The sequence below is a fragment of the Lampetra planeri genome, chromosome 42, assembly GCF_965212315.1.
Source record: "Lampetra planeri chromosome 42, kcLamPlan1.2.h2, whole genome shotgun sequence".
NCBI classification, from domain to species: domain Eukaryota; kingdom Metazoa; phylum Chordata; class Hyperoartia; order Petromyzontiformes; family Petromyzontidae; genus Lampetra; species Lampetra planeri.
The window spans coordinates 7,658,941-7,803,119 of NC_136148.1; the positions used below are offsets into that span (position 1 = coordinate 7,658,941).

Sequence of the window (144,179 nt, forward strand, 5' to 3'; positions counted from 1 at the left end):
CGTTTCTGATCCATGTCAGTAAAACAGATGATCAGACAATACATCTTCAGATATCTGTTTCCCCACATAAATATGGTAAAAGTATTATTTTACAAACACCCATCGACCCAACAGCCATCTGGGAGTGCATCATTTGGACAGCATTGATTTAACAGAAGCAAACTCTGGACCGGTGTTGCTATGTTTTATCTCTTCAGCAGCAGAGTCAGGGTTACTTGAATTAATGCTGGTGAACTGCCAGATGTTATAGGCAAGGACTCTCTCTGTTAGATATGGGTCCGAGCTCGACGCAAAACTCGATCATGTATAACACAAAATTATGATTAGCGTCATTGTAGAAGTATCTAAATAACAATGTCAGCAGCCAATTGCAAGCATCTGTTCGTTAAAACCGTTCACATTACTAAAAGCTACAGCAACGACAAATGCAAAAGGAAACTATTCCACCTTTCTATATTTTAACAGCTCTTTTCATCCCACTGCTGGATGAAGACTTACCAACACAGTGTCGGGTTTACTTCACCACGCTGGTCAGTGCAAGTAGGTACCACAAAGACCTCCACCGGGCTGATGAAACAGTCCTTAGTTCGCTTTGCGTAAACACACGTGTGCATTGAACGTATATGAAACAGTCCGGAAGATCAGGGTTCAAATGATGAAATGTTATTTATTTTTCTTTCTCATGCAACAAACACTTAAGCTCTTTCTTTGATTGATATACGTAGATCTTGTAAAACGTATATACTGTTTCCATCAACACAGACCACTTTTTAGCAATCGCGTCATAAGCCGAGGATTCGACGCGCAAATGGTGGGAGCGACGAGTTTGTCTGTAGGCGTCATCCATAGTCATTCTGTGAATAGACTTGCACCTGCCATATGAATCTAGAGCTCCCACCAACTGGGCCTAGAGCTCCCACTGAATGCCCTGCTAACAGACTGCGTAGGCTGCACTTTTTATTTAGCAATACCGTCTGATAATAACCTTGCTGATTACATCTTGTGCAGAAGCTGAGCACAGTCATATGACGTTGCTAAGTCACCAGATTATCACAGTGGTACAATTATTCCTAATTTAACGTAGATTATGCAAAACAGGAGGAGGGTCTGTTTTATCTCAGCACGAGTTACTCAAGGGCTTGGCAGTGTGAATGACTGGTTGCCACCTGTCCAGGTTTAACCTGGAACGGTCCAGGAATTGGCATCTGTGTCAACATGGCGGGAATCAAAAGGTTTCAGTTTGGTGTTTTAACATCTTAACATATTCTGTTTTATGGCCAGAAAGGGTAAAACCTACGTTTATATTTTGATACTGGCAAGAGAGGTCCCAATGTTGTAGCTGGTCACCCCGATCTCTCAATGTCCTTTGTGCTGTTTGCCTTTTGACGTCCTCTGGTCTAACACTGTTTGAGACGAGGCTCTAAAGAAAGCTGTCTGTGGTGTGGATGAATCAGTTTCAAAAACAATGCATATATTACAAGAGCATGTTTTTTGTTTGCATGTTCACCACAAGTATATAATAATAATGCAATTTATAACGCGCACAAATTTGCGGACGTAACGGCCGCAAGTCAGAGGCGCGGAGCCAAGCTCAGAGTCGCTCGAAAGCATGGTTTTAGAGGTGAGTTTTAAAGTCTCTCTTGAAGGAGACGATTGAGGTGATGCTGCGAATGTACAGAGGGATAGCGCTCCAGACTGTCGGGGCTGCCACCGAGAAGCGGCGCATAGACATGACCATCCTGGATCTTGGTATCAAGAGGAGGTCGTGAGTCGCGCTGCACAGGCATCTGCCGTGTGCTGTGGTTAATGCAGGCATGATTCCTTGCAAAAGGTTTCAGTTTGGTGTTTTAACATCTTAACACCTGTTTTATTGCCAGAAAGGGTAAAACCTACGTTTTGTCTGTGGAAGAGGGTAGCTATCCTGTCACTCACCCACCCACTCGGGTTGCTTCGTTTGGGTGTGACCTGGATGGTCCAGGAATTGGCATCTCTGTGCCGGTGGCAGGAATTTAATTCTACAGAGATCTGGTCGTATTATTGTGATTAATTTTATTACAGGATACTGCTAAGTTATGACAATAGACCTAGGTAGGCTGTTTTGGAAATGTGTGTGGGTTTAGTCTGTGTTAAAGGTGGCAACCCTCATAACTGGGCATTATAAAATGTGATTCATGACTTGTTTTAACATTTATAATGGAAATACTTTGCAACGTGAGAAGCATAATGTGTTCATATTGGCGAACTAGTATCGTAAACATATGGTTCTGTATATTGAACAGTTCAAACAATCAGCGATTATTACAAATGCTGGCCTCTAATTGACGCATAGGCTGAACAATCTTGCTGTTGTTTTTCAAGGTGGGTATAAAGATGTTTAGATTTGGTTTCAGAAACCTAAAAGACAAACACAAGTGTTGCACATTATTACAACAAAGGATATTGCAGCATTCAAAACCAGTAAAGTCCACGTGACAATAACAAAGAATGAATTTTAAAATGTATAGTTCCGTGCAAACGTTTGTTACTGGAAATAATTCAACTTAATAATGGTCATTGTATGTGCACTGTTTTCGATTTCTTGCGTAACACATGCAGTTGTTTTTCCATAATAGTTTTTTTTTTGGGTTAGATCACGTAAATATATGAATGTGTCGTGAAACCCGCCACCACCCGACACAGTCAACTAGTAAGGGTCGCCACGTAAACAGAACATGCCAATTCGTCACTAGTACAGCACACCAGTTGTTTTTGCCCTGAATTCTATTTGATTAATTGTTTCCATTGTTTCATGCTATTTTGTTATTGTAATTGTATTCACCCAGGCCAGACACTCTTAAAAATGAGACTCTATCCTGGTCTCTTGAGTACTTTCTTAGCAACATAAGGGTTAAAAACACCAACTAGGCGAGTTTTGCACATTCAATCCATGTATGTCATTGCTGATTATTCTATTTTTCCCCCTTGTAAATAAGGTTATCCCCAGATTACTCACCTAGTCTACACCGGTTATTATGCACCCAATTAACGTAGGTATTATTTATCATTTGTAAGTTAAAGTATATAGCTAAATTAATAAAATGACAGTTATACAACTCTAACCATTTAGAATACATTAATTCATCATTTATTATAACAATGTAACACAATCTCGTCAATTAACCGTATCAATAATTCCTCACAGTGCTAATCTTCATAATGCGAATTCAATTAACAATATTAGCCAATTGACGCTTTTTAAAATTACAATTGGATTAATGCTATGAAAAATAAGAACAGGTATTTACCCCGGGGTACCATAGTACCCCGGTTCTCCCATAATGTCCGTGGTGTAGTCATTTATAGTCTGTTGATGGTCGGCGATGCGGCAATCGACTCATCTCGACGAGCTGTACACGATGCGCTATTCAAAGTAGCACTGATTTCGGATTGATTGATACCCCAGTCGCGGAGTTAAGTACACCACTGGAAAAAATTGTTTCCCAGAAATAGAATATCTTATTGCCTCGGCCATTTTTTATTATTTGATATCCCGGGGTACCGCCATAAGGATCAAATAGACACCTTTTTGCCAAGAATCAAGTCTGCATTAACCACACGTACTTGTGGTGAACATGCAAACAAACATGCTCTGATAATTCTTTGGTTCTTTCGGTAAAGTCACGTATAAAGATAAAATAATACATTAAATTAAATACTAGTTAATTAAATTAAATACTAGTATTTAATTTAAATGCTTTTAAATACTAGTAAATTAAATACTAGTAAATTAAATTAAAACTAGTATTTAATTTAAATACTAGTATTTAATTTAATGATTGGCCTACATCATAGACAGCCTTATGGCCGAGTCTCACCAGTGTCAGACCAGAGAACGCCAAAAGACAAACAGCTTAATGCAGATTTGATACCTTGCAAAATGAACCTATTTGACGTTTGGACATCTTAACAGCTGTTTTATTGCCAAAAATGGTAAAACCTACTCGTATTTTTCATACTTTGATTATGGCAAAAAGGTCCCAGGATTAGAGCTCAAATATAACGCAATTTAAAATTTAGGTGTAGTTTTGTGTGTGTGTGTGTGTAGTGTTACATTTGTGTCAGGAGAATATAGGACTTTAGAACAATGAACTGGCTACGATATATTAAATATGTGATGTAATCGTCACGGTACTTGTCTGGCAGATTCTTTGACTTGCGCCCTTAAGCCTGAAACGAGAAAAATAAAAAGAGTTGGATAGTCTGTGAAATGTATCGGTAGTACGTACATCAGGAAATGTGCACCGATTAAACATTTAGATGCAATGGATATAACCGATTAAGTCAGTGTTTCTCAAACTTGTTTGGCCTATGGACCACTCAGCTGATGCAAACATTTCTGCGGAGCACTCAGCCCCCTCACCTCTGGTGACAAAACGCATTCACTTCTCTCTCTAAATACCAGTCGTACAAAATGATTCATATTACCGGAACACGAATATAAGTTTTATAGGGGTGGCATTTAGATATCAGGGTTAGGGTAGTTTAATCCAACGTAATTTACCTAACTTCATTTTTTGTATTAAATATCATGAGTAAAATATCAATCAGTGTACGAAACAAAAGGTATAATAAACGTCATTGTTTTCCGGTCAACCTGCGTTTGCGTCACAACCCTGCAGACCACCTGGAGGAGCGTCACTGACCACAACTCTGAGAACCACCGGATTATATGGATCTAATTTGCTGCGACACAAAATAATCTTGAGCGTCAAAGTGGCGTACATAAGTAGCGAAATAAACAGACGAGATGCCTGCTTCCCATATCTGCATTCACGTAGAAAAAAACATTTTCTCCACATCCCATCAGCTGTTTGGCCTACTGTAAAAAAACAACTTAATGTTTAATGTTGTGGAACAGATATGTAAAGAAGGCTTTATATTCTCCACAATTACGACAATTATTATTTTGTTTTATTATAGAGTTTCGTGTCAAACTAAGACCCATATCAGAACTGCTTTGTTGTTTAGTTTGTTGTCCTTCCCCCGCACCTCTGATTATCACGGTGGGCATATCTCACAGAGAGGGCCCTTGTATCTTCTTGGTTCTTTCTGTAAAGTAACGTAGAATGGAAATAATAAAATAATAAAAATAAAACATAATACCGAAAGAACCAAGAAGATAAATCCCTGCAGTCACGAAAGCTTTAAATCGAAATTTAGGGCCCTTGTATATAAACATCTGGCAGTTCACCAGTACTGGCTCAAGCCAAGCTTGACTCTGCTGACGAGACACTGAATGTCAAACTGGTCCTGAGTGGCCTTATATTGAACCAATACCGCTTGCAATTAATCATTTCCAGAAGGCCATGTGGCTGATGGGATGTGTAAAAAAAACTTAACATTTTTGTTTTTATAATCCGTTGCAGATGCTTCGTGAGTGACGTTCAACTCACTTTTCTGCGCATGAAAATATTTGTAGGCGAGAAGAGCCGACAAGAAGAGGCCAGCCACAGCCAACGCTGCGGTGCAAACAAAGGGGATGAAATAGATGCATTTGCCAGTTTTGGGCGGCGTGCGTGGTGGTGGTGGCGGGCACGCCTGCGCCGGTGCCAGGGGGCACCCCGCGGCACGGCTGGATGTCTGAGCCGTGCCCGCTTCACCTGCCTCTGCTGGGACATACAGAGATGACCATCCATGTGTTACATAGAAATCCGGTTCAAACATGGGGTTGTAATGAATAGTAATAACATCCGGTGTTTACCCGACGTAATTATTAGATCATTTATATCATCATCAGGCTTGGTCAGTCCACTGCTGGATGAAGGTCTCACCCAAGCTATGAAGCAGTAATCCTTCCAGTGCCTGCACACCGACGGCTTTCATCGCTACAGCTCCTCGGTTGACGCCATTCCATTCATTGGCTGCTAGTCTATCATCATTATTCCTGACCATCAGATCTCATTCCTTCTCGCAAATGTTGCGCTATGCAAGCCCACTTCGTTTTCTTAACATTTTGAATTCGGTCAATAATCTGCATATGTTCGCTAATCCATGTGTAGGGGTGTCAGGGAAAGGATTCCCACCAATAGGAGGGGGAGTGGGACGGTGACAGGAGAAGGGGGAGGAGCAAGTGAGGATATATAAGGGAATGAACGGGCAGGAAGAGGGGGGGTTGGCGGGAACGAGATTGGGACGGCTGGGGACAGGTGTGGATGGGAGAAAAGAAATAAAAGACGAACCCCCTGCAACCTTGTGTCGGCTCTCCTTTACACATGTGTAATGCGGGCGTAAGCGACCTTCCGGATGTGACGTCACGGGGGGTGGAGTCATGTGACGTGGGGGGAAGGTTCGGGGCTTTAAGCGGGTAAACCGGAAGGGGAAGGCAGTCGGGGTGTGAGCGGAATAGAGTGAGGCCACGCGGGCGAGTGTGGAGAGGGGGGGCGCCGACGGCCATCGGGAGCCAACCCCGAAGATAAGAGGAAGCTGCGGAGTGGTGTGCAGCTGCAGAGGAGACAGCCGGGAGGGCTGCGTGTTAGAGGCAGCGGTGTGGCTGCCAGGAGGAGCTGCGGAGAGAGAGGGAGAGAGGGCTGCTTGTTAGAGGCAGCAGTGTGACTGCGAGGAGGAGCTGCGGAGAGAGAGAGAGAGCAAGAAGCTGTCAGAGCTGCGGAGGGAGAAGAGCAGCAGCGAGTACAGCCAAGGGGGGCTGTGTGAGAGAAACAGCAGCAGAGCTGCTGTTGTGGATCGGGCCGACATTGGAGTCAGCACCGTGGAGAAGCTACAGAGTAAAGACAGCCGTGTGGGTGTACAGCACGAACCGAATAATAAAGGACACTGGGACAGACATCGTGGTCCAGTCGTTTATTACACTGGTGTCGGAAGTGCAACGGCATGTCGAAACAAGTGAGGAAGAAAGTTAATCCGGCGCCTGCATCGGCTTCTTCGTCCGACGACGACGAACTCCCTCCAACCACGGATCCTGTTGGGGTGGTGGAGGAGAGCCCGGCTGAGGCGACCACGGGAACGGGAGTGGAGGATGTTGGCGCGGTGGCGGGTCCGTCGACATCATCAGACGCGGATCAACGATGGCAAGCGATGGCGGTACAACTGGAGGCACTTAAGGACGTCCTGGCGCATCTATGCCATCTCGTCGCGCCAGGGACGATGGATGATGCAAGTGGTGCTCCGCGGGCCGCCACGTTGCCTGTCCTGCCGCCGCCATTGCCCACGCGGCAAGAGGCCGCCATTTTGCGCGCTCCGTGGCGCCAAACCGCCATCTTGGCCACGCCGCGGGCCGACGCCATTTTGAATTTGCCACCACAACCACCACCATTGGAAGACGGCGGGAAGAGGAGTCGGAGTCGCCACCTTACAACGGTTAAAGAATTTTCCGTCGGTGGGGACTGGAGCGCGTTCGCCTGCCGCTTCTTGGCGGCGGTACGCACAGCAAGATGGACCGATGCGGAGGCTTTGGAGGTGTTACCGACTCTCCTGGACGACGAATCTGTCCGATTCTTCCGTTCCATAACGACCGATAAGAAGGCAACTTTATGTGGTGTTTTTCAAGAAATGGCCGATGCTTATGAGCCACCAGATGATGCGCATCGGCGATTCGCTCAACGACAACGAGCACCAGAGGAGTCGCCCGTGGCGTTCAGGGGTGCGGTGCTGGAGCTCGCCATGGCAGCTTATCCTGAGACGCCACAGGACCTGCTCGAGCCTCTCATATTAGGGAAAATGTTGGAGCTGTCTCGGGATCTAGGGATCCCCATGCCTGTGTGTGGGCATGAGAAGCTAACTTCCCGGACGGCTGCTAAGTGTCTCGATGCGCAATTCAACCTCCGTCGCTGGAAACAAGTGACGGCGTGAACGGGGGGGCCCGTCAAAGATGGGGATGCGCTGGGGTGGAACCCTGCGCAGGCCGTCTATGTTCCGGATGACCGGGGCCCTCAACAACTGACGGCCGCCTCCGCTCCATGGACGGGACGCGGCGGGCCGAGACCGCGCGCGGTGCTACCAGAACGGGGCCGTCAGGAGGCGAGGCCTGCGCTTCGGCGCAACGAGGCCGAATGTTTCCGCTGCGGGCGTAGGGGCCACTACGCCAGAGACTGCTGGGCCCGCTTCCCGGCTCCGCCGCAGCAGGAGGCCTCGGCACCGGTCAAGTCGGCTAAAGATCCTCCGAAACAGGCATGTCGGCACGCACCAGACACTCGGCAAGGCTTTCCACCTCACCCACCACCTGTGTTGCGCGATCCTATTGTTGTTGTTAAAGAAAGGCCATCGACGGGGCCTTGTCATTCAGTTACGCAGTGGCGCAAATTGGCACGGAGAGTTGTCGCGGCCGCTACGGGTTCGTCCACTGTACCGGGGTCCATACAAGGTGTGGACGTGCGCATTTTGGTCGACTCGGGGGCGTCTGCGACTATTATATCGGATGTCATTTTCCATCTGTTGGGCATTCCGTCGGGGGCTGTGCGTCCGGTTTATGGGTCGTGCGTCGCTGCGAACGGGGGTAGCATGGGCATCGTGGGTCAGGTGGATGCTAAGATATCTATTGGGGATGTGTCGGCCTCGGGTGTTGTGTTGATATCGAGATCTTTGGCGGTTCCTTGTTTGTTAGGCACCGATTTTTTGGCTAAGATGCCCATTTTGATCAAAATCAATGAGAATTGTATTGAACTGCCGGGGGGCCGTCAAATCTCGTTTCTGCCGTCGCCCTGGGGGCGACCTGCTTCGGCCGTACAAGTGCAGGCGCTGTCCGTCGCATCTGTGGACATCCCACCTGGTACACAGATGCTTATACCCTTGCGGTATCGGAAGCCCCTGCCTGATCGGCTAGGAGCAGTAGGGGTCTTGTTGTCACCGTCCGCCACGATAACAACCGGGTTGGCGTTAGTGGGGGCACAGACCATCGTCCGGCCGGATCAATTACCGTTTTTACAGGTGCTTAATGCGGGGGGAGAAAACGTCCGTGTCCCGGCCGGTACGGTTGTGGCACATGCCACTACGGCGTTTGCGACCCATGATTGTCCACATAGCCGGGGAGTTGTTGCTGGGGTTTCCGAGCCAAGGAGTTCGGATGATCGTTGGGTTGCTCAATTATGTGACGAAAATTCTTCCCTGTCCATGGAGCAACGTGGTGCGCTGCGTAAATTGTTGTTGACATATTCCGATGTGTTCAGCTCCGATGATTTGGATTTGGGCCGCACTTCCTTGCTTTACCATCACATTGAGACGGGCGATGCTGCCCCTATTCGATTAAATTCGCATCGGATGAGTCCTGCGGAGCGAGAACACGTACGGGGGGCAGTGGAAGACATGTTGGCTGCGGACATTATATCGCCATCTAACAGCCCATGGGGCGCTCCAGTCGTCTTGGTTAAGAAGAAGGATGGCAAATTGCGATTTTGTGTTGATTTCCGCAAATTGAATAAGATATCGGTGGCAGATGCGTACCCTCTGCCGCGTATGGATGACTCCCTCGACGCATTGTCGGGGGCTAAGTTCTTTTCCACACTGGACCTCTCTTCGGGATTTTGGCAGCTTCCCCTTGACGAGTCCTCACGGGAGAAAACCGCATTCCGTACGCCTCAGGGGTTATTTCAATTCAACTGTCTCCCGATGGGATTGAATGCGGCCCCTGCTACATTTCAAAGATTGATGGAGCTCGTTTTGACGGGGTTGCAGTGGGAGACATGTCTTATATATTTGGACGATATCATTGTCTTCAGCCGCACATTCGATGAACATTTGACGCGGCTGGAGACAGTGTTCACGAGGATGCGTTCTGCCAAATTGAAATTCAAACCAAAGAAATGTCACCTACTGCAACGGTCCGTCCGCTATTTGGGGCACATTGTGAGCGCTGAGGGAGTGTCCACGGATCCGGAAAAGACGGCGTGCGTCCGGGATTGGCCGACTCCGGCCACCGTGGGGGATGTTCGGCGGTTTTTGGGATTTGCCTCGTATTAACGAAGATTCGTGCCGGGTTTTGCGACGATTGCGAGGCCTTTGCATCTCCTTACGGGTAAAGGACGGAAGTTTGTTTGGGGACAGCCGGAGGAGGCGGCCTTTCGGAGTCTGCGTGATCTATTGGCCACGGCCCCAACATTGGATTATCCCGATTTCGATCACCCATTCATTCTTGATACGGACGCGAGTGACACAGGTATTGGGGCGGTGTTATCACAGTCTAAAGGGGGTGTAGAGCGTGTCGTGGCGTATGGTAGCCGAGTCTTGTCTCCTGCGGAAACCCGCTACTGTGTCACTCGCAGAGAACTATTGGCGGTTGTTTTTTTCCTACGGCAATTTCGACCATACCTCTACGGTCGTTCTTTTATTGTGCGTACGGATCATGCGGCCTTGCAATATGCCCTTAAAATTGACCAGCCATCCGGACAGTTGGCACGTTGGTTGGACACGCTACAGGAATTTTCCTTCCAAATTCAACATCGGAAGGGTGTGCGCCATGCGAACGCTGACGCACTTTCCAGATTACCGCGGCGCGGCCCTTGTAAATGTGAGTCGGGGACGCATAGGTGTTCGCCGATTCCAAACCCCCCTCAGCCGCTCACGTTGGCCGTCGAGAAGTCGGACACTCCGATGGAACCGGGACCGGCTGACGGGGTTTTGAATCTGCCGCGGTCTGTCTGGATCCGGGAACAGATGATGGATGAGTCATTGGTGTCCTTGCGGAAGCGGTCTGCTAAGGACAATGGGAGTCCGAGTACGGTTGTGGGGCCGCAAACCGCTCTCCGAGATGGTCTGCTTATGTGGCGGGAGGGGTTCCAGGAACGTTGGCGCCTGGTGGTACCAACGTCCTTGCGGTTCGAGTTGATTAGAACCCTCCATTGTGACACTCTCTTACATTTAGGGGTGCAGAAGACCTTGTTGACGTTGCAACGTCATTATTTTTGGCACGGCATGGCGACAGATGTCGTAGGGCACGTGCGCGCGTGCCCTGCGTGTGCACAACGTAAGCTGCCGAAACATCCTTACGTGCCGCCTCTCCAGTCGATTCAGGTGTCTCGAGTCAATGAATTGGTGGCACTGGACATATTGGGACCTTTTCCACCATCGGCGAGGGGTAATAAATATTTGCTGGTAGGGGTTGAGTACCTCTCCCGTTGGCCGATGGCCTGGCCGTTGCCCGATCAGTCGGCCGCGGCCATTACCGACGCCTTTTTGTTTGGGTATATTATGGATAAGGGGGCGCCTGAGAGACTCCTCACGGACCAGGGCAGGAATTTCTCTTCTAAATTATTGGCGGAAGTGTGCGCGGGCCTTGGGACTAAGAAAGTACGGACATCCCCATACCATCCGCAGACGGATGGTATGGTTGAACGGCTGAACAGGACATTGTCTGCCATGCTTTGCCATACCGTGAGTGAACAACAATCAGATTGGGATCTGCACATCCCCGGGGTGCTTTCGGCGTACAGGATGACGCCTCATGCGGCTACAGGATATTCGCCGTTTTACCTTATGTATGGTCGGGAAAACGTGCCGCCGGTGGATGTGCAATTGGGAACTGGGGTGAAGGGACCTCGGAAACCACTTCCTGAATACATTCAGGACACGGTTCGCCGAGTCACGGAGGCGCGGGAGAATGCCCGCGTGGCTACGGCCAAAGCCCAGGCCCGGAACGAGCGATATGCGCGACGGTCTGAGGGGGAGTGCCCTTGGAAGGTTGGGGACCTAGCCTGGCTTCATTGTCCACAGGTACGTCCGGGGACCTCGCCGAAATTGCACAAACCCTGGCATGGTCCCGTACGCCTCATTGCGGTTCCCAACCCACAGACAGCACGCGTCCAGATTGGGTCTCGTCGCTGGGTTGTGCATACGTCGCGCTTGAAACCATATGTTGCTCCCTTACATGATGCGTCATCCCCCAATGTTGCCTTGCCGGGGTCTGTTGCTGCTGACTCTCCCCTGCCTGCGTCCATTGATTTTGCTAGAGCGCCTGTCGTACCTGTTCCAGACAGGCCGGCCGTGACATTGCGGGGGACGAGGGGCCCTGCTCGGAGGACGCCTGCCAGGTCTGCGGGACCTTCGAGCCCTGCAGCGCTTCCGACCCAGCTGCGGGCACGGTCACAGGACAAGCCCAAGACTAACTCTTTAGAGACACGGGACGGCGGTGGACTTCCACCTGCGACAGGGGGATTACCCCCTGTCGTTCCTCGACTTTCATCGCGTTCCCGTTCTGCGAGTGGGCCGCCGACCGTCCGGGACGGGCCGGCGACCCGCACACGTTCCAAATCGCTTACGTTTCGTTGAGTGTTGTTGTCTTGTTATTTTCTTCTTACAGTTGTATTTATTGCATGCTTTTTGTACGCTCGTTGATGTTAATTGCGTTGTTGTTGTTGTTCTTGCTGTTACATTGTATGCTTAGTGTCCTTTAGGGGGGGAAGCTCGGTTTGCCGCATTACGATTTGCTATTGGTCAGCCGAGGTCGGCTGGGATTTTTCTACGGGGGAGGGTGGTGTAATGCGGGCGTAAGCGACCTTCCGGATGTGACGTCACGGGGGGTGGAGTCATGTGACGTGGGGGGAAGGTTCGGGGCTTTAAGCGGGTAAACCGGAAGGGGAAGGCAGTCGGGGTGTGAGCGGAATAGAGTGAGGCCACGCGGGCGAGTGTGGAGAGGGGGGGCGCCGACGGCCATCGGGAGCCAACCCCGAAGATAAGAGGAAGCTGCGGAGTGGTGTGCAGCTGCAGAGGAGACAGCCGGGAGGGCTGCGTGTTAGAGGCAGCGGTGTGGCTGCCAGGAGGAGCTGCGGAGAGAGAGGGAGAGAGGGCTGCTTGTTAGAGGCAGCAGTGTGACTGCGAGGAGGAGCTGCGGAGAGAGAGAGCAAGAAGCTGTCAGAGCTGCGGAGGGAGAAGAGCAGCAGCGAGTACAGCCAAGGGGGGCTGTGTGAGAGAAACAGCAGCAGAGCTGCTGTTGTGGATCGGGCCGACATTGGAGTCAGCACCGTGGAGAAGCTACAGAGTAAAGACAGCCGTGTGGGTGTACAGCACGAACCGAATAATAAAGGACACTGGGACAGACATCGTGGTCCAGTCGTTTATTACACATGTATTCCGCGTTCTGTCTGTCAATGCAATACCAAGCACGCATGTCTCCATGCTTCTTTGGGCACTTTTGAGTTTTTGTTCCATTGTTAAATAATTGTGCAACTGGTTTATGATACAGTATTTATTTATCAACAATACGGTTAACATGGTAAAATCTTGGTCACTATTGTACATAAGGGTATTGTACCTGTCCTGATTTTGCCCAGACAAGTTTGGGAACTGGCATCTGTGTGCAAGTAGCGGGACTTGATTTGTACCGAAATCGGCAGCACAAAAGCAGGAATTGTCGGGAGGTCTGATAGCAGGAAGGTTGGAAAATGCAGAGCGCATCACAAGAGGGTGGACTGGCATAGTCATTACGAAGATTTGTTCAGGAGAACATTGAAGGTCGGTTGGAAGGACAATCTGGGCATCAGCCAGCGCTTCCCAATGGAGGAGGAACAGCAAAATGATACGAACTCTCTCTCTCCTAAAGCCCTCTCGTGGCCAACAGCAGACCCAGAAATTGACATTTATCTCCTGAACATATCATGCACAAGAGTAGAATAGAGTGGACAGCATATGTCATTGTCTCATTAACCCGACGAGGATGAAGTATCGAGTCGACCACCGTCTGGAATGTAAACTCACGCCCTTCTGATTGCGAGCCGAGTCTTCCAAAGTGCTGCTACCAAGAGTAATTACCATATGAACCTTGACATTTTTATTGCATCACTACAGCCATGACAGTGATATCCTCCTGTACATTGAAAAGATGTACAAGAGATCCATAACTAGTAGACTGCTCTGCATTATACTGATTACTTGGGGCCTGGCCAATATCAACGAATTATTGGATGTCAGTGAGCTGTGATACAAAAGACATGAAGAACATTCCAAAGGACCAAATCTTGGTGTTTTACACCTTCACTAGGTCCATTTGAATTCACATGCACCTCCATGCAGCTGTAATTTTCTTTTTGTTATAATGCTACAATATCCCTGGGCAATAAACTTAAACAAATAAATACAAACGAATATTTGCAGCGGCCACAGTTGTTCGCTCTCAGAGAGAAATAATTATTCAGAGACACGGGATATCGCAGGGAGGCGAGAAGGCAGCCATTAAAACCGAACTAAACTATTTTTTTTCAGGGAGGAACAACAGTTCCACACTGCCCACCAGGGATTATTTGTCTGTCTGTCGTGCATAGCCACGCCCTCGATTTGTATTTCATAGAGCGCTTCGGGCGGGCTCAGCACCACGTGACGCACCGCCCCACACAGCTTGCGCCGCGTGACACGGATCGCACAAATGTGCTGTCCAACCAAGTTCCTACCTGCCCACTCCGACGGAACGCGTTTTATACCAGGCAAGGTCCACTGAGCTATATAGCTCTTCAGAAGCGACCTCGCCGCAAATGACAGCTCAACGAAGTAGCTTACCATCTGGAAATTTATAGCAGCCAAATACTCAAAACGCATGTTTCTACATGTGGATGGAAAAGCCGGAAGACTAACAGAAAAAGCCATGCCACCACGGGGAGAGATACATGCAAACTCCAAATATACAGGCGTCAAGGGTCGGGATTGAACCCACGACCCCATGTATACCTGTCGAGGTAGTTAACATCTCGCCACCGTGGCACCCACAGCTGGCGCCAACAATTGCCCAAGCTCTGTAGCACTATATTGGGATATTAGGCCAACTCCATAAATACTGAATCTTTATGCATGAGGGAGGAAACTGATGTACCTCCGACAAAAAAACCCCGCATGTGCGACGACGGTAACAAACACTAAATCCCCGTACAGATGTAAATCAATCCACTCGCTATACTGCCATACCCTGGCTAGCCATGAGATGGTGACCTCGCGGTCCGGCTAAAACTCCTGCCTGTGGATGCCATTTGCCTCTTGGAGGCTCAGTCGCCTTTGGTGGAATTTTCAAACCCTCCCCGACTCTCTCTGTTGAGCCATTGGCCGACTGGTGGCTCATCGTCAGACCCAGCACTGGTGACGATCTTCCATGAAGCTTCTGCGCCACAACCCCTCATTAACTCATTAAACCGCGTTCACTGCAAAATGCACGACACTCTACTGGATGCACAAATGGAACATTAAAAACTCGCCGGCAGTATGTGATTGTGGTCACCACCCAGAACCGAACCGTGGAACTCAATGCCCGATTCGCAAATACGAAGGTGGCGTCATCACATCGATTCACGACTGATGCAATAATCTCGCTCAACCACCTCAATGTAAAATCCCACTTGTTGCTCTATATCAACATCAGCCACACAGAGGAGATGTTCTTGGTAGGGGAGTGCACGGTCAGATATATGTATTTTTAAACCAAATACCTCTATAAGGTTGCTATCAAATATATACGATCCCAAACTGATACCATGCGATATTCTATGAATCAGCTCTCCATTTTGTTTTGTTATTACATCTCATCTTGAGCAATCTGGATTGGATTTCAATATGTTGCGGTGTCCTGGGAAACTAGAAAATGAGAGAAAACCCACGTGTGCGTGGAGATAACATCCCAAACCTCGTTACGAAATTGTGGCATCACAGGACCGAAAAATGTATAACTTGGGGAGGCCTTCATCTAGCAGTGGATATACTTTAGCTGATGATGATAGTCAAAATACGCAGTCTCTTTCGCAAATGGAAAGTTTATTTTTTTTAAAGAACATTTTCATTGTTAGTAAATATCAGTTGATTTTTATTATTGACAATTGTAAAACAAAGCTTAAACAATGCAATCTTTTACAGTATGTAAACAGTGAATGCACAAACAAAACCCTGGATTTTAAGGATCTACAAAAAACAAAAAAATGCTGAACATAAACACAAAATAAACATTGATAAATACATAAAAAGCCGAAGCTATGATAATAAAACCAAAACATTCGTAATATTTACACACACACAAGCAAAAATCAGCAACACATATTTGACCACTCTGTTGAATAATGTTGTAGGCATTGTGATGGGGTGTGATATTCTAATTCTCTACAAGCATCATTATCTTGTTTGCATATCTAAAAACGCGTGTATTGTTTTCAACACTTCTGCACTAACATTGCTGTTCAATTCATTATTTTCACTGCTCAATGATGACATAACGCAAAAAACGCACGCTCAACACAACCCGCGCATCTCCACGCTGCCTCGTTTTTACTCAGCCGTCCGACATCCTATACGTCTTCATCGCGACTGTGCCAGGCTGGGTGCACACGCCGCTGTGGGCCATCGCGCGATCGATCCGCTGAACCCGCCGCCTCTCGGAGTCGTCAGCAACGCCACAAGAGAGCACGATCTGGGAGCCCTCGGCAGCCACCACGGACGCGTAGGAGGTGTTCTCTTGACCTGCGGACGACATCAACGTCCCATTCGGGGTGGCTGGGAAGTGGCCAGTGTTGGGAGAAAATACGCCGCAAAATTGCAGCTGGGCTTTTAAAATACAACTCCCGTCAACGTTCTCCGTGGTAACCTCACGATGTGTCCCAGTAACATGAGTCGATGTGTTTATGGTGGATACGTTTAAATATATAAACAACAATTATGTTATAATATATAGACACTCTATATGGAGGTAAAGGTGTTTATTTTCTAACATAAACTTTTAAAAAGTTGAAGTGCATTTTCACATCGACACGATATGTATATATTACATTAATAACTGAAATCATGTAGATATATTACATCGTAGTACATCTGCATTTATGATTACACAATGTGTGGAACATATATATATAGCATAGACATATTTTTAATATTCACACAATTATCTTTATTTCACGATGAATAGTATGCTTGATTTTAACTGAGTGTTTTAATTATCTTATATTTTATCATGAAACTGATCAGTGCACTCTCATTCAAACCCCATGCAGAATTGGTACAGCCATGTAGCATTGTCTCTTAGACGTAAACACATAGACACATTAAACAGAACAGTGTCCCTAAATTAAACTTTTAAACATTTATTTTAGCATGTAAGGCCCACTGAGCTACACAGCTCTTTTTCAGAAGCAACCTGGCTCCAAATTATAATTTTATAAAGTTGCTTATCGTGTGTAGCAGCCAAATACTCTAAACGAACGTTTGTAAATGTGGAGAAAAAAAACGGACGACCCGGAGATAAAATCCACGCTACCACGGGAAGAACATATCAACTCCAAATATACAGCAGGCGTCAGAGTCGAGATCGAACCCACGACCTCCTGGAAACCAAGCGAGGTAATTAACATCTCGCCACAGTGGTGAATCTATAAAGCACGACACTGCACTTATTCATGCACATGCCGTAGATCGCATCGTTTGTATGGATTATGATGAGTGTTAGATCTGTAGTCCATAGCCGAAGACAACAAGTTATCAAGTTGTGTCTTTCATAGCCACGTGTTGTTGCAAGGCTTGCAACATTTAGAACGCAGTGCATGGACTAGTCCTGTGCGTGCAATTTGAGCAGTAACAGTTGCCCGAGTCATGCATTATACCCAGGCAGCAATCAATTCGTAATCCATTAAATAGAGGATGTCATATTTTGAATCTTACATTGATATTCATTGTTTTTTTGTCTCCATGCTTTCGCATTTACTTTATAATACGGTTATATTTTACACATTTAAATAGATGAAGTTTAAGAAACATTATGTGGTGATGCTGCTGCTGCTTTGGCAGTGGTGCACAAGCACAAACAACAACAAACTCAACACACTCGTCAACAACAGTGGCTTTACAATAAATATATAAGTGCCGACGTTTCGGGCAATGGCCCTTCTTCACAGCACGCAGAGGCCAGAGAAACAGAGTTAATCAGGGTTGGAGACTGCACTGGTTTACAACATGGGGCCGGATAAAAAAATGTTTTCCTATGTTTTATCCGTTGACCTGTTTTTAAATGGGCATATGAAGAGCTACGAATAGTTGCTTTTTTGTTCTTATGGCTGATGTAGATGCAGAGCAATAGCTACAATTTCACATTCAGGTGGTCAAGCCAGAAAACTGCGTCAAAAGCAGTGGAGTGTAATGCCGTGATGTCTGCTTCTTATTTGTGGATCAGGCATTGCGTCAATGTACGTTGTGAGGTCTGTTCTGGACGACCACAGCCGCACCCTGGAGAGTTTTTAATTTTCCACTTGTGCATCAGGTAGCCGAATCTGCTATGGTTTGTGCGGATGTGGTTTAGGGTGGACCAAGAGGTTTGTGGAAAATCAAACCTAGGGATCTTGTGTTGGGTCTTTCACAAGGTGTTTGTTTGTGAATTGTAGTAGCTTTTGAGATACAAGACAAATCTCCAAATAATCAAAAGCATTACTTTAAATAAAGCAATTTGAATAAAAATAAATGTATAAAATGTTGCTGACACAATGCATTTATTATGTTTATGATAAGTTTTTTTCTTCACCTGAGGACAATTGCTTGTGTTTCGATCGAAACGTCGTGATCTATTAGTTATTTTTCTATCTACGTGACGTTACCGAAAGAACCAAAGAGTATGAATTCCTGCAGTCACGAAAGTTTAAAATCAAGATTCATGATATAATTTGCTATGTTGACAATTGTGATTATTGTGACTTATGTATCAAACATCATTGTTACACGTGTGAAACACGACCTTTAAATTCAAGGGGTCCATACCGCCGGTGTGTGTTGTAAGTTCACGTAATTGTTTAATATTTGCAATGACGACATTTTACAAATCAACAACTAGCCAAATCTCGCAATATCTCGCATCTGTATAATAATAAATTATAAATGTATACCCCGTAATATATGTGTTAGCGGGCGGGCAGGCAGGCGTGAATAGATAATGCATAATGAACTCTTAACTGTGTTCTGCTTCTGTTAATGCACAAAGGAATGCATGTAAATCACCAACATCCTTCAGAGATATGTGAAAGGCGAGACAGATTTACCACTGAAACCCATATTTTAGAATTCATATGTGCTTTCCCAAAGCATCTCAAAATATATGCTGGACAGGATGATCGTTGGAGAGGGCCTCTGCTTTGGCAAGACTGCGTTGTCACGTCTGGGTGAATTCACTCATCACACCCTGACGAACATAAGTTGCAGCAGTTTTCATGGGTTATCAAAAAGCCTTCAGATTTATCTCATCATCATCTAAATGCTGTGAAAATTAACTGATACTCCTCCTATTAGCACGGTTGGCTATGTACAGTGCGAAAGAAATTCAACGTACTTACATAGGAAGCCAGAAGTTGTCTGCGACTGTCGCCCGCAACTCTTGTTAGCCACAGTGCCCCAAAGGGCCTCTGCGAAGGTTCTCATGATCCGTAGACACGGTCTTCCCATTATTTACCAAAAGCGGCACGGATAAGGCGAGTTTGGTGGCGCGCCCCTCTAATTCAGTACTGTAGAGGCGGCAAGTGAATATTTGCGGTGCCAGACTGTTTCCAAATGCATGGGGATTAAGCGTTGCCCCCTTGCGCGCGTGCGTTTTCTCTGGGTGCTCCGGTTTACTCGCCCGTGTATGAGCAGTCATCATTAACGGGCTAAAAACAACTTAAAATTTAAACTCAATTCAGAACCCTCCTGAAAAAGAGTCATGTGACTTAGTGTAAATTTCTGGATAAATAAGTAAATTGTTATATTATAATACAGAAGCCGTCACGGGTGGACGCTACTTTATTCCAATTGACCGCGAGATCTGCAAAGAGGAAGCCTCGCTCTAGTTGGGGACCATGACAGAGCCCCGATGGAGCCTGCAGCGTGTCCATGGTGAATCGACCTTTCACCTCATTCCCAATATGGATGTGGTAGCAGCAGTCATGAAGGATAAATAGCGCTGGCGGAAATGGCATTGATCCTGAGCTCCAGTTCTCAATCGACAACTCAATTCTGCAGGATTTCATGCCTCCATCCACGCAACATCTCCCACATCCATTTTTTTCCTTACCCCAAATGTTGCTGAAACCCTCATCCATACCTTCATAACTTCTCAACTCAACTATTGCAGTTATCTCCTCAACGGCCTCCCCAAATACCTCATCTCCAACCTCCATGTGATCCAAAATTCCACTGCCAGGCTTCTTACCTGCACCCGTAAACAAAACCACGTTACACCAACACTCCGATCCCTCCACTGGCTCCTAGTACAATTCTATATCTATTTAAAGATCGTATTTGCCATTCTTGCTATCACCCTCTCTTCCTTCATAAACATCCAAAAACAGCCCTACCCCCCTTCCATTCCTACGCAGCCTCTATTCCCTTGGCAATTACATTAAAAATACAGTGAAGAATAGCCACTAAACACAGCTCAGGGATAATAGATATATTTGTCGATTTTTATTAATTGTGCTTATCGTTGTTACTGTTGACTGACGAAGAAAAAATAAAATATCATACCGCCGTCAAGATCATCCATGGACGAGAAAGCCAGGTGCTCGAGTTAGCGATGAGGGACAAGGAGTCAAACCAGTGTCACCGCACCCATGAAGCACTGGGAATCTGTGGTTATGTGGGCTGCCCACACAATCACGTGACACAAACAGTGGAGAGGTCATAGCACGGACACCTCATTGCAGCTACACCTGAACATATACAAATCTTATCCTCATAATTTCTTAAACATCCTTGAGGATTCAGAAATAATGAGAAGAATCAACAATACCTTGTTCCCAGGGGGTGACAGGATTTGGGGACATGTATGAGTTTAGGAAAAAAAGGTTACAATGTAAAATTGGCGTCAGAAAGCCTGATGGCAGGGACAACGTTGAGCTATTGGTGAACACTGAAGGGTCGCATGAGAAGCAAAGAGTGGGATGGAGATACAGGTAGATACAGAGATCCCCCATATAGCCTTAACATATTTCTGGGGCAAGTGCTGTTAGCAAGAAACATTTTTATTCATTGACCAGGTAAGGCCCAATGAGCTATATCGCTCTTTCCAGAAGCGACCTGGTCACAAACGACAGCTCAACGAAGTGGCTTATCGCGTGCCAATTTATAGCAGTCAGATACAAATCCAAGCGACCACGGGGAAAACACACAAACTCCAAATATACATGCGTCAACGACAGCTCAACGAAGTGGCTTATCGCGTGCCAATTTATAGCAGCCGGATAAAAATCCACGCGACCACGGGGAGAACACACAAACTCCAAATATACATGCGTCAGGGGCGGGTTCGAACCCACGACCTCCTCTACATCAAGCGAGGTAGTTAACATCTCGCCACCGTGGCACCATATAAAGGCCGGCACGACACACGAGGGGGTGGTGTCAGGACCACGCCGAGCCGCCTTTGTCTCCCTCGTAGTGATGTTCTTGTACATCGCACCAGGTATGAATTTGAGGCCGAGTCGACCTAGGGGAGGCCTAGGACTGATTCAAGATTATTTTTGACTGGTGTTGATCGTGAGCAGGAATCAAACTCGGGTGGCCGGGTTCGCAGAGCAGCGTGACAACCGCTACACTACCACTCTGCACTACTCACTGGAGCAAGTTACACACAAACCCACACACACACAATGGAATATACAGCACATGAAACAAGACGCGTGGATACACAATAAAAGCAATGCACCCACAAATTGTTTCAATGGTTGTCACACAGACATGCTACAATTCTGCGTTTTTAAAGTATATCGTGCATTTTGTTTACTTTAACGACTTTATAATTAAACATAATAACGCGTAATAATTTCACACTTACCCTCTGTACAGCATGTGGCAAGCAACACAATAAAGCATCCGAATGTAGTCATCATGTCAGCCCTGGAAATAAATAAATATACATGATTTTGCAATGCTTCGTGGTAAATTGTCCCGATCGCGCACACACGCAGATTATTTGCTCCATCTCCTCGGCATACGTTCCCTTTGGGAATGTATGTATGTTGAACTTATTTCGCACCATACGTAGCCAACCGTGGTATTCGGAGGTGCGGGAAAACGTTCCATGCCTTGGCTGCCACTCCATCATCAACCTTGACCGATATACTTGCACTGATTCATTAATTTTTCTTCAGGCACATTGATGTTGCTTATCCATGATCACACTCAGTTTTCCAAAAGCACTCACTGCACCATACTCTCACTCCTTAGTCATATATTTAATTGCTTATTAAACTTGTACGTGACTTGTACGTGTGTGTATATATTGTGGGATATACAGTAAATTTGTATTCCAATTTTGGAGGCCTTTTTTTGTAAGTTCTTCAATCATTCCCTCGAGTTCATTTGAATTGGTTGTTATGACTATGTAATTCAAAGATAATAGTACGTGAATATGTTAACGTAGTTTCAATCAAAACGTCGCGAATATATTTGCTAAAATTGCCTGAGGATTGCTCTTTAACTTCCCGGTGAGCTGAAATAATTGGCACGTTAAACACTTGTACACGTGGAAAAAAAAATGTTGGCTGTGTCGAGTGGTGGACGGTCTTAACGACACAATTGTGGGCATATCATTCAGTGGCCTAACCCAAACATCTATTATGAATCATAATAAGACTGCAACAACCCAAGCTTTACTTTAAAACATAATTCCAGCCTTTGTCAATCCAATATCCATGCCGGTCATTATGGCTTTTTGACCACACTTCACCAGACTGGTCAGTGCACATTGGTGAAGTGAAAGGCCGGCACTGGTTCTGATATCACTCGCTACCGATGTTGGTCATGGCTCGGAATTAAACTCAGGTTGCTGGGTTTATAGCGCAGCGGATTAACCACTGCGCCACGGCTCCACCATTCATGACTGTCATGAGAAATTCTGAGAGTGTGAACGTGTGCTCAATGCATGTCTATGCCTTTGTTCCTCCTATCCAGATTGTGTAAACATCTTCTCAAGTTGCTGTGAGCATTTAAATTTTGACTTAAAAATTTCGTGACTGTAGGAATTCATATTCGTGGTTCTTTCGGTAAAGCCACGTAAATAGAAAATAAAATAAAATAAAAGCAAAAAACCCACAACGTTTCGATTGCAACACAAGCGGTCTTCATCAGGCGGAAAGAAAAGAGGGCAAGCCTCCAAATGCTGCTGTGAGCAGCCTCGGTGAGCGTAATACATTTACGAAATGCATTCATGTAACGAGATGAAAACCCATCCACAAGTGGGGTTTACCCTTAAGTATTATTCAAATAACTTCTCGAACATTTAATAAACTGCTCTTATTACCCCAAGTCCCGTATGTGCACTACAACCACTAACCAGTTAACTTGCCTCGTACGATTTCATTCACGTGTGTACTGGAAGTAATACGAATGTGTAAACTGTTTTTAATGAACTATAATTGTTTGTGTTAACATCATAGCCTTATGTGAACACACGTGACAATTTTAATATATACACGAGTAAAACAATGTTTCGTAAGACATTATTACCTTCAAGGTCCGCACAACCAGCCCTCTTGCGTGCTTACTCAACCTCGTGCACCCTGGCTACTTGTCCCAGAGAACGTCTTATCGTCAAACAATATCGCACCTACACACGCGTGTCGAACTTTCGCACACCTGCTCAGCGGGTTGTAAGCTGTGAAAAATCCCGTGCATTGCGAGACCACATTAGCCACAATTCTTGTGAAAGGTGGCGCCCTAATTTTTTTTTCACCCTTTGCCCATGAGCAGCTATGTTTCCACAGTTGTACGCATACCTACTAGTGGGAGGCACGTTATAAAATTGAGATGTTTCTTCACAATGCAGCTAAATTACACCTTCATACGCATTACTGATTGTAGAGTTGCTATGATTAAGAGTCTTAGCCTGATGCTGAGTGCACTGCAGTGGATCACTTTTAAGTAGAGTTATATTACATCTTACCGAGTACATTAAAACACAATACAATTGTGAAATACAAAAACACTTCATAGAGTGAAATTAATAACATTTCGCATCATGACAATGATATTGACATATAGTAATTATATAATACACATAATCAGAATATGTATTTATACTGGAGTAATCTGAGCTATAAAGCACTTTTTCACAGATGTCCAGTAGAGGAGGGTCAGAACATTTCAACAAACAATAAAAAAAATACGATACGAGTGCAAAGTATAGGAAAGGTAAACAAATCACTTGAAACAAATATACACAACTGTATTCTACACTCCTTAAACGGAGGAACAGCAAAACACAAACTCTGTGCACTGAATTAATCCCTCTCGTAGTGGCGAACAAACCTCGACATCGGCACCAAACTCCTAAACCACATAACTACCAACACAAGGAACAATAACATTGAATTAAATCACGACATCCATAGTTCGGTGCAGTAGGTATATTGTTACGCCTGTTTGCTCGGGAGCGCCTCCCTGAGTCTCAAGACTTATTTTTTTAAGAGAGTCCTGACACGTTTTTGGCTGCTATAAATTTCCACTTGATGATAATCCACTTCGTTAAGCTATCATTTAAATGTGGCCAGGTCGCTTCTAAAAAGAGCTGTGTGTATTTGGTAAAATAAAAAAGTTTTAAGTATTCATATAAGGGGACGATGTTGATGCTCTGTACATGTCATCACAATTGAGCCATTTGCAGGCAGTGTTTCAGAATTGGGATGTTTGGCCAATACCACTTACATTGGGGTTTTCTTTTAGCTATGGGAGGAGACCGGGGCGCTGTAAGGAACCTCTTGCAGATTCAAGGGGAGAACATACAAAAACTCTCACACACAAAGTCGTCCCAGTTGGGAATCGAACCCAGATCCTTCTGACTGTGAGACACGAGTTGTTACCTGCGGCGTCAGCCTGTCGCTGCAAGCTCGTCAACAACACTTTGGCCTTAAAATACATAGCAGGCGACGTTTCGGGCAATGACCTATTCTTTGTTCGAAACGTCGCCTATTATTTATTGTATCTCTCTTCTGGCCGATGATACATTCACTAATGTATCGTAAACCATCGACTCCCGAAACGCACGGTTCGTTGCAACAACAACCGCTATTCGCCATTAAGTGGCGGTGACATCACCAGGGCGCTTGTGCCAGGCTACGTGCACGTCGATGCCACGTGAAATGTCGAACGGCCGTTGGCAGGAGGTCACGGGGCAGACCCAAATCGACTAAATGAGAAGACTGACCGATGCACACCTCTTGCGCCCCCTACTGTGCCAACGTTTCGATTCGCTGCACACACAGCAGCAGCAAATGTCGACTGCGGGAATCGATCGATTTATCTCTCCAATCACTCCGCTGAAAATGTGGCCGCCGAGTGCCACTCGACCCACGGGCTGCGGCCTCGCGTGAGCGGTCGAAGTCGAAGGAGGTGGAGGTGGCCCACGATTCATGGCAGGGCTCCCCCCCCGGGGCCTACCCGTGGCCTCGCTGTGCTCGCTGTGCGCCCGCTCCCTGGTGTCCGACCACGGCCGGGCGCGGCATGAGCTGCGCCGCGTCCCGGACTCGCTGCTGCCGCTGCTGCTGTGCGCAGCGCTGCGCGGTGACCGGCCGCTCGTGGCCGGGGACCTGGTGCGGGCCTGGCCCTTCCCCGTGCTGGACCTGGCCGAGGTCCTCGCCTGCTGGGGCAGGGCGGCGGGCCTCGCACAGCCCAGCGCGCCCTGCTTGCAGGCCTGCATCTCCGCGCTCACGCGTCGCCGCGTCACGCGGGGCGCCGACGACGAGGAGGACGAGGTGATGTTGGAAGAGGCCGAGGGGCCAGAGGGCCGAGGTGGGCCGCGCTCACCGTGCGCACTCCGCCTTCTCGACCTCACGGGCCTGCCGGACGAGGAGAATGAGACGGCCCTTCGGAGAACCACGAACAGCTGGTCCCGCAGCGCGGCTCTCGCCAAGGCCGTGCTCGGTGACGGGAAGCGCAAGTGGGAGGCCGTGGACGGGCCCGGCGGGTCTCCCCCGAGGCCTCCTACCTACCACCGCCGCCGCGTGGTTGTCCACGCGAACCTCGTGGTGAACGTGAGCTCGTACGAGGCGCTGCTGGCGGCTCTCCAGATCAGCTGCCGAGCGAGCTCTGCGCTCAGCCTGCGCTGCCGCGACCTCCGCGTCGAGGAGCTGTCGCTGCGTCGTCTGTGCCGCTTGCTCGAGGCCCTGGAGGCCCGCGAACCCGCGCTGCGCAAGCTGGACCTGGGCTTCAACAACATGGGCCTGCCGGGCCTGGCCGCGCTGCTTCCGCGACTCGCTCGCTTCCCGCACCTGCGGAGCCTCAACCTCGCCTACAGCAACGTGGACGTGAGACGTCTCCCGCAGGGGAGGCCCGAGAGGGGGGGCGAGGAGGCGTTCTGCAGGGTCGCGGAGGCCCTCAAGGAGCTCGGTGCCCTCAAGGAGCTCAATCTGGAGGCGTCCAGGCTGAGCGACCGCCTTCACCAGCTGCTGGCGTGAGCAGCAGCAGCAGCGCCGTGAGCCCTCACTGGGTTCTGTTTAACAATTCTAGATTTTAAGCTTTCGTGACGGCAAGGATTCATACTCTTAGGTTCTTTCGGTAAAGTCACGTAGGTAAACAACGCTCATGAGCAGACGATTTGGACAATATTTGATGGTCATGGGACGAACATCAAAACTAAATAATTTTTTGTTATTTAACCAGCTCAGGCCAACTGAGCCATATGATGGCTCTTTTCAGAAGCGACCTGGCCACAAATGATAGCTCAACGAAGTGGATTTTCACGCGGAAATGTATAGCTGCCAAATGCTTTGAACGCACGTGTATACATGTGGAGGGAAAAACCGGAGAACCCGGAGAAAATACACGCGACCACGGGGAGAGAGACATGCAAACTCTAACTATACAGCAGGCGTCAGGGTCGGAATCAAACCCAAGACCTCCTGTATACCTGGCGATATATTTAACATCTCGCCACCGTGGGGCTCACTTAAAAAATACATTGAGTGTTTTACACATCCCATTAGTACACACGGTCTTCATTTGGTAGTGTATAATTCAGAAGCACTGCACCGGTTTCGACATTCATTTTCCCATTAGAAGTCAGGCTTTCTTTAACCAAATTCTGAATTGCCAGATGTTTATAGGCAAGGACCCTCTCTTGTGATATATAGTTCCTAGTCAGATGTGAAACTATACACCACAACACGAAATAATGTGGTTCTGGAGAATGCCGTATTAGTCGCAATAATCAGAACACACACCTTTTCATATTTATAAAACTACATACAGTATTGTATAATCATTGACAACGACACTCCATGGTAGATATTGTATCTAAAACAGTATATAAATCCCAACAGTAATACGTTTTGATGTATCAATGCATTAGCACTCAAGTTTGTTTAACAAGCCTTGTTTAACAAGTCTACTGGACATCGATGAAAACTATAGCTAATCGGATTCCTCCAGTATAAATAAATATTCCCATTCTAGTATAAATAAATATTCCCATTCTGATATTATTACACTCATTTACCTTGTAAAGTCTCACTGAATCTCAATGTTATTTTTCAGGAGGGTCCTGCTAAGTCTCTGAAGGAGGGGGCAATGTTATGTGTAATACCAATTTAGTAATTTGTGGATAATTTTTCAACATTGGGATATTTGGTCAAGAGCAACTATATAGAACAGTATATTTTTTAGCTCATGAGGCCCAGAAGATTGAAACCAGTTCGGATTTTGCTGCTTAGAACAAATTCTGCTGGAAAACCATTAGGCTGGAAGGCTGATGCACTAAATATATACATGTTAATACTGGTAGGAACTTCCTGGTTACACCAGCCCACGGGATTATTGTGTCCGTCGTGCAGAGAGGGGCTGGGTGGGGAGGGAGGGGCCGGGTGGGGAGGGGAGGGTGGGGAGGGGCTGGGTGGGGAGGGGATGGGTGGGGAGGGGATGGGTGGGGAGGGCGTGGTGGGGAGGGTGGGGAGGGGCTGGTCACCCCGTGGTGCCCTTATAAAACTCAACGTTTAACATACGCCGGCTTGTGCCCGCCCTCACAGTCGGGCATATTTGCGGAATACACCACGCCGCCATTGACCGAGCAACCCAACGTTCCTACCAGCTCCCTCCGCAGGAATGTGTTGTGTAAACATAGATGGAGGTTTATGATATGCATGTGTTTGTGTGATTCCTCGTATGGTATGAAAAACGTAAGTGTTGTGCGTGGTGTGTATGCAGTGGCATTGCTCCCCTGGAGAGTCTGGGGCTTGCTTACTGCTCCCTCACCCCTGGCGACATGGCGTCACTTACGGCCTCACACCACACGGAGAGTCTCCGCTGTCTGGACATCAGTGGCAGTGGCCTTGGTCAGCTGATTCCAGGTGACTTCCTTGCAGTGATACCTTGTTGCTGCAATGTGAATTTAAATTGATGTCCTACTCATCTTCTGAATAATAGCCATGAGCCAGTGACAGAAATTCTGCATTCCTATGTTGGGATCGAGTCTATCCATTGGACAACCACTGTACTTATCCACAAAGTAGGATGATGGGTGGAGAATCTCCAACCAAGATTCGAAGGGTGGTGTAACGTAGAAAGTTCTCAAATGGCAACAGCAAAATGTTACTCGTTTCATTAAATAAAAAGTTACAGGCCCAAACCTATCTCGCATTTGGTGTATGTTTCCAGAATATGAGACAATACTAAAGGTAATGGAACATTTTTTGGCAAATATATATTTCAGGAATTAATTTCAGGTGACTTTTTGATTGACATGAACTCACTCACATTTGTTATTTGTAAAAAAGCCTACTGGATAACAATATCGATGCCTTGTCGAATCATATGCTAACTCTATACTATCTCTACTCAGGACTGTGTTCCTTGGTGGGACGCACCACAGCCCATCTCCAGGAGCTGAGTCTTATTGGCTGTGGTTTGGCTGATCATCACATCCCAGCGCTGTTGGCAGCCCTGCCAGCCTGCCAGGCCCTGCAGCAGCTGCGTGCTCAAAACAACCCACTCTCCCTACAGGCCCTGCTGCAGTTGACGACCTGCCTGGCCTCCTTACCTGGCCTGAAAGCTTTTTATTATCCCGTGCCCTTAGAATGCTACGTGTCGGGCTTAGCCGCCAATCCCCTGGCTGATCAGTTGTTGGAACACCCTGTGCAGCTGGACTCTCATGCCCGTGCACACTCGGAACTGAGCAGTGTCTTCGTCAGCCTCAGTAAGAGAGATGTCTTGCTGTCAACCACTTTGTACCCCACTATTCTTGCATATGGAAATATTTCCATGAGCTGAATGCTAGCCATGAGAGGGCATCAAGAAAGAGTTCGTGTAATTTTGCAATTGCTCCGTTGAAGGAGTGCAGACTACATTGGTTAACTATATGGTCCATAGTTTGGGTTGTATGGGCGCAGTCTCACTGTGGAATGTCTTTAATGATCCATTGATGAAGATATGCGCATCAACGTTTTAAATAGAGTATTGAGACTCCACAGTGAGCCTTCCCTGGTTAAAACAAGTGACATAATTAGTATTCATGGTTAAAAGTCGTGTATTTAGCGGTTTTGATTTGCGGTGATTCGTTTACAACCGTTAAATACCTCGTGCAATGTTATTTTGTAACTTACTAACCCACCCCTACTGGAAATTTGTAAAAAAAAGATTTATCCAGGATAAATAAAGATTCTTGTTCATTTTGGATGCTGCACTCATTTGCTGCAAATGTTGATGATGTATACCCGGGAAACTGGATAAATGGGAACATCCGTGGAACAAATAAAATCAACAGCCTCGTCAGGAGATGCAATTGACCTGTCAAAATCAAGATTGCAATTCACAGTGTGCTGCTGAACCAGTACCACCACTGGCATTCTGAGTTCTGCTCGTGGAAGATCAAAGCGAGTCCTTGATTGAAGATCAAGAACGTGGACTTCACCGAAACTGCCAATTGCGGTGAAATGCAGAAACTATAAGGCATCTTATCACTGGTGACTGCCTAAACACAACCACGCTGTGTTCTGGTGTAAAAAGTTGATTACTCCGCTCAGCGCTGGGATGCTGCGGTAGAATAGCTTACAATAATGAACGCACAACTGTAGTCTGTGTTGTCAAACGCCACGCAAAATAAACAATTAGAAGACTGCATACCTGACCACCCATATGGTTTACCCGTATTCTTGTACAGGGAAATTGAGTTTTCAGGTCCATATGGCGTACAGCCGTTTCAATACGGGCAAAAAATAATATTTGTGTTTCTCCCTTGTGATGGGACTTTGAAGGATGAACGTTGAGATTTTTAAGGGCGACCAATAAGGTCTGAATTGGTCTAATAAGGTAGGCACTGATAAGGGGTTGATTGGTTTGAGACTTATATTATCAGTGGTTATAACTATTCTTTGGGTCTTTCTGTAAAGTCACGTAGATAGGTTCAAAGAAAAAAAAACTACGACGCTTTGATCGCAACACAAGCGGTCGTCATCAGGAAAAGGGGGTTAGCCTCTAAAGGCAAACTTTATAAAGGTTTAAAGATGGGCGTAGCCCAAGTGTGTCAGCAGCATGAGCGGGGCAGCTAATGTCAATGTAGGGGAAAACAAACGACACCGACAGTGGGTCTCCAATCAAAGGGCCGCCAGGCAAACATTGCACCTCGCTCCACACTCCGACACTGCTGATGGTGGAGATTGCTGCTAGAGGTGATGGTAGTAGTGGGCAGTGATAATGCTGGTGGTAGGCTTCCACCAATTAAAGGGCTACCAGGTCTAACATGGAAATATTACAGCCAGTTATGACTTAAACTGGTTGATAACTGTGAAGGATGTGATCCCTGACATGCAATACCCCGGCGTCTACAAACTAAGTTGCGTCTGCGGCAGTAGTTGCATTGGGGAAACTAAGCGACATTTCTCGGACTGAGTCCGTGAACATAAAGCAGATCTGAAACACGGTAGGACCAATACCTCGGCCATGGCTGATTATTGCTTTAATGCGGTGGGCTCACGAAATGGATTTCTCTAAGGCGAAGGTACTTTGCAAACCCACTGGCTATCAACGAAGATTTGTTCATGAAGCCATCCATATATACAGACATGGGGCCGTCCATAAATGACGTCACGCACCTAGGGGGGGGGGGTCAGACATTTGTGACGAGTGGGGGTGGTTTGAGAAATGTGACATCACATCAAAATGTGCAACTTTAAATAAATATAGACAACACGTTCTACTTAATTCGACTTTTTAATAAATGTTTTCTCCTACAACATCAGAGTGCAGCAGCACATTACATACGCACTACAATGACAATAGTTTAAAGCGATTTCAAGCATGTTTTATTTTTGGGGGGGGGGGCAGAGCTTTGTGACGTCATATTTGAGGAGGGGTCTGACTGTGACGTCGTGTGACGAAGGGGGGGGGGTCAAAAATCGTCCAAAATCGCGTGACGTCATTTATGGACGGCCCCCAAGCTTTAAGTCAAGTGGTGATAACCACTGTGGTAGTCACGTTTAAAATGCTAGTACGGATGCGCATAGAGACCCCACCGTGACAACGTAACGCGGGGTCTTGTAAATCATAGTCTGGATTGGCACGCGGCGCTCACGTGACTCGCAACATGGAGGTGCCGCGCGTCTCGCTCTGAGGAAGCCTTCCAGAGCGGCGGGCGAGGAGGAGGAACGCAGCGCGGGGAGACGGAGAGAGGCAGGGCGAAGGGGGAGAGATTCCACTCCTCGACAGCGCAATAAGGGACACGAGGTGTGGGGGGGGAGGCTGTTCTAGCGCCTCTGAAGAGCCGCAACTCGGCTGCAGGCGTGAGCTGCGGTTTCGCGTCGCGCCGTTGCCAGGTGACGCGGAGAGACGGTGGGGGGGGGGGGTCGTTACCGCGGGGAGGTAACGGCGTTACCACGGGGAGGTAACGGCGTTACCACGGGGAGGTAATGGCGTTACCGCGGGGTAACGGAGTCGTGGATAGGTAACCGCGGGGGGGAGGTAACGGCGTTACCGCAGGGTAAAAGCGTTACGCTGGAGTTACTGAATGTGGCAGTGTCCTACGGCGGGGTAACTGCGTTACAGCGGGAGTACAGAGGGTAATGGTGTTTGTGCAGTGGGGTCATTGCAGTGGGGTAACGGGAGGAGGGGTAACGCCGTTACAGAGAGTTGGAGCGGGGTAACCCGGCCACCCGGAATGTGGCATTACCACGGCACCAATCAACATCCACGGAGAATCATGTCGTCCGTATATTGCATGGTTGCATTGCTTAACTAATACAATATCAAGTGCAGGTTTCTACAGATCTATATAATCTAAACGTATGCTCCTGACATGAGGACGCTGACGTGATGCAATTTTCTCTTTATTCCCCTCCCTTCCATGGGTACAGTTGTCGTGTAGTATCTCACCATAGCAAAGCAACTTCTTGAAGTTTGTTTTTTTGTTAACGTCTTCTCATTGAACAGTTACTTGGGGAAAATGCTGGTGCCCATCTTCACACTGAAACTTGGTCATAAGATCAACCCGCGCATGGTGACGCTGGGATGCTACGATGGGAAGCACCCGTGCCTCACTGCTGCCACCCAAGCTGGAAAGGTGCCCAATGATTGCAATCGTCTGCAAAAGCTCATTCATTCCTCTTGTCCACTGGATCGATATCTATAACACAGAGAGAGAGGGTCATTGCCTCCAAACATCTTGCAGTCCACCAGACGCAACAAAAAAACGTCTCGGAGTGTTGCTTTTATTGAACCAATGATGCTGAAAGAATTCACTCCAAGAAGGCCATGTGGCGATGAGATGTTTAAATGATTTACTTTTTGATTTGGAGGAACAGATATTGGAAAGCGACGTTTTGTCTGCTTACTTTGTACACTGGTAATTTCGCTTTAGTTATATTTACATTACTTATGTAAAATAAACAATTTTACTTCCGAAGGAAGACATTTTATTTTTGTACATTGATAGAACGTGCACGACTTCCAGTTGGCAGTTGACTCCGCACTCAGCGTTACTCGGAAATCAGTGCTTTGTTCACACATTCATGCCCTGGGAAGGATTGGCATGAATTAACATACTCTTTGGTTCTTTCGGTAAAATTACGTAGGGTTAAATAAATAAATAAAATGAATTAACATGTGACGGCGCAATTAACTTTGCAGGTATTCATTCACAACCCTCACACGCGGAGTGTGGTGAGCGGTCCCCGTGCCAGCCAGGTGAGCTCCGAGTCGGACATCACGCTGCTGAACGTGAACCAGGCGGTGAGCTGTGTGGCCGCGGGCCGCCTCGACCCCAGCCTCTCGTGGGATGTCTTGGCCGTGGGCACCCACAGCAGCCTCCTGGCCTACGATGTGCACAACAACTCTGACCTCTTCTATAAAGACGTACGGAGCACCACGCATTCCCCCCCACCGTTAGTATTACGTGAATCTTCATGCACCTAGCACTGTGGATATTGAGTCCAGCAAGTGAAAATTGAGCAATACCACATACTCTCGCTGTGTGACTTAATTTAAGCTGGAAAAGCAGCAGAAGTACGTAATAGTCGTGAAAAACATGTTCTTGGTTGATCTCTTGTTATAATGTAATTTCTTGGCATCACATTCGATACATTTTAAAATGCATTATCTCGTGTAATTTTTATCTTGGGATTAGATATTACATATCACGAGCCTATAGCCATTGAAAAACTCAAGCAGCTTAGCTTTATTGTGATTCTCTCGTCCTATCCCTGGGCAAGCACATATCCCCATTTTCTCTACTCAATGCCTACTTTTGCATTGAAATATCCCAGAAACAGGAGAACATTAAGCTGATGTGTTTTAGGAAAGAGACACTGCATTGTCTAATTACAATGCCTACAAATCCTGTTTAGCACAATTATCAAGTCAAAAACGTGGTGACCCACATTATTACTCGCAATCGCTACCCCTGATTAATTATGTTACCTTTCCTTTCACCCACTATATCCAATGGTGTAATACTCTCATTTTTAGCTCCTCTGAATGTATCCATCTTGTTTCACCTTCCCACAAATTCTCTCATAACGAAAATATCAATATTGTCAATGTTGGTTCACGTGCAGGTGGCAGATGGAGCAAATGCTGTGGTGATTGGAGAACTCGGCTCCATTGCAGCTCCTATGGTCATCATTGGGGGCACTTGTGCCATTCAGGGTTTCGACTGCAAAGGAACAGATCTCTTCTGGACAGTAAGCATCTCTCACTATGTCAGCTGATGTTAAAACCACTGTCAAACCTCTTGCAGCGAGACTGGGTAAGCCGGAAAGGCTAACTACGTCAGTAATGCAATTAACACTGGCCGATTAAGCTGCACTTCAGTCAGGGTCGTGCAGTACCATTTCTGATAAACTCTTAAAACCTGTGAGAAGTGGCCTGTTTCTTGGGTTTAGAATCTGCCTTTACGATCATGGAAAGTAACCTGTATGAAACTATGCAATAGTATTTTTTTTAAGTTGTATTACTGTAAATTGTAAATATTAAGTTATATGTTATCAAGTGTCAATTAATTGTGTTCTGTATTACGTGTAAATATAATTATACCTAAGTATTCAATTAATTATTATTTGCATACCTGATGCACCTCATAGTCAAAATGATAAAAATATATATTTTACCAGGTAAGTGATCTGGTCACAAATGACAGCTCAACGAAGTGGCTCATCATGTGGAAATTTATAGGAACCAAATACTCTAAACGTGTGTTTCTAAAATGGGAGGAAGCACCGGGACACCCGGAGAATTATCCACACGGCCATGGGGAGGACATGCAAACTCCATACATACGAGTGTCAGGGACGGGACCAAACCCACGACCTGCATACCAGGCAGAGATATTTTATTGCCTTCTGTTCTGAATAAGGCCCATTGAAGAAGGGCCTTCTGAATATGTTCCCATTATATTAGATGTGACGTTTTTAATTATGTTCCAGGCTGTTACCACATTATAGATTTCAACTGGGTGCGAATGTTAACTTGCTGTGATGGCCCTGTGCAGGTTACTGGAGATAACGTACGATCACTCGCGCTGTGTGACTTCAGTGGTGATGGAAAAAATGAGGTGAGGCTTTGCTTCACTGCTCCTCTTGCTCTCAGTCTTGAACATAGGATCCATCGACAGTGCTCTCTTATTGGTTGTTTTTCAGTTGTTGTAAGTTTTACTGTTAGCTGCTATTACAATACATTCAGATGTGTTTTAATTTGAATGCCATTCGAGTTTTATATTTTTCGAAATGCAGCATATGCAGTAGCGACTCATGCAACAGTCAGCGAAGGCTTTGTGTATGTATTGTATGTTGAACTTCTTTTGCACCGTACGTAGACAACCATGCTAATCAGAAGTGCGGGAACGGGACAGTGCTAACGTGGCCTCTCTTCTGATCTTGTGTTCAGGTTTTTTGGGGGTAGGAGAACGTTTGTTGTCAGCCAGGCTGACATTGAGTTGTACGCGCCCACACCTCGTGCCCACGAGCCATCGGAACAAGCGGCCTAGTTGTGTTTGCCTACTTTGTTATCCCCTGCGCCTACCTAATCCGCCCGTGTGAGAATTGTGGGAGTTAGGAACGACTGCACCCAGTGTTGTGCCTGCCTCGACACGAGACGTGATTTGTCGAATTGTCCCAACTGTGCCTCTCAGCCTCTATCTCTGTCGTTAGAAATCACATCCCGAAAAGGCAGCCGCTAGTAGCACGATGTAGTAGTTTGTTTTAATGATTTGCATTGTATTACACAGCTTTTGGTGGGCTCAGAAGATTTTGATATCCGAGTGTTTAAAGATGATGAAATAGTGGCTGAAATGACTGAAACAGAGGTTAGTACAGCACATCGCACACACATGCTTACTCAATGGCTCACATGCTCACGAATGCACTCTCCATGTTCGCTATCACGCATACATGTTTACTCTCCTGCGTGTTTGCTCACGTATATGCTCCTCACTCACATGCGTATTCACACGTTCGCTCACTTGCACGCTTGTAGTTTGAGTTAGGTCAACACAGCTCCACACTCACTTGGTAGTATGAATATTGTATCACGGTAGTTTAAAAACTGAGGATAAAAAAAAAATCCAGAATTTAAAAAAATATTCTTCACAATTTCTGCTTTTTCACAGACAATTACATCTTTGTGTCACCTGCAAGGCAGTCGATTTGGATACTCGCTGGCTAACGGGACAGTAGGTGTCTACGATAGAACGACTAGATATTGGAGAATTAAGGTGAGATTTCTTTAAAAGATGTAATTTATCATTTAATTCACACCGTTATGCTTGTTTGAACTCTTAACAGTTTTTTTTAATGCTGGTAGTCCTAATGTCTGCTACAAGCTGTCATTCACTTCCTCCTGCTCGTTGTTATGGACACCATGAGTATATTTATAAACACGCAACTCTTATAACCTAGGTTATCACGAGTGAGCGATATTTATGCATTGTAAGCTCTATTGAACATGTCTGTCATGCATGTTCTACCGAACTCATTAAATGTCTGTAAAGGGTCTCGAACATCATACAGCAGTAGTGAGTATTCTTTGGTTCTTTTCGGTTAAGTCACGTCTAAAAATAAAATAATAAATAGACGTGACTTAACCGAAAAGAACCAAAGAATAATTCCTGCAGTCACGAAAGCTCCTAAATTAAGCAGTAGTGAGTTCCAGGACGATGGACCACTGAGTAGGTGAGTTGGTGTGTGAGTAGGTGAGCGAGTGGGGTAGGTGAGTTTCAGGCCAATGGACTGCTGACCACAAATCTGTCGAAGTTCACGGAATGGTCAGGTCACTATGCGCTGACCATGATCACTTTAGCCTCAAAAACTCCTACACTGTGTAGGTGTCTCTACCCTTCTGATTGAGTCCCATGAATACATTTCAGATCTGCATAAAAGGGACTGTTGTCTTTTCAGAACGTGCTTAAATTTGGTGTTCTACGGTCATGAATTAATTTATGAATCTCAATCGTATTGTAAAATGTAATTATTATATTAAAGGAAATAAATAGTTGTAATTTTATAGATCCAATTTTAGGAACAGTTGGTTTTGGGTTTTGAGGTATGGTCTGGTAACATTTATCCCAAATCCAATCCACAGGTGTGTAATTGCAGTGCTGTCACCAGGGTGGTTAACATCTAATATATGGGGTAATAATAAAGCCATGAAGTTTATCCCCTGTGACAAAGTCAGCAGATATCCAATGACTTGTCAAATATAATATACAATACATAGTCACTACACATGTATTGATAGCTGCCCTGTTTACCAAATATCAGCATGTGACTGGTGCCAAAACGAGAATTAAAATATTTTTTATATATATAATTGATGCTTAACGTTAATGGTAATGTCATCAATAAACATGCATACTTTCACAATGGCTTGAACATTTCCTCTTTAGCTATAAGAAGATAATTCTGGCATGGCATGATTTGTCGTAAGACTAAGAGTGGATTTTCTAAAGGTCTGATAGTTCCAGTCGAATTAATTGTACCACTTTTATTATGTAGAAAAGTAGTTCCAAAATAATATTTATAGGATGTTATGACAATTGAATAAATACTTATTTAAACGTTTCTACTATTCCTTGTACTAAAAATCATCAATGAAGCAGAAATTATATTGTTGTGCTTTTTTTAAATTTATTTTTCTAGTCAAAAAATCAGCCCGTCAGTATCCATGCCTTTGACTTGGACTTGGATGGAGTTAACGAGCTCATCACCGGATGGTCCAATGGAAAGGTAAAACGTGTGCAGAATTCACCCAAAGTTTCAAATGGCGATACCTCTCGGATTCTGTGTACCCCAATTGTAGCGCAGAGTAAGATTATACATTTAAGTTCACACAACGTGTTTTCGCTATAATGCGGTCCTATTGGAACACTTTTCACAATGCGGAACATGGCCTGTCATAACGCCGATCACGCCTGTTATAACGCGGTTCACAACTAACTACTGTCTTGAGCTGCGCAGCTGAGTGGTATACTACAGTACGTGGAATGATACAGTACGTGCCAGCGTACCCTCATTTCAGATGTTTGTCTTAACAGTTCTTCATGCTTTCGGAGTCCCTGATTCTGCTTACAATCATTAAGGACCTTCATGATGGTGGGCAGGCCCGGATAAAACTACCTTGGGGTGTGACAGGGATGCCCTCTGGCTCCCACATTATTTAACATTTTTAGACCACGTAGTTCGTGAATCTGCCTATGGCTGTACTGGAGGAATCTCCATTAGGTACAGATACAATGGGAGGCTGATCGATGCCTGGATGCGATCAAGGGATGACTCCCTATTGGTCAACCATCTTATGTATGCTGATGATTTGGTGATTGCTGCTCACTCAGAGGATGAGATGGAGGCGCTGCTGCTGAACCTTACAATCAGTCCCACCAAAATTAAGTAACTGCCTGGGTATTTTGTGCCATCAAACACTCCACTCCCTTAACTCCCCCATTGGTGATGGGGCAGTTGTGGAGAGTTTTCCATAACTGGGCAGTGTACTTATGACCAGCTTCAATTTGACAGCAGAGGTCTCACTCCGAATCAGTCAAGTGGCGGTATCTTTGCATCGGCTGTGTAGCGCTGTGTGGAAGCTACCCGGTTTGTCGCTCCACATTAAGCTTCGGGTCTTCTCAGCCACGGTCATGCCGCCCTCCCTTCTCTATGCTTTGCGAAACATGGACCCCCCGAACGGAACAGCTTTGTCGGTTAGAAACATTTAGGCTGGCCTGCCTACGATCCATCCTGGGTTTAACCTGGCTGGATTGTGTGAGGAGCTCACAAATCCTTGAAAGATCTTGACAAAGTCCTATCGGTGAGGTCCTCCGGCATGCAAGGCTGCGTTGGCTAGGTCATGTAGCCTGCATGCCCATCCAATGCATGCCTTAACAGCTTTTGTTCGGCCGGATAGAGGGGGCTAAACAGGCACGGCACAGGCTAGAGAGGAGATGGAGTGATGTGGTATGAGAGGACATGGAGCGGAGTGGACTTGCCAATGACTGGTACCAGCGATGTCAATATCGGCCTCTGTGAAGGAGGCTCGTGAAGGACGGTACTGGGCAGTTGGAGGTAGTCGCCCTCCAACAACAACGGAGGGCAGACGAGTGACGCTCGCAACAATGAGCGGAGTGCCGGGCGGCTAAAACACAGGAAGTTGGCACAGTAGGGGGCACAGGTGGCGCATCGGCCAGTCATCTCAGTCATTCAACCAATGGCACCTGGGTCTGTCCCGTGACTTCCTGCTAGCGGGCGTTTGGCACTGCACGTGGCCTTAAAGTGCATTTGGCCTTGCACAGGCGCCTTGGTGACATCACCGCCACTTCGTGGCAAATGGCGATTATTGCTGTTGCTGACTATAGGATGATTTTACAGTACAAACGTGATTCAGATAACGCATTTTTCGCTTTTAATGCGAAACTGTTCAGGAACGTATATACTCCCGAGTTAAGTGAGGGATTGCTGTACTTAATGAGAATCATGCCTCCGACATGATGCAATAAGCAACGTCACTTTCTTCTGTCAGATTGATGCTCGCAGTGACAGGACTGGAGAGGTGGTCTTCAAGGATAATTTCTCGTCCTCGGTTGCTGGGATTGTGGAAGGGGATTACCGCATGGATGGCAAGACGCAGCTCATTTGCTGTTCTGTTGACGGAGAAGGTAATCTTCGGCTCTGCCTGCATTTCTTTCCCTTGAGACTCTGCTCAATCCTGGGGTATTGTTCAGGTTTTGTTCTCTATATTATTCACATGTTTACAGCTGCTTTTAGAGCAATGTGTGTACATCAGTTTATTAATGATTTTCCAGGGATACCTTTCTCATTCTTTCATGACTTCATGTGTCAGTTATACTGGTAGGAACGAAGTGGACCAGACCACCAATAGATTAATGTGTCCGTCCGTCCGTCCGTGTATCAACATCGCCCCCTACTGCAAACACTTGGCATGACCCTGTCCGACAAGATGGCCGCCCGCTCCCCCTGCGATCTGTGAATTAAACAAGATGGCCGTCGCTTCCGGCGCATCACGGCAAAACTTTAAACTTCGCTTCAAAATTACTTTACTGAAACGCAGCACGTTTTTTTAACACAGAGACAAGAAACATTTATTAACACAGAGACGAGATACATTTAATCACCTTATTTGTGCACGAAAAGCACGGCGCGAGGCCTAGTGCGGCAGGCTTCGCGAGGCCTAGTGCGGCAGGCTTATTAACACAGAGATGAAACGCAGCACGTTTATAAAAAAAAAAAATACTTTACTGAAACGCAGCACGTTTTTTTTAACACAGAGACAAGAAACATTTATTAGCACAGAGACGAGATACATTTAATCGCCTTATTTGTGCACGAAAAGCATGGCGCGAGGCCTAGTGCGGCAGGCTTCGCGAGGCCTAGTGCGGTAGGCTTATTAACACAGAGACGAGATACATTTAATCGCCTTATTTGTGCACGAAAAGCGCGGCTTCGCGAGGCCTAGTGCAGAGGCTTCGCGAGGCCTAGTGCAGAAGGCTTCGCTAAGTCTAATGCAGAGAAGGCTTCGCGAGGCCTAGTGCAGTAGGCTTCGCGAGGCCTAGTGCGGCAGGCTTCGCGAGGCCTAGTGCGGGAGGCTTATTAACACAGAGACGAGATACATTTAATCGCCTTATTTGTGCACGAAAAGCACGGCTTCGCGAGGCCTACTGCAGAGGCTTCGCGAGGCCTAGTGCAGAAGGCTTCGCTAAGTCTACTGCAGAGAAGGCTTCGCGAGGCCTAGTGCAGTAGGCTTCGCGAGGCCTAGTGCGGCAGGCTTCGCGAGGCCTAGTGCAGAAGGTGGTGGTGGGGGGTGGTGGGGTGGTGGTGGTGGTGGGGGGTGGTGGTGGGGGGTGGTGAGGGCTGGTGGGAGGGGTGGTGTTGAGGGTGGTGTTGGGGGGTCTTTAAATCTCACAGCGTTTCTTGTCAAAACAAACACTGTTAATTAACGTTACACTAGAATACAGTTACATTTTTTCTTTAACTCCTTTATACCCGGTCGATATCCCTGTACCGGTACTAAGTATATTTTTTTTCTTTAACTCCTCCATACCCCCATCTTCTTGGTTCTTTCGGTAAAGTCACGTAGAAGGGAAGTAATAAAATAATAAAAATAAAACATAATAAAATGAAATAATTCTCACGACGTTTCGGCTACAACGCAAGCAGCCGTCTTCAGGTGAAGAATGAGACACTACCAAGCTAGGAGCTTATATATAAACTGGGTTGGAGGTGGAAGAGCGCCTTAACAAAAAAGAATGTGCATATGAAGAGGAATTTAGCATATTCATGGAAAATGCGTAGGAGGTGGGCGGGGGGGGTTTCAAAGGCATATTATGCCCATGCATTATGCAGGATCAACAGCACCAAGGGGGGGTGCAGGGAGTAGCATTAACAAAGGAAAGGAATGTTATTGATATGTAGCTGCAGTTACTAAACAACCACGTAGAAAACTAAAGTATAAACTACATAAAAAACTAAAGTATAAACTGCATAGCACCATCAGTATACTTACTATACTCTACAATAATCTGAGTTACTAACAGCAAGTAATACATTACAATTCTACGTCGTAAAAATTATATAATATGCTTCCATCTAAACTTTATTCTCTTACATCACACGAGCATATACCGTACTATATACTGCCATAGATAAACCCAACATTAAATTATATACTGTATTACTATAAACCACCCTATACCTTATACATTTCAACATAACACTATGTATTATTCTACCCACCCTAATGTGTATCGAAATGGTTTATTACGTCCTTCCAATGATTGCTAAGCCAGAATCCATCTTCCCGGTTAAAAAAAATTCCTCCATACCCGGTCGATATCCCTGTACCGGTACTACGTATTATTCCTACCAGCCCACCCCGCAGGGTCCTGTTATGTAAACATACATTAAGCACTTGTTATTTATATGGTACTTTAAAAAATACAATTTTAACACTTATTGGTAATATAATATAATTGTGTTTTTGTAAGCATATACTCATTTTATATATATATTTACCATATATAATTTCCCACATCTGTATTGAAAGTTGAATGTCGATTCAGGATGTCGTCTCTCAGCCATAGGTTCGAGCGGCTGGGAAGACACCGATGAGCACGTCGCGAATGAATTAATTCCGCGTGCGGTGTGCGCAGTGCGTGGATACCTCCCCTCGAGCCGCGAGGTGAGAGGCAGCCTCATGGACTCCAACACCGAGCAGGACCTGCTGCGAGAGCTGAGTCAGCGTAAGCAGAATCTGCTCCTGGAGCTCAAGAACTACAGCGAGAACTCAAAGGCAAGCCTGGTGCTCTCGCCGATTTCTCTTCCGCACAGGGAGAGCGGCTGAGGGGCACGGATGGTGGTTAAAATCGCTTGTTTTATTTTGCGTTTCTGATAACCGCGTATAAATGTCTAGCGATTAACTGAGAAATGAAGGGAGCTGTCACAGTGGTGCATCATGGGTTAGCAGCAGCACACTGGACTTTCAATCCAGAGGTCGACGATTCGATTCCATCTCCTAAAGTGGAAGTTGAAACAATGGGACAAGTATTTTTGAATTGCTCCACCACTCACCGCCTCTTATCCACCCAGCAGTGTAAAATGGCAAGGTCCCATATGGTGGTGCAAAATGTGGGTACTATCTAATACGTGGTTTACTGGTAAAATAACACATACACAAATACAAACAGAACTTTTTCTACAAATGTAAGCTTGCAAAAGCATGAACTAAAAGTGCAAAGAGCTAAGCTTGCTTTGCTCTAATTAATGTACAGCATATGTATTCTTATTAAGTGCCGTGACCAGCTTGGTTACTGCTGTAATGTTCCCGTACGTGTTCTCTGTGTGTGAAGGTTGGTCAGAATGCGAATGCAGGGGATGTGGAGAGTCAGGCTGGGGCCATCCCTGCCAACACCCAGCTGCAGACCTCGCTGACAGTCAACCCAGGCAGCAAGACGCTGCCACCACATGTGGAGCTGGCCATCTCCACCTCAAATAGTGAGCACTCAAGAGCATGGCTGTGACTGCTGCTGCTACTAATATTGTTACGCTTTGGATGCCATGTTGGCGAGATATTAACTACCTCGCCTGGTATATAGGAGGTCATGGTTTTGATATTTAGGGTTAAACCCCCAATATAATAACGTTATTTTATATGTATTTATGTTGAACTTCTTTTTCACCGTACGTAGCCAACCGTGCTTATCAGAGGTGCGGGGGAAGGACAACAAACTTAACTGATAGAGCATCACTGCTGCAAATTTCATTTAAATACTCTGAACATTGCGAACCACATTTTGTTGAAGACTGCTGTTGCTAAAGTTTGTTGTGGTCATGATTGTCAGTTCATACCTGTCAAGTGTCTGTGACAAGCCACTTAAACGTGTTATTATTTTCTCTTATGATGCCAATTTTGTTTTGAAATACCTCGGTAAATGTTGTTTTCTGTTTAGGTGTTTATGCATTCTGTGTACAAACTAAACTAAATGAAAAGTCAGGTATATTTTAAAGACAGCAATATTGTTGGTTTATTAAGATAATCCACACTGTATTTACTGCAGTAAAGTTGTTGCTGCGCATTTGAACTCTCCTATATAGTTATGATAAAAATGACCATAAAACCACTGTGTGTGTGTGTGTTGGGCGGTAATACAGACACAGTGATCCGGGCAGTGCTTATATTTGCTGAAGGCATCTTTGAGGGCGAGAGCCACGTAGTGCATCCCAGCGTCAACAACCTCAGCAGCCACATGCGGGTTCCCATGATCCCACCCAAGGATGTGCCCGTGGACCTGCACATCAAGGCTCTTGTTGGGCACAAGACCAGGTGAGGGTGTCCAGCCGTCACTGCAACCAGAGCCACGTTCACGAGGCTGCTCTGCTGTGCTAGAAATCGGCAACCACAACATGTGGTTCTCACATCGAGCTCTTGTGCAATCAGTCATAATGTATGCATTGTCATTGTCAGTTTCTTTGAGGATCGTCAACATGTATTTTATATCATTGGCACTGCCCACGATGCCCTTTTGCCATTAATACCACACACTTACAATTATTCCCTGGTGCTGTGCCTCGCAGTATGCAGTTCCACGTGTTTGAGCTGACCCGACAGCTACCTCGCTTCTCCATGTACGCAATGTGCAGTCCTGACAAGGTGCCTGACCCTCAGAGCTATGTCAGCTTCTCTGTCAACGATCGCATACAGAGGGTAAGAGCTCGGCACACACTGACCATCTTACCTTGGTTCTTGCCTTCATTACCGGACGCTCAGAGCATTCCAATGCACTTTTATAGTGCACTTTTATAGTGCACTTTTGAATCTTAATTGAAAACTAATTTCTTTGGAACTGCTTTTTGTGTTTAATTTGTTTTTCTTCCCCCGCACCTCCGATTAACACGGTTGGCAACGTATGGTGCGAATAAAGTTCAACATACATACATATATTCCAATGCCTGTCTCGACAACAGGCCTTCCCGCTTTTCTCCGCACTCAGACCGATCTGTCTTCTCTTCCAAAGTGGCTTACATAGCCCATGAAAAAATCTGGCCTCTTGACCTCCTTCTCACAGCCCCTGCATTATGGACATTACTGGCTAAGTACACAAATCCTCGACCTTGTCCACCTTCTATACCCCGACCGGGACTTGCGATCGTCCAGCGAAGGCAGCTGAGGCTCTCTCTAGGCCTTCTGTCTCTTTGGAAGCCGCCAGTCCTGATTCTGAAGCCGTCTACCCAGCAAATGGGCCTCCTGTAGCAGAGTTGGAATGCGCTGCTGATGAAGCGAGCTCATGGTGGTGTGGACAATTGGGAGAGCACATAGTGACCCAAAACATTTATATTTAAACTAATTATTCTCTAATGTGAGTGCAACATAGGTGTTGTGACATCGCGGGATGTCACTGTGTAATGCCGGCCCTAGAGAGACACGGCGTGCGATGTAACGACATCGCGGATACCACTTGGATGTGGGTGCAGTACCGCCCCTAGAGGGGCTCGATGAGCGCTGATTGACAGTGCTGGATGGCACCACGCTCTGTGTGCAGTGCCGGCCCCTACAGGATAGAGTGCGGGAGTGCCGGCCATGGAAATGGGGTTACTGAGGGCAATGGCACTCTGGTTGACCCTGGAGGACACATGACCGGTTAAGTCAAGACAGGGCCCCCAAGTGGGGGCTAGGGGTGGTCACGTGTCAGGGTCGAGATCCTGCTCGAGAAATTCTAGAAGGTGATTGTGACTAAGGGCGGAGCCAGTCACACCACAGAGGATATAAGCCGGGTCCCCCTGAGGGACCGGCTGCTGCTGTTCATCCTGAAGAAACCTTCGTCAACATTCTAAGTCCTACAAGAGTCTCCAACACGTGGACCTGGACCCAAGCTGGTCTTGTCCGTTGTAGCTAGTTACATTGTAATTAGTGTAGTTGGCCTGGTGGTCACCACCATAGGTTGTTATCCCGTTAACCCGAGTGTTGGTGTTAATAAATGTGTTGCCTCCAAAAGTATGTCTGCGACTCAGTTGAACCCGCTACATAGGTATAACACATGGTTTAAAATACTACAGCTAAACGTTTGAAATTGTTGAACACAACTACTATTTGTTTTGCAAATGTGCGGAATATAATTGTCGCCATATTTAACGTCTTGCATGCATCTCTGTAATACTCTGGCAGGTTATCCTGTGGCTGAATCAGAATTTCCTGCTAACGGAAGAGTGTGAATGCGAGAGCAGCTTCCTGCACGTAGCGTTCGAGTCGCAGCGTGGGAATGGTCCTCTCGTTATAACCATGAAGCCCAGTGGAGAGGTATGAATTGCACAGCAGATCCTGATCACTGTCACTGGGTTTGTACAGATCATAAGAAAGTTCTAAACAGCAATGTGGCCTTCTGTGTTTAATGTGCCATTGTTTGGAATTCCACATTCCTATCGGATTATTCTCAAGGACAAGAAGTCAGATGGTGCAGTAGCAATAACCAGAATGGCCTGGATTAGATTCCTGACTCGAGAGCTTTTCTGTGTGAAGTGTGTATGTTTCTCCCCCTGTTCTGCATGTGTTTGCTCCAAGTTCTCCCATAGCTAGTTAAAAACATACCATGTAACTGGTGTTGGCCAAACATCCCCATGCTGTAGAACTGTCTGCAAAATACTCAATTGTAATTACACACAGCAGCAACATCACTCCTAAAAAAAGAGTCTTGAGACTCTGTGAGGCATTCTTGGGTAAGTTAGCATAATAATACTGTAGTGACTGAATTTGCCTAGATTTAAGGCAATTTTTTTTGTACAATATAAAATGGTGCAGAAACCATTGCACGGTAACAACTTTCGATGATAATTGCCTTACATTTCTACATCGCCTTTACCTCCTAAACATACGTGATGTTTCCTCTGGCAGGTGTTGATCTACACGGATGATATGGACCTTGCAGGAGACATCGTGCAATCACTCGTGGCTTTCCTGGCAATAGAGGACCTGCAAGTAGAGGCACACTTCCCTGCTGAAATGGAGGAGCTGAGACTCACCCTCATCAAGGTACGTTTGCTGTCAAAGCCCCACATTTTGTGTTGGTTTGTAGCAGTGAGTGGGTCGATTATATTATTTGATTTAAAAAAAACAAGCACAATCTACGTATGTATGCATATATGTTAAACTTATTTCGCACCGTACGTAGCCAACCATGCTAATCAGAGGGTCAGGGGGACGACAGGAAACTAAAGACAAAAAGCAGTTCTAAAGAAATTAGTTATCAATCTAGTTTTAAAATTGTATAGCGGCAGTGACCATCTTTGTCCGATGGCTAGCCAAAAGCCGCTGCGATGATGACCGGAGTTCGCTTGGTGATTTGTAACTGGTATCAGTAAAACCATCCAAATTCTAAAAAAATACTGGCAAATTCCTTAATTGCCATTACATGCAGCAGTAATTGCCCCCTAACAAACAAACAGACTGTGTCTGTGAAGCATAGCACCTTCGGGATAGCCCTGCGCTATAAGAATGGCATAAATACTAAATGTACTCGGTTATTCATCTGAGCTCAGTCGCCCGGTCACCCTTTGAGTGGTATAAGTGAATACCGCTTCCGCTGCTGTTGTTGTTGTTGTTGCCGACCTTCGTAGGTGGACGAGTTTCACTCGGTGCACCAGAAGCTGACTGCAGAGATGGCTGACCACTCGAACATGGTGCGCAGCATGCTTGTTAGTGCCGAGGATTCTCGGCTCATGGGCGACATGTAAGCACACACCTGTTAACACATGCAAGACCTATGAATTCGCATCACAGAGTAGCCAAGCAGACTCAGCTTGCTGGAATGCTTGGCGCTGGGAACAGTATAGTGTATAGCATTCCGTCATTATTCACGAACCTTGCTATTCACGATTTTGGCGATCCGCGAATCGCATCTGGAACTCTACGTCTATTATGTAGGAGCGTTAACGACATCACAACGATCATCATCGTCATTGTCGTCAGCATCGTCATTGCATCCTTGTACTGCGCAGCATCATCATGTATGTTAATTTATAAACGACTAGCTTTACTACTCGGCTTTGCCCAAGACTTGGATTCTTGCCTTGGATTAATACACAGCCTACGCAGAGGGTGGGGGGGGATGCGTGACGTCAGCAGGCACATTGCGGGACGCTGCCGCATGCGGGTGACATCACAGATGTGACGTCACCACTCACTTGCCGTGCAAAATATATCCATTATTGCGCCCCCCCCCCCCCCCAAAATACAAAGGTCTATTTTTATACTTTTTGCATTGTGTGTAGTCTGGAAGCTACCCATATGCCAAATTACAAGTTTGTTGCATATATAGATTATTTAATACTTCAATATTTATTTGTATTTACTTTGTTTATTATAACAAAATTTGTTTTGTTATAATTGTCATGTATTTAATAGCTTATTGATGTATTTATTTGCTATTCATGAACATTTATGGAACGTATCCCTCGCGAATAACGAGGGAATACTGTATTACATAGATGTTGTTTATTATTGTTATGACGCTTGTTATCCCTCACTGAGCCCCAAGACTCTTTTACAGGAGGGTCCTGTCAAGTGTTTGCAGGAGGCGGGTGATATTGCTGCTGCTGTATGTAATCCTAAATTAGTGATTTGTTCTTTTTAGCATTGGGATGTTTGGCCAATACCAGTTACATTGTGTATGTTTAGCTTATGAGGAAACCAGAAAAAAAACCCAGAGGAAACCCATGCAGAACAGGGGGAGAATTTAAAATCTCCACGCAGTAAGAGTTGGGAATTGAACACAGGCCATTCTTGCTGTGAGGCACAATTGTCACCACTGCACCAGCATGATGCCTAGTATGAAGCTAGTTTCAGTATTGAAAACGATCATTTTGGTTAAACTGTCAATTCAAGTGTTGTGATACTCGTTGTCTTTGCTTGAAGGACACGTGTGTACGTTTAATACCCACGCCTTTGTTGATTTCCAGAAAAAATATGAAAAAAGGCTACACACAACTCTTTAATTTAAACAAAGATCTTATAAATGGTTACAAGATTCGCTGCAACAATCACAACGAGCTACTCGGCTGTTTACGGACAGTCAACCAAACTATCCAGAAAGCTGGACGACTCCGAGGTAAGAGCTTCTGATCATTCATCAATATATAAGACATCAGGTCGGGATTGAATCCACATCCTCTTCCAGGCGAGGTAGTTAACATCTAGCCACCAAGGCGTACACAGTTAACGTTCGTCCCGTTGAACCAGCAGCATTAGACAAGGTGCTTCAGTCATTCTGGGTAAGCTCATTAACAGGTCTACCAGTACCGTTTTTCTTTTCATATAAAATTAGCCTTCATGAAATTTTGCAGACCCTATAACTACCTCGTGCACGGTGTGCTCATAGAATTACTATTTGCTTTGACAATAGTAGTGTTTGGAGTTTTAATCCTGCCACAAGCTTGTTCTAGTCATTAGAGTTACTTGGTTATAAATTACCGTGCAACTCCCCTTACCCATATACCTGTTTTCCAGTTCCCATCATTTATCCATGTAACTAAATCTGCAAATGCTATCTGTAAAATTATTCAATGGATCCATATTGTGCAATGCTCTCACAATCGTATATTTCCTTACTCTAAGCTGGGAAGAATGGCCACTGTGCAAAACAAGAGTTTAGATATATATATTTTTAATTAGAAATGTTAATCAATGTGGTGGGAGTATTTTCATTCTGTGACTGTTTTTTCTTTGCAGCGGGAAAACCAAAGATGTTGGTGATATCTGCCTGCCGTGAAGCTATAAAAACGAACAATGTGAATGCATTGTTTAAAATAATACGAGCGGGGACAGCCACCAGCTAGAGCCGCAGCACTGGCTTCTTCAATGACAACCGAATCGGCAATAGCTTTAGCGTGAACAGATACCACTATTGACAGCACGTTTTACGATTCAAACATGGTATATCGTTAATTTACAATTATTACTTTTAAACCTATTCAGATACGTTATGGCATTATATAGAGTATTCGAATACAGGACTTTTAGAACTTGTTATATTTTCAGACAGATTGACCTGATTAACAAGGTTGGCTACGTATGGTGGAAAATAAGTTCAAAATTCATACATATTCACAGCCTGTCTTCACCCATTCAAGGCCATTTATGTAAGTCCCTACCAAGTAGCCAAACTAGGTGACCATGATGCTGCAGATAGTGGTGTTAATTTATTCAAAACTTAATATTCATAAAGCGCTCGTGTATTTGAGACAGCATGAGAGCAGCATGCACCACTTCCTATTTGATGCTCTACGATCTCGCTCAATCTCAACTATGAGGTGTGGACATTGCAGTGCTGCCTTATTGTGGGGGATGGTCAGAGCCCCAGTCGATTCTCAGGGTTCATAAATATCTACTTCAGCATAAGTTCTAAAACATTTTCCAGTTAAAAGTGCAGCTGCTAGGAAGGATGCTTTTGAGCATCAAATTGACTTGCCATGCCAAACAGACATGGTCTGATCAACAAGTTGCCAGCTTGTGCCGATTACAACCCCCAGAATAACGCAATGTTCGCACTACAGTCACTGACTTCTCTGAATGGTCTCACTTTTGTCCCCTCGCATGGATGGGTTTACTTCCACATTGGCTGAGAAAAAAACTTCAGACTGCACTGTGGTTCCTTGTCGCGCCTCACTCCGAATGAGCGTACGCCGTGGGGAGCATTACAAGTTGAAATGATTACTTTCAAAGGCAGCATCGTGGTCCAAATGTGTGACGTGCCAGGATCACAATTAACTGTTGTAAAGGGGTTTTTGGCATCAGACGTGTATGGTCTTGTTCACTCGGGAGTTCATTGAAGTGATGGGACCAGCAATTAATTCAAAGATATTTTAATGTTGTACAGTCATTTTGAAACAGTAACGGTTGTGCTATTTTTTTTTATAGATCACCACATATATGGCTCGTTGCATTGTTGGAAACGTTTCTGTGACAGTGCAGGAACAATATTGTTTATCCCTGATGTAATGTTATTTTCTGGGGCATTAGCAATATTGCAATTACTGTTGTCAAGTCAATTTTATGTTTGCTTAAACACGTGGCACATTTTCTGGCACATCTGCCACCCAAAGCGCCATGACATTAATACTCGTTAACATGAAAATAGACATTCTATGTGCAGTCAACAGAATGTGTCATGTTACAAAACTGAAATTTGGAAGTTTTTTAGTTTACCCATATGAATGTAATAAGCTTTTATTTCATTCGTGTTTAAGAACATATTGAAAATATTAAATTAGCAGCAAACCCGTGTGAACGTGTCAGAAACAAAACACAATGCGTGCCTGGTGATTTGTGCCCTGGACGAGCCTCGAGTCAATCATCCTGGGGTGCCGTGGTGGGGAGATGTTGTCAACTACCTCGCCTGGTATGCAAATCATAAACCCCGACGCCTGTGTTTGGAGTTTGCATGTTCTCCCTGTGGTCACGTGGATTTTTCTGCAGGTCCTCTGGTTTTTCCCTCCACATTTAGAATTAATATGCGTTGAGTATTTGGCTGCTATAAATTTCCACAAGCCATTTTATCATTTGTGGCCAGATAGCTTCTGAAAAAGAGCTACACAAACAGTCCATGGGTTATGGAAGGGTTAGGTTCCTGAGAACGATCCGTAACCCAAATTTTCTGTATGTCGGAAACTGAACAATTTTCCCCCAAAATCAAGATGAAATCCCATCGCCGAAAACAGTTGTGCCTCCCCTACCCAATTACTGTGCATACCCTCTGCACTTATTAATCGAATACCCCAACACTACCCATAATTAAAGTAATGGAACATATACTGTATACTGTATCCAATTGTTTCTGAATACCACGAAACATTTTTTTATACTGTTAACAGAAAGCAGTCACTTCCGAATGTCCGTTTACCGTGCATTAAGCTAGGCCTAGACTTCTCTGATCGCTGTTAGCCAAGACCATAAACAATCGAAGTATAATTGTGTTAAATAAAGTACATACAGTAAATAACTCGTGAAATAAACTTAAAATGAAGAAAACTAGCAATACAAACATGGGGAAAAGATGGTTGTAAGCATATAAAACAATTACATAATGCTACAAAACATTCCATTTACCTCGGGGCTCAGTGAAAGCTGCGCACTTTGGTGTAAATTGCTCCGGAATTAATCTGCAACCTCACCGCCCTGCACTATTTGCGCTTAAGAAACGCGAAAAATTCCACATGTTGAATTTGTTTTAACATAATTTATGTAAGGTCGGATTTCCATCGGGGACTTACTGTATAACTCAGTGGGCTCTATCTTACCTGGTAAAATAAAAAGTTTAGTTTAATGTTTAAACCTTAATTCATACAAACTAAATGGCTGGTTGCTTACATAAACATTTTCTGAGAATAGATGCATTTAATCTTTTTCCAAGTCACCAGTAATAATTATACAAGGAGTTTAAGGTGCTATTTAACAAATGTTACAGTTTTAACCAAGTGTTTGAAAAAATTCAAAAATGATTTTACCATACTAAAACTACAAATCAAATGCTGATTTAAAGTCCAAATACAGAAAAGTAATATTAATAATATTTTTTCTCTGAACAGTTCAAAACAAAAATTAGGAAGCCACAGCACACATCCCAAACAGAGCCTTTGCTTTAAAGGCACATACTGAGATTCTCAATACACATTTTTATACAGTAAAATAACTGAAGCGTGGCAATTGTAAATTAACTGATGTTTCAATATTTGCTTTATTTAGCTATGTACTTTGTTACAAATTAATTATTTGTCCAATAAAAAGTTGTTCATTTTAGACAGATTTTTTTTTCTTAAAATGTGATGCACGGTGAATTTACATTATCTCCACAAAATTCCTCCAGAGACATTATTTCCCCCCCTACCCCAGTCATCAGCAACACTTCACCCCAAACCCAATACACAGCAGCATCCCCGTGTCAAACAGAAATAATAAGCACTTGTTTCTTGGGACATTGCACAAAGACTGGCGGAGGCTCGATCAGTTTTCACTGCAGGTGTTCTCGGAGTCCGTGCCGAGGCAGGACGGCCGCACGTAGCTGAGCAGGGCGTAGGGGGAGCTGCGGTCTTCGTCCAGCAGAGTGGACACGGTTTCCTTCCAATAGCTGAAGTTTATGCAGGAGCTCTGCACAGGCACACGCATCAAATCTATATGAACAAACGAAGCAGATACCAATCAAGGATGTTGACTGTGAGGGACCCAAAACTTGGGTAACTGGGTTCTCGTAGCAATTTGTTGACCACTGCACTACCTCTCCACTCACCCACCAACTCACACATCGATGCATTTATATAACCGCTCATTCACACTCTCGTTCAACACGTGGCTTGTCGACTTAATGAGGGCATACGTTCTCGAGGGAGGTGCTGTCCTTGTCTTTGTTCAGGTAGTGCGTCTGCCAGAACTGCAGCAGAGAGTGGAAGTTGGTGAGCACGTGGCCCGGCTTGTTGTCAGCCAGCTCCTTCTCCCGCAGCGCGTTCAGGTAGATGGGCAGCCCCCCTCGCCGCAGGGCTAGCATCAGGAACACGAGGCTCGTGTTCAGGCAGCTCACGTTCTCCTGCAGCCAAAACCGTAACAGGGTGTTAAAACTCACTGGAGTTTTGTTTCTACACGAGGCTGATGACACCACATTTTCTTACACAACGTCACAGGAGCCTCTGCAGTGGCATGAGTTTTTTCGAAGTGGAAAAATATTATTCTACTAATTATCCAGAAAAGCCTCACCGAGTGTCACATTTTCATGAGGCTGTGCCAGGTTTTCAAAGTAGGGGGGGGGTAATATTGTTACGTGTAATACCAATTGAGCAATTTGCAGATTACTTTTCAGCATTGGCATGTTTAGTCAACACCAGTTTCGTTATATATATTAGCGATGAGAGGAAACTGGAGAACTCTGAGGAAACCCAATCAGAAGATTCAAGAGCTGAATGGCTCACAGGGCTATACCTAATAAATGAACTTGAAGAACAAGAATTCAGAGACGGTATCTATATATACACAGTAAAAGGGAAAAAAGGGAAGAGGTGGAGAACGTACAAACTGAGCAGTGCGGGAATTGCGCGTTGCTAAGGTGGGGGCAAGTCTATCCATAGACAACCACGATTGACTTCCCCACAAAGTAGTACAGCAGTCCCTCGGTTAACAGTTTAATCTGTTCCACGAAAACTACTGTTAACTGAAATAACTGTTAATCGAATATAGAAAGCATAATGTAAACAAAGCCAGTCGAGGTCTAAATGCTCGTAAATGGGCGTCGCTGATTGGCTAGGGCATGCTCAGCCCACTGACAAGCGCTCGGACTGGCGTGCATAGCGTAAACATACCGTTCATCAAAATGTTTACGTTCATTGAAACCATGGCGTCCTATGGGAGGCGGAATGTTAACCGATGTCACTTAACCAAGAAACTACTGTACTAATATCGACCTTGGAGGGACTATGGGCTGAGCCAACCCCCAACTAGGATTTAAACTCACAACTTACCCGTTGCAAGATGCTTCCTCTACCGCTGGGCCAACTACCAGGCGCATTGCTTGCAATTGTCAAATACTTTTAAGTGCAAATGCAACGCTTCTGTTGAGCGCTCATACCTGAGTGAGTGTCTCCACCTGGACAATGCTGATGAGGCGCATTAGGATGGTGAGCTGGTTCTCCACGCTCGCCATGTATGTCAGCAGACGGCACTGCAGCATCACCTCCGCGACTGAAGAGAGATATACGCGGGTGGTGGGCATTAATCACACAGCTGATGACACCGATTTAACCCGCGTGAATTTTGGCTGTAACACGAGGCTCTGGGTGTGCACTGCCATGCCTCCGTGGGTGTGCACTGCCATAAGCTCCGTGGGTGTGCACTGCCATAGGCTCTGTACCGGTGGAGTCGTCGGTCTGAGAGAAGCGTTCCAGCGACAGCACGATGCAGCGGATGAACATGTTTGAGTCCACCAGGGAGCTGTTGATCTGCGCCAAGAATTTCTGAAACTGCAGCACATCAACCAACACGGGTCACATTTCATTATTCATTAGGATAAAGCCTATTGACTTTAGACATGGAATTAACATAATTGACCTAGGCCGGATTGCATTAAAAAAACACTTAAATAAAAAAAATTCCTTAGTTTCCTATGTAAATGCGAATTTAGGTAAATCTTGTGTTCGTTTTATGCAACCAGGCACTGGGATGTATATGGAGGTACCTATTACTGTTATTTTTAAAATTAAACCAGGGTAAAAGACTGATTCTCATTCGAATTATTTGATGCACGTATTTCAAATTGATGCACCGTTAGAGTTGCGTCAGTTTACCTTTTCTTCAGTGTCTACGCATGTGTCAAACATCTTGAAGGCTTTGACGTTGAACTTCATGAGCTCTCCGAGCAAATCGAAGTTGCTCTGCAAGATGTCCCTGGACGTGCTTTCGCTGTCGATGATGCAGGACAGGATGTGCTGTGGGAGAGGGAAACAGTGAGGTAGGATCCTGGCAGTATGGAATGCGTTGCATTCTGCAGGAAACTGATAACATTACCATTCATAAACTACCATTGTGTATGCAAGGCTGATGAGACAACCTCAACACCGGTTCAGAGTTTGTAAGCATTAAACTAATGTAGTTGAAAAATATAACTTCTAGAATGCCATGTGGCTGATAGGATGTGTAAGAAAAATTGCTTTAATTTTGTGCAGAGATATATGGGAATGTAAATCTATGGGTAAAGTGTAGGTAGAGGCACGTACCTCTAATAACCCTCGTCTGAGTAGGAATATCTGATCAACATATGAGGTAGCACCACGTAGGAAGCTCTCAACTGCCCTTGCTAACCAAAATCTGAAAGAAAAAAACGTCAAACAACAGAGACAGAGCCAAAGATGCAGCACAACACACGGGTGAGTTTCTCACTTTTATTTAAAGTCGGGTGATAATCAAGCCATGACGTGCACATTGTAATGTTGACAAGTGAAAATGTCACAATGAAGTCAACATGAATCCCAAATGCACCGCAAAGTGACCCCCAACAAACCTGAACGAAGACTCGGGGGGCTCCTCCTTCATGACCTCGATGAGCTTGGAGAGGAGCCCTTTATCCCCTAGACACATCAGCCTCCTGGAATGCAGTGCGAGTGTCAAATGGCAATCCAGCCAATCAACGAGCGTTCACAATATCAATGAAAATTCCTCCCGGCTGCTTTAACAGCCCATTCCACTGTCCATCAAGGTCGCCTAAAATTACAGGCAGCACGTTACACAACTCTTAAAAAGTACCACTTGTGAAGACCTGTATGCCGGACCACAATCATGCGTGTCCAAGAATTATGAAAATACATAACCACATATATTGTATGACACAGCGGCAGTGTTTGGACACTGAAGGGCAGTATCATCAGCAGGACGACATCTCTGCTGTGGAAACAGGTGGCCACGGACCAATGCGGGGTGATCCGTCAGTCATCGCATGGATAGCCACTTCATATCACCATAGCAACAGTTTGCCCCTATGTGTTGGAAGATACCCAGGGGGCACACGCATTGTCCACGACAACAAGTAGGCTTCACCGCAGGGGAAGTTCCAACCACAATGACTCGCACGGGAAATGATTCAAGTCTTGTTGTGAAAGACAGTACCGAGATATGAAAAGGTATTCCTGTTTGTTATACTGCAGAAACACCTATTTTTCTAAGCATACATTTTGCAGGGGGAAAGCCACAAAAATGAGTTAACTAAATATTATTTTGTTCATCTTCTTGGTTCTTTCGGTAAAGTCACGTAGAAGGGAAGTAATAAAATAATAAAAATAAAACATAATAAAACAATTCTCACGACGTTTCGGCCACAACGCAAGCAGCCATCCTCAGGCGAAGAATGAAACACCCCAAGCTTGGAGCGTATATTTAAGCTGGGTTAGAGGGGGGGGAGGTGGGAAGAAGAGCGCCTAAACAAAATAATTTGCATATCAAGAGGAATTCAGCATATGGAAAATGCGTAGGAGGTGGGCGGGGGGGGTTCCAAATCAATACTATGCCCGTGCATTATGCAGGATTAGCAGCATCAAAGGGGGGGGGGGAAGGGGGGGAGCATTAACAAAGGAAAGGAATGTTAATAGTATGTAGCTGTAGTTACTAAACAACCACGTAAAAAACTACAGTATAAACTGCATGACAAACTAAAGTATAAACTACATAGCATCATCAGTAAACTTACTATACTCTACAATAAGCTGAGTTACTAACAGTAAGTAATACATGAAAAATTCTACGTTGTAAAAAATTATATAATATGCTTCCATCTAAACTTTATTCTCTTACATCACACGCGTCTATACCGTACTATATACTTCCATAGGCAAAACCAACATTAAATTACATACTGTATTGCTATAAACCACCCTATACCTTATACATTTTTAATATAACACTATGTATTATTCTACCTACATAGTGTTATATTAAAAATGTATAAGGTATAGGGTGGTTTATAGCAATACAGTATGTAATTTAATGTTGGTTTTGCCTATGGAAGTATATAGTACGGTATAGACGCGTGTGATGTAAGAGAATAAAGTTTAGATGGAAGCATATTATATAATTTTTTACAACGTAGAATTTTTCATGTATTACTTACTGTTAGTAACTCAGCTTATTGTAGAGTATAGTAAGTTTACTGATGATGCTATGTAGTTTATACTTTAGTTTGTCATGCAGTTTATACTGTAGTTTTTTACGTGGTTGTTTAGTAACTACAGCTACATACTATTAACATTCCTTTCCTTTGTTAATGCTCCCCCCCTTCCCCCCCCCCCTTTGATGCTGCTAATCCTGCATAATGCACGGGCATAGTATTGATTTGGAACCCCCCCCGCCCACCTCCTACGCATTTTCCATATGCTGAATTCCTCTTGATATGCAAATTATTTTGTTTAGGCGCTCTTCTTCCCACCTCCCCCCCCTCTAACCCAGCTTAAATATACGCTCCAAGCTTGGGGTGTTTCATTCTTCGCCTGAGGATGGCTGCTTGCGTTGTGGCCGAAACGTCGTGAGAATTGTTTTATTATGTTTTATTTTTATTATTTTATTACTTCCCTTCTACGTGACTTTACCGAAAGAACCAAGAAGATGAATCCCTGCAGTCACGAAAGCTTTAAATCGAAATTATTTTGTTCGTTTAAACAAAGTGCAATATTCAACTCAAATAACATGGTAAAAATGTTGCTGTGCCATCTCAACTGAGTAATTTGCAGGCAATTCTTCAAATTTGGCAACTTTGGACCATGACACCAGCACACAATGGCCTGCACTTTTCGAATGACGTGCACTGTGGAGCAGGCGGCACGAAGTATTTCACGGTCAACACTCCCACAGCATTAACCAGGATCACCCACCAGACTCGAACCGAATCACTGCAACAAGTGGCAACCGTGCTACACCTGGACCACATCACTGCCACACGATACCGAGTTTTGTTTATGAGCTAATGCAGGGTTCGGAAAATGTGCGACTCCGGAGCCACGTTGCCGCTCCTTCAGGGACTGCTTCGTGACGTTATTTATTAAGGACCACCAGGGTCTCAGATTCACATGCATTGTGGCTCTTGAAATATTGAGGGTTTTTTTACCGAATTCTTAATAAATGGCTCTTCTTGCTATTTTGGTTGCTGACCCCTAAACTAGGGGGATGGCGGCACTTGCTGGTATCCTGACCGTGTGTCGTTACCTGTTTGTGTTGACCACCGCTTTGGTTTCTGAGACTTTGGCTTCGAGCGCAATGGCACCGAGCTCCATCAGCTCCCGTCTATTCAGAAGTAAATACTTATTCCTGCAACAAAAAACACAATATATGATCAGGCAATCATTCCCAATTTTATTTCGTATGTGTGTTGAACTTCTTTCGCACCGTACGTAGCCAACCGTGCTAATCGGAGGTGCAGGGAAAGGACAACAAACTAAGCACAAAATGCAGTTCCAAAGAAATTAGTTTTCAATCTAGATTTAAAAGCACATAGCTCCAGTGGCTTCCTAATATCGCAAAATGTCATAATTTGTATACACATATAGGTAGTTTAGCATGATAAATTAGTTTTAAGGTATTACATTGTTTGAGTCTGTTCCTACACAAACATTTCGGATTTCAACCAGGATAAATAAAGATTCCGATTCTTATTTCATGCAAGAATACGTTATTTCTCACAGGTTAAGGTTGCCTAACGTGAACATGAAACAATTTTAGTGAAGTGCAATGCGTGTAGGTACTCGTGATGGTCGCTGAAGCTGTGCAGGAGCCTCAAGAATTGGATCTTCAGAGCCACGTCCTGCAGAGGACATTAAGAGGGTGATTGGTTGATACTGGCAATAATAATCCATGAAAAAACCCCTTAAGACTCAGCGAAAAACCCCAGGGTAAAACAAGTGTAATAATAAGAGGCCCTAGTCTATCCAGAGGGAGGCAAACAGAACGATAATTATGGTTCACGTATTCACCGAATACTGCTCTCAGTGCTTCACTCACTGGGCTGCAGTCGCAGTTCTGGTTAGGGCTGTGCAGCCGGTGGTTGTGCGAGCGGTTTTTCCAGATGAGCTTCTCGAAGAGATCATTCAGGCCAGGAATCAAGCGGAACTCTGCCAGCATCTTGTGTACCTTCACAACAAAGACACAGCCTCACATTCTCCTAAAGCAGCCTTAACAACAGTGTTATCATGTGACCCTGATTTTATTCAGAGACGAATTCTGTTTCCCTACTCTGAACACACAGATAACATTTTTAATCATTAAACCCTGAAACTGAATCAATCCATAAAACTCGCATAATGATTAAACAATGGTATTACTCTGCATTATTTCTCCCAGCTCTGTACGTGAAAAATAATGGGGCAAGGTTCTTAAATCCCCCCCCACCCCGTCTCTGCCACCCAGCAGTAGGAATGAGTATACCACAGTGGGTGGGGTAAAGTGGCTATGCCCACCTCTTGCGAGGGAGGGAGGGGGCCCCGGGGGGCCGTGGGTAGTACCTCGTCGCGGTGCTTTCCCGTCAGCAGCACGCACAGCAGGTAGAGCACCTCCACCTTGTACACCTCGTGCATGGTGAGCGGGAGCTGGTCAATTATAGGGTGGTCACTGTAATCCATATCTGACATCGCACAAGTTCACACGCACGCACTAAACTTAACACTTTTTATTTCACCAGGTAAGACCCACTGAGCTATATAGCGACCTGACCACAAATGACAGCCCAACAAAGTAGCTTATCATGTGGAAATTTATAGCAGCCAAATACTCTAAACGCATATTTCTAAATGTAGAGGGAAAAACTGGAGGACTCGGAGAAATATCCACATGACCACAGGGAGAGAGACATGCAAACTCCAATATAATACAGGTATCAGGGTCGGGATCGAACCCACGACCCACTCTATACCAGGTGAGGTAGTTAATGTCTCGCTGCCGCGGCGCACACGGTCACACTCGTCCTGTTAAACCTGCAGCGTTGTCACAATGAATGCACGTGCAGCCCTTTTGCGACCAACAACTGGATTAGGGGACTCCCATGCCGTGCTGGTCAATATAATGTAATTTTTTTAATATTTGACCATGTTTTACCGCACTAGTCAAAGCGGGTACTAACCAGACGTTTAGATGAGGGAGCATATTAGTACAGTACAATAATCGCTTTTTCTGTACTGCCCACCGCTATCCCCGCACCCCATAATGATCTGCCTCGCATGGTGGTCGCCCATCCATTCGATGTCCAGGCTCAAAACCAGCTTAGCTTCCGAGATATGATGGGATCTAAATGCATGATCATAGAATTTAAATTCTATAATTCAAAATCTTGTTATAATCAAGTGCACTTATAACAATATTTAATGTAAGATTTTTAATGTCTTTAATTTCAAATAAAACTAAAAATATTGTGGGGGTCACTAATAATACAACATGGATGCCAGTATAACCATGTGTTACTAATTATGGTCATTGCCCAAAATGTCGCCTTTTTTTTTCAAAAGCACCATGTTATTGACAAATGTGTTGAGATTAAGTATGATGAGTTTACTCGTCTGATACGTTCAGAATCAGAATATTTATTTTATTTCAGAATCTTTATTTATCCTGGAGGAATCCAAGGAGCTATGAAGCTCTATTTCACAGATGTCCAGTAAGGGGGCGGATCAGGCAAGTTACAATGAAAGCGTTGATGAAAGTGTCACGATATAATAACAATTTACACATCTAAAGCAGCTTTCACCTGGAGATCGCAAGGCGCTGAATATTGAAAAGTGTGAGAGCCAACCACCACTCGGGGTGGTGCTTTCCCTTCGCTGGGTGTGAGAACGGAGAGGCGGGTTTACCCATGCTCGTATCCAAGTTGCTCTCGTCCACGATGTACGTGGTCATGTCCAGGGCGATGGAGTTGTCCATCAGGTTGAGCCAGTGCTCGAGCTCCTGCAGGAAGACGAAAGGGCTCTGCCTCTCGGTCGACTTCTGCGTCGCGAGCTCGCACAGTCGCTTCACGATTCCCGGGATGTTCAGCAGCGTTGCTGGAAGATCAATCACAATGATGCTGTTATTATTAAGATGCTTGTTTTATCAAGGAAAGCCTGAGCATCAAGAACATTTGTCAGTAGAGTCCCTGCCAAGTATTTACAGCTATGGGCAATGATTGCTTTGTATAATCTTAATTTGGTAATATGCGTGTTATTTTTGAGCAAAGGGATGTATTGACCAATACCGGTTACATTGTACTGTTTTCTCTGTAGAAGCCAGAGAACTTAGAAGCAACCATGCATCAAAGGGGGACAAACATACGAACTCCACTCAGAAAGTCACTCGAATTGGAATTCGAAACACAGGCCCTTCTTGCTGTGTTACCACTGCGCCCCTCTGCTGCCAAATAGCGCACAGTGGAATTCAAATGGGGACAGCAACAAGCAGATATATATCCTGACCACCTTTCCAATAAAATATGACCGGACTCACCTTGGTTCACCTCGGCCGACGTGGGGTTGCAGTGCCTGCGCAGCTGCTCGTTCTGAGCCAGCAGCGTCTGGTTCTCGTCTCCCACTGGCTCCAGCTCGGACACCATCACCGAGAGCACGCGGCAGAAGTTGGCGAACTGGTGATGGTCGAAGCGGGCGATGAGCTTCACCAGGTCAGGGATCTCCTCCAGCAGGATCATCTCCTAGACGCCACACCGGCCGGGCACAACGCGTGCAACGCCAAAGTTCACACGTCTGCCGTGTGTAGTGCGACAGTGACGCAAAGTCCTAGTATCGGACCTATAAGTGCACCGATACTTGCAATGTCTTTGTACTATTCGCCTTTCTCTGGTCTAACACTGGTGTGTCTCTGGTGTAGGACAATCAGTTTCAAAGACAATGCATTTGTTGGCATGTTTTGCCACAAGTACGTGTGGTTAATGCAAACTTTGATGCCTTGCGAAAAGGTATCTATTTGGTGTTTGAACATGTTATATTGCCAGAAAGGATAAAACCTATTCTTATTAATCCCAGCACACGATTTTGTTTAGTTTGTTTTCCTTCCCCACACCTACAATTAGCACGATTGGCTACGTACGGTGCAAAATAAGTTCTACATATATACATCAAGCTCGAATAAAAACGATACAAACCTGCACCAAAATTAACCCGTTTCCATATTAATTATGACATATATAAAACCTGTCACAATTTTTGTCAACATTCACCAGAATAAGCAATTAAATTGGATTTTGCAAAGCAAGAGTAAGGGAACAGGAACCAGATTGGGTTCCCAGCGAGGTGTTTTTTCACCTTTTTTGTGCCCAGCACGTCTTCCATGAGCGAGGCTGCCTGCAGGTAGCCCCTCTTCTCCGACATCAGCGTAAAGAGATACATGACGAACTCGAGCCGCTCGGAGAGGCGCTTGGCCACGCGTTCCGTCTGCAGCTCACGAGAGGGCATGGGCGCGCGAGGGCAAGGGAACATGAGGTCAGGAGCACACTAGAGGGCAGGCACACACGAGGGCATGAGCACACGAGAGGGTATGGGAACACAAGATCATGAGCACACGAGAAGGCAGTAGCACACGAGAAGGCAGGGGCACACGAAGGCATGGGCACACGAGGGCAGAAGCACACGAAAGGGCAAAGGCACACGGGGCAGGAACAAATTGGGAGGGTATGGGCACATGCGTGCAAAATCCGTTGAGATGGAACATCTCAATTGCAAGGGTTTCCAGGGTGTCCGTTGACACGTGTATAGCAAACACGAATAACAAGGCCATGGATAGTAACGTGGGGGAGCCCTTCATTCGGTAGAGGACTTAACACAGCCGTTGATGACCAAGATAATGACAAATGCTCAAATTATATTTAAACACATTTTCACATGTGTACATTTATTTTCATTCGTGTACTCCGGTGTCGTAACTAATGATATTGAAATTATTCAGGGACTTAGAAGATCCCAAGTGTGCCCTGACAAATCATACTTACACACATGCAGACATTGTGCAACACCTCCAGCACAGCTTTGGTCAGGTGCATTTGTACTGCAACACAAAAACAAGTTCACCAGGTCACAAATCCATGATGTCATATTAACACTTACACATGTGACATGAGTGCACACACAGGGAATACTGTATTAAACGTTAAATGGCAATGCCGCTGTAAGGAAGCAGCAAAATAGGCATGTTTGGGGAGGTTTTCTTTTAATATGTAAATTCGTCCCTGCATTAGCAACTTTATTTTTTATCATGACTAGAATATAAGGTTGTGGAACCTGAAAGGTAACATGGCCATTTAAATATTACACAACAGCAGCTATATTTCTGCCAGTGACCATATCGCCCAGAATAAACTAACCATTTTTTATTCTAGATTTGAAGCTTTCGTGACTGCAAGGATTCATACTCTTAGTTCTTTCAGTAAAGTCACGTAGGTAAAAAATGAAATTAAAATTAATAAAAAATAATAAAATCACGACGTTTCGGAGGAAACACAAGTCTCCGTCATCAGGTGGGACCGTCAGAGCCAGATTTGCTGCATCTGGCTGTGACGGTCCCACCTGATGACGGAGACTTGTGTTGCCTCCGAAACGTCGTGATTTTATTATTATTTTTTTAATTTTAATTTCATTTTTACCTACGTGACTTTACCGAAAGAACTAAGAGTATATATAACCATTGTTTACTTTTACCAGGTAAGGACCACTGCGCTATGTAGTTTGTTTCAGAAGGGACCTGGCCACAAATGACAGCTCAATTAAGTGGCTTATCACGTGGACATTCATAGCAGCTAAATACTCTAAATGAATATTTCTAAATGTGGAGGGAAAAACCAGAGGACCAGGAGAAAAATCCACGCAACCATTGGGAAAGACATGCAAAAACTCCAAATATTCAGGCGTCAGGGTTGGAATTAAACCCACGACCTCTCCTGTATACTCGGCGAGGGAGTTAACATCTTGCACCCCTGAATGTGCCCAAACTGGTCAGATCTCCCAAGAGAAGCAAGATTTGATCCTGGAGAGTGCTTGGATGGGTGACCGTCATGTATACAACAAGTGTTGTAGGCTGCCAGCTGTATTTGGGCAGCAGAGGGCAATGCGTGGGAAATCCATTGCTCCCACATCTATGCTCTACACCTTCACTAACCTGCACACATCGTTCTGATTTTTATGATATTAATTTTTTTAAATGCCATCTCCCAAGGTTTTGGGATGAAAGATATACGAGATGAAAGATAACAGGTGTACAACTCATTGTCAGTAGTCCGAGTATCAGATTCACACTCAATATTTATCACATACACACCCCTACTCCATTAGTCACTTATGCTGCTGTAACTTTCAGATTATTTATTTTCATGTCCTTTAAACGAAATTATTCATTAAGTCCTGACTGCAAATGAAAGTGTGTACAATTTGAAGCTAATTCAGCAGTTCAATTATTTTTGTTACTCTGTGCACTGAAGTTGTAAGAATAAACAACGAGCATATTGCCCCTCATTATAACATCACGGGAGAAAATCGAGAATAGTGCACATATTACACCGTCATGTCATTGTTTGTTAACTGCAACATTTCCATCGTTATCCACAACGGATTAACGCATGGCTTACTTCTAAGCTTGCTTTGGTCCTGTGGGAGTAACGTTGGTCTCATCAGGACATCCACGAGCAGCTGAGAAGTGAAATACAAGGGAGACAATAGTTTAACACGACATGTATTTTAGACGTATGTAAACATTTTTATTTTAACACATATTTACTGAATACTAGGTACACAACGAAGTCGAAATTTACATTTCACAATCTGTACTGGCACAATTGCAGTCATTAAAACTGTAGGTGTAGACCAGACTCAGCCCATCATCCCTCCAGGGTTGATAAAATAGGTCTCAATGCGACAATTCCAGTGGTGACCCTATGGAGACTGACCTCTGCTTTTGGAATGTGGAATTTCCACAACTGACTAAGGAGTGGCAAAAGGATGTGAAGCTCCCCATAAATGTTTGAGCAGCGAGACACTTAGATTTTGACTCTCCGAAGACGTTCACATCTGTAGGTGTCAAAGCAAATACCTTTATCTCTGAGCATACCATGGACGAGTTAAATGTGTCTTGACATTCACAATACTCAGGATATTACTAGCTGTGTTGCATGCCATATGGCCTAGGCTCTACATGGTTGCATGGCACATTAACCGTCAACTCAACTTGTGGTTGTCCAGGAGAGAGAATTGGGTCACCAGCATAAGACCGGAAATTCCACCACTGGCTTTAGTGGAATATTTATATATGCAGTGTAATCTGCACTACACACATGGGATTGTGTTTTGTTTGTAAGGTTGAACGACTCTATGGGTACATACAACTATAAACAATTTTAAATTTACCAGGTAAGGCCCACTGAGCTAAATAGCTCTTTTCAGAAGCGAGCTGGCCACAAATGATAGCTCAACGAAGTGGCTTATCACGTGGAAGTTTATAGCAGCCAAATACTATAAACGTACGTTTCTAAATGTGGAAAGAAAAACTGGAGGACCTGGAGATAAATCCACGCGACTACGGGGAGAACACGCACACTCCAAATATACAGTTGTCAGGGTCGGGATCAAACCCACAACCTCTTGCATACCAAGCGAGGTTGTTAACATCTCGCAAACCATAGCTTTACATACTGATGGGATCAGTGCATACGATCGCCAGATTGCACAGCAATGCTCCTCAGAAACGATTTACATTCAAAATTACGCTATTTATCACAGTGGCTGAGAACTCCAGACTTGAGTCGCTGATGAGTCTACAGCAAATACAACAATAATGTACCACGTTCATAAATGCTTAAAAATTAGTAATGAGTAATTAAGTACACTTGAAATTTGCGCTCTTCTTACAGTGCAGGGCTCTCACAAACGTGCTGTTTCACAGACAGTTATAGTCTGTCAGGAGGAAGCAATGCTGCTATGTGCAATCCCAACTTTGCAGGTAATTTTTCTGCATTGGGATATTGGCCAATACAAGTTACATTGTACTGTTTGTGTAAGCTATGGGAAAAACCAGAAATCCTGGACAACAGGAGGAAGTACAAACCCTACTCAGAAAGGCACATGTGTCAGGCATCGAGAACACAGGCCCTTCTTGCTGAGAGACAAAAGTGTTAACCACTGCATCGCCTGCCTCCCATGAAGTTGGCCACCAGACTTGCTGTGCAATGTTCAGATGCGACTACAATGGGATGACTTAAAGGCAAACGGTGCACTGTTAAAATGAAGGGAACACTATGCATGATTAGTTACATATGGTGAAAAAAATTGCATAAAATTCACCACTCAACCAGCGTACTCACAAATTTCATGAGCAGAGAGCACACCAAAGAGGGCAACTGCTATAGAAATGGAGCGATGAGATCCGTTCATGTGAAGGAATGAGATTTATGCTGACATTGCAGGACCGTGACAGATGGTGACAGCATTAGTTTGACAAGAGAGAGAATGGCTGATAGTGGTGGCACATACCTCCACTCCTCCAAAGAGGTCAAACACGTCGGCATTAATGAACTTTGCTGGCTGGGGCACCTTCCCATAATCGGCACTGGATTCCATCCCTTCCACAGTCATCAATGAAATGAGATCCTGTGGACAACGGACAAGTTAAAAGAATAACATGTTATGCCCTGCATTTTAATTGGGTTTCATGGAAGACATTGAACAGCCTAAATTTAGAACAGCTACATGGGAGAAAACGTGAGGACCTGGAGGGAACCCATGCAGAACAGGGGGAGAACATACACACTCCACACAGAAACGCACCCAAGCGCAGAATCAAACCCAGAACGTTCTTGCTGTGAGGCACACACGTTTTACTATTGAGACACCCTGCTGCCCATACTACTTGGTAGTACATGTAGCAGCAACCCAACAAAAACATCAAAGTAAAAACACCTCAGTAGTCGTGTTCGGTCGCAAGTTAGGCTATTACCTTGGAATTACAATCATTACGGCATGGATCATTTCTGAAAGGGGTACCTGGAGGGTAGAGATGCATTCTGTGTAATTGATGTTGTGTGGTTGACTGTTGTCGTAGAGACGGCGAATCGACTGGGGAATGTTATTCCACTTGGCTCGCTTGTCTCGTAACTTCAGTACTGGTTCTGGCATCTGTAATTAGAGAAGAATGTATGAGACCAGGCAGTGCAATACTTGGTTAAGTGACATGCGTCAACGTACAATCAATCACAACCACCTGCTAATTTTGAGAAACTAATGATGCAACCCAGTTCAATACAGGTATGCATCGATTTATGAACGTTTGGTTTATGACATTTTACATTAACGCAATGACAAATTATGGACACTTTTCGATGAACAAAATCAAATTTCCGCGTCGACGAAATTTCACAAGGCACACGCCATGAGATTATAAAACAAGAAACATCCGGGAGACTGCATCATCCATCCACGATAGAGTCATGATATTTCTGCAGTGCCACAGTAACGCCTCTACATCACCTTTCCAGTTCTTTCAACATGCAGAATATCTTTTGGTTTTAAATGAATTATTATTCAACCGTTTTAATATTTACATTCTTTACAATAATTTTAATATTGTGAAAAGTGATGTGGGTGTATATTTTTAGGTAAAGAGTAGTTGGAATGACTGTCCTGAAACACGTGTTTTTTTAATTCAATTAATGGGAAAAGCCATTCTGATTAACGAAATGTAGTTTCACGCGTGTTTTCTGAAGAACGCATCCCCCTTTGGTAAATCGAGGTTATGGAGGTCACCATGGTCATATAAGTTTTTTTTATTTTTAAAAGTCTGTTAAATATTGGAAATTGTTGTTCAAAACCATTCGGTTAAGCACTACCAACCTTCAGCAATTGGCCCACAGAGACACACAAAGAGAGGTAAGAGAAATGGAGATACAGAGGGAGACACGGAGATATACAGAGATAGGTAAATTGAAAGATAGATTTGTCAGCAACAATCAACAACCATGGATGGAACAAAAAGGATATAAGGGAGTTAGGGTTGGGGTCACTGATTGGTGCAGAACTGTTTTAGAGCGGCAGTATTTCACTCTGCAGCAGCCTGTTTAATATGTAGTTTTTCAATAATTAGATTACAGAAAGAAAGGTACATATATAAATGGAGAAAATATTAACCACCACAGTTTTGCTGGCAACATAATTATTACACCAAAATGGAAATAAACTATTTGAAATTCTATATTTTATTAAAGGCTGCATGCAGTAGGTTACAAATAGAGGCTAAACAAAAGTCAGGTACAAGTTTGATAAACATTTAAAGATATCTGTCAAAGAACACAACTCGAAAATAATTTTAATTACTTTTACCTAGGGCAGTGATTGAAGGTGGACCACAATACAAATGAAGAAATCAACGAGTTGGATGAGAAGCAGGTTGCACTTTTAAAACAAAACTCCAATAAAAAATAAAAAGAAACAAATGTGGGTAAAGAATAACGTTTTTAATGAGTATAAAATCTTCTATGACAAACACATTAAGAAGAAAATGCAACAAAAACGTAAAAGTTAACAAATAAACATTTGGAGGAGGGATACATGGAATTTCACTGGGACAGAGGAACAACTGGATTACAAAACATACACAAGTTAGAAATCACTTAGCGAAGAAACATTTAATTAGACAGGCCATGTGGCTCGAATAGATGATGGTTGGTGGCTGAGACTTACAATGGAGTGGCAGAAAAAGGAGGGATTGTGCCTGAGAAGACCCCTCTCTTTGTGTGAAAGTGTCCAATGGACTGTTGCATAACAAGACTGATGGCAATAAATTGTACAACCCTTTATGCAGCAGTGAATTTATCATGCATTGAGATTATTTTTATATTATTTTGCTGCTATAAATTTCCACATGATGAGCTATCATTTGTGGCCAGGTCACTTCTGAAAAATAAGTTAATGCCTCACCGGGCTTTACCTGGTAGGATAAAACATAGTTTAGTTCTATTTGTATATTGTATATTTTGTATTTGTTTACATTTCCTAAACTTTGCACTCCGATCGTGTTTTTTGTATTGTTTGTTGTTGTAACATTCTGATCCACCCCAACTGGACATCTGTGAAAAAGAGCTTTATAGCTCAACGGATTCCTCCAGAATAAATATTGAATTTCTGAGATGCTAATCAGTTTAGTCCAATGACTGCATCTGGTCCAGGAGCTTCCCTTTGTCATCCTGTCAATCAGTGCTTACCTCTTCAGGCGTGACATCTGGAATATGACTGCATAAAATTCCTCAATCATGATTTTGTGGCTTCGTCTAGCCCTCTTACTATGAGCGATGTACCTTAAACTTCTTACTGCATTTATGTTCCAAATGCATATTATGACATCTTAAATTGTTTTGTTCTCTCATTTCTCTATTCTTCCCAATGGGTTTACAGTGTATTCTATGCTTTGATATTTTCAGCACTTGTCACATCTTTTAGCAGGTAAAGCCCGGTTATCTATATAGCTCTTTTTCAGAAGCGACCTGGCCACAAATAATAGCTCAATGAAGTGGCTTATCATATAGAAATGTATAGCAGACAAATACTCTAAATGCGTGATGTTGATTCTAAATGTGGAGGGAAAACCCGGAGGACCCAGAGAAAAATCCACGCGACCACGGGGAGAACATGCAAACTCTAAATATACAGCAGGCGTTAGGGTCTAAACGACGACCTCTTCTTATACGCTAGGCGAGGTAATTAAAATCTCGCCACCGTGTTTTCAGATGATTTGTCCGATTTTACCATGCACTGAACTTTCAGCGTTCGGCCTCTTACGTTTGCTATATCGTTATAATGGTGACAATTTGCTTATCTAGGAGATACAAGCGTATTGGCCTCGACCCAGTCTGATTTCCCCCTTACCTTGTCTAGATTTTACACGTAAAGTCCGGGGGCACTGTCATCTGTGTTTGGGTGGCAGGAACTGACATGAACTCAGACCTGGTACGGCATTGTTTTCATGGATTTGTTTACCGAGAAACATGTCCGGGATCGGTTTGTAGAATAAGGTGGAATCCCCTAAACCCTGCTACCTCGTGAACTCAACGTCCACCGTCAACTGCCTCATATCGTCGAGCAAACGAGCTTCGCCCTTCTCTCTGGCCACGGAGAAGCCTTATCGCAGCAGCCTGCGCTCGCTTGCCCCGTCTCGACTGTGACGAGAACAACAACAGCAGCCTCCGTGCCTTTTAATTCCGTTTCTCTTTACTCCGTTGGGCCTCCGGCATTGCGGTCACACCGGCCATCTTACCAAGGTAAAGGGGGCCCCACTTTTACTTGCGATGTTGGGTGACGCAAAATCGCAGCGATCGAGTCGCACTCCGCTTACTCCTTTACACGAGCGGCAGCTACCCCCCCCCCTCTTCCCCTAGCAACATGGCCACCGGATTAGCGCGCCGCCAAGACGTCACCTGCGTTGGCAAGGAGGGCCTCTTCCCCGTCAACCCACACCCCCCTCTCCCCACCATTCTATCCCCGGCGTTACCTGCACCACGCTGGCGAGACGCTGCTGCCCGAGCCGCTGTCGCGCCAGGCTGTGCACCACGCTGTTGCTGCTGCTGCCTCTGCGCGTCTTCTCCACGTGTGAGGAGCAGCCGGGCCGCGGGGACCCGGCCCGGGCCGCGCTCCGCGCCTCCTCCGCCATTGTCGAGTGCCTGCGGGGCGGCTCCGCGTCTCGCCTGCCCGCCACCCCCCAACGCGCCGCGGGGCTGTGTGGAGGAACGAGACGACGGCCGGGGGTAGAATCCTTCCTAATGCGATGGCGACGTGCGCGGCGGGGTGTGTGTGTGTGACGACGGCGCCGAGTTTCCTCGGGAGCTAAAATATCTCCGAGCCCTCTGCCCGTCCCCTACAGCTGAGCGCGGGAAGTGACGTTGGTCGACGTGACGCTGCGACGAGGTGTGACGTCATAAAAACACAGGCTCCCGCGTGACGTCTTAAAAACGTCCTCCTGCGTCGAGCGTGGAATGACGTCGGGGGTAAACACGCCAACCCGCGCGCTGTGACGTCACGGTGGGGTCGGCTGTATGAGGCACGAGCAGGGGAGACATGACGTCAGAACGTTAAAGTTAGCAGCGGTGACAGAACTTGGGAATATGAAAAGTGGAACCAGGAGGGTCTGGCTCTGGTTGAGAGCTAAGGGTTGTTTAAGCCAAATTTTGAGTGACGAAAGGGAGAGTATTGAGTAGCCAGGGTTTGGTAGATGTTTCACGTAACAATACAAAAAAACCCTATTAACACATTCGTCGATAACTTTGCAGAACCCTACTATTCAGGATGGTCCTACCAAGTTTCTGCAGTAGTGGGCGATGGTTCCTCTGTGTACTGTAATCCTAATTGATGCATTTGCAAGGGAGGGGGTGAGCATTGGAACGTTTAGCCAATACAATTTACGTTGTATTGTTTTAGCCGATGGGATGAAACCGGATAACCCGGAGGAAACTCATGCAGAACAGGGGTAAAACATACACACTCCACAGAAAGTGCCTGAGTCGGGAATCGAACTCGACTTTTTGCTATGAGGCACAAGTGTTACCACTGCGCTGCCACCCTGCCACTCAAATATATTACAGCAAGTTGATAGTCTCTGCCCAGACACCAACGATAACACTGGTCTACAATTAAATGTGCTGAATTCAAATATGACAAAATAACTGATTGGATACTATTCCCAAGATAAATAAGTTTTTACATTTTACATCTATGTGTATTGTGTAGATAGATTTTTACTCATAAATTGTAAACCTAGGTATTTCATGTGTTTATGGTTGCTTTACATGATACCATGTCACCTGTCCTGTTCATGTAACACTTAAAAAATCAGCAAAATTATTATATAAATAAAATAATTTATGAAACAAAAGGCAAAAAACAATTACATATTTATAAGCACATAGTTTAGTCCTTATTCAGTGTCTACTCGGCGCTTCTTGGCTTGTCTCTTGTATTCATTAAATGGAGCATTTCTTGTCACTGTCCAGCAATAGTCTGTACTCATTGATGGGCTCCATTTGCCCTTATAGCGTTTCTCCATTGTTGCAACGTCCTGGTGAAATCGCTCGGCATGCTCGTTGCTCACTGCTCCGTAGTTCGGTGGGAAAAATCTAGATGAGAGTGCAAAAAATGTATCTTTAGTGACATGTTGCAACCAAGGCTTTTGTTTGCCTGGAGGTTTTCCACCAACTCTCTGTAGTTGTCTGCCTTGTTTCCGAGAAAATGTGTTGCCACTAACTGGAAGGCTTTCCATGCCGTCTAGGGGTCGGCACGGTTTGGCTCAAACCACCAAACCGCGGTTTGAACCGAACCAAATCGGTTTGGTTTGGCTCTGTTTGAACTGGTTCGGTTTGGTTTGGGGCTACGAAAACCGACTCGGTTTGGCTCGGACAGGGTGGAACCGGCTCAAACTAGTTTGGTTCAAGCCAACTTAAGAGGTTTGGTTTAGCTTAGTTTGGTTTGGTTTTGGTTTGGTTTGGTTCAGTCGTCGCTGGTTTGGTTTGGATTGCTCAATTTGAAACCAGTTTGAGTCGGTTCAAACCGTGCCGACCCCTTTGCCGTCTTTTCCTTGCCACGCAGTGCACTGTCAAATGCATAATCTCAAAGAAGTTCACAAATCTTTATCTTAGCTTCACTTCACTTTGGAAATTTTCCACGGAGGTACTTGAAAGCTGCTTGTGTTTTGTCCTTGGCTTTGACAAAGTTCTTCATCAGACCCAGCTTTGTGTGTAAGGGTGGTAACAAAATCTTCCTTGATTCAACAATTGGTGGATGCTGAACACTTTTCCTCCCAGGCCCCAATGACTGTCGGAGTAGCCAATCTATCTTGATGTAGTGGGAATCTCTCGCACGACTATTCCATTCGCAGAGAACACAGCAGTACTTTGTGTATCCAGTCTGTATACCAAGCAAGAGAGCAACAACCTTCAAATTGCCACAAAGCTGCCACTGATGTTGGTCATAGTTTATGCACCTCAAAAGTTGTTTCATGTTGTCAAAGGTTTCCTTCATATAGACTGCATGACCAACTGGAATTGATGGCAAATCATTGCCATTATGCAGCAAAAATTTTAAGATGCATCTTCGATGAATCAATGAACAGTCTCCACTCATCTGGATCATGAACGATGTTGAGGGCTGCCATCACACCATCGATGTTGTTGCAGGCTACAAGATCACTTTCCATGATGAAGAATGGGACAAGATCCTTTTGACGGTCACGGAACATGGAAACCCTAACATCACCTGCCAGGAGATTCTACTACTGCAGTCTGGAGCCCAACAGCTCTGCCTTAAATTTTGACTTAAAACTTTCGTGACTGTAGGAATCTCATATTCTATGGTTATTTCGGTAAAGTCAAGTAGATAGAAAAAATTACAACAACAACAAAATAATAAAAAGAAAGTGAATTATAAAACATCACGACGTTTCGATCGCAACACAAGCTTTATTTTCATTTGTATTTATATAATTTGATTATTATTTTATCTATCTATGTCCTCCTATACCACATCGCTCCATCTCTTCTCTAGCCCATGCCGCGCCCGTTTAGCCCCCTCGATCTGGCCGAACAAAAGCTGTTTAGGCATGCGGTGGCTAGGCATACGGGCTACATGACTCAGCCAACGCAGCATTTCCTGCCGGAGCTCACCGATGGGGCTTTGTCCAGATATTTCAAGGATTTGTGAGCTCCTCACACAATCCAGCCTGGTTAAACCCAGGATGGATCGTAGGCAGGCCAGCCTAAATGTTTCTAACCGGCGAATATTTTCAATTAGGGGGGTCCACGTTTCGCAAGCGTAGAGAAGGGAGGGAATGACTGTGGCCGAGAAGACCTGAAGCTTCGTGCTGAGCGACAGACCAGGTAGCTTCCACACAGCGTTAGGCAACCGATGAAAAGATAATGCCGCTCGACTGATTCGGAGTGAGAGCTCTGCTGTCAAACCGGAGCCGGTCATAAGCACACTGACCAGGTATGGGAAACTCTCCACTCTCCACAACTGCCCTATCACCAATTGGGAGTTGTGGGGTTGGAGTGTCTGATGGTACAAAATTCCCAGGCAGGTGCTTAGTTTTGGTGGGGCTGATGGTAAGTCCACACATCTTAGTGACAAGCTCCAGGCTCAGCAGCAGCGCCTCGTACTCCTCCTGAGTGAGCAGCAATTACCAAATCATCGGCATACATAACGTGGTTGACCAATAGGGAGCCATCCCTTGACCGCACCCGGGCATCGATCAGCCTCCCATTGTATCTGTACCAGATGGAAATTCCTCCGGTACAGTTATTGAAGGCTTCACGAACTACGTGGTCGAAATAGATGTTAAATAATGTGGTAGCCAGAGGACATCCCTGTCGCACTCACTCATTCCCTCTTAACTCATTCATATTCGCTCCCGCCCGGGCGATCCGATTCCTCGGTTGCGAATCCGTTGTGCGGCCGACGTCGCTCGCGGATTTTGGGAGGAATCGATTCTCTGCGTCGCTAATCGCGTTATACGATTCCGCCGCGAGTTGATTCCTCACTCATGTGCGGATAAAGCGGTCGCGCGGCGACACTTACAGTCCACACTGTACATCGACTGTACACGGACAGTACACACTGTACATTGACTGTACACGGACACCGTGTACGCTACTCGTGCTACAGAGCTGAGTACGGACGACCATCACACTGTACACGTCACTGGACAGTGCGTACTGTACGCATTCTAACGTACTGTACACACGAGTCGGGACGCGCTGTAACAGTGTCCACGTACTATAAACACCAAGGGGACCCTAACCCTACTCTACACACGGCGGTGGTGCTGGCGGCAAAGCGCGTGGCCTGTAAATACAGCACTGTGGAGGCAGCAGCGAGGGTTGGTGGATCGTGCACAGATGTTACACCGAATGTTGTGTTTTAGTTGTCCTTCCCCCACGCCAACCCCGCACCTCCGATTAGCACAGCAGCTGGTTGCGTACGATGCGAAATAAGTTCAACATACGTACCTTGATTCGTTAAGAGAATGCGATAGAGCAAATGTGTACCCCCCCATCTGCTCCACCAGTATGGGATAACGTGTTTCGTCGCACCAACGCGCGGGTTTTCTCCGGGTACTCCGGTTTCCTCGCACAGATTAAAAACTCATTAGTTGGCTGACAACACCTTCATATATAGAGAACCGCAGAGCTCGGTCGATTGTTGATGGCCGCTCCTCACCGCGCGGCTGCTCCTGGATGCGGTTTCCACCGCGCGCGCCTCCGAGTCGTCTTCTCACACTCAGTGCATGCAACTTCTTTCGCACCGTACGTAGCCAACCGTGCTAATCGGAGGTCAGAAGGACAACAAACTAAACACAACAAGCGGTGAGCGAATCCTGTGCGTTGGCGGCGCGTTATATACAAGTTGATATAATACAGCCTACCCGCATTACATCACTGCGCACTCTTAATACTGGTAGGAACCTCCTGGTTACACCAGCCCACAGGGGATTATTGTGTCCGTTCGTCGTGCATCCAAAAATGGGAGGGGTGGGGCTGGGTGGAGAGGGGAAGGTGGGGAGGGGATGGGTGGGGAGGGGAGGGTGGGAAGGGGCTGGGTGGGGGGTGGGGCTGGGTGGGGGGTGGGGCTGGGTGGGGGGTGGGGCTGGGTGGGGGGGTGGGGCTGGGTGGGGGGTGGGGCTGGGTGGGGGGTGGGGCTGGGTGGGGGGTGGGGCTGGGTGGGGGGTGGGGCTGGGTGGGGGGTGGGGCTGGGTGGGGGGTGGGGCTGGGTGGGGGGTGGGGCTGGGTGGGGGGTGGGGCTGGGTGGGGGGTGGGGCTGGTCACCCCGTGGTGCCCTTATAAAACTCAACGTTTAACCTACTCACGCCGGCTTGTGCCCGCCCTCACAGTCGGGCATATTTGCGGAATACACCACGCCGCCGTTGACCCTGGCCATTGACCGAGCAACCCAACGTTCCTACCAGCTCCCTCCGCAGGAATGTGTTAACTCGCGCTGTGCATCCACTCATCAGCCATTATCCATGCACTGCTGGACGAAAGCTTCCCCAAGCCGTCACCATCCCTCACGATCCTGCTTTTGCCACAATCCATCGCCCTCTTGTGCATGAGCTTCTCCGGTCGCCCCATCTCCATGGTCATTCTTTCTGGCGCGTTATCTGCGTTGCCGATTATTCACCACTCATCCATCGGCCATCCCTTTTCGTGAGGTGTCTAACCAAAGCCCATTTATTTCGTTTTTAATTTACAGAATCCCCAATTCCACGTGTTCCCCTGCTGTGCCTCGGTGTTATTCCGAGCATGCGCCTCCTGTCCGCATACTATTCAACTTTTTTTCAATGCCCCTCTTGGTTTAACACGGAGGCTTTGGCGACCAGTACCCATGAAACGTACAGGTTTTTTGGGGGGGATGAGATCGACAAAACGCAAGCCCCATTCGGTGCGACGGGGCCGTACATAGATGGGCGGGCGAGGGTATTGGGCCCGCAGACAAGTGGGGACCCCGCGTAGGAGGGTGGTGAATATGTACAGGGACGCCTCTACTTACGAACATCCAACTGACGAACTTTCAGAGATACGAACAAACCTGTCCATACGTCGAGTTGCCTTTTCAACCGCCGGCACAATAGATGGCGGTGGTGGCATCTACATCTGCAGAACATGAAGAACCAGTGGCATATACATCTACGGGATATTATGCAACCTTTAAAGCCATTCCCCGTGTTTAGTGTACATGCTCTACAATATTTTTGGAATCGACGGGAGGAAAGTTGGACTTACGGAAAAATCGACTTACAAACAGACCTCAGGAATTCTAGATTTGAAGTTTTCGTGACTGCAAGGATCCATACTCTTTGTTTTTTTTCGGTAAAGTCACGTAGGTATAAAATAAAATGATTTGTTTTAATTCATTTATTAATTTTTTCCCCTACGTGACTTTACCGAAAAAAACAAAGAGTAGACCTCTGGAACCTAACTCGTTCGTAAGTAGAGGAGTCCTTGTATATGTTGGTGTGGGGGGGTGAGAACAAACATACCAAGGGGAGACCAAGGATAGAGGGAAGGGAGGGGTATCCAATGCTCTTCATCGCTGCCCATGTTCCCGTCCATGTCTCGGGTAAATGCACCGATTAAAAACGTTAATGAGCCACAGCGGCATATGCATACTTATCAGTGCCTACCTTATTACAGACTAATTCATCCTCCAAAGTCCCATCACAAGGGAGAATCAAACATATAGACATTTTTTTCCCCGTATTGAAACGGTTGTACAACGTATGGACCTGAAAACTCAATTTTCCTGTACAAGAATACAGGTAAACCGTATGGGCTGACAGGTATTCATATGGGTTTCGCTATACAGTGTTTCTTTTTTTTCAAAAGCACTGAATCTTGCTCTTGCTAACCCACCCGGTTCGCTTTCAATAATTGCTATTGATTTTCATGACACACTCGCTTGTGTTTTTTTGAGCTTTTCCCCACTCATTATATTGTTGTAATTTTACAGGTTAAATGCACACGTCTGCATATATCGCGTGGATATATTAATACAGTTGAGGACTACAAAGCATGGTTCTGTCAATATTTCAGCTTATAGTATTTCATAAACACGTGACTGAGAGACAAGTCGGTGTGAAAGATGGTTTATTGTCGTGCAGTGGTGCCTTCTCTGGTCTGCAGACGTCATTGCTGATTGAGACACGTTCTGGGAAAGGAGGAGCTGTCTCCAGAGGCAGCCGACAATGATGTGCCTTGAAGGTAATCTGCCCTTCACTGATACTCCTCTGATACCACATGGCTTCCATTGATCACAGTCATTCACCGTCTGCCATGTATGCATGATGAACTTCTTTCGCGCCGTACATAACCAACTGTGCTAATCGGAGATGCAGGGGAAGGACAACAAACTAAACACAAAATATTATGACCCTTGCAATCGCTGAATTTCTCAAAGAATAGGAAGGACTCATCGCTTCTTTATTACTAGCACATGTTTATACATACAGACTCAATGACGAGACATCATGAGCTAAATATTCACATGGCAATGCATTGTAATTGTAACAATTACAAGTTTATAAATGTTAATATCCCCTGGGATGTTGTTCAGTCACCTACAATATTAGCAATTTCCCATGAAATCGAACATTTTAGAAGGGAAATAAAGGAGGAAATGGGAAATAAACAGTTTTTTTACTTTTCTTATGCTATTCGTTGTGAACGGTTGCACTTTATTTTGCGCGCGGTTGCAATTTATTTTGCTCAGTCGGTGTGAGCTGCTGCGGTCGTGACAGGTTTATTTTTTGTATTCCTGTTGCTCTATGCTCCCTGTACCGTTTCGGATCTACTGTAATGTGAACTGATGCCTACTTTATTGGGGGTGATATTGTCACGTAAAATAAAGATTGATTTATATACTAATACGCTGCCACATGCACAGTACATCGAACTTGATTGAATATAGAAAAAATCTCTCAAACGACGGTCTATGAAAGAAGTGCGTCTGGATTTTAAAAGATGGGATGGCCGTTGTATTGCACAGATGCGTACACAGAGCAGACACAATAATGCATCACGAATGTGTCCGGCTAAGTGAGATTCTCTCTTCCTTCCTACAGACCTGGAGGTGGAGCTGGCGTGTGTGTCGTCTGAGCTGGACAGAGTCGGGACGCAGATCCAGGAGCTGGTAGAGCAGCAGGAGCTGCTGCTGGAGCGCAAGGCGAGCATCCAGAACAAGATCAGCAAACTCCAGCGCAAGCAGAGCAAAGAGCAGAGCGGCTCTGCGGACAGCGCTCGCGCTGCAGAGAAGTGGGAGCGAGAAGGTGAGGCCCACGTGCTCGACCAAAAACTAAACTATTTTTATTTTATTTTACCAGGTAAGGGGCCATCTATTTAGTACGTATGCATGGAGGGGGGGATGTTAACCCAAATGCGTACACTTGCGTATGGGGGGTCTACTGACAATGTACGTATGGATAGGAATCGGGGGGGGGGGGGTGAAGCCTCAATAATTTGTCTACATTGGCCTTCAAATGAGTTAGATAGTCCAGCAGTGGAATATCTGTTTGCTTAAACACGTCGTTTCTGCGTGGATTAAATATCTTCCGTCCTATAGGAATCGGGGGGGGGGGGGGGGGGGGGGTGCGTCAAGCGTACGTACGCAGGTGGGGGGGGGTGTAAAAAGTATGCATGGGTACAGGGAGGGGGGGAGGGGTTAAGTTTTGATAGATTTTTTGCGTATGTACTAAATGGATGGCCCCGAATGCCTGCTGAGCTATATAGCTCTTTTGCAGAAGTGACCTGGTCACAAACTATAGCTCATTGAAGTGGCTTATCACGTGGAAATTTATATCAGCCAAATACTCTAAACGCATGTTTCTAAATGTGGAGGGCCAAACCGGAGGACCCAGAGAACAATCCACGCGACCACGGGAAGAACATGCAAACTCCAAATATACAGGCGTCAGGGTCGGGATTGAACCCACGACCTACTGTATACCAGTCATAGATTTATTCATAGGTCCAGTCAGATGTATTTTAGTCATTTCTGGTTTAAACTGAGATCCATTCCCTTTTTAACTCACTTATCCTCCGCCATTCCCAAGTCAAGGGTCGTATATACTGACCCAGCAGCATATCTTGAAAACTAGAGCCAATCAAACATTTTAAGCATCATTTTCATTCTCAGTGACCCAGAATTAGTAAAGTTGGACTACATTTATTTCGGAAGCATTTTGGCTGTAGACCCGTGTAATCAGGCCACCATTTGTCTCTCCACATGAAATAAGTATTTTTTATTCAGTCAGCTGGTGGGATTTCTGGGCCAATATTATCCAGCAGCATTGGACCATTCTCAACCTTTTGGTTTTTATCCGTGGTTAGGAATGTTGAACAAATATTGGTGGATTGTCAGATGTGATGGTCAAGAGCACTTAAATCTTTACAAGAGGGCTCTGTAAAAAAAAAAATAGGACTTAGGTATTGTTGTGGATCATAATGATAATTAAATAAACGGTGGACATCGTGCCAAACAACACGCAGCAAAACCCTAAACACATCGGGGAGAATTAAAGAGACCCATCCCCATTAAACAAACGTGATCTCCCAGCACCATTCATTATGCTTGGGCTGATCCTTTTGGGGATCTGAAGTGGAACTAGCTGCACAATCCATTACCTAATGCAGTAATGTCTCTACTAACCCCAACTGTTATCAGTGACTCTGTGCCAACTTGATGTGAATTGCAGATTTTTCGTGGTCGACCAAGTTGAAATGCACCCTGCGCGAAGTGTTCAAGATGGACAATTTTCGATCTCTGCAGCTGCAGGCAATGAATGCCAGTATAGCCGGCCACGATGTGTTTCTCATCATGCCAACAGGAGGAGGAAAAAGTCTCTGCTACCAACTGCCAGCACTGTCCTCGAAAGGTGAGCTGCTATTGACTAAGTGTGCATGGGGTTTTTTTTGGCATTCACCAACCCACACTCACCGGATAATTCGGGCTCCCGTGTTCGTTCTGGTGAGATGTTAATAGCAACACAAGATTAACTGTTTACGTTTAACTTAACATGGCATTTGTCGCAGCCTTTATTATACTTCATAATATCTTTTTTGGTTAGGCCACGTAATGGTCTGCCCAAATTTGTGTCGTTAAGTCCCCCCACCACACAACACAGCTAAACAAATGAATTGTCCTGTGTATCATTCTTTAACGCACCAATCATTATTTCAGCTTGCCGGTAAGTATAAGAACAATTCTCACACGTAAATGTAGCAATTAAGATACAATTGCTCAATTTGATTGTGTGAATTGTTTACAGTTGTACTGCGCATGCATTGGATGTAAAATTTGCCCCTTTGCACACATTCTTGTTGGCAGAATTTGTGGGCAGGAACCTGGCGACAAATAATAGCTCAAGAAAGTTGCTTATCATATGTGGGAATTTATAGTAGCAGCCAAATAATCTAAACGCATGTTTCTAAATTTGGAGGGAAAAACCTGGAGAACCTGGAGAAAAAATCACACAACCACGGGGAGAACATGCAAATTCCAAATATAGAGGCGTCAGGGTCGGGACTGAACCCACGACCTCCGTTATATTAGGGGAGGGAGATAACATCTTGCCACCGTGGCGTCCCAACCACTTAGAGTTGAAACTAATAATTAAATCAGAAGGAGGACAAATTGTTACATTTCTAATATCACGAGTGACGTAATTGTTCACTGGCATCCTTCCGTGTTCATGTAGGATTCACTCTGGTGATTTCCCCACTCATCTCGCTGATGGAAGACCAAATTATGGCGCTGGAGCAACTAAAGATCCCAGCCGCCATGCTCAGTGCCAGTAGCACCAAGGTAACGTTGATATTCCATCCAATGCCCGATTTTTATCTCTGCATTGTAGATTATGTTTATGGAAACCTCCCTGACCATTGTGTAGTGACTAACTCGGAGACAATAAGAATTGGAGGCACTTCTTTATTAACAAGCACCATCAGGGTTAACGCTTTATAATTAGTCCGTCTATTGTCGGCGACGCTACTCAGTCAGGACAGTTGGTAGGCTGCCTGACTGGTGACGCCCCGAAATGATGAAGACGGAGACAATGGCAAGAAGGATGGTGAAGACGACGAGAAGAATGGTGACGAAGACGTCAGCAGCACGACGGGGATTCCACTCCACACAACAGCCCCGAGGTCCCCTACAGGGGCCCTTCTTATATTCGCAGCGTGGCCGGGCTCCGCCCCCGTAAGCTGCAGATCCCCTTTCCTGCCAGCAGCCAGCGCTATGCTGCTACATTACTATTCTATGCCACTCCATCACTGCTCCCCCTCCCCCCGTGAAAATAAAACAGCCGTCCCGGCTGACATCAATCACCTATGTAAATGGGAACTGCACAAATGTGCTAACACAACAAAGCTAACATAGAAGAGTAACGAATTCTAGGCGAAATCCCTCGACAACGAACCTGAACCGCAAGAAAGTGAACAATGGAAAAGGGGCGGGTTATCAAAAGGAAACACTTTTCGAGCGGGTCCTCGCCGCCGAACCCCGAGCTGGGACAGGAATAGATGTGCTGGGGACCCCCGGGACAATACGCAAATGGCCTAACAGGCGCGGTCCCTCCCGGGAAGAAGATGGCAACTGGTCCGTCACCCCTGGTCTGTCCTTCGGAGGCGCTGCCAGTGGGTCTGCGGGCGTCAGGCGCTGGAATCCTGCGGGCGATACAATGGAATCCTTCTGAGGCATAACCTCCGGAGTCGCTCGCCCCAGCTCGTCGGCCACGTTAGACACCCGGCACTCAGGAGGAGGAGATGAACTGTCCACACAGGGCAAAATATTGGGCTTCAACCGAGACGGGTGCACAAACCAGCGCCGGTGACCGACCTGTATACGCACGCATTGCGGCCTCTTAACCTCAATAACCTCAACAGGGCCGTGCCACGACCGGTGCAATTTTGGGGACGTACCCAGGGGCACCTGAGGACAATGCAATCACGCCTTGTCCACAGCGGTTCATGGGGTCCTGGACTCCCGTTGCCCTACAAGTTTTTCATTCACGTCCTGTCGTTTAGCCGAATTCCCTCGAGACGCTTCCCGCATCTCCGTCAGCCGCCTAATCGTGACCTGCATGGGCATGGGCATAACGGACTTCTTTTTGCCCAGGTCCATGCCTAACTGAGCCTCCATGGGGGGGGTCACTTTCCCTCCCATACATGAGGTAAAACGGAGAGAATCCTGTTGAGGCATGAGGGGCCATCCTATACGCAGCCAGGACACCTGGAATGTGTAAGTCTCAGTCCGACTGTGCCTCGTTAAACCTGTTTGCACATCATGTACGTAAGAGGCCTTGTGCAAGCGCTCCATCATCCCGTCCATCTGGGGATTGTAGGGCGATGTCCAGATTTGTTTCATTCCCAGGGAATCGCACACCTCCTTTAACAATTTTGAAGAAAAATTTTGCCCCTTGTCCGTAAGGAGTTGTTCCAGGGCTCCTGTGTCCAAAACGTACCCGTGTAAAAATCCGTCCATAATGGATGCGGCCGACTGATCTGGCAGAGGCCATGGCACCAGCCACCGGGATAGGTATTCCACCCCGACGAGGAGGAATTTATTTCCCCTCTGAGTGGTGGGAAACGGCCCGAGGATGTCCAGAGCAACCAGCTCGTAAATACGAGACACCGCGATGGATTGTAACGGCGGCTGGACCCGCCTCGGCGGCGGCTTGCGTCGTGCGCAGTCAGTGCAGCCCCTGACCATGTGGTACACATCATCCCGGGCCAAAAGAAGTCACGCTTCAGTGTCACTGCAGTTTTAATCACCCCAAGGTGCATTAATTTCACGTGGACAGCCCGTGTAAGTTTACCCCGCAGAGCAGTCGGCATTACAATGCAATGACGTTGCAGCTCCTCATCCCACCTCATCAACAGCACATCATGGAGGAAGGACTATGAGGGACATTCCCTCTGGCACATTTTTACTACTCCTTGTCCCAACGCGACGGCCACAACTTTAACAAGGAGGCATCCTCTACCTTGAGGCATCCCCATTCAACGTGCGTGAGACCAATTGTGTTGTCACAAGGAGCAGTTGTCGCGGGTGGTGGAACATCGACGGATGCCACAACAGCACACAGCAATTCCCTAGCCGATTGTTTACATCGGCCAGCACCCATTAGACATGCACACTGATCCCTCGGTGGTAACCGGGATAGCACATCCACGTTGCAGTGACGTACACCCTTCCTGTAGGTGACCGTGAAGGAGTAGTCTTGCAAAATTTCTAACCAGCGGGAAAGTTGGCCAGAAGGCTGATCAATCCTTAAAGCATATTGAAGAGCCGCGTGGTCCGTACACACGATAAAGTTGCGTCCGTAAAGGTACAGCCTATACTGTTGCACAAAGTGCACAATGGCCAACAATTCTCTGTGCATCACGCAATAACGCTGCTCTACGGGGGACGGCACGCGGCTCCCATAGGCCACAACCATTTCCGCACCATTCACGACCTGGGACATTACAGTGCCAATTCCGGTGTCGCTGGCATGCGTACCCAACACAAAGGGCAGAGAGAAATTAGGTATCCAAGGGGAGGCGCATTGGCGAGACCTTGGCAGTAAGCACGTGGAGCGGCTTAGCGATCATCGCGAACGTGGGGACGAACCGGCGATAATACGATGTGAACCCAACAAAACTACAGACTTCACCCACCAACGTGGGGGTTGGCCATGTGCGCACGCATGCAATTTTGTCGGGATCCTTGGCTATCCCGGACTCGCTAACAATGTGGCCCAAATACCGCACCGATGTTTGCAAAAGATGGCACTTCTGTGGTTTAAATTTGAGATTAGACGCTCGCACCCTGATAAACACTTAAATGTGCGCCCGAACACAATAACGTCACCTAAGTAAATAAGGCACGAGTCCCATTGAAGACTTTCCAAGACCAATTTCATAAGCCGCTGAAACATAGCCGGAGCAGAGTGAAGACCCATCGGGAGGCAGTTGAGTTGAAACAACCCTTGTGGTGTTCGGAACGTGGTTTTAGGCCTGGATCCTTCATCCAAGGGCAGCTGCCAAAACCCCGACAACAAGTCGAGGGTCGAGAAAAAACACTCACCCGACAAAGCGTCCAAGGAGTCATCCATCCGCGGGAGCGGGCACACGTCCGCCACAGAAACTTTATTTAATTTACGGACGTTGACGCAAAAATGCAGACTCCCATCCCGTTTTTTAACCAAGATAATGGGAGCCCCCCACGAACTGGTGGAAGGAGAGATAATGTCTGCGGCCAACATTTCTTCAACTGCCTGGCGAACGTGGTCCTTCTCCTTGGGACTGAGCCTGTACGAATTCTTCCATATTGGGGCAGCGTTACCCGAGTCGATGCGATGTTGCAATAGTGACGTGCGACGAAGATCAAATTTCCCCTGGCTAAAAATATCCTCATTCTCGGAGCAAGGCACGCAACTCGCCCCGCTGTTCCCCGGACAATTTAGAATTTTCCCCACACAACATGTCCATCCAAGCCCCATCCGACTTGCCTCCCCGCTCCACTGTGGCAACGACCTCTGCAGCCCCCTCGCGGGCCTCCTCACAGCGCGCGGCCATCGCGTGGGCCAAAACTGTACCCGCTTGGACCACCGCAGCCCCCAGGCCAATGTTCAGCACTTGCAAAAAGTGGGTTCTTTGTGTGCCCCTTCTTTGACCTTTCCCTTAGATCCCATTCTAGTCTATAACCTGGCCTGCTGACGTCAGGGCTGCCATAAGCTGCAGATCCCCTTCCCTGCCAGCAGCCAGCGCTATGCTGCTACATTACTATTCCATACCACTACACTTGTGTGGCATCGTAAGAATGTTAAACTTAAAGTGGATGTGGTTGGTGTGAGGTCACAAAAAGACAATGCAAGTTCGTTCTTGCTGTCATCTTATGGGGGAGAGTAAGAAGGTTTACCCGATGAATTTAAGTTGTAGCCTCAGTTTTTGAGAGAGAGGAGATGTTGAGAGTCAAATGTCCAGTTTTAATTAATCAGTTATATTCTGGTATTTAAGTCCGAAGAAGTTATTTAAATTTGGAATTGTATGGCATGTTCTAATGTGGAACGAGTGTTTCACTTTCCAAAAGATGTGCACTTCATAATTGGTGTCATAAAATGCAACAGAATTACGAGACTTTCCATTTTGTCAAGTGGATTGTTGTTTACCTTGAAAGAGGCCCTTTGAAAACACTGGTTTTAAATTCTGACGGTGCTTCGTGTTTGTACGTTCTCAGGAGCATGTAAAGACCGTCCAAGCGGCCATGATTTCCAATGACCACGAGCTGAAGCTGCTGTATGTGACGCCGGAGAAGATCGCCAAGAGTAAGATATTCATGTCGAAGCTGGAGAAAGCTTACAAGGGCGAGCGCCTCACTCGCATCGCCATCGACGAGGTGCACTGTTGCAGCCAATGGGGGAACGACTTCCGGCCCGGTGAGCAATTTGTAATTATATACTATATTTATTTTCATTTTGTGACTTGCTTAGCTTTCTTATACATTGCACTCCTATCTGTTTATGTATTGTTTGTTTGTTGTAACGTTCTTACTCTCCCCTAACTGGACATCTGTCGAAAAGAGCTTCTTAGCTCATCGGATTCCTCCAGGATAAATAAAGATTCTGATTCTGAGCGCACTCGTGTCCATCGCGACAACGACAGCCGTTTTTCGCCACTAAGTGGTGGTGATGTCACCATGGTGCTTGTGCCAGGCTAGGTGAACCTTGAGGCCACGTGAAGTGTCAAAGGCTCGCTAGCAGGAGGTCACGGGACAGGCTTAAGTGCCATGGGTTAACTGAGATGACTGGCCTGATGCATCACCTGTGCTTCCCACTGTGCCGACTCGATGCGAATTAGCCACCCGGCACTCCGCTTCTTGCTATTCCGCTGTTGTTGGAGGGCGATTGCCTTCAACTTCCCACTAGCTTGCTTCACAGGCTTCCTCAAAAGAGGCCGATCTTGACTCCGCTGGTACCAGTCATTGACAAATCCAAACAGCTCCACATCCTTCTGTACCGCATCATCCCATCTCTTCTCTCACGCATGCATACATATAGAGAGTCAGGAGAGGTTTCCGCTTTACCCCAACATAGCCTCAACAATCCATGACCAGGGCTACCTGCACCACAGTATTCCTGCGCCATTCCGGACCATGCCCCACACCACACACACGTGGCTGGCTGAAAAAAAATCTCCTTAAATTTTTAGCTGATGATAGAAACCTGTATGTATACATACATTGTATCACCAAACTTCAAGTTATATCTTTAAACTTTAATTCTCCCACCTACACGCTGAAATAATATAGCTTCCACAGTATTTGGTTCGAAGATGGTCCAGTGTCTGAATTGTTTGCCTCCTAGAATAGCACGGTTGGCTACATATGGTGCAAAGCAGTTCAATATACATCTATATTTTAAATAAAATAAGTTAACTCTTGAATGAACTGCATGAATAGAATAACCTGAAGTCTAAATAGCTGAATCCAGTCAAAGACCCAAAGCCCTATAGTGGGAAAACATAAATCCGGATAGCGGCGAGCACAAGAACAGACCGTGGAGGTCGGTTGTCAACTTTCAATATCATGGATATACTCTTTAAAACGTTTAGCTTCATCTGAAATGCCAGTGATGTGTGTTTTTAAACACAATTGTTGACCACAGGCCCAAAGGCTCACAACATCCAGCTGCCAGAACAAAGAGCACAATCAAAATTCGAATGGTTAAGGGTTCATGGAGTGACAAGAGGTTGGGAAAATAGATAATGAGAGGTAATTCCAAAGTGGAGCAGTGTGGTGCGTTTGTCAGTGCGTTGTATGTATGTGTAGTATCGTTTGTCCGTGTGGGTGGCGTGCGTCACACACACAGTCAGACGGAGATGAGGTGGTCGCAGGAGGCACCGCTCTGCCCTCTTTATTCGTTGTTCTTGCCGAGCTCACGCCACCACTCGGGCCCCCTCTCTCTCTCACACACGACCACGCTGCCGCGCGCCCAATCCCAGACACGACCCTGTCTGCGTTGCACCGATGGCATCAACTGGGACAGCCAACCACTGTCCGGCTGCGCAATGATCGGGCGAAGGCGGCAGCGACGAGGGCAGCCTAGAGCTCTCGCTCCCCGCTGCTTATATTCACCTCGGCGCACCTTGGCACTGCCCTAGCCGCGCCTCCCTTCTCAAATCCTCAAGAGGCTTCCAGGGGCTTCTACACGAGGTCTATCATGACCCTTGCCCCAGTTCTTCTGCCCTGCCGGCACACCCGTGTATATGCTCAGCGGCGTGTGCGCTAAGTGCCCAACTGCAGTTGCTGCTGCTGTCCAACAGTCAGCGCTATCTCACTACATCACCCCCCCCTCCGTTAAAAAAACAGCCGTCCCAGCTGTTAACACAGCAGCAGCAAATGCCGGCAGGCAGGGCAACACCCTTAACCCGAGGAACTTCAACAACAAACCAAAAAATCCCTCACAATCCCATTATAACCGCAACATATCCCGCTTCAACAACACATTCCACTGCTCCCCTGTGCCCCCCCAATAACAAACCAATACTTCCCTGCATGGCGTCCTCGAACTCGAGAATCGGTGACTCCCACAGAGTCCCCCATCCGCGAATCGGTGACCCTTCCCACACACACGCGGCACATCGAGCTCGCGAATCGGCACATCGCCTCCGTTTCCTATTTTACCCAGGCCCTTAACCCCAACACCCCTTCACTCCCCGAGTCCCCTCTCAGTGCAAGGGAGAGTCCCCCCAATCGGGGACGTAGCTCACGTGATCCGGTCCATGGCGCCGGTCACCCCTGTCCCAGCAGGGTCCTACACCTCCGGAATCCGGAGGGCCAAGAGACGATGGAGACGGAGTCCTCGGCTCAAAGGGCGTGGCCCCTCGCCGCTCGGCATCGACCACCGGGTCCAGTCCCGGAGGCCTCGCACTTGGCGGTCTCGGTAGGCCCCAGAGACCCGGTCCGATGGGGCTTAAGTTGACTGTGCCGGTGGCTCAATGAGCACGGGTGACTCCTCGAATGTCACTTGTCACCCCGGCAGTCCGCAGCAGTGTGGCCCGAACGAAAGCACACAAAGCACTTTAGCGCGGCTCTCCACGGCAGAGGGAGCTGCTCCCACCGCGGGTCGGGTGTGGTGCTGGCCACCCACCCCGTCTTGTGTCGTGGCAGCCTTCATAGGTGGTCGCTAACAGCACTTGCCCCAACAGTCTGTTAAGACTATACGGGGAATCTTTATATTTTTTGTGTTAGAAGCAGAACAAATTTAACTGTTTGGGTGTGTGTGGCTCGGTGGTATAGATTACAAGGTGCTGGGCATTCTGAAGAGACAGTTCCCCAAGGTGCCGCTGCTGTGCCTCACCGCCACGGCCACCAGCGTAGTGCTGGACGACGTGAAGAGCATCCTGGCAGTGCCCGGCGCCCTCTCGTTCACCGCCTCCTTCAACCGCCCCAACCTCCACTACCAGGTCAGAGCATTCATCATGAACAGTTCTCACAATTACGAAGTGGAGCGGTTGCTTTCGTCTGCTATAAACACTGCTAAAAAGTATGTTGTGGGTTTCAGTTCAATGGAAAGGTGTGAACATTCACACTTAGAAATGTAAACTTTTAGGGGTGCATTTGTATGAAAATACATTGAACAAGCCACCCGGATGTGCTGTTATTAGAGGATTCAACACACAGGGTTACGGATACGAGTTAAATTGCAATCATGAGTTGAGTCAGTCTATCATCGCTGCAGGGTCATTAAAATCGATATATCACTACTAATGAGCTAGTAAGCACACACTAAGATCAAACATTATTTTTATGGGAAACCTTTATTTAAATTACCACAGCAAATTTCAATGAGAAAACAAAACCCAGAGAAAAGAACATTAGATTTTTTGTACGCATGAATATGCAAACGTATTAAGACACAAAAACTCAGTATTGCCTCTTTGTGTGAATTCAATATTAGTTGCATGGATGAATTGACCTCTGCCGTGGTAATTATACAACTAAAACTATAAAACTATTTTTATATTACCAGGTAAAGCTCACTTAGCTATATTAGCTCTGTTTCAGAAGTGACCTGGTCACAAATGAAAGCTCAACAAAATGGCTTATCATGTGTAAATTTATAGCAGCCAAATTTTCGAAACGCATGATTCTAAATGTGGAGAGAAAAACCGGAGGACCCGGATGAAAATCCACACGACAACGGGGAGAACATGTAAACTCCAAATATACAGGCATCAGGGTTGGGATCGAACCCACGACCTCCTCCATACCAGGTGAGGGAGTTAACATCTCGGCACCGCTGTTCTCCAAATGTGGAATTTACCTCAGTGGCTTGGGTACCAAGAGAGAGACGAGTCATGCACTTCATTGTTTTTTATTGCATTCACACTAGTACAGAGGCATGGAGGTGTTTTAGGTGACAGAAGCTGATTAGATTATATCAACATCCTTTGCATACCAAGATGACATCACGATTCCTGCAAGTGTTTTGCGTGCAGACTGACAAAGTTACCGGCTCAAAGGCCTGAACATGTGGCCTCATTTGTTTTGGGCAGCAGCAGGATAATGGTTTAATTTTTATTAGGACTCATCAGTACAGTAGAGCCGTTATAAGGTTCCTGGATCACATTGGTTAGCTTGAGGTTTTTGGTGTATTTATTTTCTTCATATTTCTTTATATGTCTCCCAATTGTATTATAACTGCTATCGGTGTCATATGAGTTGAAGTAGTTTCCTCTGTGCAGTGTGTTTCCAATAAAAGGTAACTCGCTGCTGTGAGATTTTAAATGCTGCATAGCAATGTTCAACAATGGTGATATATTGGCTTGATTTGACATCGCAGGTTCATCGGAAGCCGACCAAATTTGAAGACTGCATGGAAAACATGGTCAGGCTCATTAACAAGAAATACAAAGGCCAGTCAGGTACTCATTGTGTCCCACAGCAATAGGGGTTGCAGCACACTTTATTTATATTGCCTTTATTTAAATCATTTGGATTTATCGTGCATATAAAAAACGGACAATTTTGGCAACATTGAATTCGGTGATGGCTGTAGGGCTATCGCTTTGAGTAAAGCACAGAGAGCAGGCAGTTTCATAAGTTACGTGTATCTGAAGTGCATGTGTGTGTGTGTCATGCCCAGTGGGGAGCGGCAGTGTAGCAGGTAGCACACTGTGCTACGAACCGGACGACCCGAGTTCCATTCCCGCTCACCGCCAACGCCAGTGACGATTATCTGAACCGGTCCTGGACCTCCCCTAGGTCGACTCAGCCTCAAACGAGTACCTGGTGTGGTTTGTAAACATCGCCACTGGGGAGACAAAGGCAGCCGGGCATAGTGCTGGCCACCTATCCCCTTGCATGCCGTGCCTGCTTACATAGGGTGCTTGCTAACAGCACTTGCCCCAACAGTCTGTTAAGGATATACAGTACAGGGGATCTTTGTCTTTGTTGTCATGCCCAGGTATCGTGTACTGTTTCTCACGAAAAGACTCGGAGGAAGTGGCAACAGCTCTCACTAGTTTGGGCGTTGGTGCTGGCTCTTACCACAGCGACATACCAGCTGATCGCCGCAGCAGGTTGCACCGCCACTGGACCAGCAACCGCTTGCAGGTGACGATTACTCCGTACACCGACGCTTCGGTAGCGTGCACCGCCTGTCAAAGACTCCACTTATCCTCGCTATTTCTCGCTGGTGGCTTCCATACCATACTAGGCCTCCCTAGGTCCCTCTGGCCTGTATAAGACAGTCTGTAGATAGCCTGCAGGTCTGTATAACATCTCTACTATTGCAAGACACCCCTGGAATTGAGCCTCACAGTTTATTGGGCCCTTCCTGCTGAACTAAATATATTATATATAGATATATAGGTTGCCCGTGTAGGTCAGTGATTTCAATAAAGGGAGCAATGGCCAATGACTTGAGTCAACAGCATCACGTGACAGGTGGAACCATTGTGAGACAAAGCACGGGTGTAATGTGGTCAGGAAGCGGTTGTTATTATTGCGTCACTTATTATTTGTTTTTTTTGTAAAGGATAACGTACAAGGGTGCACAGCCATGAAATGCACGGCCTGGTCACATGAACAAGAGTGAGAAATGCTCGGTGGTCTAAGCTACTCGACTTAAAATTAATGAGTAAAAGGTTAAATTCAAGAAGTAAAATACGTGGTAAATGCTTCTGGAATGAAATGCCTCTGACAAAATGATGAATACTTGCTAAAGACGTAGGTTGTGAGGCCTGCATATTTTGCTTATGAAGCAATCACAAGTACAATTCGTCCAATCAGAAGTACGCTTAGTCCTGTACTTGAAACCTGCATACACGCTTTTTTAATTAATGTTCAAATCTGTGTTTTATTTTATCAGGTAAGGCCCACTGAGCTGTATAGTTCTTTTTCAGAAGCGACATGGCCACAAATGATGTTGCAACGAAGTGGCTTATCATGTAAATAAATAGCAGCCAACTACTCTTAAACACACGTTTCTAAATGTGGAGGGAAAAACCGGAAGGCCCGGAGAGAAATTCACACGACCACGGGGAGAACATGTAAACTCCAAATATATAGGCATCAGAGTCGGGATCGTACCCACAACCCTACTGTATACCAGGCGAGATAGTTAACATCTCTTCACATTGGCACCCGTGCTCAGAACAGGTTCACAACGCCAAGCTGCCAGCAAAATACAGCACTATTGAAGTTATAATAGAGTTAATACTTGTTTTGAAGTAGCACAATAATGAATGCTGATGTTCATGCCTTGGTGGTGGGGGTGTTGGTGGTGAGATGGCACCAAAAGTTGCACCAAAGCTTTACAAAAAAAATCACAGCTTTGATGTTGCCTTTATTGACCAGTGAAATGCTGTAAATGTGTAGTGAGTCCAACTGAGTCGCAGACATTGTTTTGGGAGCAACACTATTTATTACATCAACTCAACACAACATAACGTAACCTACACTCGGGTGTTGAACGCCCGTCTAACCACGCTACGGCAGAACTAAACACGGTCCTGCAATCCCGGTCCGGATCACGAGCTGGGTCCCGGACCACGTGGCTAGAGGCTTCTTCAACCCGACGTGGATCTTCACTCACACAGTCAAGAACCCCGAGCCCCACACGGGGCCCCCGTTATATCGTCTTGGGCTGGGGCTGGCTCCACCTCTCGCCCCGCCCACCTTCTCGATCTCTCTGGCCCTTTCCCGAAGGCTCCCGAAAGCTCTTCTATACCACGTGACCACCCAGCGGCCCCCGTCCACTGGTGGCCCCCCTCCAATATCATCCGGTCACGTGTCGGCAGGTCAACCAGCGTGTCATGCCCCAACGTAACCTTGGCTGGCTGACACTCTCTCTCGCTCCCTCACTGGGAGCCCGCACCGCACACTGTACGTGGTGCCTCTGCGCAAACCAGCGCTCACCCAAGCCCCGCTAGGGCCGGTACTACGCCCAGTAACCGGGCTGCACATAATGACAACATACTATCCGCCGTGGCCTCGCAAGCCCCGTACCACACAGTGACATTCACAGTCACTACAAATGTTTTAATGGAGTTAACTTGCTTTGAAAGTGAACTGTGACACTTTGCTGCATGCAGGTTGTGGTGGCAACCGTGGCCTTTGGCATGGGCATAGACAAGCCGGATGTGCGCTTTGTGATCCACCACTCACTGAGCAAGTCCATGGAGAACTACTATCAGGAGAGCGGCCGGGCAGGTGATGATGCATCTCACTCGCAACCCCTCCTGCGGGCCGCCATTTTTTTACCATACCTTACGATATAAATTTGTAACTACAATATCAATGCAATACCAATTTAACACTATGACGATTATAGAGATATTGGTTTCTCGTGACGTTGTAATTGTACTTTATGTTTGTATTGGTTTTGTGCTTTGCTGTACTTCCAGTATAAATAAATGTTAATCTTATTTGTTCTTAGTAGTAGTGCCTTCTGGCTGTTCTAAATAAGGCCATCATAAACCACGCTTTCCCATCTCGACCTGCAGGGCGGGATGGTGCCCCAGCGGACTGCGTGCTTTACTACAGCTTTCAGGACGTGTTCCGGCAGAGCCAGATGGTGTCCATGGAGCGCACGGGCCAGGAGAAGCTCTACGGGATGGTGGCGTACTGTCAGACCTACAACAGGTGCCACCTCAAAAGTCCCTTTGCTGTGATGTCCTCAAACTCACTCGTAATTTACGCTCAAATTGAGAGTTACGGACATGAGCTGGATGTGAGCCCAGTGGCTCACAGGGCTAATTCTATGTCAGAGCACTGAGCCAGCACTGTCCAGGAACCGAGGTTCAAATCCGGGTTGCCAACCATGATTGAACCAGATCTTAATTACAGTGAGTCTCAATCCAGTCATCAATGACTACACACACAAAAAACAAATTGCATGTGTTTATTCACGTCATTTGGCATGTTTCTACTGAATATAACACACTATGTTGGCATGAGAGGAACATATCTCGACCAGGCCACTTGACAAGATGCTACGTTCCCAGTGATGATAAGAGCCAACTCAAGTAGTTTGTTGATATCACACGGGGTGATACTCTGCTTTTGGCAAGAATTTTGAAAAATAACTTCACATAATAGCAAACGTGATAAAAACAAACAGGTTCTAACGTGCAACAAGACAGTGGTAAATTAATGAACAGCAGATATGTAATAATGCATATTACACAGTAAAAACAGGATTCATAGTGCAAACAGCAACAACAGTAACCAAAACTAAGGGACAAACCACACGATCAGGATTTTGTTCTAAGGATGCTTCGCAGAGTTTCCAGCAAAACGTTGTAGCCAATTGTTGAATTAAATTCAGTTCACAAGTGTGTTATATGCTCGTACCCTTGACAACGTAATTTTTTTGCATTTTCGGGTGGTAGAGGGTCTTACGACCCAAATGTTGTCCAGTTCAGAAGTGGCCTAACCTAAAATGTATTAATTAAACTAAAATATTCAGATACATAAATAATATTCCAAAATGAAAGAGTAACACAACTGGAATACAATTTAAATCTCAGTGATGTGGCAATTTGCAATTAGATTACATACTACGTTTATTTTTTATCTCAGTTCCATGGACATTGTTTGAAAGTGACCGTGTTATTTTAACGGATGATGACAATGACGATGTTTGCACAGGTGTCGGCGGAGTCTGATCGCCGAGCACTTTGACGAGGTGTGGGACGCCGCGCAGTGCGACCGCATGTGCGACCATTGCAGAGGGGGTGTCGGTAGGCTCCCATTGGCCCTCGCTGTACACACATACACACACAAATTACATTTGTAATTTTCTATACGCAGACCTGCATATACATCTGGCAACACATTTAAAATTACAATAGGACAGGTCTGGACTGTTGTTAATATTGGACATTGGATCTGTAATATGACAGCACTTGGGAGTTATGCAGCCACGTATGTCAAGTCATGTACAGTACGTATAGACAAAGAACCCCTGTATAGCCTTAACATGCTGTTGGGGCAAGTGCTGTTTGAGAGCACCTATGAAGGCCGGCACGACACCTGAGGGGGTGGGGTGGCCAGCACCACGCCTGACTGCCTTTGTCCCCTAGTGGCAATGTTTACACACCGCACCAGATACTAATTTGAGGCGGACTCGACCGAAAGGAGGTCCAGGACCAGTTTAGATAATCATCACTGGTGTTGCCCTGAGCGAGAATCGAATTCGGGTCGTCAGATTCGTAACGCAGCACGCTAACCTCTACACTACCGCTCCCACAACAGCATTTTTGTCAAGCCACTGCCAGACGAGGGCCTCCCCATAGCTCGTGAGGGTTATTTCTCCAAATTAAGCTGGTCAGTGCAGATTGTCGTGTTGTTTCGCGGGGAGTTCTCTGATCGTGTGAATGTAGTGGGTGGAGGCGAGTGGCATGTTATGGAATATCTTCGTGTGTGTAGTGGTGGTGAGTGGCGTGCCATTGTGCATTCTCTCCGCGTGTGTAGGAAACTAAACACTATAAACAAATTTTTGTTTAACCAGGTAAGGCCCTCTGAGCTATATAACTCTTTTTCATAAGCGACCTAGTCACATATAGAGGCGTCAGGGTCCGGATCAAACCTACGACCTCCTGTATACCAGGCAAGGTTGTTAACTTCTCGCCACCATATAGTGATGCAGGTGAGTGGCGTGTCGTTGTGGAATCTCTCCACATGTGTGCATAGTGGCGGAAGAGGCGAGCGTGGTACGGCAAGCACGCGGCCTCATCGCCATCCTGCGGCACGCCCAGCAGAAGCAGGAGAAGCTCACGCCACTGCGGCTCCTCGAGGCCTGGCAGGGCCGGGGTGCAGTGAAGCTCCGAGTCTCGTCGGTGCCAACTCCGTCGTTCTCTCAGCAGGGCTGCGAGATCATCGTGCTGCAGTTGCTGATGCTTGGCTACATCAGGTAAGAGGGAGTAAGTTGGATTCGTGATTTCACTCCGGTTCTTTCGGACCCTGCTGCCGTGCACGGGCCTGTTTTCCTGTGCACCCTTTTATCATTCAAACACGTTTTTTTACTCGTAGGTTTTCCCAGCCAATATTGAAATTCACTAGTTTTTTGGGTTAAACCACATAGTAAAACCCTCCACCTAACTACGTGTACAAGCACTTAACACAACTAAGTTTCAGCTTACTGGTAGGTTGAAGAACAAGCCATGTAACCACATTTGCAATTAGATTAATTTGGCTTTGAGAATTGTTTAACTTTGATGACAAAATATTAAATACATGAATCTCTGTTATACTAATTTTTGGTGCCACATTTGGTATGTTTTATAAAACAATGTAAGGAAGATCACAACTTACGAGAACGGCATATTTTATGAGGAACGGGATTGTCCTTTATAAAATAAGGTGACTCAATAAAATGCTTCCTTTTGTTCCATCCATCTGCAGCTCGGGTGAGAAATGTAGCCTATAAAGCCCCCCACAAGATCGGTCGATGCGTCAACATCTCACCTTGTTGTTGTGCAGGGAAGAGTACAGCTACACGCCCTACGCGACCATCTCGTACCTGGTGGTGGGTCAAAAGGCGCGGCTACTAGACGACCCTGACCATGCCCTCTCCCTGTGGCTTCCCAGTTCTACAAAAACTCCAGCCAAGGTGCCTTGTGCTCGCTCGTGCACTTACTCACTCGCGGCCATTCTCTGGTTATTGAAGACAATTCCCATAGGGCATCGTAAACAACTCTTTAGAAACATGCGCTTAGTGCTTGTCCATATGATAAGCCACTTTGTTGAGCTATCGTTTGCAGCCAGGTTGCTTCTGAAAAAGAGCTATATAGCTCAGTGGGCCTTACCTGGTAAAATAAGAAAAAGATTAAAAGGATAGTTTTACAACTTTCCGCAAGTATTCTACCCTCTCATTTAGGCCTTCCGTCACCAGGCTCTCTCCTGGATCTAGATGAAGGGAATGATAGAAAAACAAATTCCAGCTCACAAGTGGAATAACTTTAATTTTGCCAAGGCATTTTATTCAAATGCAATACCTCAGAAAATAATTCAGTTATAAAGTGATATGGCTTTTAAAAGCCTTGTAATATTAAAAACCACAATACTAACTCGTACACAGCCTGTAATATGCACGGTATGTTGGTATTAAGATTTTGTTCCTCCCAGAGTTGTCCACTGCCCTTGCCTTCGCTTGCATTACCTGGATGACTTTGCATCCTCAAGAGCCAGACCTCCCTGCGTGTTGGAGGTCGGTGCGAGGTCTCGGTTTTAAGTAAATCGATCAAAATGCGCTCGCGAACCCAGCAACGCTCATTCGTGATTCGCGTAACAGGCCTGAAGCCTGTGTGATTGTAACGGTGTCTTTACCACGTGTTTAAACAGGCGGACTCTGGTCACACCGCGAGCGGCACAGCTAGCGGCGCGAAGAACACGAGCGGCACAGCTAGCGGCGCAAAGAACGCGAGCAAGCGCGCCTCTTCCGAGGGGAGCTGCGGCAAGCCCAAACGGAGCAAAGCCAGCGATGTCATCCTGCTGGAGTGATTCTGGATTCAGGCCACGCTAAAACTCCTACGACTACGACTGTAGCGAGAAGTCAAGTCACCCAAATGCTACCTTTCAAGTGTTCGGAAGGTGTGATTTAAACCCATTTTTTTAAATATTGGTAATGTTAATTTTACATTGTTTTCAGAATAACCTACAATGGCGTCAGTTCTGTTCTTCCATTGGGAGTTTTTTTTTTATTAAAACTGGAACCTTTTTCAAATTGAATAAGATTCACTTTTGTTTGCTTTGTACGTTCATCATTAAAATGTCAGTTGCTATTATTATAGCGAGACATTTGTGCGGCGAGTAAAAGCGTGTACGTTTTGGGTTATATACCCAGTGCAAAAGCAGCCACGTTACTCTTAAAAGGAAAACCAAATCCTAGTCCAATAAAACAAAAATCAGTGGCAGTGTCTGGCTTGGTCTATGGTAGTTACTGCAACATTCACAACAAGCATCAAGTAATGATACAGGATTTTTATTCCTTGTCAACAAACATTTGTCCTAAAACAGACAGCTTTGCGGTGTATGGCTGGCTTGGCGATCCCATTATGGCCGTTGTTCTTCTATGGCCAGATTTCCTTTTGGCCCCCACTTCTTGAGGTTTGCTGCTATTGGTCCACACACTTCCATTGTGTTCGTCTTTGTCAACCTGACTCCAGTCTGACGGTGTGTAACCACCTGCATTGTCTTTGGGCGCTGCATTCACAGCTTCTTCAAACAATCTCTTCAGGGTCAAAGTTTCGTCTTTAAAATGACTGCAGCAATACAGAGCCGCTGGGTCGATGGGGTGGGCTTCTGTGTTAAAGATGTAGCCCCCTGCGCCGAGGATGCATTCTCCAAAAGGAGTGGACACACTGTCCGATACCTCACCACTGTTGTGTAAGAAGTTGTCCGGGTCGAACAGGAGATAGAGATATTTTGTGGTCTCGGCCAAGAAAAACGATTCCATTCGATTTTCCAGTCTCTGATCTTGAACATTTTTTACCTGCAAATAATAAATACTTTTGGAACAGGCTCTCAAATGTACAAAGTTTACTGTTTGTTAACGGTTAAACAAATAACATTGTTGTTAAATCGGTGTATTTATGGTGAGTGTGATGTTACTGTCTACGTGCGGTCAAGACTTCCAGAATAAAATTACATTTTTGCAGAAAACTAATTCGTGTTTATTCACGACTGATGCTCAATAGGTCGAGCTCGGCCGTGTTTGTGCTAAAATACTCATCGGTAGCAATTCACACAACTTCATTGGGAACGGTTATGAACAAACACTAAGAATTATTTCAACTCACCAAAGTCTAATAACAATGGAGTCAGGTTCACGAAGACAAAGAAAAACACAATGGAAGTGTGTGGACAAATTGGTGAGTGGGGTATACAATTATTCCACTCACCAAGTCTAATAATGTACAACATCCTTTATTCTGAGTGAAGTGTTAAATGTATTCCTATGCAAAGCCTTTGTGCATCTTTATTATTAGTTGCATCTGATGCAAATAACTTGATAGCAGGGGTATTTTGTCTTGCACTTGAAAATGATTATTGGAATAGAGGCAGTGATAAATCATATACACCCATGGGAAATGTGGTAAATAGGATTTCTGATGCACTTGTTCATGAGCCCAATTGCAACCAACATCCTGCAATAAATCCTTTACCGTTGCATATCCACACTCCACGCGAGCATTCTTCTCAATGGCTTCCAAGATGTCCTGGCCCAAATCCAACAGAAAGGGGTCCTTGGTCGCTCGATAGAGGTACATGGCACTTTCCACAAGCTCTGCGGAATTAACACGAGCGCTGCATACGATTAGCAACCACAGCACAGGCAGCAAGGGGGTGTGCCGCCTTGAAAAGGTGGAGACAGATGACAGAGGCATTGTACTGTGGCTGACTATTCCAATCGTGCGTCAAGCATCACGTCACTAGACAAAACGTCCGCTCCGAACTCTCACTGAGAAGTACGATTCCAGTCGACACCAGCCAGCCCGTATCAACCAGCATCGTCACTGAAACGTATTACACAGGCATCGGTGGTCGTATGTTTCACAACGGCGATGCCAGGAAGATCCACGGGCTCACTCTTCCCGCATGAACGCCATGCGAGAATCCGGACGGCATCAGGCCCATTGCACGCGCACGACCATCAGCACCGCATAACAAGCACGATTCTGGCTGGCTGGAATTGGCATGAAATCACCATTCTGGCCAGCTTGAATCTGGAATAGTTAAGCTAAGAATAGCTGCAGCCTAGATAAGATAGTATTGCACGAGTCGAGCATTACAGACCACCTCAGACTCTCATTCAAATGGTCAAAGCCTTTTATCATGGGAATTGTACAAAGTAGAATCTGGAACCGTTTTTTCTGTTTTATTGCCTTTCAGAAGCTTGGGAATTGATGATGAAATTTGAACATATTTTATTAATTTATTTAAGGGGCACCACGGTGGTGTGATGTTATCTCCTCGCCCGGTATACAGGTCGGGGTTTCGATCCCGACCCTGATGCCTGTATATTTGGAGTTTGCATGTTCTCCCCATGGTCGTGTGGATTTTTTGTCCGGGTCCTCCAGTTTTTCTCTCCACATTTAGGAACATGCATTGAGATTATTTCCATTATTTTGCTGCTATAAATGTCCAAATGATAAGCCACTTTGTTGAGCTATCAGTTGTGGCCAGGTCGCTTCTGAAAAATAAGTTAATACCTTGGTGGGCTTCGCCTGGTAGGATGGGGATGGTTTAGTTGTATCTGTATGCGTTGTGGGTGATTTGTTTACCTATCTTGTACTTTGCGCTACTGTCATCTTTGTATTGTATGTTACTCTAACGTTCTTACCCACCCCTATTGGACATCTGTGAAAAGGAGCTTTATAGCTCATCAGATTCCTCCAGTATAAATATTCTGATTCTGTAATTCCGACAGCAATGGTCCACCATTTAAAGTGACGTTAATTAATCAGCCCTCGTTACATGCAGAAGCAGCCAACCCCGTGCTTACCTGGGCGGAGAGGGTACCCCTCCCGCTTGTCGACGGTGGTGCTGTGTGGGATGTTGTAGAACTCTGGGAGGCCACCAAACTGCCTCCACACTTGATGGTAGTTGTGCAAGGTTTTCATGGCACTGTCGATATTTCCCACCAAACTCTGAAAATGGGACACAAGCCGTACATAGATTTCTCACCAAATTTTTTTTTTTATCAACTTCCATTATCGTTGGGATCATGCCGTTGTGTCACGGTCAGCACAATGGAGGTTTATTCAATTTTATTCATTTATTGGGAGACAAATTTTGTGATTTTTTTCCAGAAAAATAAACAGCAAAAAACATTGGTAATTGTCTTGCCTGATGTTGTTAACAGGACCCTGCGGGGTGGGCTGGTAGGAATAATACTTAGTACCGGTACAGGGATATCGACCGGGCTGGGTGGGGAGGGGCTGGGTGGGGAGGGGCTGGGTGGGGAGGGGCTGGGTGGGGAGGGGCTGGGTGGGGAGGGGCTGGGTGGGGAGGGGCTGGTCACCCCGTGGTGTCCTTATAAAACTCAACGTTTAACCTACTCACGCCGGCTTGTGCCCGCCCTCACAGTCGGGCATATTTGCGGAATACACCACGCCGCCGTTGACCCTGGCCATTGACCGAGCAACCCAACGTTCCTACCAGCTCCCTCCGCAGGAATGTGTTCTATGTGCCACTCAGTCCGTATTTAGCCGCCTATTCTGTTGTTCCACTCGGTCGACTGAACGGGTTTAAGGCAGTGACTGGAGAAAATGTGTTGCCCGTAGTGTGCAAAAAACTCATCTTGCTGTGATTTGCTTACTAATGTAAAAGCGGGGGTGCTGCATCATTGTTTTTAATTATAATATCACTCAAATATTGGTGGGGGGAGAGGGCGGGGGGGGGGGCAGGGCTGGGTGGCGCGTCTTACTTCTCGGTGGTTTTGTTTGTGTGCAGATAATAAATCGCAACAAAATTGAAGCAGAGAAGTGCACCGCCTCCTACACCAGTTGACAGCCCCCCCCCCCCAACACCCCCCAACACCACCCTCAACACCAGCCCTCACCACCCCCCCACCACCCCCCCACCACCCCCCACCACCACCCAACCCCACCACCACCACCCCACCACCACCTTCTGCACTAGGCCTCGCGAAGCCTCCCACACTAGGCCTCGCGAAGCCTGCCGCACTAGGCCTCGCGAAGCCTGCCGCACTAGGCCTCGCGAAGCCTTCTCTGCAGTAGACTTAGCGAAGCCTTCTGCACTAGGCCTCGCGAAGCCTCTGCAGTAGGCCTCGCGAAGCCTTCCCTGCAGTAGGCCTCGCGAAGCCTTCTCTGCAGTAGGCCTCGCGATGCCTTCTCTGCAGTAGGCCTCGCGAAGCCTTCTCTGCAGTAGGCCTCGCGAAGCCTGCCGCACTAGGCCTCGCGAAGCCTTCTCTGCAGTAGGCCTCGCGATGCCTTCTCTGCAGTAGGCCTCGCGATGCCTTCTCTGCAGTAGGCCTCGCGATGCCTTCTCTGCAGTAGACCTAGCGAAGCCTTCTGCACTAGGCCTCGCGAAGCCTTCTCTGCAGTAGGCCTCGCGAAGCCTTCTCTGCAGTAGGCCTCGCGAAGCCTTCCCTGCAGTAGGCCTCGCGAAGCCTTCCCTGCAGTAGGCCTCGCGAAGCCTTCTCTGCAGTAGGCCTCGCGAAGCCTTCTCTGCAGTAGGCCTCGCGAAGCCTTCTCTGCAGTAGGCCTCGCGATGCCTTCTCTGCAGTAGGCCTCGCGAAGCCTGCCGCACTAGGCCTCGCGAAGCCTTCTCTGCAGTAGGCCTCGCGAAGCCTTCCCTGCAGTAGGCCTCGCGAAGACTTCTCTGCAGTAGGCCTCGTGATGCCTTTTCCGCAGTAGGCCTCGCAAAGCCTGCCGCACTAGGCCTCGCGAAGCCTGCCGCACTAGGCCTCGCGCCGTGCTTTTCGTGCACAAATAAGGCGATTAAATGTATCTCGTCTCTGTGTTAATAAATGTATCTGTGTTAAAAAAAACGTGCTGCGTTTCAGTAAAGTAAATTTGAAGCGAAGTTTAAAGTTTCGCCGTGAGGCGCCGGAAGCGACGGCCATCTTGTTTAGTTCACAGATCGCAGGGGGAGCAGGCGACCATCTTGTCGGACAGGGTCATGCCAAGTGTTTGCAGTAGGGGGCGATGTTGATACACGGACGGACGGACACATTAATATATTGGTGGTCTGGTCCACTTCGTTCCTACCAGTATAATCCACCTTATTGTACACACACACAACCTGAGCCCACGAAGTATCGTACCCTGGACCTCGAGGAACGAGCTCTATAAGGACCAGTGGGGTCCCACTGTGATGAAGAGTGTGCGTACCTGTAGTCCTGGCCAATAGGCATCCAGCGACTGAAAGACTGGCATTGAAACAGTCCCCTTGCTCATGTGAACCCACACATACCAATCATCGTGCTTCATGTACTTCTCAATTGCTTCCGAATACTCTGCAACGAAACGCATGCAAATCATTGACTGTACTGTTCATTGATAAAAAAAAATTGCTGGGTATAAACTACACACATCGTGAAGAGATTAAACCAAAATATAAAAAAAATAAGTAGATCTATTATCCGGCAGCTTCGGTGGGAAGGAGGCGCCGGGTTTTCAAAATCGCCGGATAATCACTAATCATTATTTCAAATAGCTTATTTTTGCACTTTCTTGTATAGCATTGTTTTTAGGTGTTGTGTATATGATTTTAGTGTTTTCCATTTGTGTACAATATGAAATTGGCATAAACATACAAATAGACAAAAATAAAAATCCTGTAAAAAGTTACGTCATATTACACACACTTTGACGGATCGCACTGTATTTTGTTATTACTGTAGTTATTAGTCATGACAAATGTATATACGTGCAGTATTTTTATTGTTTAAGTTGATGGATGTTTATAATGTATTGTATCTCTAAAATCAAGTTTCAAGCATAGCTACTTTTTTTGTCACGCACATGGTGCCAGTGCCGATCGCCAGACTGGTACAGCCTTTGGAGCAGTTTTGCCACATCGGCCCGGGACAGACAGAATGTTGGAAGCCAGATAATCGCGTGCCTGATTATCGATGATCAACTGTTGTCACAATCACTATAGCATGCCCAAGGTATCGTGTTCATTCCTCCAGTCACCATGGAAATACCTTTGAACATTTCCATGTACTCTGGTTCATGCAGCAGGATGGCCCCTTTGACTAAATACTCAAAGTATGAATCGATTCCAGCTCCAATCCCCGCATCCTGCGCGACCCAGGCCGACGTCTTCACATCGATGTGGTTGCCAACCTAAAGGTGAGAACAAATAAAATACACAAAGGCCATGTGTGTTGGCTGCAAAGACGATGCAAGGATGCATGCATATTTTGCGGCTTCGTTTTTTTTCATTTACTTGTCACGTGCATCTCACGGGTGGATTTAGACTGTACTGTATCGTTCCTTCAGTGGCCACAACTTTTATCTTCCAAATGATTCATTGAAAGTGGTTCAAACTGGCCGAAGTCTGTGCAGAAAATGCAAATGAAGGAGGTTCGCTACTGGCTTGCACCTTCTCTGCACCTTTTTGGACAAGATGTGCCGTATAGCAGGGGTCCCCAACCCCTGGGCCGCGGACCGGTACCAGTCCGTGGCCTGTCAGGAACCGGGCCGCACAGCAGGAGGTGAGCGGTGAGTCCACGCGTGGCCTGCCCATTATTTTATTTACCACTTCCGTCCACGCCTCTTTCCCGCACTGCGCACTTGTCTCAGTCACAGTTTTGGTAAACCCACAAGCTAACCTCTAGCCAAAATGAGTCAAAAACAAATGTCGCTGGAGAGCTTCTTTGAAAAGGGGGAAAGACCCAATGATCAACCCCCCCCTCCCCGGTCCGTGAACAAAGTGTCTTCCACGAAACCGGTTCCTGGTGCCAAAAAGGTTGGGGACCGCTGCAGGATGGAGGTTCATGTCAGGACAGGAGGACATGGGTAGGGGACACCTTTTTGCAGTGGTCAAGCACAACCCGAAAGAAAGTCCCACGTGTTCTAGAATGTGAAGCGGCCATTAAAGAGAAGCACTTTTTACCATAAACATCTGCACAATGATTCTACAGTGGCTCACCATACAATGGGAAACTAAAAATCTTACACGGAGAGACGCACTCGTGACGAGAGCGGACGAAAACAACCAGAGCAGCGTTCTCATAGCGTGGGTCGTGACTCCAGATGGGTCCCTCAAGTTATCAAAAGGGAGTCAGGTCTGTTGTATGATACCACTCCCACCCAGAGTTTTCTGGCCGCATAAAGAAGCACTTGGCAGTAGCCTTATTGAGACATACAAACAGGGCAAGGCCCCTTGATGGTAGCAAAGGTACGAACTGGTGGCACAACCCAGAGTAGGGTCTAAACCCCTGCCACCTAGACACAAACCTCTTCTCGGTGACGCATTCGTCAATAGGTGATAGGGTGTGATGTGCATCAGCTGCCACCGATTCAGAGAAATAAATTATATACTTGATTTTTTTCATGAAAAATCAATTCAGGTAAAGCTTATACTTTGCATTGTTTCTAAAGAAAGGGGTATTTGAAGCGGAAGCACTCATCTGTATTTCTGTATTTATCAGAGCTGGATGCTAAGCAGCTCAAAGGAATAGTTGTTGGCATTTGAGCACAGATGCCTGAGACAGATGCTGTGAAATGCCGGGAAAGAGAACACAGCAGGTGAATGTTGTCGAGATGATTCGACGTAAAAGGTTGGCACTGGGTTGGATACGCGTGTGCAGAATGGGGGAAGGCCAATTACCGAGACAGGCATTGGAGTAGTTTCCACAAATCTGGCAAACCAAGGAAAAGACTTAAGACCATATGGTCGGATGAGACTGTCAGGGCAGAAGTTGGAGGTCACTGCGTGCCTACTGTGCAGCAACTGTGGGATCCGGCAAAGGGTGAAAAGCGTTGACAATGAGGTGCAACAGTGGTGGTGACATCAACGGCTTTGGCCATAAAGGCATCTCTGTAATCCATAAAAATAAAGTATCACGGTTCAAGCCACAAAAAGCGGGACGGGCACCCACCAAACCGATGTCTGAGCGTGTTGTCCACAAAGAAAGCAGAGCTGTGCGAGCGGTGTCCTCAAAGACGGGGTCTCCGGTGAGCCGGCTGAGCGCGGAGAACTCCAAAATGAAGGTTCCCACGCCGGCCGTGCAGGTGACGCTCGTCTCAGTGGGGTGAACGCCGTGCCGCAGGTTCACCGTGCCGTATGGCATGCCCGTCGCCGTCTGGAACGCTGCACATGGGGACGCAAGTCAGCGGCGTGTGCTGCTGTGTGTGCCGAGGTTGCGTCTCTGTATGATGATGGTGGGTGACCGGGCCTCATAGTGTGGCCCCCAGGCTGTAGAATTCACTTCCACCGGATCAGTATTCTTCACTAATTTTCAGAGGGGGGGCCACATCAGTGTGAGGACCGCCACACATTTGAAACCATTGGGTTTGATGGCACGATGGGGCTGTTTTCACATTTGTGTATTGTCAGGCGCTGCACATCAGGGGCTGCACTAAAGGCCACCAGGGGCCGCCAGTGGCCTGCAGGTCTTGCAATTAAGAACACTGCTCCAGATGTTCGCTCTGCTGACTCACCCTCTTTTTTCTCAAATCGCGCCTTAAGACGCAAATAATTCTAAGGGCCTTAGAAATAATTTGCTTTGTTTTGTGGTTGGAAATCTTTGTTTAGGGGTTGGAATTGATTGGTGTGAGCCTGTGTGTGTGTGCGTGTTTTGCAGTATTATTTACCCGTCACACCATGAGCCAAAGTCCAAAACATTAGTTCTCTCACTCTGGGTTCGTGCTGCTGAGTCTTGTCTGTAAGTAGGTATATGAGTTCTACGATTGCAATGAAAATCCAGCATCCCTCTTACAAATCCATTTCACGCCACATTCTACTGTAACTTGCTTCCAGCGTCTCGACTCGCGAACCCACACGTTTTCCCTGCTTTCAATCATTTTTCCACAGCCCACTAAGTTCAGTCAGAGTTGAGAAATCGATCGCCTGATCTGCAAGATCAGCAACCTGCTGACCACGGTTTGTTTGATTAAACAGGTGCTGCTGGAAGATATTGATCCAGAGGGGCCCATGTGCTGATAAAATTGTACAGACCTTTGTTAATCCACCATGCCATGTATATCGACTGATTGCATCGAGCTAGTAAATAAATAAATAAAGTTTATACCTTTTGAAAACCGGTACATGCAGAAGATGCAAGAAATGTTATGGCAGAACAGGGTTAGCGGACTTGGGACATTTAATGCGGAACAAAAAAGTCGAAGATGCATTCCGGATGTAGTTGCGATGGCTGGGCACATGTTCAGGATGGTGGAGGGAGCGGGCTACTGAGACAAACATTGCAGTGGCACCCAGAGGTCATTGCCCGAAGATGTTGGGAGAATGATAAGAGTGGACCTTTGAAGTGGAACAGCAGCTGGGGATTTGTGTTTCACGAATGAACGGACGAAAGCTTTCCACAAAACGCCTCGCTCGCACGTTTCAATATTCACAAAACTAGGACCGTCGCCGTAACAACAGGGGGTTTAAACATTTGTGGCGACCTTTCGACTTGAACAGGTTTCAAAACACCAAATTATACCGGGCAGGAGTTTTCTGGCGACCTGCTCAGCCATGCGGAGGAGTGGCCCTGAGCAGGGCCATCCGTCCTCCAGCTCCACGCCCGCTTGCTTGGACAGCAGATGTGCAGACAGCAGGCCACCCACCACTGCCGAGAAACAGTCAGCACCAATAAGACGCAATCCAGGGCGTCCGCCGCTACAGCAACACTCCTCTTCTACACGCTTATATGGGCGGGGGGGGGGGGTCTCTATCGGTGTTTCACGCATCACTTGCTTTTTAGCAGTGTGGAGGACCGCAGGTTAAAGCGGATGATCGGACAAATATGCTACCACGTGAAAATAAATGTACGTACTTCCAGGAGGCTACCTCCAGATAAGCACTGGTCATGGGGAACCCTGATAATAAGTACGGATACTATAGAGATGATAATAGTGGAGTCAATGCACTCACATTATATAGGATCCCGCTTTCTCCAACCGCACCTCCGATTAGCACGGTTAGCTACGTACAGTGGAAAGAAGTTCAACATGCATGCATACATTCGCCACTCGGGCTGTGTGTGGCTGTGTGTTCTGCTTTTAAGGCACACAACGCATTAACACCACGTGGACACATTTACACATCGCACAGCTTGGTAGCTTACCACGGATATTTGTTTCAAAAACGGATACGTTGACATCTTGATTAAAGTTGATTGCATCCTCCAGGAAGAGAGAGACTCTCTGGAACTCGGTAGTGTTTCCCAGAACCTACGCGGCACAGGGGAGAGTGAGGGGGTTCAGCAGGTGAGGAGGTACAGGGCAAGGAGATAAAGGGGGGTTGGAGGGGTAAGAGCATACGTTTTTGTGACACTTATGCATAGGTGAAACATGAAAGCAATTTGACGCTGGTGCACGGTCAACCGAGGTGGTGGAATTTTACATCACACTCGCTAACCAGCAACACTAACAGCTGTAGCTGTATAATTGTCTATTAATTACACTACCGTCACCTTTAACCATAAGGTAACTGTGCAGCACCGTGATGAGCCAGTGTTTTTCAAAGTTAAAGCGAAAGGTTACACCAACGACACGCTGCGTACGGGTGGATATTCCTTACCAGAAGCGTGTCCAACGCGTCAATCAAAGTAAGAGAAAATCTACAAGGAAGACAAGAATCAATTATTGTACATTACTGTTTGGCTACCAGACAACCCTGTCGCTGGTGAGCGTGCATGCGAGCACGCAGCAAGACCGACATTAGATACCATCGCAGCAGTTTGAAGGATACGCAATTTGACTGCAGTGTACAGTTACACTGACATATCGATACCAGATAAAACATCGACTTTATGTTAAAACAAATTTAGCGTTGATATAACTGAATGTCAGCTTGTCAAGAAAGGTGAAATTATTTTTCAAACTGACATTTTGCAATACCGAAGTGGGTCCAATTGAAATCGACTGGTAGATGAGCAGAATGCGTTGAGATGGTAAACCTCAATTGTTTGTAAAACACTTTGGCAGTTAGTCAAACCCTCCAGGCACTGGGCGAACCGAATATCGCACACAACTGTTCCAAGTTAAAATACTTCATGCATGCGTTTCAGAATCACAATCTTTATTTATCCTGGAGGAATCCGATGAGCTGTGAAGCTCTTTTGATGTCCAGTAGGGGCGGGTCAGCAATTTTCATTCTTAATATCAGAATCAGAATCTTTATTTGAATAAGTGTCCAGGAGGGGCCGCTTAGCAAGTTACAGCAGCAAACAATAAAAAAACGATAGGAGTGCAAAATAGATATAAAAAATGTGATCACCAGGGCCAGTTTGGCTCTGCTGCTGCCAACGCCACACTCTTAAATTTGGTAATCGTAGCAAAAGCCCTCTCTCAAAAACGTGACAGTACTTGTCACACAAAAACAAAGATCCCCCGTATAGCCTTAACCAACTGTTGGGGGCAAGTGCTATTAGCGAGTCGGCCAGCATGGCACACGAGGGGGTGGGTGGTTAGCACCACGCCCAGCCATCTTTGTATCCCCAGTGGCGATATTTACAAATCACACCAGGTATTCATTTGAGGCCGAATTGATTTATGGGAGGCCCAGGACCGATTCAGATAATCGTCACTGGCGTTGGCCGTGAGCCGGAATCGAACTCTGCTCGCGGGGTTCATAGTGCAGCGCGCTAACCGCTTCGCCATCGCTCCCCACACGAGCACCTTCCGTGTCCCACAACTCAGCGTCGGCCGTCGCTCACGCCCCGACACGTGGACAGCACAGCAGGAGGCACGGATGGGCTTTCAGGACATCTGCGAAAAGAAGCTTCAGAGGTCATCGGATTCCTCCAGTCTAAATAAAAGATTCTGATTCTGAACTACCAACAACCATCCCCGCCCCCCACCCCATATTAAGCGCAACCATCCGCACCTGCCCCAGGTGTCTTGTCCATCGCACGTAAGAGGTCTCAGCTCATCGAAGGGCATGGCGTTGTGCATGTAGTTGTCGTACGCGTGGTAGAACATTGCCTTGACTCGCGACCTAGAATACACGACAGCAGTGCAATTGTGACCTGTACGGGTTTCTGTATCTCTTATGAACGTGTCTCTATGTATATCCGAGTCTATGTATCTATGCGTGTATCTATGGGCTTAGTCCATTGGTCCACAGCATGGGGTTTCAACATACCCAGACTCTACCCCACCACACGCGGGGTGTTAAGGGCCGTCCATAAATTACGTCACGAGATTTTGTACGATTTTTGACCCCCCCCCGTCACACGGCGTCACAAAAAGTCAGACCCCCCTCAAATATGACGTCACAAAGCTCTGCCCCCCGCCCCCCAAAAAACATTTATATTTTGAAAATAAAATATGCTTCAAATCGCTTTAAACTATTGTCATTGTAGTGTGTATTTAATGCGGCGCTGCACTCTGATGTTGTAGGAGAAAACATTTATAAAAAAGTCTAATTAAATTAGGTAGAACGTGTTGCCTATATTTATCTAAAGTTGCGCATTTTGATGTGACGTCACATTTCTCACCCCACCCCCCTCGTCACACATCATCACAAATGTCTGACAACACCCCCCCAGGTGCGTGACGTCATTTATGGACGGCCCCTTAGCTCACTTGGACTTGCAATGCAGACGTGCAGGTTGGATTCCATCTCCCACTCTCTCACTCACCCATTCTCTGGACATCTACTCGACATCTGTGCAAAAAGAGCTTTAAAGCTCATCAGATTCCTCCAGTATAAATAAATATTCTGATGAAGGCAAGCCGAAGTAGCGCGATCGTGGCCATGCAACCCAAACCACTGCTGTGGGGTACACGCTCCTTCAACTGATGAACAGCAAAACGACGACGAGCTTCCGTCTCCTTGAAGCCCTTCCCCTCTCCCACTCGCCGTGGCCAGCCGCAGACCACCTCCACATCGAGATCGCGACCCTAGCGCCGCTAACATCAAGCGCGCAGCAGCAGCAGGAGCAGCAGCAGGAGCAACAGGAGCAGCAGCAGCAGGAGCAAGAGTAGCAGCAGCAGGAGCAGCAGCAGCAGGAGCAGCAGCAGGAGCAGCAGGAGGAGCAGCAGCAGCAGGAGGAGCAGCAGCAGCAGGAGGAGCAGCAGCAGCAGGAGCAGCAGCAGGAGGAGCAGCAGGAGCAGCAGCAGGAGGAGCAGCAGGAGCAGCAGCAGGAGGAGCAGCAGGAGCAGCAGCAGGAGGAGGAGCAGCAGCAGCAGGAGGAGCAGCAGCAGCAGCAGGAGGAGCAGCAGCAGCAGGAGGAGCAGCAGCAGCAGCAGGAGGAGCAGCAGCAGCAGCAGGAGGAGCAGCAGCAGCAGGAGGAGCAGCAGCAGCAGCAGGAGGAGCAGCAGCAGCAGCAGGAGGAGCAGCAGCAGCAGGAGGAGCAGCAGCAGGAGGAGCAGCAGCAGCAGGAGGAGCAGCAGCAGCAGGAGGAGCAGCAGCAGCAGCAGGAGGAGCAGCAGCAGGAGGAGCAGCAGCAGCAGGAGGAGCAGCAGCAGCAGGAGGAGCAGCAGCAGCAGCAGGAGAGGCCTCGGGGTACCTGTACGAGTGGAGGCGCGCGGGCAGCTCGGCCTGCGCGCCCAGCGCCGCCGTCACCGCCGCGATGAGCAGCAGCAGCAACAACGGGAGCAGCAGGCGGAGGCGGCGGGGGGGGTGGAGGTGAAGGTGGTGGAGGCGGCGACCGCACGGCGACGAGACGCCCGGAGCGGACCGCGGGTGCCGCCGCGCGGCGTCCATCGCGGATCAGGACGCCGCGTCACGTGACCTCTTCCCCACCGGCCTCCACTTCCGCGTCTGCTGCTGTTGAGCGCGAGGAGACCACGTGGTTGTGCGTGTAGGCCACGTGGTTGTGGGGGGGACACGTCGTTGTGCGAGGAGGCCACGTGGTTGTGCTAGGGGGCCACGTGGTTGTGCGTGTAGGCCACGTGGTTGTGCGTGCAGGCCACGTGGTTGTGGGGGGGGCACGTAGCGCGTGCCTCGCAGTCGGTGTTCGATTGACTTCAATTTGTCAGCGTGAAATCATGGTTCGGAGTCGTTGTTTAGTATCTAAATAAATATGCGGACGGACAATACGCCGACTTTTTACGTGAAGATAAAATTGTGTACACAGTAGTAGGTTTTTAGCCTTTTAAACTGGTACAAAACTGACACCTTTATCCAAGGCATCATGTTTGCAATAACCACAACACAAGTAGTCAAAAAAGCAAACAAAAAGAAGCAACTCTGATAATGATAATAATATGCACTGTCCTTGAAGTTGATTGGTCCACACCCGAGACGGCTTTCTTTAGAGCCTAGTCCCCATTGGTGTTGGACCAGATGACACCAGAAGGCGTACAACTCAAACACAGTGCAATATCAGAGTATTGAGAGCTCGGGGTAAGCATTTACACTATGAGATCTCTTTTACCAGTGGCAAAATATAGTAGTAGGTTTTTACCCTTTTAAACTGGTACAAAACTGACACCTTTATTCAAGGCATCATGTTTGCAATAACCACAACACAAGTAGTCAAAAAAGCAAACAACAAGTATAACCCGTAAAAACTAAGTTTTTCACTATAAATCCTTTATATGCGTGGCGGCTAGAGTCCTCTCGTCCTCTGGCTTGAGATGGCTGCCACCTATGGGTCAGATGATTGCATGCCACCATTAAGCAATTGGTAATTAAATATAATATTTTTGTCCTAAAAAATATTATATGCCGTTGTGCGTGTTGAGTATGTTACATTATCACACAACAAAACATACACAAACATACATGGTAAATATATTGGTCTCACAGTCGATTCATTTATACGTTCCAATGGATGCAGCACTCTCACGACACGGAGATGAGAATCTTGCAGCATCAAACTCTAACCCTAAGCCCCATGTTTCGGAAACAGACGTTATGAGGTACACTGTATCGTTAAAACACGCGTTCGATAAAGTTGCGTTGGGAAAACTTTCCTGTCCAGTGCTTTATATACTGTTGTATAGGATTCCGGAATTAAACTAATTATTTTATCGGCGAGTGTGCATGCAGATCTTGCTTAGTGCTGAAGATGCCTTCCTGGGGAAGTGAGTGCTCCTCAAATCAGTGTTAAAAATGGTCAGACCATTGAATATATGGGGATGTGTTCCCGACAGCATTCACTTTTGTATGATAAATATGTGGGCTGTATTGGGGTATTGGTAATAGTGTTAATAATACAGATGGTAAACATGATTTAATAAATATAGAACTACATTGTAACGGTAAGTATTAAGCACTGTACTCAAGAGTTCATTATAATGTACTTCTACATGGCAGAAGTGGGAGACGAGGTTGGAGGATCTGCTGTGCTCCCAATCTGGGGCATTCTCAGAGGGCTCTAGCACATTTGTGATGTTAGTGATGCCCTTAATCTAATTTCTGTGGTAATGGTTTCTTTAAGGTGGGGCCTGAAACTATCCTGGCCTCGTGAGTTCTCACCTGGTTAACTTTTTTTTGTTAAAAGGGATTTCCAATCATAATCGAATCGCCGGGGATGAGGTCTGTTTGGCTCTGTACATCACTGTCATTGGCTGAGCAAATGATGGTGGCGGGTACGTTTCAAAGGTGGAGGTGCCACTGACTGTCTCGCATCGCCCGCCCGCCCCGTACCACAGTATCAGCCAATAATACAGGACTTCCGGATACATTATACCCGCGAAAGGCCAAAAATAACCCCTGCGATAGCTAAATTAGTATATGTAACAATGTGGACAAATGCTGTCGCACCAGGGTGAGCCGGGGTGGCTGAGATAATATGAGTAAGCGGGGGTAAGCTGTTAGTGGGGGGGGGAGATCCTCCAACCCCCCCATCTCCGGAAGCCAAGGCACCACAAAGTCTGGCGTTGACTGGGAGTAGGACACTAATTGGCCAGTCAGGGCAGGCCTCTTGGCGTGGGTTGAGAGGCAGTCGATAGGGCTGTGCGTGATTGGTTGAAGGGCTTGTGGTGTGATGCGGGACTAAATTAGTTTATTTAGGTGAGCGCTACCCGTGTATGAGGGCGCAGTGTGTTCGGTGTTTTCTTTGGCGGGGTGTTCAGCATTCGCCTTGGTCGGGTTTTAAGCGTTTGCTGGGAGCCACAGGTGGTCTGTGTTTGCCAGGGCTGGGGGGGCTTCGCGGGGGGCCGGTTGCTGTGGGACGTTGATTTAATACGGGTGGCTCGGTGGCCGGGACTTGTTACGATGGGTCGTTGTGGGCGCTGCTGCAGTTGTGTGTGCTGGTTGGTGCGCGGTGTTGCTGCGCGGTGTTGCTGGTGAGCGGAGTCCGCTGTGTGCACAGCAGAGGTCTCACTCAGAATCAGTCGAGCGGCATTATCTTTTCATCGGTTGCGTAACACTGTGTGGAAGCTACTCAGTCTGTCGCTCCGGCCACGGTCATTCCCAGTGGCGGCTGCTGCAAAATCTCTCAGGGGGGGCAAATGTCTGGATGATTGATAAGGATAAGGTCCACTCATGCAATGGATAAATTAACAGCTTAAGCATGTAAAGGCAACTTCACTTCTTTAATATTAATGAAAAATAAAGTGCCTCTTAACAATACATCTTGTTTGTTTCTATACTCACTATTATTACAATCCACTCAGTTTCTTTTATTAAAGATTCCACTAGGTGGCGACAAATAATATTGTTGACTGAAACGTGCTTACGTATGATGACGTAAGCACGTTAGTGCGAGCCCTCCCGGAAGCCAAAGAGAATGCATTTCAGCGCCCGCCGTTCGAAAAAAAAACATCTTTGAATATAAGTCTATGGGAACACTCTGGGCGATTCTCGGCCGGAGTGAAATCGCCCAAAAAGAGGCGGTACTCCACAGAACGTGACATGACGCTGATTGGACTATATCCAGAGGCACAGTAACGCCTAGCGTAACTGTGGTTGAATGAGATTGGTGGTGCGTCGCCCAATCGCCCTAATGAAGAAACCGCCCCTGGTCATTCCCTTCCTTCTCTACGCTTGCGAAACGTGAACCCCCCTAATGGAGCATCTTCACCGATTGGAAACATTTGGGCTGGCCTGCCTACGATCCATCCTGAGAAGCTCAAAAATCCTTGAAAGATTTGGGCAAAGTCCAATCGGTGAGCTCCTCCGGCAGGCAAGGCTACGTTGGCTGGGTCATGTAGCCCGCATGCCCAGTCACTGCACGCCTAAACAGCTTTTGATCGGCCAGATAGAGGGGGCTAAACGGGTGCGGCACGGGCTAGAGAAGAGATGGAGTGATGTGGTACAGGAGGACGTGGAGCTGAGTGGACTTGCCGATGACTGGTACCAGCGGTGTCAAGATCGGCCTCTGTGGAGGAGGCTCGTGAAAGACGCCTCTGGGCAGTTGCAGTTGGAAGCAGTCGCCCTCCAACAACAACGGAGGGCGGATGAGCGATGCTCACAACTACGAGCGGAGCGCCGGGTGACTAAAGCACAGCAAGTTGGCACAGTAGGGGGCACAGGTTGTGTATCAGCCAGTCTTCTTGTCAGTCGACCTGTGGCAGCTGAGTCTGCCCAGTGACCTCCTGCCAGCAGGCGTTCGACACTTCACGTGGCCTCAAGGTGCACATAGCCTGGCACAAGCGTCATGGTGACGTCAACACCACTTAGTGGTGAATGGTTGTTGTCTTCGTTGTGCGAGTCAATGTGTGTGACAGTCGCTTTGTTTGTTTGTGTACATCCATGTGTGTGTGTGCGGTGTGTATTTACATCGATGTGTGTGTGTGTCAGTCGATGTGTGTGTGTAAGTCCATATGTGTGTGCGTAGTTCCATGTGTGTGTGAGTCCATGTGTGCGTGTGTTAGTCGATATGTGTGTTTGTGTAAGTCCATACGTGTGTGTGTAGGTCAGGGGTCGGCAACCTACGGCTCTGGAGCCGCATGCGGCTCTTTACGGGCTGCTTCTTGACGATATGTACGTATGTACTCAGATGCATTGCGGCTCTTGAAATACTGAATTTTGTACCGAATTGGAAAGAAATGGCTCTTCTTGTTATTTTGGTTGCCGACCCCTGGTGTAGGTCGATGTGTGTGTAGGTCCATGTGTGTGTGACTCTATGTATGTGTGTGTTTAACAAAATTTCGGTAGCGGACGCGTACCCCTTACCGAGGATGGATGACTCATTGGATGCTTTATCGGGTGCTAAATTCTTTTCCACCCTTGACCTGTCCTCGGGCTTCTGGCAGCTTCCCCTCGATGACGAGTCAAAAGCCAAAACGGCATTCCGCACGCCGCAAGGCCTCTTTGAATTTAATCGGTTGCCGATGGGCCTGAACGCGGCTCCGGCCACGTTTCAGCGGCTCATGGAATTGGTGTTGGCGGGACTGCAGTGGGAAACGTGCCTCATATATCTAGACGATATAATTGTCTTTAGCCGCACATTCGAGGAACATCTCCAACGCCTTGAGACAGTTTTTCAAAGAATGCATGCGGCTGACCTTAAGTTTAAACCGAAGAAATGCCACCTTCTGCAACACTCCGTCCGTTACCTGGGTCATATTGTCAGTTCGGACGGTGTATCCACTGACCCTCTGAAAACGAAGTGTGTACGTGAGTGGCCCACACCCACCTCGGTGGGTGATGTTCGGCGGTTTATTGGATTCGCTTCCTATTATCGCGCTTCGTTAAGAACTTTGTGACGTTGGCGAAACCATTACACGTTCTGACTGGCAAAAATCAAAGGTTTAAATGGGGGGCGGAGGAAGAAAGTTCCACGGCGCCTACGTTAGATTACCCAGATTTTTCGCAGCCGTTCATCCTTGATACGGATGCTAGTGATATCGGCATTGGGGCCATTTTGTCGCAACGTAAGGACGGGGTTGAGAGGGTGGTGGCGTACGGCAGCAGGGTTCTGTCCCCTGCGGAAACGCGATATTGCGTGACAAGGCGGGAACTTTTGGCAATTGTCCATTTTGTTCGATTGTACCGACCGTACCTGTATGGACGGAAATTCATGGTCCGCACTGATCATGCGGCTTTGCAATATTCCCTCAAATTGGATCAGCCGTCAGGCCAATTGGCCCGGTGGTTGGAATCGTTACAGGAATTTTCCTTCGATATAACGTACCGAAAGGGGGCCCGTCACGCGAACGCTGATGCGCTCTCAAGGCTGCCGCCCGTTCCTCCGTGCACTTGCCTGACGGGCACGCACCGCTGCGCCGCACCGCCCACGTCGCCCTGCCCGGTTATGGGGGCGATAGCGAATGAGGACGAGGCAGGGGCGAAAGCGAAGGAGGAGGACCAGCAGGTGTCGGTGGACACCGATGATACCTTACGGCTGCCGCACGCGGTCTGGTTGCACGAGCAGGAGGCCGATTCCTCGCTGTCTCCGCTACGTAAATTGGTTGGGAAACAGAAATCGCAATTGGCGGGCTGGAAGTGGCAGATGTTCCGGGGTAGGTCGGGATTGTTAATGTGTACCGACGGGGTGTCTGACCGACCATGCTTGGTGGTGCCTACTTCGCTTCGCTACGACCTGCTCCGTGCTCTGCACGCTGATAAGTTGATGCACCTCGGCGTCCAAAAGACTGTGGCCGCGATGCAAAAGGATTTTTTCTGGGCCGGTATGACGGCAGACATCAATGATTTTGTACGCTCATGCCATGATTGTGCGAAGAGGAAGCCGCCTCGGAACCACTATGTACCACCGTTGCGTTCCATTGAAGTGTCCCGTATCAACGAATTAGTGGCTCTCGACATTCTGGGGCCGTTTCCCCGTCGGCTAGGGGCAATAAATACCTTCTGGTCGGGGTGGAATATTTTTCTCGATGGCTGATGGGCTGGCCTCTGCCCGACCAAATGGCAGCGTCCATCACCGACGCTTTCTTGAACGGGTATGTCATGGACAAGGGGGCACCTGAAAGGCTGCTCACAGATCAAGGCCGGAATTTCTCCTCTAAATTGCTTAGGGAGGTTTGTGACGCGCTAGGTACAAAGAAAGTTCGCACCTCCCCATACCATCCACAAACAGATGGTATGGTGGAACGATTCAACCATACCCTTTCGGCTATGCTTTGTCACACGGTCAGTGAAAAGCAAACTGACTGGGACCTGCACATACCAGGCGTCTTGGCGGCATACCGCATGGTTCCGCACACGTCCACGGGATACTCACCATTTTTTTTGATGTATGGCCGTGAAAATGTTCCACCCATCGATGTGCAACTGGGTACGCCGAGTAAACAACCGTCCCGCTCCCTGCCTGACCACGTGCGTGACTCGCTTGAACGAGTAACGGAGGCGCGAGAGGCTGCCCGGTGTGCGACGGCCCGTGCTCAGGCAAGGAACGAACGGTACGCGCGTCGATCGCATACTCGCATGCCTTGGTCAGTGGGAGACCTGGCGTGGCTCCACTGCCCCCAGGTACTGGCGGGCACATCCCCTAAACTGCACAGGCCATGGCGGGGGCCTGTGACGCTGGTAGATGTCCGGAACTCGCAAAGTATCTGCGTTCAATACGGAAAACGTCGGTGGTATGTTCATTCCTCGCGACTTAAACCCTATGTTGACACGCGTGTCGGTCCTTCATCCCCAATAGCTGACCTGCCGGGTTCTGCCGGGCCGACTACGCCGCTTGACACGCCCGTTGATCCCAGGGGGGACTGTGTTGTGCCTCCTGCAGATGAACAGGTTCTGAGGGCTGAGGAAGCCCCCGCTGCCCCCCCTCCAACGGGGCCCGCCCTGGACGTGACCAAGCACCAACAACCGACTTCTTCTTCGAGCCTGCCACCTCCTGTCCATCCGGAAGCAAAGCGACCTTGCGCTGGGAGCGGAGAGGGTCCCGCGTCGCGTACGCGGTCGAAATCTCTTCCGTTTCGTTAACGTTTGATCGTTTCGCTGATTTCTCTGTCGTTACTGCGCTGCAGGGGCGCCCTAATGTATGTGTGATTTTTTTATTATGGGTGACTGTTTTAAATGTTGTTAGGCGCGGGGACGCCGGTTCACCCTCGAATTGTTAAACGCACCTTGGTGCCCTAATAAGATGTTGAGGGATTGGTTCTTCACCCTTTTCCCAGCCGAGACGGCTACATTTTTTCACCGGGGAGGGGGGTGATGTAATAACAGCCATAGAGGGTTCACGTGGGGATTGGCTTGCCGGTCCTGCTTGTAGCCAATAAGGGTTAAGATAGGGACCATGGCCCAGGCGTGATCACGACATGGCATCAGGAGTGATTGGCCTAGCCATTCGGGGCCCCAGCTAATGGGGAGCCGGATGAGGGGCGTGGTCCCGGGATTGACAGGGAACCATCGAGAATGGTCGAAGCTGTCCATGGACGATTGGCTGGGGGAACCACGTGACGAAGGTATTAAGAGAGAGTGAGGGAGAACGATCGAGAGCAGACTGGAAACTGAGAAGAGCAGGGTCACGCGCGGACGGGGCTCGGGGGTGCCACGTGCGCGGTGGGGACTTGGTGCGATGTCTGTCCTCTCTCCGTTGTCTGCCAGCATCGGAGAGTGAGTGAGCGAAGTGTATTGTGGAGTGGAAATAAAAGGACTGATCCCGAAGCCGTCTCAAGAAAGATTATTACATATGTAGTCTGTAGAACATTCATATCTAAGTGTGCACTTGGAGTGGAGGCCGATAACGTTGGCCTCTGCTGTACGTGGAATAAAGAAGAGTGCCCTCTACACGACTTGTCGCGGAAGTCGCACATTACATGTGTGTACGTCAATGTGTGTATGTGTGGCAAAACAACCCCCTACCTCCTCGTGGTGCCGGACGGGCAATGCTGTCGTGGACAGTGCTGTGGGGGAGATGGTCAATTCCGATTGGCCTTTCCCCTCATGGCGTTTGTAACCACCACAGCGGCCAAATGGGGGCTCTGGATGGGTAAGAGGGGCTTCAATTAATTTCCACTAAACCACGAATAAAGTTTTTTATTAATAAGCTTGTGCCGGAGGCCCCGGGGGGACAGGCGTCTTTGACGTCTCCTGGCCAAACCCCATTTGGCGGAGCCAGCAGATTGAATCTTTACCCTCGGGGCTCCTCCAGAAACAACAAAAAGCCACTACGGCCACGTGAAATGTTCGAACGCTCACTGCGGAGGAGAGGCTGCCACTCCTCTGTCATGAGCTAGACCACTACTGCCTGGATCTCTGTGGTAATCAGGAGGTCCGGTGGACTGGCTCTGGCTCATGCCACCATGAGGGGTTGACAGTCCTCTACTTGGGGCAGGATACTACCAAACAACGGGGAGTGATATCAATCTTGATTTGAAGCTTTCGTGACTGCAGGAATCTATACTATTTGGTTCTTTCGGTAAAGTCACTGTTGTGCACATATGCGGGCATGAAACTCTCATGCAGCTACGGAAGCTCATTCATGCTAATCTCCCTCCCTAATCCCTCTCTCCCTAATCTCCCCCATTAACACAACTGACATGCTTGCGTCCGGGGGTGGAATTCCTTTCCAGCTCAGACCCCACTTGCTTGCCCATCACCAAATATATAACCTTGTTGTAACTGCTCTCTCGCTAGTTCAGCGGTTCCACTGCTGGATTATATATATATTTCTGCCTGAGGATGACCGCTTGTGTTGCGATCGAAACGTCGTGATTTATTTTATTTTATACCTACGTGACTTTACCAAAAGAACCAAAGAGTATGAACAGGGAGTGGCTTGAATCAAGGGGGCATGGGAGCATGGCGGTGAAATGTGGGAAGCTGTAAGCCCCAGGCTACTTTGGACTCACCTTCTCATCAACCGGAGGTGAGGAGTGGTGGTCATGGTTACGTATACCCCGACCATAGATGAACATCCGTGGAGGGATGCAGGCAAGGCCGATGAGTCAGATGCCTTCTATGACTTCCTGTCACAGGTGCAAGCTAAAGTGGCCCCTCGGGCTAGAATCATCTTGTTGGGTGACTTCAATGCTCGAGTTGGCCATGATGCTGGTGCCTGGTCTGCAGTGATTAGAAGGCATGGGCCAGATCAGCTCAATAACAACGGTAGGAGGCTGCTAGATTTGTGTGCAGCCCATTGCCCTGTAATTACCAACACGCTGTTCCAGCATCGGCGCATCCACACAACATCATGGATGTGAAGTATAGTAAACTACGCCGGGAAACCACTTGACGGGTAACACACTTTATTCACACTTGGGTTGTCACAATAACACGTGTTGTCACTACAGCTCACGCTACACGTTCCACCTGACACGGGTGGTAACTACTGCTCACGCTACACGTTCCACCCGGCTACACACACACGGGCATTCCAGCCCTGTAGCATCCGGGGGAACCTCTAGACCCACCCCAGCTTGGGTACGGATCACGACCACTGGGTCCCGTGGCCCGGTCCTCACACGGACGTCCGGCCCCCGGGTCCCAAGGTCCCGCCTCTGAGCCACACAGGGCCCCGGTCCCCACAAGGACAGCGGGACTAGGTGTCTCAGGGCCCTATCTCTTCCTCCTCCGTCTTCCGTCTTCACTGGTCACCAACTTCTCCTCGAGCGCCCGCGCGCACCGCCTTATATAACCCTCCGCTCCAAGGAGACGGAGCCTATGCGGACCGCGATGCGAGCACCCACCCTAACCGACCAATCATCACTCGCTGCCACACGATCCCTTCTTGTGCCAGCGCACATAACCAATCCCCACTCGCTGCCACACGATCCATCACTGTCAGCGCGCGTCACCAACACACAGCCAATCACCATCACATAACCCATGACCCCGCGCTGACCTAAGATCCCTCACCGTCAGCGCGCGTCACCAACACACAGCCAATCACCACGCGCTACCCCACGATCCTTACTACCAGCGCGTATCACCACTACAGATGCATGCCGGGTCCAAGCAACAACATGTGCTGGACTACATAGTGATGGACCAGCGGATGCGGGCCCGTGTCCTTAACACTAGGACCTACCATGGAGCTGATCTGCCCTCTGACCATCGACTAGTCATCTGTAAGATGCGCCTGCCATTCTTCCACTCCGGTGGTAGGTGTACACCCTGGACCCCATTCAAATCTAAGTTTGCCTGGTCTCAGCTAGCTGATGAAAGTTGCAAGCTAGAATTCATCATCTCTTGCGGCTGGGGTTCACATCGTCCCCAACTCCTCCAGATGTTGAGGGTAAATGGGTGAGGTTTAGGATTGTGACTCAGGCAGCTGCAATGGCTGCTTTGGGTACACGGTCAAAACCTCCCCAAAGACCCTGGCTGACAGAGGAGGTGTTCAAGCTGGCTGACAAAAAGCAACAAGAGCACTCTAATCGTCTACAGCATCCCACATCAGAGAATGAGAAGGCTTACCGCAGCCTTCACTCGGAGGTTCGGAGAGCTGTGAGGCGCTGCAAGGGTGGTGGTCGCAGGTTGCTGAGGAGATGGAGTCTGCCTCAATGGCCCGCGATCACAAATCCCTATTTAACTCCATTAAAAAAGTAACCTGCAGCGCCATACCTATTACCATCATTAGGGGAAAAAGGGTGATCCGTTTTCCGACCCCCAGGAACAAGTTTGCAGATTTGCTGAGCATTTCTGTGAAGTCCTGGGGAGGGGAAATCCCTCGACATGGAAAACATTGTGGGACAAAGTGGGGATGGTTAACCCTGCTGAGGCTGCGGTGCCTCAAATATTGGAAGAAGAAGTCACCCCCTGTCAGTGGCTGGCTGAGGTGCCATCTATTGAGGAAGTACTAAAGGCGATCCAGAGTCTGAGACCAGGAAAGGCACCGGGAAGAGATGGTCTCCCAAGCGAAATGTTAGGGAGGGTGGCGTTTGTGCACAGACTGCCCTACATGACATCATAACAACAGTCTGGACCACTGGACGGGTTAAGCAGGACTGGGAGCATGCCCCGGTGGTCCCCCTCTTGAAGAAGGGGGACTGCACAGATTGTAACAACTACAGGAGCATCTCACTCCTCAGTGTGCCGGGAAAGGTCCTGGAAAGGATTATTCAACATCGCCCTGCCAGGCACGCTGAGGAGAGGCTTGTGGAACCCCTATGTGGTTTCAGGAAAGGGCGGTCCTTTACAGATGCCATTTTCTCTGTCCGTTTGCTACAGCAGAGGTGTAGGGAATTCCAACAAGACCTACATTTCTGCTTATTGACCTGGTCAAGGCCTATGAACCATCAGTAGGCCTGGACTCTGGGTTATTCTTCCTGCTTTCGGAGTCCCTGCCGCTCTGGTCACGATCATTAAGGACCTTCATGATGGTTAACCGGCCCAAGTAAAACTATGTGGCAGGGAGTCGGAGCCATTCCCTGTTCACCTTTAGGTGCAACAGGGATGTCCTCTGGCTCCAACATTGTTTTACATATTTTTCTACCCCGGAGTTCGTGAAGCTTTTGATGGTTGTACCAGAGGAATTTCCATATGATACAGATACAATGGGAGGCTGATCAATGCCCGGGTGTGGTCAAGGGATTGCTCCCTATTGCTCAACCACGTTATGTATGCCGATGATCTGGTAATTGATGCTCACTCAGAGGAGGAGTTGGAGGCGCTGCTGGTGAAACTGGAGTGTGCCACTAAGAGGTGGGGCCTTACCATCAGCCCCACCAAAACTAAGCACCTGCCTGGGTATTTTTTACACCATCGGGCACTCCACCCCCACAATTCCCAATCAGTGATGGGAAAGTTGTGGAGAGAGTGGAGAGTTTCCCATACCTGGGCAGTGTGCTCATGACCAGCACTAGTTTGACAGCAGAGGTCTCACTCAGAATCAGTGGAGCGGCATTATCTTTTCATCGGTTGCGTAACGCATGTGGAAACTACCTGGTTTGTCGCTCCGCACGAAGCTTCATGTCTTCTCGGTCACGGTCATTCCCTCCCTTAAGTCCATGTGTGTGTGTGTTAATCAATATATGTGTGTATGTATGTCGATGTGTGTGTGAGCCTATGTGTAGGACTCGTACTCCGGTTGTCTTTCCGTTCGTTTATTCACACTTTAGAGTTCACCTCCTCATCGTCACCGCTCCGTGTCTCCCTGTTCGCTCCGTTCCACCGTCCGTCATTAACGACACTCCCTGTCTCTCCGTTCGCTCGCTCCGCTCCGCGGTTTTGCTCCGCTCTCTCTCTGTCTCTCCCAAGGTCCGTACACTCCGCTGCTACCCTACTCTGCACCCCTCAGATGCATGGCTATGACTGCTACCGCACACCGTGTTCTCTCTATCTACTGCTACCGTACTCTCTGCTCTCTCTATCACTGTTACCGTACTCTCTGCTCTCTCTATCACCGTTACCCCTATCGTATCTCCCTACTTACTCCTGCTCCTCTCTTCCCCGGGCACCATCACTCCAGCTCCAACCAAGACTCCCGTCTCTCTGTTACGCTGTGCCTTTTATCCCCGCACCAATTAGTCCCAATCAATTATCTCACCCTCCGCTTTACCACTCGCCCCCAGGCCTCCAGCCTCACGTGACCTTGTTATTCCCGCCTGAGCGGCGCCAGTCATTAATCACTCACCCTCCTAACCAATCACCGGCCTGTGTCCCCCGGTTACCCCTAACACCTGTCGCGCCTCTTAACGGCGTCTCCCTCACGCCCCAACAACAACAACACCGTCCTCAAATACCCCCCACTGTATACTGCTCGCTTGCATAGCAACAGCACAAGAGAACGCGTGGCGCGCCATATTTCAAGTCCTACATATGCATGTGTGTGCGTGAGTTCATGTGTGTGTGTGGGTCGATGTGTTTGTATGTGTGGGTCAATGTCTGTGTGTGTGTAAGTCGATGTGTGTGTCTTTTTCGCCCAGGCAACGCCGGGTACTTCCCGCTAGTAGTTAATAAATTCCAAATCTTGTCATGATTTTCTATGTTCCGGATCGAGTTATTGTCCATCTGTCGCCGTTAAAGCACGTTAACAAATCCGCGTTGGTGCCCTATGAAAAATATTACAGGAATTGCATGGGATAGAAAATGGATCCTAAATCCTGTCTCTCCCTAATTTAAAAAGAGCAATCCTCACAGTATGCGAAGAGGTTTCCCGAAAAAGGTCGAAACCACACATGATAAACCTGCAAATATTCAAGAGTCTCCTGTATAAAAATACAATTCACGAAAAAGTTAACGATTTTTTTTTACTAGTTGGCTAGATACGACTGAAAAACACGTCAGAATATGTAATCCAAAGGCAATTATTGAAGGTGGGTCGGGATGATAATGTATGAAACAAGCAAACAAAAATCTATAATTAAAACGACATCCCAGAGTGCCTGAATCAAGGTTTTATTCAGTGCATAATACAGAGATGACATAAGAGGGAGTGGGCATAAAGTGATGCATGCTGGGAATTACACGAGATGGAAAAACAAACTATGGGTCAAGAAAAGACAAATTAGAGACGCCTTTTCGACTGTTAAGTCAGTGGGCTGGGACAATTCACATCACTCGAAGGGACGATGGCTGATGGACGAGACTGGTGACGGAATGGCAGCCAAAGGGAAAATCACGCTCAAATGTATGGCTATATGGCTAAATATAAGTATATATACATATTCTGAGTTTGCTTCATTCATCGGTTGTTAGAGCATATCTGATGATGACTGATGTATGCTTTGGTATGACAGTTAAAAGGTAAATATGCTTTTCAAAGTAAAGAAAATGCGTTACAGTTATACAGTGAGGGGAAAAAGTATTTGATACCTGTTGATTTTGTACGTTTGCCCACTGATCAGTCTATAATTTTAATGGTAGGTTTATTTGAACAGTGAGAGACAGAATAAAAACAACAAAATCCAGAAAACGCATGTCAAAATTGTTATAAATTGATTTGCATTTTAATGAGGGAAATAAGTATTTGACCCCCTCTCAATCAGAAAGATTTCTGGCTCCCAGGTGTCTTTTATACAGTTAACGATCTGAGATTATGAGATTAGGAGCACACTCTTAAAGGGAGTGCTCTTAATCTCAGCTTGTTACCTGTATAAAAGACACCTGTTCACAGAAGCAATCAATCAATCAGATTCCAAACTCTCCACCTTGGCCAAGACCAAAGAGCTCTCCAAGGATGTCAGGGACAAGATTGTAGACCTACACAAGGCTGGAATGGGCTACAAGAACATCGCCAAGCAGATGGTGAGAAGGTGACAACAGTTGGTGCGATTATTCGCGAATGGAAGAAACACAAAAGAACTGTCAATCTCCCTCGGCCTGGGGCTCTATGCAAGATCTCACCTCGTGGAGTTGCAATGATCATGAGAATGGTGAGGAATCAGCCCAGAACTACACGGGAGGATCTTGTCAATGATCTCAAGGCAGCTGGGACCATAGTCACTAAAAAAACAGTTGGTAACACACTACGCCGTGAAGTACTGAAATCCTGCAGTGCCCGCAAGGTCCCACTGCTCAAGAAAGCACACATACATGCTCGTCTGAAGTTTACAAATGAACATCTGCATGATTCAGAGGACAACTGGGTGAAAGTGTTGTGGTCAGATGAGACCAAAATGGAGCTCTGGCATCAATTCAACTCGCCGTGTTTGGAGGAGGAGGAATGCTGCCTATGGCCCCAAGAACACCATCCCCACCGTCAAACATGGAGGTGGAAACATTATGCTTTGGGGGTGTTTTTCTGCTAAGGGGACAGGACAACTTCACCGCATCAAAGGGACGATGGACGGGGCCATGTACCGTCAAATATTGGGTGAGAACCTCCTTCCCTCAGCCAGGGCATTGAAAATGGGTCGTGGATGGGTATTCCAGCATGACAATGACCCAAAACACACGTCCAAGGTAATAAAGGAGTGGCTCAAGAAGAAGCACATTAAGGTCCTGGAGTGGCCTAGCCAGTCTCCAGACCTTAATCCCATAGACAATCTGTGGAGGGCGCTGAAGGTTCGAATTTCCAAATGTCAGCCTCGAAACCTTAATGACTTGGAGAAGATCTGCAAAGAGGAGTGGGACAAAATCCCTCCTGAGATGTGTGCAAACCTGGTGGCCAACTACAAGAAACGTCTGACCTCTGTGATTGCCAACAAGGGTTTTGCCATCAAGTACTAAGTTATGTTTTCCAGAGGGGTCAAATACCTATTTCTCTCATTAAAATGCAAATCAATTTATAACATTTTGACATGCGTTTTTCTGGATTCTGTTGTTGTTATTCTGTCTCTCACTGTTCAAATAAACCTACCATTAAAATTATAGACTGATCATTTCTTTGTCAGTGGGCAAACAAACAAAATCAGCAGGGGATCAAATACTTTTTTCCCTCACTGTATATATTGCACATTTTTATTCAAATCTAAACTGTGGAACACTGTACAATATCCATGACAAACGGGAAAAAAACAGCGGTTAGCTTTACCAAAGTTTCCATGGGCTTATAAAATGCCACATGGATTAGCATAAATCGCTTTATCTCGAGTCAACAACGGCCATCTGCCGGGCGGTCCCGGTGCTGGTGGCCAACGGTGCTGAGCCTGGGGGGTCGCGTGTGGAGGAGTCGTGGGCGCGCGCTGCTCGTACGCGGCTCACAGCAGCTGCTGTTGTCCTCACTTCGCCTCGGCTCCGCCAAAGGTGAGAGCCTCGCCATTTCCCCCGTTCCCCTCTTTTTGACGTCGACCGTCGTCAACGCAGTCGTTTGTTGTTGTTGTCGTCGTCGTTGTGTTCTCCTGAGCGTGTTCGACGACTACAGGTAAGCAGGTGAGATTCGTGAATTGTGTTGTCGCGGTATTTGCTGGCTTTTGCTAAGCTATTCATTTTGCCTGCACAGCACGGTACTGCATTTAACATTCACGGATTTGGTGGTGTCATTATTTTAGCACGGTTGGCTACGTACGGTGCGAAATAAGTTCAACCATACATACAATGCTTAAAATCCATCAGCAAAGAGGAAACATACTCTCACAGGGAGAGAGCACTGCTGTTGGACACGTTAATATGTTGCGCTGGAAAGTATGAACATACATAGCGGACTGCGATACAATTGATGTGTCTAGCCTAGTTGTACCTCCTTGGGAATCCAAATGTTATCACTAATCTTGATAACTTCCTCACAACCACTGCTGGTGATGCCACCGTGCCCTCTGTACTGTGGGGTGGAACCAATCAATACACGATGTTTTTCCATTGTCTAAGCATCAGCTCTTCCTACTATCCTATTAGCTCGGGGTGAGCAGCTACATCATGAAATATATTTTGCCAGTATTAAATTATGATACTGGGTGACATGATTCCTTGCAAAGGTTTCAGTTTGGTGTTTTAACATCTTAACACCTGTTTTATTGCCAGAAAGGGGATCTATTATTAAAGCCCGGCGTTCCGTTTGTCCGTCAACTAATTTATAAGAGAGCCTTTCAGAAGGCCTGAATCCCCACATCTGGGAATGTGGGGGTAAAACGTTGATCCAACAGGTTTACAACAATTGTCGACCCCCACCAATACATTTTCACCACCCCCCCAAAAAATGTGTTTTGTAGGCATATTTGCATACATAAAGTAGGATCTGCACACATTTGGGAGGGGGGAGAATATGACATCAGTGAGGGCGACGGGCGATGGGCGAAGCGCCGAGAAGCCCACCGCAGGAGCTACAATAAGGCGGCTTGCAGGCCGCCGAAATTCCAGGAGGATTGAAATGCCCCTTGTGACTTTGGCTGACTGCAAGAGGTTCGCTGACTCGTGGATAAGGGGGAGCTCCATTGCAGATGCTTTGCTTGTACGCATCGAACACTCACAACGCTGCACACACCAAGCACGGCACATTTAGCATGATAATGAATGCTGAACGTGCGACATGTAATTAATGATATATGATTATAGGTTATATTACGTAAAGACCTATAACGTAGCAGAGTGCTTGTGGCACAGCACAGTCTCGGGAGCGTCGAATGCATTCGTGTGTCAGGGTGGATGAGCTGGGGTTAAAAAGGTCAAGGTGCTGCCCTGGAATTGCTCGCTCAAGCCACTGCTGTGGGAACGGCCTCACACGAGAAGGAGATCGAGAGAGTATTTGGCCTACTCTTCCACGCTTGACAACACGTGTTGGAAGAGGTGGGCGTACCCACACTTTACCCCACCACACGCAACCTGCCAATCACTCACTGTCGTGTACTCATTTATACTGCCGGGTGGACATAGGCAGAGGATATTTAAGAAACTGCCCCCATTTATCCGAGTCCCGCCCAGGGAGATGGAATCGAACCGGTGACCTCTAGAATCGCAAGTCGAGAGCGCTCTCTACTGAAGCCACCTCGTGGCTAGCGGACGTCGCCATTGGTATTTAGATCGTGAACAAATTGCCATCATGCGCAAGAATAGAAGAGAGTGCTGCCCATGACCCCACCGTGGCTGCCCTGAGCCAGGGACCCATCGCGATATTAAACCTTACCGTCTGGATAAGGGAGGTTCCTGGAGGCATTTCCAAGAATACAAAGAAACAAACTCTAACGAACATCTTTGGTTCTTTCGGTAAAGTCACGTAGAAATAAACTTAATTAAATAATATAATACGACGTTTCGATTGCAACACAAGCAATCGTCTTCAGGTACGAATGAATGAGAAAACAAATCTAGTAAACTTAGAAATATAATTCAATACAAAGATTGCTAAATTAGAAGTTAAGTGTAAAATTTGAGAGAGAGACAAAACACAGACACGGAGACACACAGACAGTCTATGCGTTAATTGTGTGTTGACCGACTCTCTGTCTTGCATTGCATTATATTTCCAAATTTTAAGAAGTTTGTTTGCTTATTTAATTCATTTTCTTTCTACGTGACTTTACTGAAAGAACCTAGAGTAATTCCTGCAGTCACGAAAGCTCAAAATCTCTCATTGACATGCTAATTTCTATACCCCCCGCCTCTCTCTGCCACCCCCTCTCTCTATTTAAGGCCTTGACACAGAGGCGTTGTTTCTCTGTGTCCCCATGTGTGTGTCTTTGTGTATCTATGTTGTTTCTCTCTGCTTATATGTCTATGTGTCTCCGTGTCTGTGTTTTGTCTCTCTCTCAAATTGAGCAATCTTTGGAAGAACGTAATCAACCAGGTAGGGTTATGTTAGCCGACTCTCTGTGTTGTATTGCATTATATTTCTAAGTTTACTAGGTTTTTTTCTCATTCATTCGTACCTGAAAACGATTGCTTGTGTTGCAATCGACACGTCGTATTCTATTATTTAATTTATTTTCTTTCTACGTGACTTTACCGAAAGAACCAAAGAGTAATTCCTGCAGTCACGAAAGCTCCAAATCCAGTTTAAAACTCTAACATGCATTTATAATCATCTTACTTATATAGGATGACCGTACATGTTTCTGAGGAATATGTATGTTTTCATATTCATTACATTTCAAGGTACTGTTTCAATGTTAACGTAATGTGCCCTACTGCTGCTACGTGTGTGTGTGTTATGTTAATTGCGCTAATGTGCATTTCTACTGTTGTTAACTGGACGCTGTTGTTTTTGGAGTGTACGCAGTCTGTACATGAATTAAATCGACGCTTTATTTATTTTCAGATTCATTAAACATGTTGTTCCTGGGATATGCTGCACTTGTGGCGTTTATGTTCATTTCAAAAGGTAAGTTGTGCTTCCATATCTGCGTTTTACGTTGGATTGTATTTAAAATTAACGCGTCGCAGCAAATGGTTGACCGCGTATGGATCGTTGCAAATAATTAAATTGCACGTGCAACAGCATTGATGGGTGTGTAGGCTGTGTGTAGGCTGTCTCGGCGTGGTCAAGCTTTGAGTTTGACCTGCGTCACCTCCCATGTAGATGTCCTTCTCAAGGCCTTGTGGCTACGCATGCAAGACATGCACATCCACTTCAGGACTTGTCATTTTACAGCATCACTTGAAATTCAATGTCATTGGACATTGCCGTTGACTAGCACATAAACTATCTGCTAAATCAAGGGTTTCCATCGTCACGAAATGGAGGAAGTAACTGATGCCACATTTGCAGAAAAGGGAAAGCTCCTGGACTAGATGGAATAACTTGGCATCATCAAAGAAGCAGCAAAAATGTGTAGACCTAATTACGAGAGCATAGAACGATGCCACAATTATTCTTCCATTAATGAATAAAGACGACACCGATTTTATGAATTACAGGCCCAGTGTCGTCCTCGCACACATATTGAAATTGTTCACCAACATCATGGCGTGCAACATTGTGGACAATGTAGAGGCCAAACAAATCACTAGAGCAAGCCGATTAGGGAAACGTGATTCTACTCTCGATTGCATGCATCCTGGAAATCGGATCCTAGAGAAGTCTTTAAACATGGTGGTGGTGGATGCGCTGGAGAGGATTGTGCCATGACGGCAGCAGTGTCAGTGTACAAGTATTAATTTAATACAGTAAAACCCCTCTGAACGACTAATCAATGTGTTCGCTCACTGACCATTCCCCTGTTAACGACGGGCTGTTGTCGGTACATTAAATATGAATTAATGCACGTAGAAGGGAAGTAATAAAATAATAAAAGTAAAACATAATAAAATAATTCTCACGACGTGAGAATTGGAAGGGGGGGGGGGAAAGGGCGTCTTGACAAAATAATTTGCATATCAAGAGGAATTTAGCATATTTATGGGAAATGCAGGTATGTGATTAGTACTACTTATGTCCGTGCATTATGCAGGATTAGCAGCATCCAAGGGAGGGGATATTGGAAATGCAGGTATGTGAATTAGTGCTACTTTGCCCATGCATTATGCAGGATTTGCAACATCACAGGGAGGGGATAGGGGTAGGATTAATAAAGGGAAGAAGTGTTAATAGTATGTAGCTGCAGTAACTAAAACCACCACGTAAACAACTAAAGTATAAACTACATAGTATCATCATTATACTAAATATACTCTACAATAAGCTGAGTTACTAACAGTAAGTAATACATTACAATTCTACGTCGTAAAAATATAATATGCTTCCATCTAAACTTTATTCTCTTACATCACACGAGTCTACACCGTACTATATACTGCCATAGACAAACCCAACATTAAATTATATACTGTATTGCTATAAACCACCTTATCCATTGTAATATTACACTATGTATTATTCTACCCACCCTAATGTATATCACAATGCTGTATATTCACTATACAATTACGATATTATATATTACTTTGTACATTGTATTAAGCATATACATTTTTATACTATTTGTTATTATACATTGTACCGTTGACCGTCGTGTGAAAGATACTAAGAGGAAGAAACAAGATATGTCAATAGTATAAAAATGTATATGCTTAATACAATATACAAAGTAATATATAATATCGTAATTGTATAGTGAATATACAGCAGTGTGATATACATTAGGGTGGGTAGAATAATACATAGAGTAATATTACAATGGATAAGGTGGTTTATAGCAATACAGTATATAATTTAATGTTGGGTTTGTCTATGGCAGAATATAGTACGGTGCAGACTCGTGTGATGTAAGAGAGTAAAGTTTAGATGGAAGCATATTATATTTTTTACGACGTAGAATTGTAATGTATTACTTACTGTTAGTAACTCAGCTTATTGTAGAGTATATTTAGTATAATGATGATACTATGTAGTTTATACTTTAGTTGTTTACGTGGTGGTTTTAGTTACTGCAGCTACATACTATTAACACTTCTTCCCTTTATTAATGCTACCCCTATCCCCTCCCTATGATGCTGCTAATCCTGCATAATGCATGGGCAAAGTAGCACTAATTCACATACCTGAATTTCCCATAAATCTGCAAAATTCCTCTTGATATGCAAATTCTTTTGTCAATACGCCCTTTCCGCCCCCCCTTCCAACCCAGCTTATATATATGCTCCAAGCACGTGTGCTGTTTCATTCAGACGCTGTCGCCTCGACAGACCTGGTTAAACCTGAGGACGGCTGCTTGCGTTGTGGCCGAAACGTCGTGAGAATTATTTTATTATGTTTTATTTTTATTATTTTATTACTTCCCTTCTACGTGACTTTGCCGAAAGAACCAAGAAGATGAATCCCTGCAGTCACGAAAGCTTTAAATCGAAAAATGAATTAATGCATTTTTAAACCGTGTTTCTTTTAATATTTAGTGTTTAGAATGTTGTTAGTATCTTCATATTCATTGTTTAAATATTATTAAGTACGTTCTTTTGGGTGAATAAGGGTAACTTTCGATGCTTTCGGAACGAATTTAACCTTTAACGTGTATTTCCCTATACTCGCTTAACGACCACATCACTTAACGACCGGTTTCGTGGAACCAATTGCCGTCGTTAAGAGCGGTTCTACTGTAATTACGGCTTTGCAGAATATTTTAACGGTGATGGAGCCTTTAATCACCGTGAGCACCCTGGTTCCTCTTACACAAAGACAAAGACAAAGAGCCCCCATATAGCTTTAGCAGACTGTTAGGACAAATGCTGTTAGCGAGCACCTATGAAGGCCAGCACGGCACACGAGGGGTTGGGTGGCTATCACCACGCCCGGTCGCCTTTGTCTCCCCAGTGACGATGTTCATACACCGCAACAGGTACTCATTTGAGGCTGAGTCGACCTAGGGGAGGGCCCATAACCGGTTCAAATAATAGTCACTGGTGTTGGCCGTGAGCGGGTGTCGAACTCGGCTCGCCGGGTTCGCAGCGCAGCGCGCTAACCGCTACACTACCTCCCCCTTACACACACACACGCGCATCTATGTCCTTTAATCCTTTCAACAAAACTCTGATGAGCACTGTCCAATCAATCAACCAATATTAATTTTACATGCCAATATCGACCCCAATACCAATAGGCACCAGTGCACATTGTAGCAGAATGGGAGCGGTACAGGGAATAGGAACGGACCCGTCACGACCGCAGCGGCGAGCACCGAACGAGCAAAATAAATTGCAACTGCGCGCAAAATAAAGTGCAGCCGTGCGCGATGAATAGCATAAGAAAGGTAAGTAGAAAATAAAATAAATGATAAAGAAAGAAATGATTTGGGTGTTTCGGTAAAGTCACGTAGATAAGTTCAAAGAAAATAACAAAAAACTACGACGTTTCAGGAAGATGACGAACGCTTGTGTTGCGATCGAAACGTCGTAGTTTTTTGTAATTTATTGTTATTTCCTTTGAACCTATCTACGTGACTTTACCGAAAGACCCAAAGAATATGTATTCCTGCAGTCACGAAAGCTTTAAGTCAAGAATAAAGAAACAGTATCTTATTTGAGATGTTATGGGAAGGTGAGTCTGAATAGGTGTGTCTTGCACGGACCACTGAATTGAGACACTCGGCGCGTTTTGGACGTCTGGTGGCAGGGTGTTCCAGAATTGCTCCAAGCCATTAACCAGTTGTCCCTGGAATGATTGATGAACGCACCCCTCCAAAGTTGCCCCACACTAATCCCCTCGTATGAAACGCTCGTGCATGTTGACCTTCTTTCGCACCGTACGAAAGCCAACCGTGGTAATCGGAGGTGCGCGAAATGTAAGGACATTTGTTAGCTTTGTAACGAACTTTCCCTACTCAGCATCTTTGTTAAGCAGTTCTTCCAACGTCTGTTAAACCTCAAAAGTAAATATATCGGAACTTAGTACAAGTTCCAAGTTTCATTTATTAGGTATAGCCCTGTGAGCCATTCGGCTCTTGAATCGGGTGCAACCGCAACAAACACCACTTACTCTGTCTTCACAGGTTTTACTTTCCTTTATATTTTATTTAAATTTACTTTTACGCCACTCCCCGATACTTCTTAATGGTAAAGGGTAAATAAGTTGCAGACACAGCTTCCTCTGCCTAGACAATAATAATAGAGTAGATTGGTAATCACGCAATTCTTATAGTGCGAGGCTATCATGAAGGAAGGCGCGATGTTTAACAGACATAGCAGTGCATATTCTTTGGTTCTTTCAGTAAAATCACGTAGATAGAAATATAAAGTGAGTACAATTAAAAATAATAAAATAAAAACAATAAAAAACAAAAAAACACTAATGTTACAGTCTACATTATAGACTGCCAGTACACTCACCAAACTTAATAACCAGGCTACAGTCTACATTATAGACTACCAGTACACTCACTCCGATTTAGAACCAGGCCACAGTCTACATTAGTGTTTTTGTTTTTTATTATTTTAATTTTATTATTTTTATTCACTTTATTTTATTCTTATTTTTATATTTACGTGACTTTACCGAAAGAAACAAATAATATGAATTCCTGCAGTCACGAAAGTTTTAAGTAAAAATTTAGACATAGCAGTCGTTTCACAGTAGGGGGCGATGTTACTGCGTGTAATCCTAATTGAATAATCTGCGGATAATTTTAAGAATTTGACCTCCTCTTTTCGAATGACGTCACGGGGATGTTTAACGTCCGCTGTGAAGCAGACAGCGCATTATTTTTTATGGTTAATACACCGGCAGTAAGAATGAGGGCTGCTTGCTGGTCTCGAACCGCAAACCTCTGCAACAGGCAGTGAACACCATTGGGTCGTGTCACTGCCCCGACTCCTTACTGTTGAAACTATTCAGAGGAAACTTGGGCATCGAAACGCCGCAGGTTCAGTGATGTTGGAGCAGCGCCCTGTCCATGGGGCTGATTTCTGGATTGAATGTAGTATTCCCCAATCCAGGATGCTCCCAATCCAGCTTTCTTTCCATTAAAAATACTCTCAACCCAGCTCCTGATCCAGTAATCCTCTGATTCAGCATGGCCTGGTCCAGCTCCCACCTTACGCTGGGCCATTTGATCAATGGCTGGTTGTATCGAACGATATAAGTGGAATATTATCCCAACGTGTGCGGATTTAAATTACAAACTAAGTGAAAAAAGTCAACAAGGCGTTTAATGCAACTGCCCACTGCTCCTCAATTGACGGTGTGATGTCGCGCATGCAAAGCCTAATGATAAAATATCTGACGGACTTTGCTGGACGTAGTGGCGACTTCTACTCCTGTGGACGTGTGTCGCGCGTACCTGGCGTTAACAGCTGAGATGAGTTAGATGATACATTCATTATTGTTGACAAATAAAAAGTATTTTCAGTCGGTTACAGGAAAATTACTTTTGACTTACCAATTCATCTGTCCATGGTCCCTTCCCTCACTACTGCTAACGGCAGTTTCGCTCTATTCCAGCGTTAAACAGTTACTGAATTCATATATTCATATATGTGTGTCCCTAAATGAAAGAATAATGCATGAAAACTATATGACTCTTGTATGAAAGTTTGTTTTTTCATTTCAAAATCCATATTGGTTAAACATATAGATACCACCTTTACTAAACAGTTTTGTGGAATATGATGGTGCATAGCAGGTAAAAATAATAACACTTCATTACTACTTCACGTTTGTAAAATGCGTTTTATTGTCTCACTAAAATGTTGCCCGCAAACCGCAGCATCTTGCAATGCGCACGGCATTCACAGTAACCGCGAAAGATACAACGTCCGTCATCCGCCAATTCCTCAGTTTAAAGCAGGAACGCAAAGGTTTATAAATAGAAATTGTGTGCGTTACATTAAGCGTGTTGCCCACGATCTTGCGGCTAATCGATTGTTGTAGGAGACGTGTGAATTGAAAATAAGAGCTTATTAACTCATCGGATTCCTCCAGTATAAAAACATAGTCTAATGTGGAGTCCATGACATTGGCACACACATCCAAGGTCAAAGTGTCTCCCGACTCCAATAAGTCGGGGTAGTGCTCACGCCTGTCGGTGGCCCAGAGCCAGTGGTGTGATTTTACACATTCACATGACAGGGCCCAGTATATCCCTTAGAATAAACCCCCGTCAAGACATCACACTACATAGTACCATTCATCCTTCAAATTGCTTGCTGTGGTTGTACTCTCACAAGATTGATAACCATCACATGGATCATTTACTATGGACATCTGCATATTATGTTACTTCGTGCCATTAATAATGTTTAATAACCAGGATCAATACTGCACAATAAATGCAATCCGTGTCTCGACACGTGCCATTTAAGAATGTTTAAATATCAGCATCCATACCGCACAACTAATACAGTACGAATCTCCACACACACGTGGGCCGTGCTTTTGAAACCTGGTGCAGCCAGGCTTATATATCGTGCATGTTACGCGCACCTTCATTATCTAGCTGTCAGGAACAGTTAATAATACATTATACAATTACAATTCCTTATAGAGGAAACGCATACTAATTGACTGATTACTAATCTATTATATAATTACAATAATCCCCCCTCCCTCCGCCTTTGATCTCTGCACCTGATGGGGTTGAGTGATGAAGTCGTGTTGCTCTATTTAATACCGGAAGCAGGTGGATTGCTTCACTATTCTGGCAAATCGCCCGATGATGTTGGTTGATGTAATTACCAGCGAAATGGCCGTACTCAAATTGTAAATGTTGTGGTTTTACTCTCCAACACACCGTTGGGCTGGAGTAGTAACTCATTGGCGTTTTACTAATTGGCTGTGTCGGGTGATGGAGAGTTGCGACACATTTATACTTATGTGATCTAACCCAAAAACACTTTATTATGAATAATATTGGTCGCGAAAGACTACGCGTTAAATTACAGCTACAGTTAATAACATCACTCAATGAAAGTTCTACTGATAAGATTCGTATGCACGTCAGTGGCGTGTGTTATGGCATCAGCTGGAAATGTTACAGTGATTTCACATTTGACTCTCATTCACAATCACTCCGCACGATGCAGTCTATAGCGACAATGGAGGGGATAATTCTACCCCTGATTTGTCTGCGGACAGAAGTCTTAATGAATCGATTAATACACTTCATATATACAGTACATGTATGTAAACAATATAAATACACGTGTACATCTTTAAATGTGTATGTAAATTTACAGAGCCCTACATTATTATTTTTTTATATGCTAAATATATTTTCTCCGGTTAACGTTAATAACATACCAGTTTTCGATCGCCACCCATTCGATCTACCGCTGATATCCGCGTGTTGACTCGATGATGTCAAGATAACGAATGTGGTTGTTATTGTGTTCACCAACCCTTGCTGCCCCCTGTCCCCTTATCTATCTCTCCACCCCCACCCCCTGTCCCGCCACTCCTAGGCATTGCAAACGAAACCCGGGACATATTGGTGACCGAAGGAGATCAGATTGTGCTGCCCTGTGGTGTTGATGATGGCTCCTTGAAGAGGTGACGCGGAGGAGAGTCGTGGTGTACGATACACGGACGGTGACATGGAGAAAAACGACTTCAGAGCGATTATATGGATACCGGAGAATGCCCTTTTGGATATTTGGGTTGTTAACGTGTGGATGGGAATTGCGCGTTGTCAATCGTTTGCGAGGCCCAAAACCATTTCTCTCTGCTGATACCTGTCTTACGTATTGAGAATCTGGGGTCATACCGCTGCCTATACACTACGAATATTTCTAAAATCATGCAGAGACTAGAATATCAACTCATCATAAGAGAAAAAGGTAAACACCAATGGTGACCTATGCAACTAACATCGGACTACGGTTTCGTTATTTCTGCATGGTGAAACGTTTATAGCTACGTATTTGGGATGAGTTTGGGATATAAATTCGGATGTCGTATTTGTAAAGACAATTTCACTCAGATCCTGTGTGTTCCAAGCACCTCCATTATGCACGAATGTAAAACATATTTGTGGAGATAATCGTGACGTGTCACGTGAAACTAGTATTGGCGGGAAAAGCGCGGCGCCGACCGCATGTCTGTGACGTCACTTCCGGTTCAAGGATTATTCCGAAATTACCTTCGAATTATCTGAAATTTCACATCCAGGCCTGATTTTTATTTTGTTTAATTTGTTATGGGGTTAACACAAACATCGCAAGCATATTCCTACCAGCTGTAGGATAAACAGTAACAAATATTTGTTACAAATGCAAAAGAAAAAGGTAAAGATCCAAACACGAGACGAAGCTTTACGAATTGCTCACAAATCTATCTTAATCTTATGTTAATAATTATTTTATACTGAAAATATTTGGAAAATGTTATTATATTGTAAACTACGTTAATATTTCTAAGTTATAAATATACACTATGGATTCCTCGCGTATCATATGCATGTTTTCATTCAGCAAATTTCAACATTTTCTCATGATTATAATTGTGTAAATCCTCTGTATTAATATTTAAACCTAACATTTCCCCCACAATGTTTATTTTAAATTCCAAATGTTTACAGATATTTAACATATACATTATTTGAAATGAGTGAAATATATATGTTTGGTTGACCAATGTCTTTACAACTTTAATTCAAATTACATTTTAAACTCATGAATGCCTCATCTGTTAAATTAGAATGATGAGTATGGTGTGGAATCACACGATCAGAGTGGCCTGCATTGTTCCTAGCTCAGTGGTGTCATAATGTTGTGACTAACGCTCACAGGGACCGAACCAGTTGGAAATGTCACCACGAATCCATCAAGATGCATCTCAGAGGTGGCCAGCTCTGGCCCTTCTGGTTGTGAGAACTCAAACACAACTCAAGGCACTGAACCTGACAACATAGTTAACCTCTATAAGATGCTATTTTTCATTGCCGTTGCAACGGTGGCTGTATTGCTACTGGTGTTCGCATTGTTATTCTACAAACTGGTGATGATCAAGAAAGGTAAGGAAACGCAGAACGTTGGCCATTCCTACAAGTGTTCAGTTGTTTGTGGGTTCCTATATATACTGTTGCTTTATTGTGAAAATAATAAGGCACAAACTTAATGTGTGATCAAGCCTTTGGGTCGTATTCAAGCATGTGAATAACATTGTTTAGACGAATCGTCATCATGAGCAAATGGCAGATGAAGTTTAAAGCATATACAGTATTACCTTGACATCAGGTGCCTTTGCCTTTGCACCTGATTGGCTCACAAGTGATGACTTTACATGTATCCCTCTATTTAAGACCAAAACAGAAGGATTTCTCCACAACTCTGGCTATCACCTGATGATGCTAGTTGTATTTACTGCCGAAATGTCTTACTCGAATTGTACATGTTGTGGATTTACTCTCCAGCTAATCGGTGTGCTGTACTCCTAACGAATTGACATGCTTTGTTTACGTGACAAACCTTATTAAGTGGCTGTGTCGGGTGGTGGTGGGTTTAACAACATGTTTATATTCACGCGATCTAACCCAAAAACGTCTATTATGGATATTATCGGGAAGATTATGAGTTCACGTCCTGGTTGCAGTTGACTCGGCCTATAAGTCTCTTCTTAGGATTGATAAACAGAGCACCGGTTTGTGCTGTTAACAGTGGATCAAGAGCCTGCCTGCCTCCATTGGAACGTGGAATTTCCACAGCTGGCTTGGAGCTATGAGACACGCAATGCACTGCTTATAGAAATGGGGGAATGGGGTTTATGGCCATGTTGATTTTGGTTCATTTCTGGGAAAAGGACACAAGTCTGTACATCTGGTCTGGATTCTTGATAAAAAGATCAAGTTGGCTGTGCATAACTTACACGTATGTTAATAAAATAAGTAAATTCCGAAATCTACTGTATGCGGCCATAACACAATCGATGCAACTAATTATAACAGCCTAACGTTAGCACGTTCTGCCGCTTGTTACAAGAGAAGGCCATTGCGCTGTTGTCATGGTCCAACGTTGAAACATTACCTACGAGTAACTCTCTTGAAATTTATACATTAGAAATAAGCACGTGCCCTGAGGAAAACTGAACAGAACCCTCCTGAAAAAAAGAGTCATGAGACTCAGTGAGGCGTTCCTCGGTTAACAAGTGCAATAAATCGCAACCATATTTTAAAGACATTACCCACTGCCTCGATGATGAAGCCCATCAAGTTGAAACATGCGTGTTGATAATTGTTTTAAAGCGTTATTAATGCTCTGTTCTCAAAACAGAATGCCTGTCATTGGTATCGCAACTGCAAAGAGTCGGCAAACTTTCTGCGGAAGGACACGCTTCGGTAAGTGTGACTACGCGAGTAACTATGAATACAAACGATAGTGTGTAGTGCTCTTTATTGTAAATGTTTCCTTAACACTCGGAGGACTTGCAGCCTGGGTGGCGGGCTGGTGCAGTAGTAACGCTCATGCCTCACAGGAAAAAAATATTGAATTCGATTCCCAACTTCGGTGTCTTTCTGCGTGGCGTTTGTATATTCCCTCCCTGTTCTGCAGAGTGTGTGTGCGTGAGTGAATGCAAGTGTGTTGCTCCTCCAGCGGAAAGCTGAGATAATGTAGCAGAAAAATTAGTATAACAAGATATCTAAGAAAGGAAGATATGTAGACAAAATTGATAAGAGGAACAGAAAATCGAGATAGACAGATATGTTAACATTTCTAAACAGTCACGGGGAGAGATACAGAGGCATTATTGGAGTTGAATATTAACAACTCATTAATTACGTTTGGCTGCACAACCTCTCCCAGGGTTTGTCCAAAGCGCCACCTGGCAGCCTTGATGCCAGGCCCGTGCGCATTTCATAACACCACTAGGATGCCGCCTCACCCTGTGATTGGTCACCAGGATGCCGCCTCACCCTGTGATTGGTTAGAGCCACTTTGATATCTGTCTGTTGGATTTGCAGTAAATGTTCATTACCTCTGAGATGTGAACAGTGGGGGGGGGGGGGGGCAGACTGAGCAGAAATCTAAGTTTTTGCCAAGTGCTTATGAGGATGCAGCAAAGAGCGGATGTGTCGCCCAGATGATAGGGATCTGTATGACACAGAATAGCTCTCTTGGCACTGGAAAACTGCTGGTAGCGTTACAGACATGACATATCGGTGCTTGTCCTTTACATTCGCCTATCTTGTGGTCTATGTACGTTGTAAGGAATTTGATAGCGGGGGGACTGCAGTCACACCTGCTGTCGTAACGGTTTCGAGCAGCCAAGTGGGATCTGTGTGTGTGTGAGTGACGGCTGTAACCGCACGCGGTGTGACTTGTCTCCTGTGCCAGGATGCAGAGAAGGAGCCCCATTACTGCCCACTCCGATGGAAAGGGAACAACTCGGAGGTCTGCAGTTCTCTATCTCACCAGTAATTGGACCATCTCTGCTTGGACGATCATAACGTGTCTAATGAAACACGTGCTTTTCATATGTTCGAGTCTCTGTAATTCATGTTTGAATATCCAGGAAAATGCAATTGTTATATGATGGCAGTATATCAGGTATAACGAATTAGTTTAGATTTCGTCTCAAAATATTCAGTATTTACACCTAACTGTACAAAACGTTGATGCATGTGACATTTCAACATGCCCCCGTGCTAAGAGTGATATCCTCGTGCTAATAGAATATGGGAATACCATTGGGGCTACAAGACGAGGGTTACGGGTCATTGGGGCCTGCGGCTGTGAAATGGAAGCAGGAAAAACATAGGTCATTATATAGGGCAAAGCTACACACCCAGACAAATGGAGCAAAATGCCGTGTTTCCTTTTTGGAAGGCAAGACTTATTTTAAAGATGGCTTAAAATGCAGAAATAAGCCCGCAATACAATTATATGTCAAAAGAGAATTCATAACTGATAAATAGCATACATTATTTGATAAATACGGATAATTAGGTAAATTATGTATCCATGGGATAACAATTTAACTTTGTAATGTAGATAATTTTGAGCTTACCAAGTCAACAATATTAGCACTTTGTAAAATATAACTTACACGTATGTAAACTCACAGTCGAATTCAACATGGAAGAAATACACTTTGTCAAAAAGATGTTTGTGTCACGGAAGATATCCTTCGGCTGCCCAGTGCTCCCGAGTGTTACCGTTATGCACAGTTTCCTCTTGGTCATGTGCTTTTGGTTGATTTGTGTGCGTTGTTTGATATATATATATATATAAAATATGGCCTTGTAAACTGGTGTTCGTTGCTTGTATTGAATCATAAAGTGTGCTCACTCTATAAAAATGCATTTTTGTGATTTTGTGTTAAATAGTGTGATTGTGAGCTTGTGTAGATACTCTTAACTGGGGCTGGAAATGGGAATAAATTACAGGGAACTCATAAATGATTCCCTCAGATCAAGTAGACCGTACATTAGATCTGGGGAGGAGGTGGAACTTCGCTCCATGTGTGGATCTGTGTCTGTGGTCCGTCAAAACAACCCCCTACCTCGTTGGTGCTGGTGAGCAGTGTCGTGGGAGGAGGGCCAATTTCGATTGGCCATTCCTCTCATGGCGTTTGTAGCCAGCAGAGAGGCCAAATGGGGGCTCTGCATGGGTGCGAGGGGCTGGTAACCCCTCCACCTTCAAATAAATTACCACGATATCACGGAAAAAATACCAAACGAAGCTTGTGCCGGCAGCCCTGGAGGGACAGGCGTCTATGACGTCTTTTGGTCAAACCCCATTTTAGTGGAGACAGGAGACTGACTCCTTACCCTCGGGGTTCCTCCAGAAGCAGCAAAAAGCCACTGCGGGTGGCCACATGCTCACTGCGGAGGAGAGGCTGCCACTCCTCTGTCAGGAGCTGGACCACTACCGCCTGGATCTCTGTGGTATTCAGGAAGCCCGGTGGACCGGCTCTGGCTCATGCCACCACAGTCCTCTACTCAGGGCAGGAGACTGCCAAACAACAGGAAGTGGCTCTTCTTCTGAACAAAAGAATGAAGGGGGCGTCGGAGCGTGGCGGTGAGGTGTGGGAAGCTGTAAGCCCTAGGCTACTTTGGGCTCGCCTTCCCATAAACCAAAGGCGAGGAGTTGTGGTCATGGTTTCTTATACCCCCACTATCTCGGCCTCGCCGTGCGCTGCGTTGCACCGCTAGTCGAGTAGATAACCATGTGTTCAATAAACCCTCGGAGCCAGGATGACCGTCCAACTCCGATCGTCATTTATTGATTGTAACAGGTAAAACTGGTGAGAAAACACAGATACAGCATCTGTTATAATTCGGAAACACCCACACAATGAACACCACAGCATCAGAACATTGTCTTAGATAACAATAGATCCTGGAAGGACCAGGCCCCCACATTACCCCTGAACAACTAGACAAAGGCACAAGCTGGTGCGTTGCATACAGGCACATAGTGTATTCATCCCACTGCACCCCAAATGTACAGCATTACACTTAACACTAAACTGTGGATGAGATACTTCGTCATCACTCTCAGGATCGCAACATAGGCACAAGTCTGACTCGACCTACTAAATCACAAGTAACATCCACAATAAGGAAAGTCACAGGCTTCGTTACTAACTAGGCCTCGTATTTACTACAACAACTTAACGGCACCATAAAGGCATTTACATTGCTATAACGGTAATTCCAACATTACAACAGCATTTCCAATATTATAGGAATATAAACAACTTACAGATAATGCTTCTTAAGCTCCCACAATGGACAAGTGCGGCTGTGGTCTCACTGAGATGCGATGCGTGCCGCCATCTTGACTTATCTGTGTAATGGCTGACGCCCGCGTGGTAAAGTGGAAATCTAACATCGTCACTTCCTGGTCACGTGACCAACATTAGCATAAAAAAACAGGAACTTCCTGTGAACGTACGCTCCCCATCTGCCGTGAGGCAAGACACTCCCCGTCTGGTATCTAGGAGATACCACCATTTATTTCCTATCTCATAAACAAGTGTATAACAACTTCAACGGGTCGACTTATTTGTCCATATCTTTGCGAGAGAGAAGTAGTACTATCTCGACTATGGGCCTGATGAAAGTTCTTGCGACACCTTGCTTCACAATCATAACCTCGACCTTTCGAACTTTTCCATCGGCACTTGGAATCGACTTGAGGATGCGGCCCATTGGC

General features: G+C 46.2%; 5 protein-coding genes and 3 long non-coding RNA genes across 23 annotated transcripts; 4 read left to right on the plus strand and 4 right to left on the minus strand.

Annotated features, from left to right (window-relative positions):
* Positions 1 to 668: 668 nt before the first annotated feature.
* Positions 669 to 6,249, minus strand: LOC144732357 (uncharacterized). Its single transcript, XR_013588180.1, has 3 exons — positions 5,433 to 6,249; positions 4,172 to 4,206; positions 669 to 2,394 (listed from the first exon to the last, which is right to left on the minus strand). It is a non-coding gene; the product is annotated as an uncharacterized LOC144732357 (long non-coding RNA).
* A 9,583-nt stretch (positions 6,250 to 15,832) lies between these two features.
* On the minus strand, positions 15,833 to 25,467 carry LOC144732359 (uncharacterized). Its single transcript, XR_013588181.1, has 3 exons — positions 23,401 to 25,467; positions 21,728 to 21,789; positions 15,833 to 16,407 (listed from the first exon to the last, which is right to left on the minus strand). It is a non-coding gene; the product is annotated as an uncharacterized LOC144732359 (long non-coding RNA).
* LOC144732358 (leucine-rich repeat-containing protein 14-like) lies at positions 25,126 to 29,549 on the plus strand. Its single transcript, XM_078613834.1, has 3 exons — positions 25,126 to 26,341; positions 28,090 to 28,232; positions 28,724 to 29,549. Exons 1-3 carry the CDS (start codon positions 25,302 to 25,304, stop codon positions 29,149 to 29,151), a joined length of 1,611 nt encoding a protein of 536 aa, XP_078469960.1. The 5' UTR covers positions 25,126 to 25,301; the 3' UTR covers positions 29,152 to 29,549.
* Positions 29,550 to 31,406: 1,857 nt separating this feature from the next.
* Positions 31,407 to 50,657, plus strand: BBS2 (Bardet-Biedl syndrome 2). The gene is made up of 18 exons (XM_078613837.1): positions 31,407 to 31,691; positions 32,305 to 32,434; positions 33,001 to 33,225; positions 33,927 to 34,052; positions 34,859 to 34,921; positions 35,594 to 35,671; positions 35,975 to 36,079; positions 37,503 to 37,589; positions 39,373 to 39,508; positions 42,020 to 42,159; positions 42,716 to 42,860; positions 43,518 to 43,689; positions 43,941 to 44,070; positions 45,529 to 45,660; positions 46,252 to 46,389; positions 46,974 to 47,086; positions 48,315 to 48,463; positions 49,084 to 50,657. Exons 2-18 carry the CDS (start codon positions 32,318 to 32,320, stop codon positions 49,188 to 49,190), a joined length of 2,163 nt encoding a protein of 720 aa, XP_078469963.1. The 5' UTR covers positions 31,407 to 31,691; positions 32,305 to 32,317; the 3' UTR covers positions 49,191 to 50,657.
* Positions 50,201 to 70,778, minus strand: TRPC4AP (transient receptor potential cation channel subfamily C member 4 associated protein). Its single transcript, XM_078613836.1, has 19 exons — positions 70,363 to 70,778; positions 66,867 to 66,998; positions 66,357 to 66,473; positions 64,460 to 64,520; positions 62,831 to 62,886; positions 62,148 to 62,276; positions 61,336 to 61,537; positions 60,708 to 60,896; positions 59,370 to 59,488; positions 58,870 to 58,998; positions 58,614 to 58,672; positions 58,078 to 58,179; positions 55,391 to 55,474; positions 55,107 to 55,197; positions 54,678 to 54,818; positions 54,245 to 54,353; positions 53,963 to 54,075; positions 52,724 to 52,930; positions 50,201 to 52,497 (listed from the first exon to the last, which is right to left on the minus strand). Exons 1-19 carry the CDS (start codon positions 70,519 to 70,521, stop codon positions 52,354 to 52,356), a joined length of 2,343 nt encoding a protein of 780 aa, XP_078469962.1. The 5' UTR covers positions 70,522 to 70,778; the 3' UTR covers positions 50,201 to 52,353.
* A 3,586-nt stretch (positions 70,779 to 74,364) lies between these two features.
* On the plus strand, positions 74,365 to 98,558 carry RECQL (RecQ like helicase). Of its 11 annotated transcripts, XM_078613840.1 has the most exons (16): positions 74,365 to 74,733; positions 75,169 to 75,220; positions 77,512 to 77,611; positions 78,472 to 78,675; positions 80,101 to 80,280; positions 81,103 to 81,209; positions 85,626 to 85,824; positions 88,686 to 88,852; positions 90,232 to 90,313; positions 90,856 to 91,004; positions 92,987 to 93,104; positions 93,398 to 93,536; positions 94,545 to 94,636; positions 95,589 to 95,808; positions 96,378 to 96,507; positions 97,239 to 98,558. In XM_078613840.1, the coding sequence occupies exons 3-16, from the start codon at positions 77,596 to 77,598 to the stop codon at positions 97,395 to 97,397; spliced, it is 1,962 nt and encodes a 653-aa protein (XP_078469966.1). In that variant the 5' UTR covers positions 74,365 to 74,733; positions 75,169 to 75,220; positions 77,512 to 77,595; the 3' UTR covers positions 97,398 to 98,558. The 11 variants fall into 11 exon arrangements, with proteins under 11 accessions (XP_078469966.1, XP_078469964.1, XP_078469965.1 ...); XM_078613838.1 differs by having other exon boundaries at positions 74,365 to 75,220; XM_078613839.1 differs by having other exon boundaries at positions 74,365 to 75,220; positions 77,534 to 77,611.
* EDEM2 (ER degradation enhancing alpha-mannosidase like protein 2) lies at positions 97,863 to 111,305 on the minus strand. The gene is made up of 11 exons (XM_078613850.1): positions 111,055 to 111,305; positions 109,428 to 109,538; positions 108,120 to 108,159; positions 107,665 to 107,770; positions 107,041 to 107,166; positions 105,475 to 105,686; positions 103,573 to 103,714; positions 102,755 to 102,879; positions 100,402 to 100,546; positions 99,062 to 99,183; positions 97,863 to 98,388 (listed from the first exon to the last, which is right to left on the minus strand). Exons 1-11 carry the CDS (start codon positions 111,249 to 111,251, stop codon positions 97,879 to 97,881), a joined length of 1,836 nt encoding a protein of 611 aa, XP_078469976.1. The 5' UTR covers positions 111,252 to 111,305; the 3' UTR covers positions 97,863 to 97,878.
* Positions 111,306 to 126,844: 15,539 nt separating this feature from the next.
* Positions 126,845 to 142,330, plus strand: LOC144732364 (uncharacterized). Of its 6 annotated transcripts, XR_013588187.1 has the most exons (7): positions 126,855 to 126,974; positions 128,305 to 128,450; positions 129,919 to 129,981; positions 137,487 to 137,861; positions 138,812 to 139,036; positions 140,292 to 140,356; positions 141,354 to 142,330. It is a non-coding gene; the product is annotated as an uncharacterized LOC144732364 (long non-coding RNA). The 6 variants fall into 6 exon arrangements; XR_013588185.1 differs by having other exon boundaries at positions 126,847 to 126,974; positions 137,487 to 139,036; XR_013588184.1 differs by having other exon boundaries at positions 126,850 to 126,974; positions 138,812 to 140,356.
* The last annotated feature ends 1,849 nt before the right edge of the window (positions 142,331 to 144,179 follow it).

Bases quoted from the DNA above. Each gene is read 5' to 3' on its own strand.
- LOC144732358 (XM_078613834.1), top strand. From the start codon at position 25,302: ATGGCAGGGCTCCCCCCCCGGGGCCTACCCGTGGCCTCGCTGTGCTCG. The intron at 26,342-28,089 runs GTGAGCAGCAGC...GTGTGTATGCAG, and splicing joins CGCCTTCACCAGCTGCTGGC to TGGCATTGCTCCCCTGGAGA. The intron at 28,233-28,723 runs GTGACTTCCTTG...ATCTCTACTCAG, and splicing joins CCTTGGTCAGCTGATTCCAG to GACTGTGTTCCTTGGTGGGA.
- BBS2 (XM_078613837.1), top strand. From the start codon at position 32,318: ATGCTGGTGCCCATCTTCACACTGAAACTTGGTCATAAGATCAACCCG. The intron at 43,690-43,940 runs GTGAGGGTGTCC...TGTGCCTCGCAG, and splicing joins CTTGTTGGGCACAAGACCAG to TATGCAGTTCCACGTGTTTG. The intron at 48,464-49,083 runs GTAAGAGCTTCT...TTTTCTTTGCAG, and splicing joins GAAAGCTGGACGACTCCGAG to CGGGAAAACCAAAGATGTTG.
- TRPC4AP (XM_078613836.1), bottom strand. From the start codon at position 70,521: ATGGCGGAGGAGGCGCGGAGCGCGGCCCGGGCCGGGTCCCCGCGGCCC. The intron at 58,999-59,369 runs GTACTACCCACG...TTTGTTGTGAAG, and splicing joins CGGGAAAGCACCGCGACGAG to GTACACAAGATGCTGGCAGA. The intron at 55,198-55,390 runs GTTTGTTGGGGG...TTTTTCTTTCAG, and splicing joins CCCCCCGAGTCTTCGTTCAG to ATTTTGGTTAGCAAGGGCAG.
- RECQL (XM_078613838.1), top strand. The intron at 80,281-81,102 runs GTGAGCTGCTAT...GTGTTCATGTAG, and splicing joins GCCAGCACTGTCCTCGAAAG to GATTCACTCTGGTGATTTCC. The intron at 85,825-88,685 runs GTGAGCAATTTG...TCGGTGGTATAG, and splicing joins GGGGAACGACTTCCGGCCCG to ATTACAAGGTGCTGGGCATT.
- EDEM2 (XM_078613850.1), bottom strand. From the start codon at position 111,251: ATGGACGCCGCGCGGCGGCACCCGCGGTCCGCTCCGGGCGTCTCGTCG. The intron at 109,539-111,054 runs GTACCCCGAGGC...CGTGTATTCTAG, and splicing joins GCGCGCCTCCACTCGTACAG to GTCGCGAGTCAAGGCAATGT. The intron at 98,389-99,061 runs GTAAAGGATTTA...TATTATTTGCAG, and splicing joins TGGAGTGTGGATATGCAACG to GTAAAAAATGTTCAAGATCA.